Here is a 144,179-nt window from a genome sequence, read left to right as displayed (position 1 = left end):
AATGTTTTAACCAAAAATCTGAGTACTAAAATATTTTAGCCAAAACCTGAAATATTTAGATTTGGAAATACTGTTGAAGTACCGCATGCGAGTTGTACTTTGAGTCCCTCATGCTCCCATTTTCCTCTATATGCCAGGTTCCATGGTTGGACTACATTTATCATGATGTGCTGGAGACTTCCCGCCCTTGTTGAGAAGTGGTGCATCTTGGGAGTCCTTGGTCATGCTGCATCATGGGAGATGTAGTCTGGTGGGGAGCACAGCTTATGGAGGAGAATGGGGGCATGGGGCAACCAAACTACAGCTCCCAGCGGACACTATGGCAATATATTGAAATTGAGTATTTTGGGTTTAGCCAAACACCAAAAGCTTTTCGGTTTTCAGAAGTTGTGGGGGTTTTTTCAATGAAAAATCTAAATTTTCCACAGAAAACAGACATTTTTTAAAAAATAATTCTTTCTTCAAAAACAGTTTTGATGGAAAGTTTTCAACCAGTCCTAGTTAAATCTAATTCTCTGTTACAGGGAACAGAAACTTGACATGTGACCTATTTGTGCAGTTAATTGAGAGTATTTGAAATTCAAACTGTTTTGGTTGATCGTATACAATCCACAGATAAAGAATTACTGGCAGAAATTATCTAGAGAGTTTCAAAAACTAAATCTGAGAAAATTGTAATCTGTTCACAGGGATTCTATAAACAGGGAAAGAGACCAAAGTAATCATGTAAGTTACTGGTTATGAATTTTTATTATATACTGTATATATTGTTTTATTACAGTAGTGCCTGGAGGCACCAACCAGAAATGGTGCCCCATTATGCTAGGCTCTGTACAGACATGTAGTGAGAGACAGTTCCTGCCCCAAAGAGTTTACAATCTGAACAGACAAGACAGAAAATGAGTGGGATAAAGTGGACATCTAGAAAATTGGGAACTGAGACATAGGGTGATTAAATGATTCTCTCAAGGTCACAGTGAGGATTTGCAGCTTTCTCTCTGTCTTAGGTACGTATATGGCCTCCATCACTAGTATCTGAGCACCTCACAATTTGTATTGCCTTTACTCTCACAGTAACCCTAAGGAAGCATAGTAGTGCTCTTGTTTCCATTTCACAGGTAGGGAACTGAGGCACAGAGAGAATATAACACTCACCCAGTGTTACACAGGAAGTCTATAGTAGAGCAAGGAATTGAATGCCAGTCTCTCACGCACCAGAGTGACCCACTAACCACACGACTATCCATTCTCCTCTGTGCCAGAGGGGGGAACTGAACGCATATCACCTGCATCTCAGTCTAAGGTCTTTACCAAAAAGTACCCATCTTCTTCCTGTCATGTTTCCCTATACCTGAGTTTCAGGGCAACCTGTTATTTCAGGGTAACTTGATCATAGAATCATAGAATATCAGGGTTGGAAGGGACCTCAGAAGGTCATCTAGTCCAACCCCCTGCTCAAAGCAGGACTAATTCCCAACTAAATCATCCCAGCCAGGGCTTTGTCAAGCCTGACCTTAAAAACCTCTAAGGAAGGAGATTCCACCACCTCTCTAGGTAACCCATTCCAGTGCTTCACCACTCTCTGAGTGAAAAAGTTTTTCCTAGTATCCAACCTAAACCTCCCCCACTGCAACTTGAGACCATTACTCCTTGTTCTGTCATCAGGTACCTCTGAGGTACCTGATCAAGTTCTGTCATCAGGTAGCAATGATGAAAGACATAAGCCTGAGCTACCCTTAAAAATTAGATCAACCTAGCTATGTCATTCAAGGCTATGAAAAATGTTGTACCCTGAGCGCTGTCCTGAGGTCAATCTAATCCGTAGTGTAGATGCATCTAGGCTGCCAGAAGAATTCTTTCATTGGCCTAGCTACTCCTCTCAAATATGGTTTAACTACACTGATGGAATGAGCCCTTCTGCCGATGTAGGAACCGTCTATGCTACGGTGCTACAATGGACAACTTAGTGCTGCAGCTGTGCTGTTCTAGCAACTGTAGTGTAGACATGTCCTTAAGGGCCAACCCATGCTCTCAGGTCCATGGACTCAAGGGAAAACACTGGTATAACAAAGCAGGCCTTGCCCCTTGACGCTTTTACTTTACTCACTGACCAGTTCTCCTTGGGATCTCTTAAGAACCATTTCATAAATGTTTTTTCCCCCATGCACTGGCTCAAAGCAAGGGGCTGCTCATAAATTGTTGTCCCTCCTTTTGCATTATTTCAAACTCAGCCCTATCCTCCCCCAGCCCATCATGGCTCCCTTTCCCTGCTTGCATTCAGCTGTGATGAAACTTTTGACCCCAGATCTAGAACACGAGTGCAGACAGTAAGAGCCTTAATTCCTGGGGACTTTGATGCAGCTTTTTTCTCAAGTCCTTGTCAGTAGAGGAGGCACTCCTGAAGAGGAGGAAGTTAACTCGGCTACTGTACAAACGAGCATAATATGAATGGTGCCCAGGGAGGCATTTGGTCCTCATTAACAGGAGCTCAGTAGCTGTTTTGACATTTTTCTTGTTTGTCATAAAAAATAAATACAGTTTAATAGATGATCTAACAGAGCAGGTTTTGGCAACAAAACAGGCCATGTCCCATTATAAGCTTGATATGTATAATTTAAAGCAAGATGGAATATAAAACCATTTCCAGCTCATACAGGAGAGAGTGACAGAGATTTAGATCTTGATTGTGCAGAAATGAAAAACAGCACATTCTTGGGGAGTGTATTAAATCATGCCGTATGTTTTATGGAGTTCAGGCAATAAGCAGCCTATTTCAGAATAATTAATCATGCCTTTTATTTTTTTTGCAATTGAAAAGTTTGCATTGTTTAAAAAAAGATGTTTTATGGGGAAAGAGCAGCTTAAGCACCTTAATAGATTGTATGGAGGCCAGGAAGGAATTTGAAGGGCACTTCCTGTTCACTTGTAGGTCAAAATTACCATCAGTTAGTAAAGATTTAAGAAATGCCCCCAAAATCCCAAGGGACATGCAGTGGCTGATGGGAAAAGCCTGGGCTTCGAACCCATGGCATGTACAGATTTGGAGCAAGGTTGGGAAGGTGAGTTAAAGGGGCAGTTGAATTTGATAAGCATCTCCACTTTCACAAAACAGCATTAGGAACTGATTAGCTGGAGCCCAGTGGACTGGTCTGAACATTCATTAGAAGAATTACCACTAACCCAGCCACTTAGATTTCCTCATGGTAGCAGCCCAGTGGAATGCTCATGTTACATCCTGATTGGTCAGTATGCTGATTGCTCTTATTTGAATTCCATCTTTAGCTCTTATTGTGATTTAAAAATACAGCACAGAATTCTGCTCTTGGAGGGATCTACATGATACTACAACAGTAACTGGGGTTGCATGTGTGTAATTGAAAACAGAGGGCCAGATCCAGTTTTTGCTGGTGTAAATCACAAAGCTCTATTGAAGACAGGAGAGCCACACTGATTTAATACCACCTGAGGATATGGCCCAGATCTGGCCCAAAGGAAATTTCCCAGATCCACAGCAAATGTAAACCAATGTAGCTCCATTGACTTCAATTAAGCTGGGCTGATTTACATCAGCTGAATGTCCAGTCCTGAATGTTAAATTCTAATGTTAGTTGACCAGTGGAGTAACTCAATGGAAGTCAGCTGAGTTACTCCAGAATTGAATGAGTCTAGGTGAGATAGGAAATTGATTCCTAGTGCTCAAAGTAAGCATGTAGCTGTCCACATTTATATATAACAATAAGAAGTCACCCCGATTTTGAGGATGACATGGAAAATTCAAGTTCATAGCAAAGGATCTTTGCACAGCTCTGTAAACCAATTTGGGAAGAGCAACATTTCCTGCACTGACCACAGACCCATTTCTCTGATTGTGTTCTCTATTATATACAGAGCTGGGTGAATATTGCAAAAATATATTTATAGTCAGGCTGGTAGCATCACCTATTATTAAAGCTGACCAACTCTTCTCATTTCAATTGCTTATAACTTTGCCAAACTTCTAATTATTGGGCTGAAATTTTCCATGCCAGGTGTCTGCCTGCCCATTTAAAAAAAATCTGGCAAACTTTTCTTTGAAAAGCTCTAGCATCCCCAAGTTTTAGAGTAGGGACTTGAAATTTGACAGGGGGAGGATGGCCTTTGTGTCAGGGATGTGCCTTTTGCTGTCCCTGTGACAATCTATCCAAATTTGGCCACACGTAGCTCACACACACAGCCCACACATGTTCAGTAGAGACTTGCTAGAGCTTAGCAGCTAAAAACTCTAAAGATACCATCCTCACTGAGCATGCTCTGTCCTCTCACAGCTCCCACACGTGACCAGACTGTGTATGCACCATCCCCACAGAACAACTGAGCAAACTCCAGCCCCGGGCTACAGGGGACAAGCCAGACTTTCCTGTAATGTATTCCCAGTTGCTCTAAGCCAGGCACCAAAACAGAGACTGGCAGCCTGTCTCTCCTGTGCTCTCAGTGACCCCCCTGCTGGCACCAGGGCAGCATGGAGGAAGGAGGAGTCTGATTCAGATGCCGAGGGGGCACACAGTGGACCAAGAAAAGGGGCAGATTGGGAGAAGGAGACTGGGACTGGAGGTGGGGGTGGGGGAGAAGCTGTGAGTGGGTCAGGCTGGGCAAAGAGGCTGGGGCTGGGAAGAGGGGGTAGTTGGAGTTGGGAGCTGGGTAAGTGAAGGCTGGGATTGGGAGCCTTTGAGTGATGGGAGTGGCTGGCACTGATTGGGCAAGAAGCCAGGAAGATGGGAGACTGGAGCAAGGCACCGGGGAGGGATGGGGAAACTGATATTGGATCAGGGTATCTGGGAGGAAAAGTAGGACTGGGAGCCAGAGAGGGGGGAAGAAACTGGAACTGGCTGGGAAAAGAGACTGGTACTGGGAGGAGAAGCCTGAGGAATGGAGACTGGGACAGGGTAGGCAAAGAGACTGGAACTAGGACAGGGAGAGGTTGGAGAGGACAGAGCTGAAGGAGTCAAGCTTGAGCGGGAACAGACGGGCAGAAGAGTCTGTGCTCACAACCGCATGCTTCCCGCCAGAGCCTGGAATGCAGACCAAGATTCATGAGTTTCACCGTTCCACTGCTGTCAGCAAATATCTGTGAAACCCACTGGCGGACTATGTCTTCTTCCCCTCTAGGGCTGGTCCACAGAGAGGATGAAAACCTACTAGGGCTATCAGTTACTCTGTTAGCTCAGCTCTCTGCTGGGGATCCAAAGGTTCCAAGCCTGCCGAGGACCTATGTGGGCATCAATATGAAGTCACATAATGGATTTTCTGGGTTTTTTTTTCCAGTTCGCTTTTTAAAAAAGACTAGGACATTACACAGAAAAATTTACATTACAAACGTTATCAAGGCTGCAAGTTCAAGCACTCAAAAGCTGGGAAATGCCAGAATGAAGACTGCCCGTGCAACCTTAATTCATCCCCTCTGTGTGTATGTGTTATGATACAGTCTTCAATTTTATGATCACTAGCTCCTTTCTTCCACACAACCCCTGCCTCATTCAGTGCACAGGATGGACTTGCTCAGGGGATGAATCAGGGTTGTATAGAAAAGGAGACTGTTGTCTGTAGGACTCCTGCCTCATTTGCTGCAGAAGTCTGAAGGTGTGTAGTGATGAGGCAGGGGAATGCAGGAAGAGAAAGGATGGTGTCATGTTTGAGGCACCTGAATGCTGTCCTGGGGAACTGGATTCTATCCTTGCCTTTGCCACCGAGTTCCTATGGGACGCTGGGCAAGTCACTTAAATCAGAGATTTCACAGGTGGTCACTATTTGTGTGTTCCTCATTTTCTGGGACTTGAAACCCTGGGATCCAATTTGCAGAAGTGCTGAAGTCAATGGGAGCTGTGCTTTGAACATCTAAAGTGCTCTATAATGCTAAATACTCTGAAACATCAGGTCCTACGTGTCCCAAATTGGGTACCCAAAATTAGCGGGTTCTTTTGACCTTAATGTCTCTGTGTCTCAATTCCCCATCTGTAAAATGGAGAGAACAATACTGCCTCATCTCACAGGGATGCTGTGAAGACTGGTTAATGTTGGTGAAGCACTCAGCTGTGCAGTGATGAGCTCCATAGAAGAACCCATGAGGAAATCAATAGTTCTGTCTTCAGAGCAGGGTCTGGATAATGGGCAGTAAATAAGAAACGGGATGACACATTGAACACATTAAGTGAGCACCATCCATTCTGTGGACTGAATGAGGCAGGGATCCTACGGAAAAAGTATGTGAGCTGCAATGAAAGACCATATCATAATGCATACACACAGGGGGCTCAAAGTAAGGTTGTCCAGGCAACCTGAATTCTGGCATTTCCTAATTTTTAAGGGCTTGACTTTGCAACATTAATAATGTTCCTTTGCCATTGTTTTTTGTATGTAATACATATGTATTCAATGATCACTTGATGATTATGTGTTCTGCTTATTCCCTCTGAAGCACCTGGCATTGGCCACTGTCGGAAGACAGGATCCTGGGCTAGATGGACCTTTGGTCTAACCCACTCTGGCCATTCTTATGTTCTTATGAGGTTTTGAAGAAATGCTGGGACCAGAACCAGAAACTAAACCCGTCCCTTGCATGGCAGTACAGATTGTTACTAGAAACCATCTCTTTTGTATTTACCTCTGAAATATACTTGGCCTTCTCAGTGACTCTATGGCCGTATTCAGGGCTCCTTAAATCAAGGTCCCCACCATACCGTCTATTTCACAAGCTTCTATACTGCAAAATGGGGACATCTTGAATCTAGTATATTTCATGTAGTTCTTATTTAAAATTGACTCCTGCTGATTAGCACAACGTGTCCCCCATGACCTCATGCAATTGCCTAACTAGCACAGGGAATATTTTGCTAATTTTTTTAATCAGAGAAAGCAACTGAATGTAATTGACAGCCATGATTTCACACAATAAGCTGCACCTGTATTTAACCCCATACTCCACAGCCATTGTCCTAGCTTGCTAGCCAAATGAATGCTCAGGGGAATGAGTGGACTGATACTTCCAAAAATCCCTCAATAGCTTCCAAATGGCTCCCTCAATAGCTTCCCATGATTGGCAACTCGGCCACTTAGAAAGCCACGTCTTTCCCAAAGGCCTGAGCAATTAGCTGGGCTGCACGGGATACCTGGAAGGTTAACAAATTCAGGCTCTCTTGGTTCAAGGGAGCGAATGAGTTCCAAAGTCAAGGACTGTACATGGGAAATGGCCTGTCAGCACGCCTGCCACGTTTATATGGAAGGTGCTCAATTTCAGGCATGTGTCCTGATGACAGCTGTGGCAGTCCACACAGGAAGAGGGGCAGGCTCTCCTGGAGTCAGCTTCCAAACCGCTTAGGGCTTTCAAGCCAACATCTTGAACTCCACCTGTAAACACACTGGCAGGCAGTGCAGTGCTCAGAGTACTGGTGTTGTGTGCTCCCCTGCAGAGGGGCCAGCACAAGGGTTCTGCTCTAGAGAAGTCCTCAAAATAGGCCTTAATTAGGACCTAAGTAATGCATAATGCTGGTCCCTCTGTAGAGGGGTGAATTTCACCCAGTGTTTGTCACTATAGTTGCCATTTCCACATGGATAAAACGATGTGAGATACAGATCAATATTCTGAAATATTATGCTAATTAAAATAGATGTCAGGATGCAATGCCTTTTGGGTTGTATTTCCCAATTCTCCTCTGCAGGCTGAGCTCCCTGATCAGGCTAGGTCTCGCCTGAGCCGGGATATTTGAATTGAAATAGCTTGGTTTTCTGTTTATGTATTTCAGCTTAAGCTTTGGGTGTTTGGTTTTGGGGTTTTTTATGATGAAAAATCCATATTTTTCTATGGCAAGCACACACTTTCTTGTGAAAAGTTTTGCTCCTTCAAAATCCCAGTTTTCCACTGAAAACCAGTTTTGATGGGAAAATGTTCAGCCAGCCCTGTCTTTAAACAGGCTCAATTGTACAGCAACACACACATTCTTCAGTGCCAGCTAGAGAACTCCAAAGGCAATTCACATTACCACAGGCAACCCGTACAAAGCTTAGTACGCTGGGCTTCAGATATACTCATGCTATGTGCTTGTGTTTTCAATGGGGCCTTTCTTACCTGGCCACACATGAAATTATGAGGTTAAATTTCTGAGCAGCAAGCTGAAAATACCTCACTAAACTTTCTTTGCATGTTAAAAGGGGAGTGATAGACTCATGCTATTTTTTTTTTTGTCACAGGTATGTTAAAAGCAGTTCTTCTTCTCCAGACTTATTTATACATAGAAATGTACTTTGGTTATCAGGTGATAGATATAGTATCAGATAAGAATGAGACCATGGATTTTTTTAGTTAAAACTCTCTCCCTGAGAAAGTTGCTCTCTAATGGGCTTGTATGGGAATTCTCACACAGTATATGGCAAGGGCCCGATTCCTTCCTCAGAAGTATCCAGCGGCTACTGATGTTCCTGGAAGCTGTGCAGTCATATGCAGGGGCAACCCTGAGACTTCATGTCATAGACCTGTTGTGTGAATGAGAGGTCAGGAGACAGAGGCTGGGGTCATTAGGAGAGCCTAGTTTATGGGGCACAAGACTGGGACTCAGGAGACCCAGCTTCAGTTCCTGGCTCAGCCACAGACTCACTCTGTGACCTGAAGCAGCTGGCAACTGGTACCCAAAGGACACTTTGGCAGTAAGCAATAGAATCATAGAAACATAGAAGATTAGAGTTGGAAGAGACCTCAGGAGGTCATCTAGTCCAAACCCCATGCTCAAAGCAGGACCAATTCCCAACTAAATCATCCCAGCCAGGGCTTTGTCAAGCCGGGCCCTAAAAACCTCTAAGGATGGAGATTTCATCATCTCCCTAGGTAACCCATTCCAGTGCTTCACCACCCTCCTAGTGAAATAGTGTTTCCTAATATCCAACCTAGACCTCCCCCACTGCAACTTGAGACCATTGCTCCTTGTTCTGTCATCTGCCACCACTGAGAACGGCTGAGCTCCATCCTTTTTGGAACCCCCCTTCAGGTAGTTAAAGGCTGCTATTCAAATCCCCCCTCATTCTTCTCTTTTGCAGATTAAATAAGCCCAGTTCCCTCAGCCTCTCCTCATAAGTCTTGTGACCCAGCCCCCTAATAATTTCCATTGCCCTCTGCTGGACTCTCTCCAATTTGTCTACATCCTTTCTGTAATGGGGGGGTTGAAAACTGGACACACTACTCCAGATGTGGCCTCACTTCCCTTGATCTGCTGGCAATGCTCCTACTAATGCAGCCCAATATGCTGTTGGCCTTCTTGGCAACAAGGGCACATTGTTGACTCATATCCAGCTTGTCGTCCGCTGTAATCCCCAGGTCTTTTTCTGAAGAACTGCTACTTAGCCAGTCGGTCCCCAGCCTGTAGCTGTGCATGGGATTCTTCTGTCCTAAGTGCAGGACTCTGCAGTTGTTCTTGTTGAACCCTTTCTTTTGGCCCAATCCTCCAATTTGTCTAGGTCACTCTGGACCCTATCCCTACCCTCCAGCATATTTACTTCTCCCTCCAGCTTAGTGTCATCCACAAACTTGCTGAGGGTGCAGTCCATCCCATCACCCAGATCATTAATGAAGATGTTCAACAAAACCAGCCCCAGGACTGACCCCTGGTGCACTCTGCTTGATACTGGCTGCTACCTAGACATGGAGCCATAATAGTTAGAGTGCAAAGAACCAAGGCAGGCCTGGGCTGCAGAAATGCTGTAGGTGCTAGTATTACTGGCCCCCTGACCCAATTTACATCAGCGACACCCAGTATCCATTTCTTTCCCCCTTCAGTATCCTCCGCTGATGTAAATTGGTGTAGCTGCCTTGAGTGCCGTGGCATTACACTGATTTACACCAATGGAGGATCAGGTCCTGCCTTCCCACTAGAATAACTTGTATTCTGCTTGGTGTCTAGAACAACACAAGATTAATCTTTTCTACTCTGTTTCCCCCATATGTGGTGTCTGTGTCCTTCTGCAGCCCGTTAGGCAAAATTGGAACTTTTTGCAAAGCTACAGGGAAAAATCCTCAACTGATGTAAATCAACATCATTCTTCTGGCTTCAATGGAGCTATGCCAATTTACACCAGCTGAGGATCTGGCCCAGAAACTCCCCTGCAGACCTGACTCTCTAGTCTGGCCTTCTGCTATCGATTTGTTTGTTCTGCTCCTTTCCCAATGAGGTTGGGCTGACATGCTTTTGCCCTGTAAATAGTTAATCACCACCTTAGTGCTTGCTCATGCCTAGCTGACTTGGAAGTGTGCAATCACATCTCATTATATATGGTGGTAATTAAGTCTGACAGGATGGGGATCTGGACTGGGCTCTACTGGCTGTCTCTTGCCAAATACCAATCAGATGCTGCATTTTTCCAAAGTCGTCTCCTTCCGATGGGTCGGAGGGGGATTTGCCTTCATACAAAGATGGGACATTTCCCCCCGCCCCTTGTCTTGTATTTTATTAATGAACCAAAAGGCTATTTCTCTGAAATTGTCGTGCTTCTGATGCTATTCCAGCTGGTGGATGGGGCAATCTTCGAGAGGGGGAGTGTGCCTTCCAAGCATCTGCTAGGTCTGGTTGCTTTCCTTCCTCAGACTATAAGAGGAAAAACATAGAGCAATTTTAAAGAGGTACATGCATGAAGGATTTCTTTTACCCCATTCCCCTGCTGATTTGATTCAAGCCAACAGATGAGTGATCAATAAGATTGGATACACAAAAAAGGAAACTCAGCCCAACCTTGGGCCTTTGGTTCTCTAGGGACGTGTTTTGGGGATTAAAGGTTAACTTTGCTGCTCAGGGAAACTATCTAAAAAAACTTCCCCTGTCATGTGGCCCATGGCTATTTGACTTGTACCAGGGATAATTATGGCAGGCTAAGAAATGAGACCTTTCTCCTTTGATTCTTTCCTCTGTCTTGGTCTGGCTTTTGCTCGAGTAATAAAGGGTCACAATGCTCTGTGTATTAGCAGCGGAGTGCCTGCCACTGGTTTTAAAGATCTATCTGCATTATTATCACCATCGCTGCTATTGTCACTAGTTGGGTGAATGCAGCAGAAACTATTAGGGATGATCTTACACCACTGAAATCAATGGAAGCTTTGTCATTTGAGGGATGCAAGAGGAGGCACTTAGCGAACATTGGGTTGATAAAAATGAGACCTATAATTCCCTTTGGCTCTCTCTGTGACTCTTATCTTCTGCTCAGAGAAGAGGGGGGTCTCTGTGCCCCCCGTTTGCTGACCATATTTGTGCACCAGGGAGGAAAAATTTGTTCAGAAGAAAGTTTGTGGAAAAGGTGCCATGCCGTGAATATACACAAGCGCTCGTGCAAATTTGTATCCGCACAAGTATTCACCTCCAAAGTACTGGTCTGGTGGTTATGCACATAAGTAGGGTGCACTGTACATAGCAGTCAGTATTACTTACACACCTGCTTTATGACATGGCACCCAGGGAAAGGAATGGAGGCTTTCAGCAAAGTTCAGGCTGATGTATATTAAGTCAAATTTACGTATTAAAATCTGGCTACGAGGGAATCTAATTTATTTAGACGTCACGGGCCAAATTCTGCCTTCACTGACTTCACTAGAACTTTGAGATTGAATTCCCTCCAGCGCATAAAGCCTCTGCGGCATGAGGGGCCATTCAAATCCTTCTCTGAAGTAGGACTCAAGTGATGCATAAACCTGGAGCTGCTCCCTCTGCACAGAGGTGAATTGCACCCCAAGCTTGGGCAGAATTTGGCCCCAAATCTTTTTATAAATGAGTGCAACATCCAGTGGTCCAGAGCCTCAGTGGACGTGATGTATTGGAGCTCCACTGAAGCTGAGAATCGGATGAATAATACTAAATTATTATTGTTTGTATTCCTGTAGTGCCTAGGGCTAATCATAGCCCATGTCCCCATTGTGCTAGGCCCTGTACAGACATTGGGGAAAAAAAAGACAGCCTCTGCCCCAAAGCCCTTACAATCTAAGTAAATATAAGTAAGTAGTTGTCTCGCATTAGCAATCATTTCAATTAACACTTGAACTCCTTGACAAATGCTATATATTTTCTACAAAAAAAGTCAATTGAAATGAAATTTCCTGTTTCATTTGAAGATGTTTGTGGATTTTTGTGTTTTCCAATGAAACAAAGAAAAAAAAATCTGCTTTTTTTTGGGGGGGGGGAGTGGGAGGAGAAGAAAGGTTGCCAAAAACCCAGAAAATCCTGACCAAAAATAAAATTTTCAGTGACAATTTCCATTTTAGTCAAATACCCAATTCTTATAACAAAAAGGTTCTGACAAAAGAATGTGGGATGGGCTCCACTTCAGACTAGTAACTGCTGCTTTGCTTTCTCCTAAAGCGTGCTAGGTCTAGGATGACTTCAGATTTCATAGCAGTGGGAGCTTCCTGCTGCCTTTGAAATGATGACTTTGTGTGTGAAATCCACAGGGGTTATGCAGAGGTGAGCCCTGAATTAGAGGCAGGCCAGCATCTTGTTAAGTAAAAAGAGGGAGTAAAACAGGCCAGGAAGTCTCCTGGAATAATAGACTCTGCTGGTATAAATAACTGAATCAAAACCATGCCTGGTCTAAGTGGCCCGCCTGACAAGCAGCATATACAGATCTACTTGTGACATGCAAGAACCCAAATGGGCAGCGTATTGTGCCTCCAGGCAACAGAAAGGGGACAGGAAGGGGTGATGCTGAGCGCGGCTGTGGTAGCCAGCTCCATTTTCCTCTGCTGTCTGGCCTCTCCTTTCATTCGCTTAGCATCACCTCAATGTCCTTCTCTGTGCCTCAGCGAACAGCCTGGGCTGGAGAGGGGCATACCAATGTCCCAAATGAATAAGCAAAGAAGCCAAGCCTATCTACTCAGGGTGGCCTAATGGGATTTGATGAGAAGTAATGCGACTAAATTGAGCAAAGGCAAATCTAGGCTGAATATCAGGAAAAGTGTCCTAATGGTGCGATCTAGTCAACTTTAGCAGGGTCTCCCAAAGGGGCGTGGCAGAAACCCCATTGATTTGAGTCAGTTGAGACGAGATTGGACAAAGCACTGAAGCATACATTCTAGGGAACAATGCTGGGGAGGCAGGAACATGGCCACGTATGGCCAGATAGGTCTGCTCTACTGCTGCCTTCTCTGATTCTAATGGACCATTAGATTAGAAACCATAGGCGCTCTGTAGCAAGACTATCCCAAGTAAATTAAAGCTTTCAGCAAATGGTAATCACTTCTAGAGAACAGCGTGGAATTCACTCCTGTGCAATGGGTTAGCACCAGTCCTATGGACTACAAGGCCTATGTATCACAATCCCACTGGGGGGTGCTGGTCCTTTGTCCAGAGGGGAATTGCACCTTCAGTGAAATACACAAGCATGTTGACATATGAGATGGAACCAGAGCCAGAAAATTTTAACCCAGATCAGAATGTGGGTCCCAATTCTGTTCCCACCAAAAAGCTCAGGCAATTTGGATCTGGGATTTTGGTCTGGCCAGATCCATCATTACTTGGCAATTTCAGTGTAAGTCAGATGCATGGTTGGCATAGGCAGATTCAACTCCTTTGACTTCAGTGGTGAATTTGGCCCCTTGGGTTAAATGCGAGGAAGAAGTTGTATCACAATCTCCAGTGCCAAGTTTGGGTTCAGAAATTAAACAGCCACCATTTAATAACCACAAATAAAATCAGCCCCATTCTTGGCTAGTCTACTAAGAGACCAACTGATAACAAAATGTGTCTGAGGGGACCTAACAGGGTTCCTCCCAAGGAGATAAGCTGCAATTAGGCACTCACTTTCCTGCCAGTAACTAACTCATATTGTAAAGTGCCTAAGAGAGGCCACATGCAAAACTAAATTCTCTTCTGGTCTGTTAAAAAGGGGTGCCACCATCTGCTCCCTCCCTCTATGCTGTTGATGCAGGCTCATGGCAGGGGATGAATTTCCTCACACAGCTCTTTCATTTTTCTCTGTTTTAGTAACCCTCTCACTTGCCCTTAGTCATGTGGCAGGCACTCCCGCAGGCTTTCCCTGCTGCCTTAAAGCACTGCTACAGGTAGGGTGACCAGACGGCCCGATAAAATTGGGACTGTCCTGATTTTGAGGAGTTTGTCCCACGTCCCAACCAGAGTACTGTCGGGACACCATTTGTCCCAATATTTTGTTTCCTGGTCTTCAGTGGCAATTCGGCAGAGAGTCCTTCAGTCGTGGATGGTCTTCGGTGGTGGGTGCTTCTGTCTTTGGCAGCAAGGCCTAAGTTGCAGCAGGTCCCTAAGATGCATGAAGGAACAAGCTGGCAAAAAGTTGATTCCTCATCTGGTCCAGCTGCTGGGTCAACTCACAAGTAGCCAGGTTTGCAGAGACTCTTGGAAAGCTCAAGGCCCCAAGTAGTATCATGCTCCAGACCACCATGTGTCAGCCAGGAGCTGTAACACAAAGGGCTCCATGTATGGATCTTCACAGTTGCTTCCAAGAATGAACACATCTGTGTAGCGTGGCCGAGCCTGACAAGTCAATCCCATGTCCTATGGGTATTTCCAGTGGAGTTGGAGTCCTTAATTCTTGATGAAAAAGCTGAAGGTTGAATTGAGGTCATTAGCGTTCCTCGCGGAAACTTTCAGGTTCTGGTTTCCTCACATGGCTCTCTAAGAATCCTAAGTTGCTCCTCACTATACTTCTAGGCACTACCCAGAAGATCCACTTTGCTTTTTAAAAGAGAAATGCCTCCTAACCAGAGTTCTGTAAACATCTAACAGCATAGCAGCCACCTAGTACAGAACTGCAGTATGTATGACAGGCTAGATCCTCAATTGGTGTAAACTGAAGTTCTGCTCATCAGTGGACTTCAGGGCCTGTGAAGCTCAGGGATTTGCCCTGCCCTCCCTGCCCTGGTCTCTCAACCCTTTTAAACATCTCAGCTTTTTGTTAAGAAAAAAAATGGTGTCCAGTGGAAACATAGACATCAAAATACTACCTCATTCCTCAGCTAGACAGTCTGCCATGGCCAAGGTGGGTAGCTTAAAACCACAGGCCCCACCAGAATCACCCAAGGGCAGGGTTTGCAGCTTGCAAAGCCCATGACTGTGGGTTCCCTGATTTTCTGGAGGGGTTGTGGGAGCCTGAATCAAGTTATGGGTGTGGGGTGGCAAGAAATCATCTCCCTAGCCCTCCCTCAGATCCTAAGGCCAGATCATCAGCCAATGAAAACTGATGATCCTCCACTGCAATTCGCAGAACTCTGCCTAGTTATACCAGCTGAGGATCTGGCCCTGTGGCTTCAAATCTTCTGGCCTATAGGACAGAGCAATGCTCTTTGAGTGACACTGTCACCATATAACTCCACTAATAAGACAAGTGCCTTCATCTCTTTAAAAGCAAGAAATATATATGTATATATGTAATATATGCTTCTGTTGAGATGCAGAGAGAGAGAGGGGCTGGCTGGCAACACGACTGAGCTGAGTGTATATTCTATTTTGATATACTGTAATGGAGAGTGTTGATAGTACAAACCGACACTTAAGCAACCCCTGGTATTCCAATACATGATCTAAACACCCACTTCCAAAGAGAAAACACCCAGGCAGATCTTTTAAAACCAAGAGTCTCAAATGATGACAGCTACATTTCCACCCCTTGTATACAGTGAAAAGAGGAGACTGTAAAACTGGGACCTGAGGGTTTACAGAGGACGAAGATGGTTTGTTTGTTTGTTGTTTCATTATCCTCATTAGCAAGTTGTGTTTAGCTACAGACACATGGAGGCAAACAGCTGGCTAGCGCCTGAGTGGAGCCAGTGAAGTAATGACAATCCTTGGTATATGTGCTCTGAGGAGTCCCTCTGTGCTTTCTGTGCTGCAGGCAGAATGGATGAATAAAAGGCTCCTCATTTATTTATGATGCAAATAGTAATTGTGCATTCAGCTTTAAGACTTGATTATTTATTTAAAGCTGCCCATCTCAGAGGCACTGACTTTTTGTGTACACAAGGCATCGGCCTGGTTTTATTACCCGTAAATGGCCATTTTGCTTCTCTGGTTGTTGCTGTTAATATTTTCAAAAGCCTGCAGTGAGGAGGAAAAGCTTCACCGCGGAAAGAGGTGAGGCCCTGCTACATTAGCGGGCATAGTGCCCCCAACCCCACCAATTGTAATATAGACACCACTGTCCATCCTGCACTACTTACAGCACTACCCCAGACTCCCATGGAGTAACAGAATGCGAGGCTCTGACAGCAAGCAGCATTCATTGCCTGAACTGTCACGCTACGCCCCCCAGTCATGACCAGGGGCCCCCTGGTGTGGTGTGGTGTGCTGTACAGACACAGGCAGGCCAGGCCCCCCCCACACAATCTAAAATCTAAAATAGAAGTAGATAGTGAGAGAGAGAGAGAAGGAAAAACATGAAGAGAAAATTGTGTATATATAATATATATTATTTTTTTTGCCCAAGGAGCCCACTAGTTCTATATCTGCCCTTCAAGGGTGGCTGGATGATGCTGTTCGCTGGACCTGCTGGATTTGCCTCGTTCTTAGCTGGAGGTGAACAGAAAAAAGAAATCTGTTGGTGGGGTGGGGGAAAGCTCTGTGATCTCTCTCTGTGTGTGTCCTCAGGAGAAGGTAAGGAAGCCATTGCATCCCATCTGACCTCCTGCATCCTGCTCCTGCATAACAGAGGGACTCTCTCTTCTTCTTTCTTCATCCTTAGCTGTGGTTGAAAGGGTTGAAAACAAACAATCTTGATTTAAAATGAAAAAAAATGTCTAGAGATGTAGAGTTCCACCAGAGGTTTGTTATTACCCTCTGTTAAAATTTTCTGTTTTCTGTCTGTTTGTTTTTTTCTTCTGTTTCTTGTTTGGATTGTATCTGTCTCTGTTAGATATCTTGCTCTTCTCTGATTGAGCCTTCTACTATCCCCAAATCTTATCCCCATATTTCTCTTTTTCTACCCCCCCTACTTCTTTAATAAGCTATGCTGACAGACTTGCTAATCATTCTCTGACTCTTTAATTTTCTCATTCTCTCTCTATTAACATTTAACCAATTTATTAACATCTGACACATGGACACATGTGGCTGGCAGTGGTGGACACAGAGAGTATGAGGAGTATATAAATATTCTATTATTCTCTCTAATTCTCTATATTCATTTCCCTGTATTCTATTTATCTCTGTATCTCTCTGATCATGATTTCATGTGTGGTCACCCTGATTGTTTGAACATTGATTTGATCATTTCTTTTGGTTCTCATCCACTCAGTCACAGGATAAGTCATCCTATATGTATGGCCTCTGTATGATGTCCTGCCTGTATGCCACATTGTTTGCCCATTTGTTTGTTTTGAAACAGCTTAGCAAACAGCTAACAGAGCTTAAGTCAACAATAGCCAAAAGTCTGTCAAATGGACAAATCAAAAAAACCAACTTGAAAAAAACAAAACCAACAAACCAACTGAGTTGAGATGAAGAATGAAAAGAGAGATTGAGTACTACTTACAGCACAATGCCATGCCTGCTTCATGTCAACGCAGGCTGGAAAATACTTGCCTGAAATCATGGGACATTGAAATCCAAAATCCATTTGACTAGTGGCAAAGGCTTATTATTCCCCTGGATTCCTACTTTTGACAGATGTAATCAGCTGCAAATGAATCTCAGGACCTTCAGTATATTCTCCCTGCCAGAAGGAAAAAAGGCTTTTTAATCTGGGAAAGCCAAGAAGCAAGAAACCAGAAGGTGTCCTGGAACCTCTGGGGAGAGGTGAGGAGTTTGGGATGTGAGTGAAGCTATAGGGCGCTCCAGTTCAAAATACTCAGAAGGCTTCATGTCTGAGCTAATGGCACCAGCTGAAGACAAACAGTGGAGTTGTAAATAGTCTGCCTGCTGAGTGAGTTAACGTGGAGTCCCAACAAACCCAAAGGAGTATAGTAGAGCGGTGGGCCTTGGTAACCGACTGGCAGTGTCCAACCTCAAATGTAATGCAAACTAAAATAAAACAGAAAGGGGGTGTGGCAGGGGTGAGCCACTCACTATGGATAACAGAGAACAGCACAAAGACTCCCATTGTTTAACACAAGCCGCTTTGATGCGCAATCAGGAAACCCCCTTAGCAAAACAAAATGTGGCCTGTGTCAGCCCCTGGGGACACGGGGATACATTCTCCAGGCCCTTTGGTCTGTGTGTTTAGACTCATGCCACACTGAATCTCATCTAGGGGGAAGAGCCGTTTCGCCAGGCTATGAATAGTGGCTTTCATCGGCTGTCACTTCCCATTATGGCCGGCATGACATGGAAATGCACTCACAGTGGCCTTGCAGCTTGGGAGTTCAGCCGGGCCCTGGGAAGGGGAGTTTCCTCTGCATCCTGAAGCCCAGAGATATTGATCCACATTCTTCTTTTGCTCCTCCTGAGTTGGCGGGGCCACTAAAACCCACCGACTTCAGGGCGACAACTCACCTCCTTAGCTGAAGGCATGGGGCTGGGGGTGGTTGCAGAAGCAACCCAGGCTTCTGTGGGTTTGATGCCATTTGACATGGGCAGTTCCAGAGGGTCGAATCCCAGCAGGCTCGACACAGCTCTGCAACCTTCTAAGCTGAAAGTCAGGCATCTGAGCGCGGGGGTTTTCAGAGACCACCTGAATCAAGGTCCCGGATGTCCTGCTTTAAGAAGAGGTTTGTCCTAGTGTGTTGGGATGAATTTTCCTCCTCGTCACACCTGTGTGTTGCTTTCTGTGCACCAGGTGTCCCCTGAGGGCCAATGCCACTCCACACATGGCTGAGTTTCAGTGGTTGGAGGTATGTCGCTTATAAAGAACAGCAGAATGTCTCAGGAGGACACAGGAGTGTCACAAAGGGAGGCGCTGGGTGCAGAGTATTTTGAAATACCCTTAATTGGGTGCCTAAATGGGAGCTAAAGGCCATTGAAATAGGGATAAATGTGCTTGTCTCCCATGCTAAACACTTGGAGGTCTCTGGGTGGAAAGCGATGAGTATTGCTGCTATTCTTACAATACTGAATTAGTCCATTTTTTTAAAAGGGAAATTGGTTACTGCTGGCTTTTAAGTTCTTATCCGGAAACTAATGTGGCAGGCATCTGTGCTAGCAAGATGGGTGGTGGTGACGCACTGTCTGATGCTGATGCATACGCCCTTCAGAGGATAGGGAGTGAAATAACTCCTTGGGCTTTATAGCGTCTCACCAGTGCAAAGCCACAAACCACCCCACCCATGTCTCGCCCCACATGACACAAACCCACACATCAGAAAGCCACCTGCGTGTGTGTCACTGAGGTAACCAGCAAAGCCACACACAAGAAGCACACACACACACACACACACAGCAGCAGCAGCTCTTTGCACTGGGGAACTTTTAAAATGAATCGTGCCATGCTCATCAAATACCATTTCAAATCTGTCGTTACTTTCATTTTCGCCAGACATTAATTTTAATGTGTCCTGTCTTATTTCTTGCTGGAGACAGGAGTTCTGCTGCTGGAAGGAACAGAGGCTGCGGCTGTGCTTGTGAAATGAATTTTCCACTGAAGGGGAGGGGGGGTGCCAGCGGAAACAGATGGATTTTATGATAGCAAATTGGAAGGGAGATAAAAAGGTAGATGAGAGATTCTTGGATTATAATGCTTAGCATTTAAAAAAAAATCTGGTGTTGGGTTATTGGGGCTTTTTATTTTTACTGAAAAGCAACATTGCTACATGTCAGGTATAAAAACGTGTGAGCGACAGAGCGGGTTATCAGCCAGCCGGGTCTGCAGGCTTCTGGAGCCCTGGCCAGGGCATAGGGGCTAATTCCAGTGGGCAGGTCTCCAAGTAAAGGCAATGTGGGGGAGCTCTGGTAATACTGTAGGGCAGCAGACTAGAGTGGAGATGGGAACATAGGTGGGGCTCCTCTACTGCTGCTGACTGGGACTGAGCCAGAGAGCGGAGCACCTGGCGAGCAGGGGGTGGGTCCCTGTAATGGGGTGTGGAGTGGTGCAACGTACGTCTCAGTCGGGGAAGACGGGACATCGAGGACTCCTGTAATGCTGTGGCCAGAAGGAGAGAGAGATGAAGGGGGTGAGCCCTGCAGAACCAGCCTGGTCAGCCTCCATTTGCCTGGTCCCATCCCTCTTTGTTTATTCTCTGTAACCTTCTGTTTCATTTTTTTCAATTGGGTATTTTTGGCCAATGCAGAAAGAAATTTTGCTTTTCCCCTCAGCCAAAGCGCTGGAGCCCAGCATTGGGAAGCGGAGAGAGGCTTGCTGCAGCTCAGCTCCTGCTGTGGGTGAGCACTGACCATCCCTCTGTCTCAGGATGGAGAAGAGGAACATTCGAGGGGCACCTGGGATGCTTTCCCAGCCCTACGTGATAGAGCGGAAAGGGCCTGATTCAAAGCCAAGTGATGCCGAAGGGAATCTTTTCATTGCATTCAATGGACTTCCGATCAGTCTCCCTCTCCTTTCATTCCTTCTCTTCCTTACCTGCTCCCCTCCAGTGGATGTGTCTGAAAGGTTAAAGCTGAAGCTGAAAGGGGGTGGGACTGGAATATTCATGCAAGACAGTGAAGGATCTAAGGGAGGGAAATTTGGGCTTCCTTGCTGATAATCAGTTATGTCCCAGAGATGGCCTATTAATTTGTTTAACCATCTGCAGTCCCCAACAGGCTCCCCAACCGGACAGCTCACCCAGTTGTCTCTATTATAGGCAGGCAGGAAATAATCATCATCATAAAAGGCAACACATCCTAGGGTGGCTTGTTTGCATCATTTCCCATCAGAGCATCCAGGGGCTTCTTGCTCAGGGCTGGTCAGTGAGTGTCCTCAATAGGTAGGCCAGTGGGGCGTCCCGTGAGCAGGACTGGTGCTCAGATGGAAGCCAGTGGGCATGCAATGTGAGGTGGAAGACAAGAGCATGTTCAGGGGCTAGTATATTGCAGGATCTAAACGGCATGTCTGCACTACAAAATTAAGTCGACCTAACTTAGGTTGGCATACAGCTGCTGCAGTAGTTCCATCGCTTGTGCGTATCTACACTTGGCTCCTTGTGTCGGTGGTTACATGTCCTCACCAGAAGCGCTTGCACCAACTGAACTGCCAGTGTGGGGCATTGTGGGATGGCTTCTAAAAGCCAGTAACAGTTGATGTAAGCCACGTAGTGTCTACACTGACACGATGTCACCCTAACTACATTAACATTGATTCTGCGCCTCTGCTGGAGGTGGAATTATTAAATCAGTGTAGCAGGGGAGTTACATTGGGGAAGTGAAATTTTAGTATCGACACTTCTATAGTTAGGTTGCCGTAAGCCGCCTTGCCTTCTCCTAACGCTGTAGTGTAGAACAGGCCTAAGATGCCGAGTTTCTAAAACCCCACTCTTAATTTATCTGGGCAGCAATTTCCCAATGATAAGATGGGGATCTTACTTACTACCTTCTTTGTCAATGTGGAGTGTAAGCATTTGGGGACCGTCTCTTATTATGTGTCTGTACAGCACCTAGTGCAATGGGGTTTCTATCTGGGTTGTGGCTGCTAGGTGCTACTGTATTATGACTAAATAATAATAAGCCTTTGTCACTAGGCAAATGGAACTTGGATTTCAATGACCCATGATTTCAGGCAAGTATTTTCCAGCCTGTGCTGACACGAAGTATGGCATGGCATTGCTACTTCTTAGCAGTACTCAGTCTCCTGGTCTTCATCGCAACTATTCTCTCTAGCACTGGGTCACAAATAGTTGGGAATTAGAAAGTAACAGAGCTGCTAAAATGTTAAAAAAATCCAGACCCACCTGTATTTCCATGAATAACAATTCTGCAAATACTTTAATTGCAAAAATGTGAACAACTGCCGAGAACATGAGTGAATCCCTAAAGGCGGATGAATTCAAGCATGGACATCTATTCATCTGAAAGTTCACATTGGAGACTACATAATTCGCTACTTACTTTACTTCTTTTTAAAAGGTTTTGGGGGACCAGAAGCAATACCATGTGACTTGGTTGCCCAATCGCTACCGATAACACATTGTTGGAATGAATAGTTCCCAAACAACACATGCACTGCAAATTGTTTGGCCAAACTTTTCGGCATATAGCAACAGATGGTGCATGCATTTTTCGGAGTCAGGATTAGTTCAGGAGCAATTTGCAAACAGAAAACAAGGCTAATGTCAGTGCTTGAAACAGGTTGGTCTCCATACCTTTGAAAAATATTGTGCGAGGTGAAATACCGAGTGCATATTCACTGCAGAAATGTAAAGACAGATGTTTTTTCAGTGAGGGGGGCCCTCTGGATCGCTCCTAGTGAACTCTAAGGAGCAGAGGAAATGAAGGGACTTGTTTTCCACTGTTGCCGTTTCCTAGGCATCTGTTTTGGTAACTACCATTGGAGCTGGTGCCAGAGATGAACACTGAGTGCACGCTGCCAATCAAAGGAGGAGACTGAAGAGGCGAGGTTCCGCTTGTGACAAACAATGGCAAAGCCAGTCCAGCCCACAGAAGAGTAGAGCAGAGCAGTAGCTCAGCACAGTCTCCTTTTGGGTATGTCTACATTTGCAGTCTGAGCTGTGATGGCAGCTGGGGTAGAAATACCTGTGCTGCCTTTACTCGCACCAGCGTGGCTAAAAATCCCAGGGTCTGTGAGACGCTGTGGCCTTTGGCACAAGCTAACAAGGTAAGTAGGTACCCAGAGGCCCTGATGTGCTCGCACTGCCCACGCCGCTGCAGCTTTACTGCTGTTTTTAGCCCTACTAGCACAGATACGTCTACCCATGTTGCAATCACACCTCTGACTGGACTTGTCGCCATATCCTTTATTAGAGCTGGGCGAAGATGTGAGCCAAAAGCAGGACCAATCCCACGGAGCAACATTGGGAGAGATGTCATCATCTCTTTTGTAGTGTAACCCACCCAAGATCAAATAAATACAATTATCAGTCCAGAGTTCTCATTATCAGCTTCCAGTGTCAACAGGTACTGAGAATGTGCTGTCTTAGAGCGGGTTAGGCTGCTGAAGTGTGAAACATCTGCTGTGGGTAGGTATTCACATGCTGCTTCTGGCCTTGTAGCTAAAACGAGACATTGCTTCAGTTAAATAGCGACCGTTCCCTTGTTCAGGGGCTTGGAGGGGTGCAATCCAGCTCTGACTGCTGTGAGCCTGCCCATGGGGCTTGCACTGGTGGCATTGCCGCACTGTGTTCTTAGCGCGTGAGAGCTCCATGGCGCTGCATACCAGCCAGGCTAACAAGCCCCTCACACTCTTCCTTAAAGGGTGTGTGCGGTGGACGAAAGGTAGGCAAGGCCATAACCTGGGACCCTGGTCAGATAATAAACTGGGTTAGAGACACTTCACGTGGGAAGACCCATCACATTAATGCCATAGCAACATAGGTAGCTCCTTTAAGTGGCTTTTGCTCCAGAGTGACGCCTCGGAGCAGTTACAGGCTCTGCAGGAAATCTCGGCCTAGCGCGATCCCACAGGGTGTTATCAAGGAATAGCTCATCTGGCCCGTGGTTTCATCCAGAGGGGACTATTCTATTACCCCCCTCGTCTCACTTGTGATGCCCTCAATGCATGGATTCACTGAGAACCCAGGCCCTGCCGTGTCTTTGCTTTCCCAGTGCCTGCCCAGAGTGGGGCTTGGGTAAAGGCAAACTGGCTGAAGCTCAATGCAAACAAAGCAGAGCGGGGCTGGCAAACTCTAACAGAAATCGGGGGGGGGGACATGATCCCTCATGCCCTCCCACGTTGCCTCTGGGGGATACTATCTGTCCCTGATGGGGCTCACCCAGCCTTTGTCACTGCAAGTTCAGGGTATTTTCTGGGTGCTCATTTGTTCCTGTTGCTGAGGCCAAAAGCCCCATGTGTAGGAACATGGAGAACTAGACCCTGGACCATGGGGCGGGGGGCTTGGCCACCAATGCGTCTGCTTAGGCTGGGTTCTGCTGGAGGATCGGGTGACGCTAGGCACTGCAGAAAGTACCGCCCAACAGTGCCTGAGTGGCAGCTCCCTGTAGCCCATTGATTGGCTCATGTTGGCACGTAAACCAGGGAACCATCATAGGGAACTGTCTGAATAATGACACAGGCCACCTGTGTGCTTCCGCTCCAGACCTTCCCATGCTGTGGCCCCTGGATTCCAGCTTCTGATTCATCCGCTACTTGTCTCCCATGTGCAACTTAGTGCCCGACCCTGACTTCCTGATCAAGCTCAACACAGACACTCCCCACCCCTTGTCTCCTGCCTGCAGCTTGGTAACTGATCGGTGCACACAGGCACACCCATAGCCTGGCCCTGACACCATGACACCATCTACATAGGGTGACCAGACAGCCCGTTTGGCCAGGACAGTCCCTTTTTTAAGCTCTGTCCCAGACAGCCCAACTTTTTTGGCAAAACTGAGCATTTGTTCTGTTTGCTCTTGCCAACTGATCATCAATTGACGAGCCAGCCCCAGCCCTGGTGGGGGGGGGGGAGGGGAGGCCAGGCAGACAGGCACTAAGAGAGTGAGTGTGTGTGTGTGTGTGTGTGTGTGCGTGCGCGCAGCCCTGCTTGCTGGGGTGGGGGGGAAGGGTGGCCTGTTTTCCCTTTGAGAAATATGGTCACCCTACATCTACAGCTTGTGAGTGTCTGTGGACCGGGCTACTGTTACCTATGCCCTCCGGGTTGTTGACCACCATGGGCTCTGCATGGAAGCCATTCAGGGGCTGTAGCTAGGCCAGGCTGCAGTGCCCACCTGCTTGGTGAGGTGCACCACAGGGGGCATATTACACTTCTCCCGGCATGCCGTGACCCCTTTTCTTGTGCTTCCAGGTAAAAATAAAGGTGTTGATTCTGAGCTGCAAAGCCCACGTGGTTTCAGTGCTGGCTCTTGGAGGGAGCATCGAGCTTTGTCTCTCCATGGCAGCTAGTATTAGCTGGGCAGCTTGAGAGACCAGTGTCGGATTTCAGCCGCAGGAGGCCAGGGCATTCTCAATGGAGAACCCTCAATGCTGGAACCCAGTTCCCCATTGGACAACCAAAGTCAGTGTCTGGGTTATGGCTTTGTCAGACCCTTGCCTGCAGGAGCACTGCATAAACAGATGATGGAGGCGAGCCGTCCACTACTGACACGGGATGACTAACTTGTGGGTTTTTTAAATATTGTTCAGTGTTCAGAGACTACATGAGTGGTGCTTTTATACCTTCAAAATCTGAAGCAATGAGTGCTGTGCGCCTTAGCAGGGAGGATGATATCTGTGATAATGGCTTGTTGATGAAGAGGGGAAAAAGCTAGGTCCTCCCGGGGAAACAAACCTAGCACTAATAATTACATCTGACATTTATAGCGTACCTTTCCTGCCAAAGGATCCCAAAGCAATTTACAAACTATGTATATGAATCACTTTACCCGCCTCAGAAATGCAGCCACCTCTGGGGAGGAAGACAGCAGCTGTTTAACATTGCAGAGCAAGGCTACACAACAGGTCAGGGCAGGAAGTGAAGAAAGATGCCTTAGTCAGTTGACAATAGAGTAGAGTTTATGTAGGTCAGATGTCATTGTCTTTTTTCTTGCCACTTCCCTATTCAGGGTCGACAACTTTTATAGCCTTCTTCCAGAACTGCCGCTCGTACAGATGTAATTAGCTCAATTAAAATCTGGCCACGAGACAAAGGAATTACAGACTTGCTCCTGCAGAAGTGCTGTGGGGGCTCTAAAGACTCCCCAGTGATTAGGGTGTTGCTGTTCAGTCTCTTCCCAAAGTTGGTACCGCCAGAGCACAATGGCACCAGCGTCATGCTGGGGCATCTAGTCATCGCTGACTATGAGGAGAAGAATGGCAATAAACCAGTGTTTTCATTTTAGGTCTCCATTGTTAGTGCTAAACAAGCCTTGTCTTGCTTAGCATGTGAAATTGAGCAGAACAGCCTAGGTGGTAGGCAGGGGCAGCTCTAGGAATTCCGCCGCCCCAAGCAGGGTGGCGCACCGCGGGGGGCGCTCTGGCAGTCGCTGGTCCCGCGGCTCCGGGGGACCTCTTGTAGACGTGCCTGCGGAGGGTCCGCTGGTCCCGCGGCTCTGGTGGACCTCCCGCAGGCATGCCTGCGGATGCTCCACTGGAGCTGTGGGACCAGCGGACCCGCCGCAGTCATGCCTGCGGGAGGTCCGCCGGAGCCGCCTGCCGCCCTCCCGGCAAAATGCCGCCCCAAGCGTGCGCTTGGAGTGCTGGGGTCTGGAGTCCCTGGTGGTAGGACTACACCTACCAAAACTAATACTACATCTGCATATCCTATGTAGTAGTTCCTATACCAGGGGTAGGCAACCTATGGCACGCGTGCTGATTTTCAGTGGCACTCACACTGCCCGGGTCCTGGCCACTGGTCCGGGGGCCTCTGCATTTTAATTTAATTTTAAATGAAGCTTCTTAAACATTTTAAAAACTTTATTTACTTTACATACAACAATAATTTAGTTATATATTATAGACTTATAGAAAGAGACCGTCTAAAAATGTTAAAATGTATTCCTGGCACACGAAACCTTAAATTAGAGTGAATAAATGAAGACTCGGCACACCACTTCTGAAAGGTTGCCGACCCCCTATCCTATACTATGCATATTAAACGTGACCTGTCTTTTCACCCTCTGTTTTTTACAGTACCTAGCACAATGGGGTCCAGATCCATCACTAGGACTTCTAGGCACTATGGTAGTGCAAATAATTCATTAAACCCTCCCTATTAAGAGAAAACAGAAGCCAGCTGTAAATATGCAGAATGGTTGGTAATTAGATTAGTGACTTATTTTGCACATCCTAGACTATTTTCCCCATTGCCTTCAATTATACTACTAGAGGGGATGGCGAGCAATGAGCAGTATAGGAAGTCTGTTGATTTTATTCCATAAGCCCTGAATGAGAGGAGATAATATTTCCCAGCCAGTACCTTTCAGTCATTTCCTTTAGCTGTTGCATGCATTCCCTAAACCATAGGCCTTGGTGAGAGAACAAAAGAAATTATCTGGAGAAAATACAGGAACCTGAGCCAGCTCCCCAACTAGTGTAAATCAACATTGTCCCACTGAACTTACTGGCGCTATGCTGATTTACACCAGCTGGCACTCCGGCCTACTATGTGTCTGTCAAAGGACTTCTAGATGTCAGGCCTGATTCTGATCGCATGTCAATTTCACACCTGTAGACAAGGGCAAATATTGCAACTAACGTTTAAAAAAAAAAAGTAGAAAAAAATAATGGTTTCTTCATGCATGTTTCCTTTGCAGGTTGTCTTTATGACAGGGGAGAGCCCCTTAGAAAGAAGTCATGCGGCAGTCCTATGACGCACACTGTAATTCTCAGATAATTTATTTCCTTCTTTCAACAAGGCCCATGAGTTGGGGCCCACAAACATCCAGGGGAAGCAGTTGAAAGGTTGTGGCTAGGGAATACTTACAAAGACCATTGTTATTCATAGACAGGCAGCATTTAAAGAACACTGATGTCCAGTGTTACCAATCCCAAGTGTACGAAAATCCTGAGTCAGGCCAATGAAAATCATGAGATTGGCTCAATAATCATGAGATTTTTAAATATAATAAGTTTTGGGCTTTGTTTGCCTTCTGTTTTTTTGAGCCTTTTGGGTAACTTGAGTCAAGATTTCAAGCATTTCTCCACAACCATGAGGGCTATAAACTTGCATTTTAAAATTGAAAGTTGAGATTCTTATGTATTCGCATGACTCCAGAAGCTGAGGTCAGAAGAATCATGATAAAATCCTAAGATTTGGTCACATGGAAAAGCTTTGGGGAATATTTTAGTTAGACAGCTGGTTTGATGTCATGCCAGTAAGGTGAGTTGAAAAGTTTCTGTCAAAAAAGCTTTGACAGAAAATTGGGTTCTTGATTAAATGAAAATGTTCATGGAAAAGATCTGATTTAATTAAAAAAAATACATATTTTTGTCCAAAAAATAAATCTCAAAACCGTCAATGTTTTCAGTGTGTGGCTGAAAACATTTGGGGGGGGGGGGGGGTTGCCATTTTCAGACCAGTGCTATATGTTACCAAAATTTCCAAACCTGGTGCCTAAAGTTAGGCTCCTAAGACCATATTTAGGTAATTAAAGCCTAGATTCACAAAGGTATTTAGGCTCCTAAGACCTGGTCTACACTAAAAAGTTAGGTCGACCCACCTACGGCGCTCAGGGGTGTGAAAAAATCCACACTCGAGCAACATAGTTAAGCCAACCTCACTCCTGCTGCAGACAGCACTATGTCAGCAGAAGAATTGGTCTGTTGTCTGTTGACCTAGCTACTGCCTCTCAGGCATGTGGATTGCCTATGCTGACCAGAGAACCCTTCTGGAGAACCAACAGCCAGTGTCTACATTGAAGCACTACCATGGCACAGCTGAAGCACTGTGGCATTTCAAGTGTTGCAGCAAGTGGCTTGATTTTTTTTTTTAAAACGTGCAGAACTCCCAGCAGCTCTTGTTGACTTCACAGGACTTTAGATCAGATCCTTGGAAATTTGAGTGCTCAGCACATCTGAAAATCAGGCCCAAAATAAGTAAGGAACTCCTGAGTCTTGGATCCATGTCCCTTGCACTAACCATGAGATGGCATCACCTCTCATTTGCAATGTCACACACACATTAAAAGCTGCTATGAAGTCAAACCTGTTTGCATGCAAATATCTTGGCTAATAAAGCATATGAAGCGAGGTAGGTTGATTATTACTTCGTGTCTAAGCAGAACTATTTCTTTATAGTGTGCTTGCCATGAGGCATCGGAGCCTTCTCAACACCATACACTGATTTCTTTATTTAAACTAAACTCCCCACTTACAATCTGGGTAGTCTTTTTTGGGTGGAGTGCAGAACCCACATTGTTCACTCCGGATAACAATAATTAAAAGAAAATAAAATCAAAGCAGCTCAGGAAATAAATGGAACATTTTTCTGTGAAAGCCAAAAGATTCTATTAAACTTCTGTGGTTTAATAAACTATTATGAAGTTTGGGAGCATATTTTTCCTGGGACTTAATCTGTTTATACATCTAAAAAAAGTAAATAGAATATCACTTTACCTGACCACACAGAGAACCTGATACATCGTGGCTGTGCTGCAGCATATGTTTCTTGGTTAAATGTTTCCACCTTGGATTTCACTTAATGACCTAAAATGGTGTCTGTTCAACTGCTTATGCCGTGTGTGAAATCCTGGCTCCCCTGAAGTGGACTTCAACAGGGCCTTCAACAGTGGACTTCCACCCTCTGTGTCGTCAGTGGTGCTGCTCTGATTTACACCCACTAGGCCCTGACCTCGGGCAGGTGTCTACACCTCTTTGTGCTGCAGTTCCCTCATTTCTAGGACTTCCCTAAATCACAGACATCTGGGATGGACCAATTAATAGTTGTGAGGCATTCAGGGCGATTTTTGCAAGGTATTTAGTTGCCTAAGGAGGCAGGTGGGTGCCTATTGCCAGAGCTGGGTGCAATTTTTCATTTGAGTCGACTGAAACAATTTGTGAATTTGAGTTGGTTTTGGTGAATTGTTTTGGCTGTGAAAGAGCTATAGATATAGCAGAGAGGGCTAAACGGTTCATTACAGAACTTCCAAAACAAAGCGTTTTTCACTTTTTAGTTTGGAAAGACGTTTTGTTTCACAATTGCCCTCCGTTTTATTAAAAAACCCAAAACCCCTCAATCACAACACAAGATTTTATTTCAGGCCGACAAATGCGTTTTGGTCACCTTGGCTCATCATTTCATTTTGCTGAATTTTTTTGTTTCAGGATGAGCTGAAACAATCCCCACCCCCGCCACCTCCTGTGCACCCCCCAAGTCTTTTGCTTGGGCCACCAAATTAATCATGCAACTCTACCTAGTGGGATTGATTTCAATGGATTTTAGGCATCCCGACACTTTTCAAAACCCCATTAGGTGCCTCTCTCAGTGCCTAAATGCCTTAAAAAATCTGGCCAACAGATAATGAGTGCCACAGAAATGCCTAATTGGTAAACAGGAGATACAACAAATGTATGCCAGCGTAAGAGAAGAATTCGCCCCTTGTTTTAGACATCTGCACGTACATGTGATCATTGCTCCTAAGAGAATAATTTTAAAGTGAAGAAAACACATACAAATGACTAATTTTCCATTTTAGTATGTATCATATACCTTCCTCCCTCCCCCTTTGCAGCTAAGCCATCACCAAAAAGACAGCACAGCCTCTCAATACCCGTAAACTTTATTAAATGTGTGCTTCTTCAGTCTTAAATTAAATTAATCTGGTCCATACAGACACAGCACCAAAGGGAGGAAATGAGAAGATCACAAAGCAAAGAAAAAACCAGAAAACATTATGTACAAACACGAGGGTTTTTTTTTTTTTCCCCTATGTTTAAAAATATATGGACAAGTCCCCTGCCCTGGATATTTAACTTAATATATGCTAATTTATGCGGGGTGCAAAAAGGAGGCTGAATATCAGTTATTTAAAATAAATAAATTAAATTCAGGATATAAATTTCTATATACCGAGCATGTCATTGCTTGAAATATAACTTAAGGTTATAGCCCTCCCCCCTGGAATATCAGTTGCATTAAAATACAGAAGCCTCATTCCTTGGAATCCCATGACATATTGGGGTTTAGGTTCATTTCTAGTGTTTAAAATATTTGGATAAGACAATTCCTTGTGAGGTTATTATATACCCAATGGCACAGTATGTTGATATAGCAGCTTTTTTCCCCCAGGAAATCACATCAACAAAAATCCTTTTAACACATCAGTGGAAAAGTCACAAGCTGCCCTGCAAAGTAAGCCCTGTTAGGCTGATCTTTTCTGATCCAGGCAGCTAGCTCTCAGTTCAGTAGTCTACCCCGATTCAGCAAAGCATGTGCTTAAATTTAAGCATGTGCCTAGGGCCCAGCTTCTCAAAGGTATTGCAGTGCCTAATTCTCTTAGAAATCAATGGGAGTTAGGTGCCTAAATGCCTTTGAGAATCTGGGCCTAAATGCTTTGCTACATTGGGGCTTCTGAGGCTGATCCAAAACCTACTGAAGTCAATGGAAAGATGCCTGTTGACTTTGCATCTGACCAATAGAGCATCTAGAGAAGGAAAACGCACTGGTTGGTTTTGAACCATTACACCAAAAGCCATGGCCTGATTTTGAACAGTGAGAGCACCTGTGTGTCGCACTGAAGTCAGTTGAAGGGATCTCCAAGTGCGCAGAACGTCTGATCACAAGGCTGTTGGTTATTTAAAATCACTGGAGGGTGTCCAATTGTGTACTCAATTCCTATCTGGCCTGATTCCAACATCACACCCATTTTACACCAGCACATCATTATTATTATTCGTAATACAATAACGCCTTGGTGCCTGGACCCCTTTGTGCTAGCCGTGCACAGCTATAAAGCAATGTCAGCTAAGACTGATTTACAGTGGTGTAAATGCGATCAGATGGAGGCTAAGTGGGCGATGCCTCTGTGTAACTGAGGGCATGGCTGCAGATGTAGCGCGCTTTGAGTTAAACCAGCCTTTGTAGAGCACAGTAGGGAATGCACTGTAGTCTGGCCACACTGACAGCTGCCAGTGCACTGGCATGGCCACATCAGCAGCTCTTGCAACGGCCACAGAGAGCAGTGCATTGTGGTAGCTATCTCAGCATGCATGTGGCTGCAACATGCTTTTCAAATGGGGGTGGGTGGGGGTGGTGTGAGACAGGGAGTGTGTTGTGTGTATATGGGGGGGAGCGAGAGAGAGAGGGTGTTTGGGGAGCTGAGAGCATGTCAGCAGGCTGGCTTGTAAGTTCAGACAGCAGCAGACCTCCCCCTCCCCCTGCCTCTCTCTCTCACACGGCATTGCACAATACTGCTTGCTTTGTCTTGGAGCAGACAAGCAGCCGGCTGTCAAATGGAGCGTTCAAAGAGCATATACAAACCAATGACAAGGGTGACCACTTGACTTAAGGGGATTATGGGATGTTTCTGGAGGCTGATCAGAGCGCAGTAATGCAACACCTCATCCACACTGGCGCCGTGGCACTCCAGCGGGGGCGCACCAAACGTTATTCTACTCGCCGAGGTGGAGTACCAGCAGCGCTGTGGCCGCGGAGTCAGAGCGCTCTATGTGCCTTGCCATTGTGGATAGGGAGTGAGCTAGTGTGCCTGGGGCTGCTTTAATGTGCTGTAACTCGCAAGCGTAGCCAAGCCCTGAGACAAGGCTATGACCCTCCATATTGATACAGCACTTTAAAGAGACACTGTGAAAATCTAAACATTGCATATGATAAAATACACAAACCCAACCCTTATCTGGGCTCAAGAACACCTTAGCCTATTAAAACAGAAAGATTTTTAACCATCTAATTTGCTTTTCATCACCAATTCTCTCTCTCTCTCTCCCCCCCTCTCCCCGCCGTCCCACTTTACTCCATTGGGAAAAATCAAACTCTAAGTCAATTTCACTTTCCAGTTCTGCTACACTTGCTCAGTAATGTTGAGCTGGGGGTTTCCTTACACAGGGGATTGATTGAAGTCATTCCACACCCTTGTTTAGGATTTTGAAATCAGACTAAGGGCCTTTGGTAATTTGGTCCCAGATCCTCAAAGGTATTTTAGAGGCTAACTCTCCTTGAATTCACTTAAATACCTTTTAGGATCTGAGGTTTAAATTGTATTAGATTTCAACGAGATTTGCGGACCTAACTTTTCTTAGGCTACTAGGAAAATGGCAAGTTTTATCCAGTCAGTGGGATTTTCAAAAGCACCATAGTGATTTAGGAGCTTTGAAAGTCAATGGGCAGGAAAGAGTTGGTTAAAAAACCCCACACCCCTAACCAACACTTCTATTGGTACAAAACCTGTGTATAGAGCAGGCCTCCATTATACTGAAAAACAATGGGCGTTGGCACCTATGTGTTACTGTGCCTGTGCCACTTGCTCCCGGTTGTGCCCAAGGCACTTAGGTGCTTTTAAAAAAATCCCACCTCTTAGTTTTGTGAAACTTTTTTGTTTTGTAAGAAAGCCTAACTTTTGGCCTTAAACTCTGTGACTGTGTCCCCTTTAAACAATGCCAGTCGCTCAGTAACTAAGCAGGTGCTCTAGTTCCCCCAACTGGTGCCATAAGGCCATTTGATTTTGATGCCCATTAGCTTTCACAAGGATTAGGAGGAGAACCTTGCACCGAGATTAATGCTACATCCCTGTACCTCTACCTTTGCAAGATAATTTCTTCCAAAGGCATCCCACTACATGCTTAGTCATACTCAGTCTGACAGCAGCAGACTTAGTGATTAAAGACAACTAACACTTTATGAGCCATACTGGTCCTTGATTCTATTAACTGATTCAAGATGGGCTTGTCGCTGTTCCCAAATGCAGATGATGGCTTATAAGAGATCCAAGACATTGAGTCTGGGAAGCGATTGGGGAAAATGGAAGGTCATGACTGATTTCTTCACTGTGCGGGGAGGAATTGCAGCAAGGCTGCTTCACTGGAGCTCTTAGGAAGTCGCAATGCCTGGTCCAGTGGCCACTACTGGGTGACACGGTACAATCACGTGGGCTAAATTCAGCAGTGGATCTAAGTTTAGAAGGACTTTTAGTGTACTTTATACCTCTCTCTGAACCTCCACGCTGTCACCGTGGTCTCTCCGGGTATGTCTACACTGCCATCAGAGACCTAAATGCAGCACGTGTAGCGAGACCTGAACTAGCTTTAATCTAGCTCGCATGAGTGCCCAGAGCAGGGAAGCCGCAGCATGTGGGCTGTACAAAACTGCCTAGCATCCTGGGTAGTTACTTGGGCAGCTGCTAGCGTGTGTGGTCACGGCTTCATTGCTGGTGGTACCCGAGCTAGCCAGAAGCAAGCTAGCTTGTGTCTAGCTGCATGTGCTGCAGGCACGCCTCCACTGCAGTGCAGACATACCCTCAGATGTTGCCAAGTGGGGCTGAGAAAATGTAAATGAGATTTCAGAACCACTTCAGTGATTTAGAAGCACAAACCCTATTGGCTTTCAAGGCAACTTTTCTTCCTGTGTCACTTAAGGGTGTCTGAAAATCCCACCCGGGAAGGCTAAGTTAGCCTACGGAAGTGTAAGTTACACTCCCATACAAATCACCTCTGGCACTGGTTACATGTATAAGCCAGGTTGCAAAATGACACCGAGGTTTCTTATCTGCAGCCCAGGGGATTCTTGCCATAGGAATTACCAATATTGAATACAATGTTCAGCCATTATAAATATTTTAAAATGAGCCTCTATTCCACTGCCAGGAAGTTCAAAGTTCAAGAGACTCCCTGTTGCAGAGTAATGCAGCTTTGGGGGAGGGGAAAGCATTATGTCATATAAATATACGAGTGAGCGTCTTACATGAGTCAGAGCTGTCTGGAAACACGATCTAATAGGCCACATTTCACAGAGAGGGCTTTCATTTCCCTTCAGTGTGTCCTGTGTGTGTTGGGAATGCGTAAGGACCATAAATACTGTAGCCCTCTCTTAAAAGTAAGGGGAATTGTCACCAGACCTCAAGAGCACCTTTTCAAAGTGCTAGGTATGGGGAGTGGGATTTTCAGCTGCTTGGTTCCAATTCATCTGAATGGATGTGGTATGGCCAAAACCAAAAAGCCACATCTTGAAAACTTCCACTGATGGTCTGGATGAAACATATTGGGACTTTTTACTTTTTTCATGTAGGGTTCTGAGCTGAGGCCCACTGAAATCAATAGGAACCTTTCCACTGACTGCAGTGGCTTTTGGATCAGGCGTTACACACTTGGCTGGGGCCAGCTCTTCACCCACAAGCTGAAAGAAGCTCTGGGTAACAGAACCAAGGCGCTCAGACAGCTTCAGCCTTTGGTGAACTTCAAAATGCATCGGTCCCTCAACCCGCCAAGGACCGAGCCACTGCCTTGCTGTTAGGCTTAAACCACTGTGACACCTAAGGAGGCGATGTCATTGCTCCACAACAGCTGGGTTTTGGAACTGGAGGTGTAAAATGGCATTGCTCACATGGGAAGCGGGAATATACGGAGAGGGCCATTCATCGAGCAGTGCCAGCAGGACAGCTGTAACCAAACCAGCGGCCTGAATGAAACAAATCAATTGCTTTCCAGAGATTCCATTTTCAGGTCAAGCAATGATAGCAAAACAAGTAAAGAAGGGCCACTTTGATGGTTCTCCAATCACCCCCACTAGCTGAGCATGAGCTCAGAAACTATAGCGCTGGTCAAAGCATTTCACATTCTGAAATTTCATTGAAGTATTCCAGTAAAATGTCAAATTTCAGGGGAAAGGAAACACACACTGTCATTGATTTTTGCTAAAAACTTTTGCCAACCTGCTCTGATTTTGGCATTTGGGGCTAGAAAATGGAAGTCCAGAGGAGGTTGATAGGGAAATACAACAAGGGGACAAAGTTAACAGCTTTACTGCTGCCCCAAAAGAAAGCTTCTGGTTTGAGTTTTGGATGAAAGTTGGAGGTGGTGATGAAAATTCTTGCACTGTCCAAATTCATCCGCGTGTGCTGTTTTACTCAGCTGAGAAAGTGTGGCTGTTGCAGCAGCCCCTTTAGCTGTTGTGACCACAGCTGGCCAGGATCTTAACAACAGGCAAGCACTGTAGCCACCCATGACTCCGCCCTTAGCCAGACCTCCACGAGGCTTAAGACACAAAGGGAAGCACTGTGCGCTCGAGAGAGCGCTAGTGGCTTTACTTTGTTCTGGGTTGCATTTGACTGATCTGATCGCTATGTTTGTTCTTTGTTCGGTTCAGATGATTATAAAATGTTGACCCAGATGTTTTGTGCCATGGGATGCTGCCCCAAAAAGGGATTAAAGCTGGAGCCGGAACATTCTGAAACAAGAACTGAGACAGAGGATGACCATCCTGGCGGGAGGTAGCGGGGTCAATGTGACCTCTCGTGCTGGAGGTGGGTCCCCCCCCCCAATGAACCTTTGCCCCAACATTTTCTCTTCTGAGATTTTTCTGAAGCCAAGAGGGCCTCGTCTAACATATTCCTGAACGTGGCTTAGCAGGATACCTCACACACCTCCCCTCCTCCAACTCTAGCTCTTACTCAGTTATTCCCTATTCAAGAATATACAGGACATGGAATCCCCCTACAGCCCACAATGACTCCCCTCTCAGTGTGAAATCCCATGAAGGCCACAGCCTCAAACTCTACGGATGACATCCAATGGGAGGCATGTTGGCTTGGTGAACTTTCTGAATGGGAATCTTGAAAGAGGTGGGTGAGCTCTGAAATAGCAACCCGGAGAGAGTACAAGTGATGGGGGAAGCTGCTTGAGAGCTGGTGGGCTGGAAAACGGCCATTTGACTACACTGAGATTTTCATGTCAAAAGATCAGTTTTTGTCAAAACCTATTTCCTTGCCTCCCCCGCTTTCTATAACCAAAACCCAAATTAGTTCAATTTTGTATATAAAAAACCCTCCAGTTTTTCACCAGTTGCTGAAAAAAAGCTTGGTTTTTGATGACAGAATTTTTTTCCACTTTTGGACCAACCCCCCCCTCCCCCCATTTCAAAGAAAAACTGATAAAAGAAGTGAAAAAAAAATTGAGAAACATTTTCACAGGAAAAAATGTCTTGACCAACTCTGAGATCTTCAGAAGTGATTTAGGTATTTAGGACCCTAAGCCCTATTTTCAAAAGTGACTAAGAGATACATTTTTAAAGGCATTTAGGCACCTATCCTGGGGGTTAAGCACCTAAATAGATTTAAAAATCCAGCCCTTAGTCACCAAGGCCCAGATTTGTAAAGGTATTTAGGTGTTGCTGAGCTCACCGTTGCAATATCTAACTGATTGAGGAGCCTAGGTCCCATTTTCAAAAGTGATTTAGGCATTTAGGAGCCTCAATCAGAGGGGTAGCCATGTTAGTCTGGATCTGTAAAAGCAGCAAAGAATCCTGTGGCACCTTATAGACTAACAGACGTTTTGCAGCATGAGCTTTCGTGGGTGAATACCCACTTCATCGGATGCAAGTAGTAGAAATTTCCACTACTTGCATCTGACAAAGTGGGTATTCACCCACGAAAGCTCATGCTGCAAAACGTCTGTTAGTCTACAAGATGCCACAGGATTCTTTGCTGCTTTTACAATCTTAATGATGAAATTTAGGTGCCTAAATCAGTTAGGCACTGCAAGGCTGAGCACAACAATGCCTAAATACCTTTTAAAATCTGGGCCTTAGAATCCTAAATCCTACTGACTTTCAATAAGAGTTAGGCTCTTCTAAGTGCCTATGTCGCGTTTGAAAATGGAACATAGGCTCCTAAGTCACTTAGGCAAAGCTGAAAATGTTGCTCCTGGACTTTTCTATAGACATACTGTCAAATCCTGAAACCACTGACCTAAAGGGCCAGAGCCCTCTTGACTTCAATAGCACCAAGCTTTGGCCCACAGCCACCTTGCCTCGTCCATGGAAGCAGACACCAACCTGCTGCTAATAGAGGAAAGAAAACAAACCAAGCAGTGACATTGTGTCAAAAAGAACAAACAGAATGGAGAGCGTTTTCAGCACACCTCTTACATTTCCTCTCTGATATGTAAAAAAAATATATATTATATTATATTTTTTCTTTTCTTAAATTATTCTTTTTTTCAGCCTCAGTCCCAGCCGAAGTCGTGCCCAGTCATCTGGTAGAACTTCATGTTGAAAGGCCTGTAGAACTCCCGCAGTCTCTGCACCACCTCTCTGTCTATACTGGGGTGGGTCCTGCCTTTCGTTTTCCCCAGGCAGTGGGGTTTGCTGCTGCCTTCAGCTTTCTTCAGGCAGGGGAAGCCCTTGGTTTTGTTGAAGTAGAAGTGTTTGTCTGTGATAATCCTCTTAAGGCCCAGAAAGTCCTGGACCCTGCCCAGCTCCCCGGCAGGGTCGCTGATCAGCCTCTCCCCGCTGATGAAGAGGATCTGCCCAATGGGGAAGTAGAGGAGCCAGTTCTCCAGGTGCTTGGCGTAGATGCCGATCTGGATGGCGCTCCACGAGGTGTCGATCAGGCCTGTAGTCCTGTTTTTGAAGGTCAGGCTCTCGAAGGTGGGGATATCGGGCTTCTTTGAGAGAGTCTGCGTGTAATCGGAGATGGCTCGGGTCACGGGATCTCGCACCACCACGATGAGCTTGGTGCCCTTCGACATGGCAGAGATTCGAGCAGGTGCTTCCTTAGTGACAAAGTAGCTGGGAGTTTTCTCCATGGTGATCTGCCCATCCAGGGTTCTGGGCATCAGCTCCCTAACCGGAACAGAGAGAGAAAACACATTAATGCAGAATATCATTGGAGCGGGGCACGCGATGACCTGGGAGTGAGCATCAGGATGCAAGGACACTATCTGTGTCCTGGTGACCAAGGAGTTAACTCCATCTCCTCCTGCACAGGTGGTGAAGGGGAAGAGCTATGATGCCCTGATTCAGCAAGGTACTTAAGCACAGGCCACATTTCAAGCCCATGAGTGGCCCCATTGACTGCACTGGACCTGAGCGTTTTTTCAAGTGAGGCACGTCCTGAGAACTTTGCTGAACCGTGGCCTATGGGTGGCTCTTCGGGAAACAGAAGGGAAAGCTGGGCTCCACACCAAGGCTCATGGGACAGGCCTGAAACCCAAGTAAGGGAGTTTCCCATTTCCTTTCTATTGCTTAGGGTGACTTGATTTGTTGCTGTGACCTTACTGACCGTAGCTGCATGTTCCTCCACCTGCATGTTCCGCCTTATTCTTTAATTGGCTATGTCCGTTAACAAACAGTTCCACCCTCGCATGGTACCTCTGAGTTGCGTCAGTAACAGAAATGTGGTGGGCACATGGATTGCCCCTCTCCAGGCAGACACATTGGAGCGTCCCAGTGGCTCAGAGAAGAGCAATACCACAGAAAGCATGATCTACTCAGGGAGCTAGGGTGGAGAGACTGTCAACATGGAAACATAACAGACAAGAACGCAACATCATACTAATGAAGTTAATGCAACAGGAAAGGTAGCAACACCTGATGATCCATTTCCACTGGAGTCACCAGAAATACCTCCATGTACTCTGGTGGGAGCTGGATCAGGCTCTTGGGGCTTATCTACATGGGGAAATAGCCTGGAATAGCTATTCCATACTAGCTCCCCATGTGGACACTCTTAGCTTAATCTGTTTTGGAACTGGATTAAGCTAATCCACACAAATGCTCTCGGTGCAGAAAGCAGACTGAAAACTGATCAACAGCACCGACGTGAAGAGTGGATCAGTAAGGATCAGTTATGATACTGCCCATTTATGTTCAATGGGACTAAATTCTAAAGAAACAAGGTCCAGTAGTTACTGGGGTTCTGGCTTCTCTGAGAACACTATAGTGTCCCAGTGCCTCCAGGATCGCTTGCAATAGCGTCTTATAACATTGTACAAACAACACCTGTCAAGGCAATTACTGTACAGAGCAGTTTCATACTCTCTAGTTACGTAGAGCGTATGTCTTCACTGCAAAAAAAAAGATGTTCTTAACTCGGATTAACGTAGCCGTGTGACACGGCAACTCAGCTTTTAACTCAGGTTAGCAGCTCAAGGTAAAGTCTGTAGGGGAGCCTGGGTTGAACTCGAGTTGCTAATCTGAGTTAAAAGCTGAGTTGCCTTTTCTTTTAACCTGAGTTAGCTAACCCGAGTGAAGAACACACCGTTCATGTGCAGTGAACACATACCCTTAGGGAGATGTGGCAACGCACTTGATGGGCCTGTCTCAGAATAACTGATTTTCACATGGATATCGGCACGTACAGTAGAGGACAGAGCCGCGTCTCAGTCAAGAGCAGATGGTATGAAAACATAACAGGGAACTTCCGGAAAAAACTCAAACCTTTGCTTGCAACTGCACAGTAAGAACTAATTTAATCTATAAATTACCAGTGTCCTGTCCCTTTAAATTCCTCCTTGCCCACACTGGGATTTCCTGCCTCCCGGCTTGAATAACACTGAGTTCCTGTAAGAAAGACACTCCCTTCCTGTAGGGTATGAGGAATTTAAAGGGCCAGGACTGTCAGTGACTATCTTTTGGGGTTGTCCAGTAGACAGCACAATGGTTCAACCTAGAAGTGTTCAGTACTAGCCCCCTGCCCTCAATGCTTTCCTCCTTCCCCTCCACCCCAAGGAATTCTACACTCCACATTTCCTTCCTGTCCATTCATGAAACTCCCATTGCCTTTGGAGTGAAGTGGTGTGGAAAAGCAAAGGTGGCCTTTGCCTCTAAGAATTCAATGCAATGCACAAAAGGCCAGAGAATTCAGGGTTAAGGTTACCCACCGTTATAGGTGCAACGCACCTTGCTGGGCCTAAACTCTGCAAGATCTAAAAACAAATGACATATGCTGGGCTTCTTACGCAGGCCAAGCTTCCATTGATGCTAGTGTGCATTTCGCCTGAGAAAAGACTGCAAGAGCTGGTCCTATATTCGCTGCAGTGCTTAGTCAAAGAGGAATGAACTCACAGTGCCAGCCTGAACTATGAGCTTCTTTGCGTGAATCTGGTTAAGACAGACACATGCAAGTTGAGGCAGAGCCAGGGTGGGGCCTTGGGGGAAGGGGCGGAATGGGGGAAGGGGCTTTGGGGCCAAGCTGGGGTGGAACACCTCTGGGGAAAGCTGAAAGTCGGTACCTATGGCATAGGAAGAATAAGAGACTCGCCCAGGATCACACTGAGCATCTGTGGCCTAGCAGAGAATTGAATCAAAACCGTCCTCAGTCCCAGTCTAGCATATTGATCACAAACCCATTCTGCTGTCACCAAAGCTGAGAGGCCACAGGGCATGAGCTGCCCCATGTTTGATCCCCTTAGACTCATGCCACCTTACAGGGCACCTCTGAATGAGCCCAATGGCTGCAAAATGCCAGTCATTCAAATGAACCTGTACTGGGCCAAGTGAGAAGCCACCTCAGATCTACTTTTTGTCGAGTCTCACTGCAAACAGCTGCTATCCGCTGTAAATGAGCCTGTTCTTCCCAGAGGACCCTGAAAATAAGCAGGATGCCTGCTGCACTGGTAGCAGGTTTCACCTCAGTGCAAAAAAAAAGAGCTCTCAAAGAAACCGCACCCTTTGCCCCTGAAAAACGGGGGTTGTAATCAAATCAGCAACTGACCCCTAGCCTTTGACCTCCCCTTGGCACTAGAACCCGAGTGCCATGATGAACTGCCCCTAGCCCATATTGCTGTTACCGTCTGACAGTGGCAACATCTGGACTGGAACCCTGTGCAAAACACCAGCAAAATTAAAGCCATCGATCAAAAAGGCTCCAACAAAAAACTAGGCTGAGTTGTTAGGTTACAAATGAGATAGAACCGACTGATTGTTTCTAGAGGAATGTTTTTTATTGCGTGCCATGTGTCACCGATGCTTGTGCAAAGAGCGCGCCCTTGACAAGGCTGAGGATTAGCTGTCGCTGGCCGGACAAGGCAGGTTTTGTGAATAGCTTTCCTCGCACAGCAGCACCAATTACAACAATGCCCATTTTGCAGGTACTCACTTGTCTCTCTCCAGTTTGGAAGCTTTGTACTGCAAGTCTGGAAGCATTCAACTCCTTTAAAGGGAATGAGAGGTGTTAAGGTAGCTGGAGTGCATGCATGTGATCTTGGGAGAGTAGGCATGCTGCCATCCAATGGCACTCTCTCCCTCCTGGGGCTCATGTTGTGGTTAGGGTCTGAAGGTAGAGTTGCTACCTGCCCAGGTTTTCCCAGGATCCTCCTTTGTTTGAGGTAGCAGTCCTGGGAAATCGATAAGGACATTCAGGATGTGATGCCAGCTGTCCAGTTTTATGGGCTCAGTGTCACCCCGGCTGTTCTGAGTTTTTGTATCTCAGAGGTGGCAACCCTATCTGCAGGCAGGAACCTAAACGTACAGTGCAACAGAGAACAACGGGAGCTTGCAATGTAGCCGTTACAACGTATTATTAGCCTGTATTATTTTCATTGCCATAACTCCTCCGAGCCCCAGTCATGGAACAAGACCCCCTTGTGCTACACACTGTGCAAACACACAGCAAAGAGACAGCCCCTGTCCCAAAGGGCTTAGGACCTAGCACTGTGCTACACGAAAGAAACACAGCCCACTTTAATTTCATACCACGAGCCGTTCATTCCGGCCTCATGACGTACCGTCATTACCGTGCGGTAAGGAAGTGTGAGAGTAGGTGCAGACAACTGAAAAAGCGGCATGACTGGCTGCTGCTAGGAAGATCTTGATCATACTTAGCTGCTTGTTGGCAGCAGAGACGAGAGTGGAGTTTTGAGCATCGTTTCAATGGCGACATGAAATCAGAGAGACAGAGTGAGTTCCACCATTCCTCCATTCCACCATACCTTACACTATCACAAGGTAACATTACTAGAGTATCTGACACTGCAAGGCAGAGAAGTACTGTCATCCCCTTTGTACAGCTGGGGACTTGGGGCCCAGAGAGACTAAGGGTAACATTTTCAAATTCACCTGAATTAGGAGCCTTAATCCCATTTTCAAAAGTGACTCGGGCACTTAGGGCCAGACTGTCAAAGGTATTTAGGCACCTAACAATGCAGATAGGTGCTTGGTGGGATGTGCAAAAGCACTTAAGCAGGCTATGCAACCAACTCCCATTGATTTCAAGCACCTAGAGTCCAAGGATTAGGTGAGGATCTCATCTTTCTTTCTGCATTTTATTAAAATAGAGGGTGTTTCTTGCCCCCTGCTATTATAGAGAGAAGCTTGAAGACTTGACCTGGCTGCTACCTGAATGGGTAAAAAAAAACAGAAGGAAAAAAAAATCCGACATTTACTACATTTACAAAAAAATCCCATGATTTTTAAGCCAATCTCATAATTTTCTGGGGCCTGGTCCATGATTTTTGAGAGCTGGGGTTGGCAATACTGCAAGCAGCCTGTCTCCTGCTACCCAGAAAGGAACAAGACTGGCTGACAGGTTACAGACTCTTTGGCATTTCTAGGACTTTGCCTTGGATACTCTACAACACAGGAACAAAGAGTCCTGTGACACCTTATAGACTAACAGACGTATTGGAGCATGAGCTTTCGTGGGTTGCATGCGTCTGACGAAGTGGGCATTCACCCACGAAAGCTCATGCTCCAATACATCTGTTAGTCTATAAGGTGCCCCAGGACTCTTTGTTGCTTTTTACAGATCCAGACTAACACGGCTACCTCTCTGATACTACAACACAGGAATTGCCAGAGAGGCTCAAAGCAGTGGTCCACCCAGTCCAGTACCTTGCCTCTGACAGTGGCCTGTTTGAAGCATTTCAGAGGAAAGTGCAATAAACCCTACAGTAGGGGGTTATAACCAAGCCCACGGGGAAAGCGCCTTCCTGACCCTCATCAACTGGCAGCGGCCTGATGCCCTGAAGCATGGAGGTTTGCTCTGAGGCATGGGGAGCTGAGTTCCATGGGTTTGTCACTCACCTCTAAACGACAAAACTGATTTAAATGAGATTCCCAACTGAATGCTGCAGAGGGTGCTGAGACTTTGTGGCAGAGGCTTTCAGCCTGAAACACAAGTTTTATGACCAAAGCAAGCTATAAACTCCTAGAGGGGGTGAGTGGGATGGAGGAGATGGGGGTTGATAATGGAAATGCTGATTCACCCTGAGCTGTGAGGATGCAGAGGGCCCAGATCTAACAAAAGTAAAGTGAGAGTTCCCACCAAAGCAGCTGTGATAATTACCAGCATTTGCTAATACTTTAATTAGCCTGATAGTTACCGTGTTCCCAGGGGATTGTAGGGGAGCACACATTTACGCCTACGTTCATAAGCTTCACGCAAGTGTGGATAACGAATCTGTCTGTGTGCATACACATGACAAAATACCACTGAGTGCTGGTCACAGGGCAGGGGCAGGAGGTAGCCCCCATACACGGCTCAAGCACCCTTTGCCGCACCCTTAGAGGGACAGACAACTTCTGAAGGCAGCTTAGCTCCCTGTCACAACAGCCTGACCTGTCTCTTGTTACCAACTAGGTCCGGGCCTTCAGGGTCGCCCAGCTCCGTGGTGAGGCTGGGAGGCAGACAGCCCCTCGCAGTGTCAGGGGGGAGAGAGCAGGAGGCGAGGAACATTTTAAACCCCAAGTGTAACTCCACTAAAAAGTCAATAGCTCCATTGAGGCCAATTGATTCCACTGGGGCAGGACGCAGCAGAGCTGGTCAGTAAATCAACGGGACAATCTGTGATCAGCAAAGGCAGGGGCTCTGGAAATGGCGGCCCAGCAAGGCCAATTAAAAGCTTTGCTTACTTCTGTTTGTGTTTTGATAACTCTTGCAATCCCAGCTGTCTCTTCCCAGTTAGGAGCTTAACCCTTTTTGTGAGCTCCTTCCAGCACAAAGGCTTTCTTCAGCGCTCAGAAATGAATATGCTCCTTTTCTGCTGGGGTCAGCCAAACGAAACGCGCTGGGAGCCACTGGGAATGCACCACCACAGCGCTGGGGAGATTAATCAATTACAAAGGGCATCTTTCATGGACATCACCAGTTGCCTGGAGGGCTCTGCGGATGGATGGCATCTGGATTTTATTGCAAAGGAGCCACTTGAAAAGACCAGCACCACAAAAATGTTTTGGCAAAGGTGCTCACAAATGGTCTCTGCCAGAATAAATGGATTTTGTTATTTTAATTTTAGTGGGGCTCTGGGTCCTATTTAATTGCTTAAGAGAAGAGGAAGATTTCCCTCAAAGGGGGCCTTTGGGATGTTTGTACTTATTCATATTCAGCCTTTTGCAGTTCATCAGCTCCTTCCGCCCATCTCTGCCTGCTGGGCCCTGTTCCAAGCTTGAGCCTAGGAACTCTTCAGGAACGCAGTGGCTGAAGGAACCCCTCTGTTGTGCTTACACTACTGAGGCCAGGAGAGTGCCCCAAGCCCAAGGCTGAGCATGCTGCCTATAGACAAGGAACGTCTCCATTTGGGTAATCGAAGGCAGGGACAGCCACTGTGGTAAATCAATCCCTGCTGCAACTCCATGGACTTTGACAGACTTACCCCAAAGATGAATTTGGCTGAGGCAGGGCGTGGGTTCTCAACCTGGAGACTGCGGCCTAACAGGGCCAGGTGGAGGAGGTGTGTCACAGCACTCTCCCAAAACTTTTCCTGCTGTACCAGGGGGGTCACAGCATGGAAAAAGCAAGAACCCCGGGCCTAGAGAGTCCAGCTGTCAGACTGGGGACTGCTAACTGGCTACACCTGTTATAGTGTCCGGTCAGTACAGAGCTAGCAGTCATTATATGCCCTAATATTGTGGAAATTAGATGCAGCAAAGACATCAGAGCAGAGGTACAGTCCTTGTCTCCCAGATGCATGGTATGAACATATGAAGACAGGCCTCCTTTACCTTGCAGACAGTAGGCAATCAATAAGGCAAAGCAGCACCCTTTCCCCATCCTAATGCAACTTGAAGGGGCGCCATGTCACTCAAAAAGACAGAAGAGATTTCAATGCAGCTGTTGACCAATGGAGGCAAAGCCTTTGTTTAACTGCATCTCTCCTCCCCAGCCCAGATTTGCAAAGTGAAGGCATTTATTTGTTCCATTGATAAGCCAGACCAACTACACGGCCAGGCACTTGATGACACAATGGACACCTGGAATGAGCACAGTTCAGAGGAGCAAGACAAGAGAAAGCCTGGGGCACGGCAAAACTTAAAGAAGTGTAACATCCTCTCTCCTCTTTCGTACTATGACATGCTGCCCTTGTCCTACATGCATCACTGAAGCGTCTGTAGGCCTGCAGCACAAAATCCAACCATTCTTCTTCCAAAACTCACTGACTCCAGTACTAGGTTTTTGAAAGGTGCAGAGCTCCCCGTCGGTGTAGCGCCAGGCTCAGCTGATACAAAGACAGACTCCTTAGGGAACTCAGGGGTTAATAGCCAGGGATGTGGTGAGCTCAGAGACTGGGGCTGTTAGGACAGATACAGCATGTGCATTTTTGTATTCCAGTGCTTTGTATTTCTTCAGCTGCTTGTCTCTAAGCATCTCAAAGCAATTTACAAACATGCACTTCCGAGCCCCTCGGGCAAGTGGACAAAGAGAGGTTAAAGCTCAAAAGCATCCACTGATTTTGAGTGTCCAACTTGAGACGAGGGCTTGATTTTCATAAGGACTAAGGGCCACATTGTTAAAGGCTTTGAGGCACCTAAAGATGTAGACAGGCACTTAGGGCAGGTCTACACTATGGGGGAAAATCGATATAAGATACGCAACTTCAGCTACGTGAATAACGTAGCTGAAGTTGAAGTATCTGATATTGAATTACTTACCGCCCTCACAGCACGGGATCGACGTCCGCGGCTCCCCACGTCGACTCCGCTACCGCCGTTCGCGTTGGTGGAGTTACGGAGTCGACATGAGCGCGTTCGGGGATTGATATATCGCGTCTAGATGAGACGCGATATATCGATCCCCGAGAAATCGATTGCTACCCGCCGATCCGGCGGGTAGTGAAGACGTACCCTTAGTGAGCTTTTTCAGAAGTGCCCAGATGCCTGACTCGCATCGAGTCCAATAGGAGTCAGCTGCCTTGATAATCTCACTAGGTGCCTTCAAAAATCTGTCCTTAAAACCTCCAAGGTCTTCCCATCCAAGCCGTAAGTGGGCTCAACCCCAGCTCGATCTGATGAGACCACAGCTCCTCCGTTCTACCATTATTATTTGTCTGAGTCTCATGTGAGATCACTTCTGTGGCCACAAACAAAGCTAGAATCCTGGGCCAGAATGTCAACATTGCTCAGCACCTAAGTGTTGCCATTGAGAACAACGTGAGCTGCTGGGTGCTGAGGACTTCTGGAATTCTAGGTACTAACATGGGAGCAGTTGGGTGCAGGCAAGGGGGCCACAGGCAAGAATTCACACGTGTGTGTCTTCAGCTCTTTCTGCTGCATTCATTTTAGCATGAGCATATGTACCGATGTATATTTTACACAAGTCATTTACAGCAGAAGGTAAATTTCCCCCCTCCCCAATAAGCTTCTGCCATCAAATCCCGGCACTGCAACCATCTCCGCATTGTCAGGGCTGGAAGGCGGGATGAAAACAGCTGCTATCGCCTCCAGTTTGTTTGTGTCCTTTTACGCTAAGCATGAAAAGCGGGGAGCGATTAGCAATAAAACCAGCAGAAGCGGAGCCATTCTGAAGACCAGCTCCCGTACGGCGGTGGCTCATTTCAAACAGCAGCAGCAGCCCTGGTGTCTGTGCGTCTCTCACAGATGTGACAGCCAGTACCTGCTGCCTGTCTGGGAAAATGAAGGAGAATTTCCTTCCCCAATCAGCCACTTTTCTCTCAATTGCAGCAGTCGACTTCCTGCCTCGAGACCTTCTTGGGCTCTTTTACAGCTTGGGAAGGATTTAATGCATCGGTGGATAGGATGCAGTGAGTGGTCCAGGGTCCCAATCTAAATCTATCCAGGCCCCCAGTGCCTTGGGAAAGCTGAAGTTGATCCTGTTGCAAACCAGGCCGTGAGACAATGGCGGCTCCACTCCAGGCTCAGCACCTTAAGCACTGTGAATTCAAACGCAGGCAGCAGGGACAAATAAAGCTGCTTTAACACCACAGTCATTGGAGTCAATGGACACTGACCCCTACTGGGACCCACACTCGTCAGGTGTCCGGGTCTGGCAAACAAAGCCCAGGCTTTTCCTAGAACGCCTAGTGGCACCTGTTTGTCCCAGCTGGCCTAGGCCAGGCTCAGTGTTCAGGTGTCTGTGCTGGAGCTACGCTGGAACGGTCACTTATGACAATGCTGCATTGTCGGGCTGTGCTATGACATGATGGCGCCACACTGTGTTGTTGGGGTGCAGTGGAATGATCCCAACTGACCATGTGATAATCTATGAATCATCTCTGTGTCACTGTAGCACCTGGCACAGGGAACTGCCTCTGTGTGTGGCGTTCCTTCAAGAGGATTAGCTAAAGGCCAAGACTATAACAGGGTTCAAAAAAGAACTAGATAAATTCATGGAGGATAGGTCCATCAATGGCTATTAGCCAGGATAGGCAGGTATGGTGTCCCCAGCCTCTGTTTGCCAGAAGCTGGGAACAAGAGACAGGGACTGGATCACTTGATGATCACCTGCTCTGTTCATTCCCTCTGGGCACCTGGCATTGGCTGCTGTTGGAAGACAGGATACTGGGCTAGATGGACCTTTGGTCTGACCCAGTATGGCCACTCTTATGTTCTTATAGAACTGGACCCCAAAGGACTAACTAACTCTCCTTTATCTGAACACAGTTCTTAGAATCATTTCTGCTACACCGCTCACTCACTGTGCTTCCTCAGCTTAGATCCCTGAACAACTCCCAGTCACATGCTGCTTACTGTCCACCTGAGGAATTATATCTTATTTAAGAATGTAAAGGATGGCTCAAAGAACCGGTTTCAGCCGGGATATACAGCTTATATTTCTATAGGTTATTCAAGTCTAGCTCTGGCTGGTAGCAACTGAAAGTCAGCACCTTCCATGATCTATATGCAGTGAAGTGACTGTGATAGAAATTGGCAGTTTCGTTACAGTTCCAAATGGACAAAAAGAAAAAAAACACAACATCGTAACTGGCACCATTGCTGGAAGCCGTCTTCATATGGCTGATGTAAATGTAGAGCAACAACTATAATTTTACATCCAGATGGTTAAGCCAGATAACTGAATCTGGAGTAGCAGAGTGTATTGCTGTGATGCCTTCTCCATATTTGTGAATCAGGCACTGAGTTGTTAGATGATCCGTGGTCTGTTCTGGGTGACCACAGGTGCACACTGCAGAGTCTTTAAATTTCCATTTGTGCAGCAAGTATCCTCATCTGCCATGGTTTGTGCGGGTGCGCTTTAGGGTTTCCCAAGAGCTTTGTGGGAGATCAAAGCCAGGGACTTCCTGCATCGGGTCTTTCATGAGGTGTTTATTTGTGGCTTTTTGTGAATTCCATTCAGCTTTCCAAGCCTCAACAGGGTTGAAGTTGCATTGATGAAGGTTAAACGCATGGGTCCAAAAGGGCTTATGCGACTTCACGTGGTGGTGAGGGACATTGTTGAGATCCTGGTGGATGGGAAGATGTTTGTTTTCCATGATCCTCTGGAATTCCCGAAAACCCGTTGGGCCTTTCTGGAAGTGTGAGAGATTAACTGGGCTATGAGAGCTAAGCTACCCTCTCAGGCCTAGATGTGAACTATGGAGGTACACTGGTGCATGAACTCTTCCTAGCACAATAGGGCCCTGGTCACATGTGCCAATAATCCATGGTACTTACACGGCCTCTAGCTAACTGCTTTACAGTATTTAATGTAACTAGCCTCACAACACTCTAGGAGATAGGGTAGCACCACAATCCCATTTTACAGACAGGGAATCAAGGCTGATCTGCCCATGGTCACATAGGAAGTCTGTGGTAGAGGAAGGACCCGAACCCAGATCTCCCAAGTCCCAGGCTAGTGCCCTAACCACTTGGCCATCCAGCCTCACTACCAGAACACTAGGAAACTAGAAAGGGATAGAAAGCTACCCAGCTTCGAGGTGCAGCACAGCTCTTCCAGGACATGGTGAATGGCAGCTGTATCCACAGCTGCAGACAAGAGAGCTGCCCTCCGCATTCTAAGCCTCTCTTTGCCACATCCCAGTGGGTTGCTGCAAGGGCTGATTGTGCTCTCAGGTGCAGAGGCCTGCAAGGGAGGAGGAATCAGCAGGACGAGATGAGCTCCTAAGCAGCGAGGATCCTATTTCCATGCAGATGCCCTTGGGCGCTGCGAACAAAGGACACCGTAGGCCAGAGGATGCAGAACTTATCGGCACCTCGACGGCTCGGCAGAGCACAGCGTCACACACTGAAGCTGATGCTTATGCTCATCGTTGGCTTTGTTCCCGCTGACCTAGCAATGGCCCCTAAAGGGCACGCAGGCCATTAAGTATCTGCCAGACAAACGATGGGAACGGAACGGAAGCTGACGCCGAAGCTCCATGACAAATTGTTTACATAAAGCTAGGTTTTCTAGAAGTCACAAAGTCATTAAGAGCCGAGGGATTTAAAGGGCCGCGGTCCCAGGACCGTATGGCCTGGAGAATCTTATTGATGTTATGACATGGAGCTTATAGTGAAATATAAGGGCAATGCTCAGCCTCCCTCTCTCTTGGCTCTACGACACATTCACTGGGCAGCATAGGCCTGGATGGGACTGCACTGACAACCAGTGGGAATGCACCATTCCCATCCAGCCTGCAGACACCACTGCAGGCTATGCAACAGGAATATTCAGCCCAGCAGCAGCTGGGCCAGGCACTAGGGATATGTGCAAGGGGAAAGAGGGGAAAGGAAAGCTCCCTGCCCAGGGAGCAGAGCAGCTGGGAGCCACCACAGGCCACTGCTGCAGGCCTGAGGTTTCAGCACCCTCCCTAGCCCTAAAGCATCCCTCTGCAGAGGAGGACTGGGCAAGGAGATCCATGTAGGAGCTTCTCCTTGGGTCCCGTCTCTGCATTAGCATGCAGGGGAGCCAGCACAGAGCCGAGTTCCTGCTGCAGAAGAGGGACACTGACACCTCCAAACCCTGCCAATTGTTTCCCCTGGGTAGCCATACCATGGGGGATCTGTCTGGCTCCTGGCACAGGATCTGCCCCCGAGAGAAGAGGCAGGTTCTTAGTTACTGAAGCTGACAATAAATCGCTTACAGTGACACTCAGAGAAGATGCAGGAACATATTTGCTACAGCTCAAGGGTTTTCATTACAGTGGCAAAAACTGGTCATTCTTCCCCTAACCTCTCGTCTTATAAACAATGTCCAATGTTGCTGAAATGTAGCCACCTCTGGGGTGGAACTTGGCAGCTGTTTAACAACTGCACAGCACGGCTGCACAACATCTTAGGAGAGGAAGTGAAGCAACAAATACCTTACACACTTGAAACGCTTCCACTTGTTTCCAATCTGCCATTCAGAAATTAGTGGTTAGACTTTCAGTCCTTCACTTGGGTAAATAGTCCCAGTGAAGGCAATGGGACTACTCACTTGAGTAAGATCTATTCACAGGAGTAAAGGTGAGCATGATCAGCCCATTTGCTTGATTAGTGCACATCTCCTGCAGCTCTTCTGGATGAGCTTGTATCTCCTGCATTGCCATGCCACCCACTCACTATTCGGTTCCATTATCTGAGCATAGGGGTGAGGCTGTTGAGTTGGTGTCTGTCCAAAGATGAATCTATTTGTCACACAAGCAGGAGAAGCCCTACTGTAACCTAAGGATCCTGCAAGATCATAACACCAGAAGGGATGAGCCCTACCTGCAACGTACACACATACATAGCTTACCTACTCACTCGCTAACACGCACATTGAGCCTGTGGTTGCACTGATTTTAGATCATATCGTATGTGTTTACACACATGTGAGCTGTACAAGGAGCCAACTGTGACCAAGTGGGATGCTGCCCCTTTAAGATAATAGTTTGAATCTGTTTTGCAACAACCTGGCCATTGAAGGACATAGCCTGAGTCCTTAATCAGTTTTCACTGTTCAGGTGGCTTCCATTCAAATGAATAATAATCAGTAGTATACCTAATACTTTTCAACCATAGATCTCAAAGGAAGTCAGTAGCATTACCCCCATTTTACAGATGGGAAACTGAGGCACAGAGCAGTGAAGTGACTTGCTCAAGAGGACTAAGCAGGCATGTAGAAGAGCCAGGACTAGAACCCAGGTTGCTAGAGTTCCAGTCAGTTTTGGCAAAAAGAACAGGAGTACTTGTGGTACCTTAGAGACTAACAAATTTATTTGAGCATAAGCTTTCGTGGGCTACAGCCCACTTCATTGGATGCATAGAATGGAACATATAGTAAGATGATATATATACATACAGACAACATGAAAAGGTAGAAGTTGCCATACCAACTCCAAGAGGCTAATTAATTAAGATGAGCTATTATCAGCAGGAGAAAAAAAACATTTGAAGTGATAATCAAGATGGCCCATTGCAGACAGTTGACAAGAAGGTGTGAGGATACTTAACGTGGGGAAATAGATTCAATTTGTGTAATGACGCAGCCACTCCCAGTCTCTATTCAAGACCACGTTAATAGTATCTAGTTTTCAAATTAATTCCAGTCCAGCAGTTTCTCATTGGAGTCTGTTTTTTGAAGCTTTTCTGTTGCAAAACTGCCACCTTTAAGTCTGTTACTGAGTGACCAGAGAGGTTGAAGTGCTCTCCTACTGGTTTTTGAATGTTATGATTCCTGATGTCAGATTTGTGTCCATTTATTCTTTTGCATAGAGACTGTCCGGTTTGGCCAAGTACATGGCAGAGGGGCATTGCTGGCACATGATGGCATATATCACATTGGTAGATATGCAGGTGAACGAGCCCCTGATGGTGTGGCTGATGTGATTAGGTCCTATGATGGTGTCACTTGAATAGATATGTGGACAGAGTTGGCATCGGGCTTTGTTGCAAGGATAGGTTCCTGGATTAGTGTTTTTGTTGTGTGGTGTGTGGTTGCTGGTGAGTATTTGCTTCAGGTTGGGAGGCTGTCTGTAAGCAAGGACTAGTCTGTCTCCCAAGATCTGTGAGAGTGAGGGATCATCTTTCAGGATAGGTTGTAGATCTCTGTGATGCACTGGAGAGGTTTTAGTTGGGGGCTGAAGGTGATGGCTAGTGGCATTCTGTTATTTTCTTTGTTGGGCCTGTCCTGTAGTAGGTGACTTCTGGGTACTCTTCTGGTTCCGTCAATTTGTTTTTTCACTTCATCAGGTGGGTATTGTAGTTTTAAGAATGCTTGAGAGATCTTTTAGGTGTTTGTCGCTGTCTGAGGGATTGGAGCAAATGCGGTTGTATCTTAGAGCTTGGCTGTAGACAACTGATCGTTTGGTGTGTCCTGGATGGAAGCTAGCAGTCAGTAGGTTTCTGGTATAGGGTGGTGTTTATGTGACCATTGCTTATTAGCACAGTAGTTTTGGGTGAGTAAAGGCTTGAGCCCCAGGTGAATTTAGAATGCACCCCGGAAAGAGATATTTCTTATATCTAGATGAAATCAACCAATACAGAGTTGTTCCCGTTCTAGGATAAGGCTTCCCACACCTAACTCTTTGTGTAAGGAAAACTGGCTGATGCGGGTCTATACTGTGAAAGAATGAATCCCAGGAATAAAGGTGGGGAGGTTCCGGGAGGGAGGGGGAGACTGGCTAGTTGTGTTGTGTGATTCATTCCTCTAGGCTTCAGGAAGGTGGACAGTTTCTTTTACAGGGTGAGTCTGGCTCCAAAACCCACAGTGGCTTTTTTTTTCTTATTAAAGAAAAATCCCATCAAATATGACGATTCCCAATGGGATTCCCAACTCTGATCCCAAAGGGATAACACAAGGCAAGCCTCTGATTGCCAGGTGCTAGGACTGGACAACAGGGAATGGATCACTTGATAATTGCCATGTTCTGTTCATTCCGTTTGAAGCAGCTGGCACAGGCCACTGGCAGAAGACAGGATACTGGTCTAGATGGACCATTGGTCTGACCCAGTATGGCCGCTCTTATGTTCTTCAGTGCTTGTACAACATTGGATGGGACTGAACGCGCAACGCAGCAAACCACATGTGCCAGTTTGACTTCTCCGTGCTATCAGCAGGGAAATGCATGGTGCATATTTCCTCTATTGAGAGCACATATCTGTCAGTGACATCAGTGTTACAAATGATTTAATTGGATGCTACTTCTGTGGGAGCAGCAGCGATGTGTCGTTGCTCTGCTGGGTGACAGCTTGGTTAAAAATGAAGCTTGCTTGTTAATGCAGAATTATCAGGGCTTTGCATATGTGGCAGGAGGAGATAAAACAAAACATATTTCCTTTGGTGCCGAGAGTTAACAACATACACAGCTTTAAAAAAAACCCAGCCCAATAACCCAACCAGTATTCAAGATGAGGTAATTATATTCTGAGATCCTTTGTCCCCGTTTCACAGTGTCTTCTGCCTTGGTTTCTTGTCTGCTGTTTTTCTATCTACATTTCAAATATTACCCAGCTGGGTAAATATGTTAGTGGTCTATTTATGGGAGGGATCCAAGTGGGAAAATCAGACATATTTCACCCAGAAGCATAGCAATGCTGCTGTCTCCAAAAAGCCAGGTGATTTCCGTGTTCCTCATGGGTGGAGGTGAGTAGACAGAGCACTGGGAATAGAGCTGGCCAGAAATTTTGCAACACAATGGTTTTTGGTCAGAAAATGATGATTCATTGAAACCAAAACTTTTCACATGACAGGATCAGTTTCAACAAAACTTTCTTCTGAAAGGTTCCTCATGTCCAGGATGGAATTAGAGCCCTAACCACTGGGCGATGGAGTCCGTCTCTCTCTTTCTGGCCCAATGAATATTTAATTATTTATACACAATAGAATAGCTCTGACATGAAAGACTAAGCAGGACCTACCCCAGAATAGCCTGCTGATTGGAACACTCAGATGAGATTATGGGAGAGTCTTTCCTCTGTCTAATTAGGAGTAGGGACTTGAACCTCTGTCTCCCAGTTTAGTGCTCTAACCACCCACCAGGCACTGGCTGTCCTGGGGTCTGGGTCTCTCTCTCGTTTAAAAAAAAATATTGAAAGATCTCAGTTCTCTCTCTCTCTCTCTCTCTCACACACACACACTTTTCACAAAAAAATGCCAGAAGGTCTCACTTCTGTCCCAGTACAGAACAGGACATTTTTTGAAATCTCAATTTTTTCCCCCAGAACAGGACAACCACTCACTGGCCAGATCTAAGTGGGAAAAAACAACTAAGGTTCCAGCCACGTGTGGTCTTCACTGATCACAAGGCACTTTAGACAACATTAGGATGGTCCAGCCTTAGAGGTGCTTCTCTGAACAGAACTTCTAAATCTAGAGATCCTAGAGAGATCAGTGTCCACAGAAGAACTTAGGTAGACAGACAGATGTGCCCATCATTACTTCTCTTGTTCCCAAAACCATCTTCTCTAATCACTCAAGATTTAAATCTCCCTGCACCCATCCCCCAGGTGCGGTTTGTCTTTGGTGCAAGCTGAGGTGGCAGCACTGTGAAGCAGTGTGGAAATATGGAACCTTCCCCAGAAAGAATGGAACATATGGTCCGTAGACACTTAGGCTGCTTTCTCAGCATGCCTTTCAGGTCAGGGCTGGTGGGAGGAACTGGCAGGGCATCTGTCCAGAGAGATGACTTGAACTTTCACGTCATTTCTCCCTATCACAGCACAAAGTTCTCTTTCAGGGGAAAAAACAGTCGATCTCTTCTTTCAAACTGTTTTTAAGAGATGACCTTTCAGTGCTACTTCCTTAAAAACAAAACCCACTATCACCAGAGATTTGCTTTCCTCCACAGTTCCCAAAAGCAGGACTAAAATTTGCACAAGATCAGCCAACAAAAGGAAAAGGAATGGCTTTCTTGTGACGGATAACTTATTGTGTCTGTGTGGTTTGCGTATGTACATGAACTAAAGCCAAAGTCTACCCGAAGATATTAACATGTCCCTAACATTCGGTGGGTATGGGTAATATTTCCAATCAGCTTCTCTCTCTTGGCCTGAACCATCCAGCCAGGCTATAAATTTTCTTTGATTAACTACCAGGGCACATCTGATTGACTTGAATCTACTTCTTTCCCTTCCCTTGGATGCCAGATGAAATCAATCAATAGAAAGAGGCAGTCCAGCTTCTAATAAAGAGTCTGTGGGAATCAAAAAGCCAAAATGATTGTGGGAAACATTCAGAGAAATCTAGAAGGAAAAAATAATGAGATGTTTTAAAAGGAGTTAAGAGCCAGTCCAACTTCCATTAATGTCAATGGGGAGTCTGTCCGTTGGTTTTACTGGAAGTTGGATTGGGCCACAAATGAAGGTCTTGGGTATACATCTGTGTAGAGGGAGAGGAAGAGAATGCAAGTGAGATAGAGAGATAGACAGAGTGGGCAGCTAGGGGCTTAACCTGAGATGGCAGAGTCTGTCTTTTGATTCTATGTTTGTACAGAACCTAACACAATGGACCGTGGTCCATGACGGGCTCCTAAGTGAAGGCAAGACATCCGGTCCGATTGATTTGACAGCTTGGTGTCAATAAAGAGACAGTTGCTACTGGTGCTAGGATTTTCTGTTCAATTTCAATACAGAAACATCTGCTGGAGCTAGCAGGTACATTTCAGACAATCAGCTACAGAAGTGAAGTAGAACCTTCCATGATGTCAGGACAAAAGTGCAGTACTATTGGTTTATAGGAATAACTGATATTAGGGCTTCCCTCTGCACAGGGGAAAGGAATGACTCATTAAACATTTTAAGCATCTTATGAAGCAGGAGGTCAAGAAAGTGTGTACAGAATTTGGCAGGAAAGCCATCTGGCCTGGGGGCTTTCCCCACTTCCATATTCTTAATCATTTCAATTGACTCATCCTCAGTTAGGAGCACATCATGATTTCTACGTTGGGCTGCAGTAATTTGAGGTAATTTAATATTTTTTGAAAACTGATCCAAAGCATCTGTGGTGGGATTCGTGTCCAATTTGTACAGATCTTTATGGAAATTGTATAACTCTTTATTAATATCTTTAGTTGATGCACATAAAATTTACCACATTCATCATGGGTGGCCATGATTCTAAATGCAGAAGTCTTTTGTCTTAGGTGGTCTGCCAGCAATTTGTCACTTTTTCCACCTCATTCCCAGAAGTCCTGCCCGAATCAAAAGAGAGTGAATTCTTCTTGTGCCTAGTGCATCTGATTGAGTTCATATCTACAAGTCATCAGGGATTATAGCAAATCTGGAGATGGAACCATGGCAGAAGACAAATCAAACTCTTCTACCTTTTTCTAAAGGCCTATCATATTTTCTTCATCTTCTCTCTTATTGGAAGACATGAAACTTATAATTCTACCCCTCAACCAGGCCTTGAGCGTCTCCCTCAATAGCCTGCTAGAAGATGCTGAGGGTTTGTTTGTCCTCAGGAACAGGCCAATTTCTTTTTCCAATTTTTTTAAAGTGGGAAATCTAATAAAAGTGAAGAATAAAATCTCCCTCTATATGGCTGTTTCTCACCCAGCTCTGCTACTATTTGAAGAGTTACAGGGGCAGGATCAGAGACAGCATTTGTATTAATGGAGGAGTGAATTACAAAATTAATCAAGTCACTGGAGATCAAAAAGAAACTATTCGGGAATAGGACCCAGGCACCAGAGAAAAGTATGAATAGTTCCTACCCACTGGATGTGTTAGCCACCAGACAGTTCCAGATTTTAAATGTGAAACTCCAGACCCATTCTAGTTTTGGTTGTCTTATGACCCTGAGGCCAAGATTTGCCCACAAAAGTTTCAAGCACCTCATTAAAATCCCCAGCAATCAGAGTTGGGAGATGGGGTTCTCCATATAGTTGAGTGGAAGGTTTCAGTATCATTAAAGTTAGGCCCCTACATACTAGCAATGATTAGTTCAGATTCATTTATGGTGAATTTAAAGATAAAAAATCTGCGCTGAATGTCTGAAATTGACTCACTGACTGTTACTTTATGGAAGAGGATTGCTACCTCTCTCGATTTGGTTGAGAAGCAACAAGACACCACTTTTCCTACCCAGTCACGATCTAATTTAGCAGCCTCATTCAGGGTCAAGTGTTTCTCCTGAAAGAGGATTGCATCTGTCTTTGCTTTCTTTAACAATGACTACTTGGAGTGTTGACCCACTTTACATTCCAGGAAATACAGTTAAGATTCAGGGCCATTTGGCTGTGTTAAGAATGATTTTTTGGATGTCTAGTCTTACAAATGAAGGCAATGGAATGTTCGTGTCACTTGCGCTAATATACTCCATCCTGCTCCCCATACAGAAATCTGTGGGGGGTAGGGGAGTCTATGGATGACATGACAGACACTTATTCCACTGATTTTGGATTATCTTGCCACTTGCCAGGGAACAGGGAAGAGAGAGCTCTGGAATGGGAGAGGGAAGAGCACAAAAAAACAAGGGCAAGCAAGACCATAAAAACATATAACATACATGTAACAACCTAACTTATTACCAAGCATAGCAGATCACAATGAAAGGGCAACAATTATCAAACACGTAAACACTACAAACAAAACTGAACCAATCATAAATTGGGGAGGGGGCAGGCTGGAGAGAGACTTCAGCCAGGCTGGGCGCTCCACCGCTATCCATTTAATATGATTAATTTATTAATTATTATTATTATTATTATTAACAGGCATCCTATTTTTCTCATACTCTACATTGAAAGGAGATAGAAAGGGAGCTCACGCTTCACAAATGTAATATTTATTAACTTGGTATATCAAGAATACACCTATGTATTATCCCCTATTTGGCATCAGTTTGCCAAACCAAACACCAGAGTATTGGCTTGGTGCAGTGAGAGAGACTTATGTTGTGGCGATTACTTTCCCAGGGCCACCTACCACCTCCCCCTTCTAATTTACAACCAAACATTCAGTTTCCCTTCTCTGTATTAAATAAACATATATCAAACAGCCAGGAGAGAAATCTGACTGCTCCCCCAAATCATCAGCTGAAGAACAGAACAAACAATTCAATTGGACGCGTAAAATGTCTAAGTTAGTTCATGTTCTGTTCATGTACTCAGGGTTTGAGCTTGTACAGTGTTAGGGTGGGGAAAGGGGGCTGAAGAAGTTGGGAGAGGGGTTCAGGGTGAGGGGAATGGGGCAACAAGAGGAAAGGGATTGGAGAAGTAAGGGGGGAAAGGGAAGGGGCATGCAGGATCAGGGTGAGAGGGAGGAAGTAGGTGGTGAAAGGGAGGACAGAAATCACTGTGCATGTAGCTCAGCATTGATCCTCTCTGCTGGTCCATAGGGGGTACAACTACATTGCTCCGCTCCTGTGCAGCTTTCCATGACATCTTGCAGGGAGGAGAGCCATCTCTCACACTTCCAGCACATGGGCTGTCAAGCTGCTGGGTTTTGAGGACCCCAGTAGTCAGGCGTGGAGACGCAGCAAGGTCTCGCACTGGCACCAATTTTAAAAAGGGGTGCTGGAGCCCTCAAATTTCTACAGAGGAACAGGGTACTACACCACCTGCCGGTGATCTCTTTGGTCTCCATCAGTGCCAAGCTGCCACACAGGCCTGGTATATTCACAAACAAATGCTTCATGTTGATTAGGGTTGTTGTCAAATGTTTCATTAATTTCCCAGCACAACCACAGGAGCAGAAGCACTTACTATTGCTAATTCACAGTTTAAACAAATCCTTTCCATGGATTCACGCCCATGAGCTCAATTTGGGATGAGCTGTTCCCTTAAATCCCCTGCGGGGTGCTTTATATTCAGCCATTTGATGAGAATTGATAGACACGTTTCAAAATTTAATAGTGTATTGGCTTGGGGCAGAAGAAACACCCCAAACCAGTAAGTTAGTTAGTCATAGTAACTGGATAAGCTCATAAGTGCAGGTAGAACAGACACAACAATTGGGAAGCAAACTTGATATAAAACAGAACAGCTACTCAATTAATTACGGGCTATTTTAAAAAAAAGGTTCTGCTTCTGGTGGCTTTTGGAACAGATACATTTCCTCACCAACCTTGACGTGAAACTGAGCTGGAAACTTTATAAAATATTTGAGCCCTCACTGCTTGGCAAGTTCCCTCGCTCAACCATCTCTGTTCAACCAAAGCTTTTGCAAAAATCTCAAAAAAATCTTTAAAAAAAAAAAAATCTCCCAAGATAGTTCTTTCTTTCCACGAGCTAGCTGCATTATTTCTCCTTTTACAGTAAATCTGACAATCAGTGCAGGAGGTTTGGCATTTGAGGCTGGCTTAGGAGCCAGACACTTAAGTGCTCTTTCTAAATCAAATTTAAAATCATCAGGCAGACTAAGCACTTCGGAAAGGAGCCAGGGAACAAATTCCAGGGGGTTGCCTTCCTCTGTTCCTTCAGGTACTCCTGTAATTCTCAAATTATTGCAGCGAGACTTTCCCTTGAGGTCTGCGACTTTAGGTTTAAGGGAAGACAAGTCTGCGAGGCTTCTCTGAACCTGGGCAGAGAGCTCCTGATCTCCCACTGATGATATTCTCCCTTCTGCTTCATTCACCTGTCGTCAGCTCTTACAGAGAGGAGTTAATTGAGATAACAGTTAGTTGCAAATTTGTGGCCTTGATACATACTCGGTTCGCAGCAACTTTCTCCAGCATGGCTATCATAGACCCAATGCCCTCAGCAGCAGCATGTTCAGGGGATGTGGGGCCTCTGTTCTCCTCATTTTTTGGCTACTTGTAGAGATCCTGGTAGACATTTGCCTGTTAACATTCCAGAGATTCTGGGTTACTTTTGTTCCTTTGCTGGAGGAGTTGGTCAGGGGTCTGGACTCCAGATGGAAATGGGTATTTGCAGATGGCTCTCGAGCAGTGGTCCCCAGCACAGTGCCTTTGGGCGCAATGGTGCCCGCCGGGGCATCTATGTGCGCCCGCGTACTGGCCGGCAGACAAGCATCCACCGAAATGCTGCTGAAAAGCGGCGTCACGAAGAAGCGTTGCCGCCGAAATGCGACATCACCAAGAGGCGCCACCACCAAAACGCCGCTGATTTTCGGCAGCATTTCGGCAGCGACGCCGCTTGATGACGCTACTTCGGCGGCAATGCCTCTTGACGTTGCTGCTTCACGGTGGCATTTCGGCAGGTGCTTCTCCGCCGGCCACGGTCCTTGGTGCCTCGTTGTCCGGCGCTCGCCACCTGAAGACCACTGCTCTAGAGCCCCCTGGAGTCCATCCCTGTTTACTTTCCTGCTATATTTCCACTAACAAGGTGGTGTGTGTTCAAAGCCATCCAGCACATGAGCTGTCATCTTACAAAAGAAGGCAGTGCGAGCCAATAGAAAGATCAGTGGACTGGGAGTCAGGAGTTCTAGTCTTGACTCTGCTGTTGGTGTGTCCATTGAGTACTTAGCATCCTTTGTGAAGCTCTGAGATGCATGGATGAAAAGCGCAGGGTATATTTATTCACCTCTCTTCAGGATTTCTGTGGCATCTGTCATTTTAGCTGAAGATGAAACTATATACCTACCATATCAATGGGGCTGTTTCAGCTCTATATGCACTGCAAGATCTCCATTTCACTCACTCACAGGGATTGTCTTTGAGCCCACTGCCAAATCAGTACAGGCAGTACAGCCACATCAGTGATAATTTTCTCCACATTTTTTTTAAAATATAGTTGAGAAACTTAGGCAGAAAGCAACTAAGGGTCAGATTTTTAAAGGGATTAAGGTAGCTAAATGTAGATAGGCATCTAGTGGGATTTTCAAAAGTGCCTAATTACCAAAGTCCCACTAGGTGCCTATTTGCATCTTTAGGTTCCTAAATTATTTTATAAATTTGATCCTAAGTGATTTATCTAAGGTCACTCTGTGATGGACCAGGGACTGGAATCCTGGTCTCCCAAGTCCCAGGCTGTCACTCTAACCACTGGACAATCCTGCCTCTCTGGATTGGTAGAGCCCTGACTGAGCTTGAGGTGCTGGCAGTTAGAAAAACAATCTTTGACTCTTAGGGCTGGTCTACACTGGGGGGGGGGGGTCGATCTAAGATACGCAACTTCAGCTATGTGAATAGAGTAGCTGAAGTTGAAATATCTTAGACTGAGTTACCTACCATCCTCACGGCATGGGATCGACGTCCGCGGCTCCCCATGTCGACTCCGCTACCGCCGTTCGCGTTGGTGGAGTTCTGGAGTCAACAGGAGTGCGTTCGGGGATCGATATATCGCGTCTAGATGAGACGCGATATATCGATCCCCGAGAAATCGATTGCTACCTGCCGATACGGCCGGTAGTGAAGACGTACCCTTACATGGAACAAAGCAGATCCAGAAATCACTGAGCGGGAATAAGCACGGGATCCTGTGATTTCATTTTTAGAGTCAATTTGTCTGACGCCTCTCACGCGTTAGAAAGCAATATATGCTGTGTAAATCTGCCCTGCTGCTGATTACAATTCACTTTCAGAGTAAGGTCCTTCCCTCTCTTTTCCCCTCTGAAATTAAACTGATCTGTGGGTTGGTGCTGAAATACACAGTTACTGATGTCAGGCGCTCCCAGAGACATCTTTATGGAGGATGATGCCTTCATTTATTCAAGCAAGCCTCGGTATTTATGTATCTCATTACATCGGCAGCCTGTAGCATCTGTTTCCACGCTATATCTGTCAAGCAACATCTTATCAGTGGAGCTCCTTCTATTCACTCTGCTCCCTCCTCTCCTTTCACTCACTGATAAGTAACCGGATGCTTATTCCAACCTCTTTTTAAATAACAGAAGGGAGACAGGGCTAAGCAGACAGCCTGAAAGAGACAATGGAAGGGCTTGGTGTACTCTGCACATATCAGAGCACCAGCGCTTGACAGATCCTGGGGGTGAAGTCAGCCCCATACCTAGTTAAATTATGATAATAGTAATACAGCTGACTTATATTCACATAGTTCCTTTCATGCATAAGGATCTCAAAGGCCTTTACAAGCTTAGCAGACATACACAGTATATACGATGGATCCCACATATGGGTATATACGTTCCTGCACTCAGTTATACCAATGAAAATCTGGAGAAACCCCACTGACTTTAGTGGAGCTACTCAAGATCTTACAAAGATTCTCTAGACCCATGCACTGGCCCTGGGAATCCCTGCGAGGGAGGGTTACCAAGCACATGTTATTGCTAGTCTGGTCTTGATCATTTTCCATGTGAGAGGAAGAAACGTGATCTAATGGTCTTAGTATAAAACAGGGAGCCTGGACTCCTGAGTTCTGACCCTCGCTCTCACACCTACTTTTTATTCAAGTCACTTAACCTTCTTTGTTTTAGTTTTCTAATCTATAAACTGCAAATAGTACCTACCATGCTTCACTGGCACATTGAGAGGACTGAGTAGCCAATGTTCAGACAGTATTTTGAAACTGAAGAGCATTCTGTAAGTGTAATGTATTCGAATTCTCCCAACACTGAAATGCAGCCGCCTCTTATAGACGCAGACTCTAAGGCCTGAAAGGACCATCATGATCATCTAGTCTGACCTCCTGCACAACGCAGGTCACAGAACCTCACTCACCCTCTCCTGTAATAGACCCTGAACTCTCTCTGGCTGAGTAACTGAAGTCCTCAAATCGTGGTTTAAAGCCTTCAAGTTACAGAGAATCCACCATTTACACTAGTTTAAACCTGCAAGTGATCCTTGCTGCATGCTGCAGAGGAAGGCAAAGAACTCCCAGGGTCTCTGTCTGGAACATGGCAGCAACACACCATAGATTAGGAAGCATACCAGGTTGTGCAAATAAAATCCCCCCTAAAGTTTTCAACTGGAAGACTTTCAATCCCCAAAGTGAAATCCAGCTAGACCTTTGTGGTATAAACACCCCTACTCCTACATCCAGTGCCATGGCATATGCAGTGAGCACAAGTGATCAGAAACTTGTCTATACATCCAAGCTGAAACCCTTGGCAGTATGCCACCCCCTACCAATTTTCTGGGGCGCTGGTTCAACAATCACTGAGGAAAGAAGGCCACCATCTGCATCTGCATTTCTATTGAAGTTCTGAGAGAACACAGTAATGACGGGCATGGACAGATGGACTGCACAGACTGAGTGATAGACCTTCTGCGATCAGTGGTTGTTGGAGGGTCCCTGTGATGAGAGTGATACGCTGATTGGCAGGTGACTACCTGGGAACTGATTTCATTGGCAGCGTGGTTATTAGAGAAGTCAAAATCCTGTCACTTCTTTGTTAAGCTGTAGCACTGCAGTGGGAGGTGAATGTTTCCATTCCACTTAATGAACAGCCGTTTTGGGGCTGTTTGTTTGTTTCCCTTTGTATCCCAGGCAATGGCAACTGTTGCGACCCTGCATCTGTGTTTGTGCAGTGGGAGCCAAGACACTTCCAGTGATAAACAGCCCCAAACTATATATATATATAAACAAACAAAATATAACCCCCATAACTCTTCATTTCTGATTAAAAGGCTCTGTCCTCAATGCCAGTGTAGGAGAGATGAGGGTTCTGAAAGCACAGAGGCAGACAGGACCTGACAATGGATCCAAGCCCCCAGGCTGGAATCTCTTGGACCAGGCTCCAAACCCTCAAACTGATCCAACCCCTCTTAGACGCTGGGGAGATGTGAATCCCGATCCTCACCCAATGGAAGCAGGGACGGACAAAACGTTTGGTGGCCCTACCCAACTCAGCAGGTTGGGAGAGAACGGTTTGGTCTCTGTGACTCTTCAGTCCTTAGTCTTATTACAGACCCTGCCAGCCACGTCAATTGTGTCACGGATACCCGCCTGTTCGAATCTGCTCTGAGACCAACAACTCATTCACCATAGGCCACCAAGCTGCCGAGACATGGAAATGTTTCAATGGCTCCTGATCCGGGTTGGCTGTGAAATGGTGACCGAGCTCTGCAGCCTGTAACTAATCCCATCAGTGAGCAAGGTAACAATGTCCTTAGGCCTTTGAGCTAGAGAAATAACCACAGTGCTGTTCGCCGGCTAACCAGAGGCGCGTAAGGGCAGACTTGCTTTAAGAATTCTATCGGGGGAGTAGCAGTGTTCTAGATGTTGACTGGCATAATAGGAGCCTTATTCCAGGGTAGGAAGAACACTCCTTTTATTCGTAGCTTTCCCCCGTGCCATTAAACAATGAAACAGCCTTTCTTCTCCTCCAGGCCTCGTCATCAGTGCGCCCCTTAATACGGCTAAGTAAATAGCCACATATTAAAAGAAAACATTCCCCTAGCTGTCTTACTAATGACACGAGCTCGATGCAGCTAAAAGACATGACTTGGGTACAGCCTGATCCAAAGTCTGCTGAAGCCCATTAACGTCAGCAGGCTTTAGCGCAGGCCCTTTGTTTCTCCGGTCTTGGGGCTAAGAACAGCAGTGGGAGTCAGGAGACTGGGGCGCTACTCCTGGGCTTTGCTTTCTGTGTGACCCGGCGCAGGTCGCTCAGGGCTCGGTGGTGGCACTCAGCCAGTGCCTGCACTGGAGGTCGCTCCAGCATACTAAAAGGACCAGGTGGTGCTGTGCAGCAGGGAGGGGCGTGCCTCCCAGAGTTCAAGAGGAATAGGACAGCTACGCCACCTTAAAGAGGAGTAGTATGTGCTTTCCTCTATGGCTGCCCAAGTCTGGAACTGCAAATGAGACTGGTCCCTGCAAGGGGCAGAGGGGAGGGTAGAAAGGGGGCAGGTCCTTTGCATGTCCATGATGGGGACAGGCAAACCCTGGCTCCAACTCTCTCACTTTCCCCAGCTGTCAAATCTTACCTCTCTCACAGGGGGTTGTGAGGCTAATTTAGAACGGTGACAGAGTCCAGCCTAGTAGCTAGCAACTGGACTAGGACACAGGACCACTGCGTTCTACTCCTAGCTCTGCTGCTGGATGACCTTGGGCATGTCCCTTCCCCCCTTTCTGTGCCTCAATTTCTCCATCAGTAAAATGGGGATAATGGTACTTAACTCCTTTTGCAAAGCGCTTTGATTTCTGCTGATGAAAAGTGCAATATGAGAGCTAAATATTATCATTTTCAGGTTAAATTGACAATGCACATGCCAAAGAATCAGTATTTGGCCAAGATTTTTAAAAACAGGTGCCTAAAGTTAGGTATGGATAAGAGCTCAGATGCTTACGTCAGTGGCTGAATTTTGGAAGTGCTGAGCACCCATAAGTCCATGCTGCTTTCAGTGGGAGCTGTTGAGATCCCAGAACTTTTGAAAATTCACTTTTGGAATTTTTCCCCTCAATTTTTTTTACTTAAAAAATTCAAAATTCAGAAATATTGGACCAGATCTAGACTTGCTCAAAAAAACAGGACATGGGAGAGGGTTTGTGTGTGTGTGTAGGTGGAGAATATAATTTTGACCAGCTCTACTAATAATGTCAGTCTTGGCTAAGAGATAACCATGAGAGAATGTGGGAAAAGATGAGAAACATCTGAAGGATGTAAATCCCATGGAGTGAGAGGAATTATTTAGTGTGGCATATTGGAGTACAACTAGGGGTGATGGGAGGGAACAAAAAAAGGCAGCATTTAGTCTCCCAGGAAAAGTTTCCTTACAGTGAGCTCAGTGAGTCCATGGAAGGAATCCCAGTATTGCCAACCGCAAGAGTTCAAAATAAACGAGTCAGGCCCCCCAAAATCTTGTGATTGGCTTAAAAATCATGCGCTTCCTTTACAAAAATATTGCTGGCTTCTGTTTCTTTTTCTTGCTGAATTTTTAAAAGTTTCAAGCTTTTCTCTGCTACCCCAAGGGCTAGAAACGTCCTAAAAAAAGGGCGGCGGGGGGGGGGGGGGAAGAGAGGAAAAAAGGCTAAGATTCTTATGTAATGAGCTGAGTCTTTAAGAAAAACACCACCAACTATCACAAGACTCATGATAAAAATCACGGGAATTAGCGACTCTGTGAGGCGGGCTGGAAGTCCCATTGGCTAAAGCACAAGGAAATCTCCTGAAACGATCAATCCTGCATTGGCCAGGAAACAGTCTGGATGATCTAATAGCGCTTTCCCATCCCAGATTCCCATAATGCTCTGATTAATCAGATCGCTTCCCCGCCTACATCACTCCAGCCAGCTCCATGGATTGTGCAATCTCTCCCAGGCTCATGGTCTCAGATGTTTTGCTAACAAGACCCTGTCACTAGCCTAAAGCAGCTTTATCCTGACCCCCCCAACAGACAGAACATTCAGCTGTAGAACACGTGGTGTCCCCTCCTCCCCAAGAGCAAAAACAAAACCCTCACAGACTCGGGCTTGGGAAAAGTGGTAATTAGTTTGATGGGAAATAAACTGCTGCTTCAGCACTTTGCTCACCACTGGTCCTACAACAATGACAACACCTCCGCCGAGGAGAAAGGAACTCGGCCTCAATGCACCGAGGCGCTCACAGGGCTCACCACTGGCATGCAGGGCTCATTAGTTCACACCAGTGTGATAATCCTGAGCCCCGGACAAGCCGTTAACAATGTTTAAAGGGGCCTTGTCCAACGGTTCAGCCTCAAAATGCGCTTCGGTCTTAAAACTGCTATAATCCTACGTACCAACAAGAGGGGAAGGGGGTAAAGGAAGAAAAGTGTCACCCCTTTGTCACAGGGGATTTAGAACGGGAAGTAACGGCGACTACTGTGGAAACGCCCCTCATCTTGCACGTTTGTGTGAATGTAACCCACTGGTGAGTGTGTTACAGGTACCTTCTGTGCCCGGTCCTTCTTGTCAAATGTTGGAAATGGGCGATGTCCAGCTTGATTGCATTGGCCTCATTAGCACTACAAAAGTACTTTTCCTCTCTTGATATTCACCCCTTCTTGTCAACTGTTGAGAATAGGCCACTTCCACCTTAACTGAATCGGCCTCATTAGCACTGACCCCCCACTTGGTAAGGTAACTCCCATCTTTTCATGTGCTGTAATAATTATACTGCTTACTGGATTTTTCACTCCATGCATCTGATGAAGTGGGTTTAAGCCCGCAAAAGCTTATGCCCAAATAAAGCTACTGGCTTTAAAAAGCTGTGGCTCAGGCTGTAGAAGCTTGAGCTTTTAGCTCTCCAGGTCCCCAGTTCAATGCCTACTGTGTCAGGATCCAAGATAGTGACCATTACACAATGGAAACCAGAATTCTCATATCTGTGCTCTGTGAGCTGAGGAGGGGGCAAGTTAATTGTGAGGCCAACCCCTTCTGCACCAGCTAGCAGACCAGGCATTGCATGCTGCAGGCACTGAAAGAGCATCTCAGCTGACGACCCTTCACAGGTTCCCCTGACAGCATGCACCCCTCCCCTGCAGGCAGAATGCCTCCAGAGCCAGCCAGCCACTGGGATGGGACCTAGCGATATTCCCCACAGCAGCAATAGGCCCCTGGGGTTGTATAACGTCAGCCTGTTCTGTGTTTGGACAGCACCTAGCACAATGGGCTCCCAGCCCATAACTAGGCGCCTAGGCTCTATAGTTATACAATAGTCACATACTGTGTGGCTTCCACCGCTTCTTTTATGGGAGGATCACAAAGCATTTGACAAACACTGATTGACTAATTAAGCCTTGTGGCATATACAGTGTCCTCCCATATAGGCAACTAGTATTACAACTGTTTTACAAAGGGGGAAACTGAGGCACACAGCGAATAAGTGACTTGCTTAAGATCACAGAGCAGGTCAGTGGCAGAGTTGGAAACAGATCCCAGAGTCCCACTGTCTCTCCCAGAGTTATCAGATTCACTTCCTTTAAAAATGCCTTCTCTAAGGAGACATTTTTCTCCATTCCACCACACCCCCCTGCGGCATGGCGGGACTAGTTTTGTTATCACAATAGCATCCCAGCAGCTGGGAGCCAAGCCCAGCAGTCACCTCTGTTTATTGTGCTCACTGTGTCATTAAACACCCTCACAATTAAGAAAATAACCCTGTGAGATTTTGCATCAACCCCAGTTTTCAGGAGGACCCAAAATAGGGATATGAACACAGGTCTCTAGCCAAGAGTATTAACCCATTGTGCCACAGGTCCTCAGGTATCAGACAGAGAGGGTTGCATTTTATTTCCTGATATGTGAAACGCATCAGTGGCTTGTACAGGCGAATTGACAGAAGAACAGAGAATAAAAGTGATTATCTACAGAGCTTTTCCTGAATAACTCCATGTGCAGACAAAGCCCTACAGTCAGCTGCACTTTGCTGTGAATCCAGGGCTCAGAGAGGCAGAAATGATCAGAGGTGAGAAGCAAACACATATAGCATCACAAGATGAGAGGTTTACTCTGATGACTGCTAGCTAAGCATTAGGTGTACAACTAATCACAGTGAGGGCTTCTGGGCCAGAACCTTCACTGGTGCAAATCAGCACAGGCAACAGAGCTCTGCTGATGGGGGAATCTGGCCTTATGTCTGCATGTGACCCGGGGAGCCTTATGTTAAAAACATCCCTCCCCCCATGTTCTGAGGGGCAAAGGCAATGCCTGCATGAATAGTGGGACCGCACGGTACTGTCCCCCTGCTATGGTTTCAATATTACAATTAACTGGATTGTTAAACAGAAATACCCTTTGCCTGGGTCTCTCAAGCTATCTTCCTTCCTTCCATACTTGCCACTATTTTGGTAGCTCCCAGGGACACCAGTATAAAGCACTCACTTTTCTTAATGATTCAATCAGGCCCAACATCTTACATTCCCAAGGGGCTCCAAGCACTTTAAAAACTTTGGGCCCAATTCCAACAGGCCGCGAGCAGCCTGAAATCCCCTCCACTTCCATGGAAATAGACAGCATTCAATGCCTCGCAGGAAAGGCCCCTTAGTCAATACATGCTTCACCAACACCATTTGCTGCAGCACCTGGCTGTTCCTTAGAGCTCTCCTTTCTAGCTACAGATCTAGCTCGACCCAGTGCGGCTTTTGAGGCCTTATGAGAAGCACAGGGCAGAGCAGGGCAGCTGTTTCTTACTATTTCTTTATTATCGGACCAGATACGTCAATGAATCATTGTTGATTGGTGTGCCAAAGATGGGAACAGAACCCTAGGGGGCTAGGCAGAGGGAAGGAGGAGGGTGGGGAGGGAAAACAGCACTGATCACAGCTAATTACAGATTACAATCCCCCTCCCTAATTGCTATGGTTAATTATTGATGGGCAAGGTTTTTCCTTTCAGGTTGTCAGGTAACTCGAGAGCTCCATGCTCCGAGCAGGTTCACAGCAGCCTTTTGTCTCCTAAGGAAGGCAGCAGTGGCCACAGGAGGAAAAGCCGGGGTCCCGCCGTCCTCCAATTGGCCTGGAAAATGGAAACGTACCAAGAAGATCCCAAAAGGAGGTTATTTCGGGAAGTGCATCTGGGCATCTCCCAGAGACTGTCAGCTCCTAAGTGCTATTGACAAGCAGAAACCCTTTGATGCCATTAGCTGGGCAGGCCATTGATTTTCCTTTCTTTAACAAGAAAATCATTTGAGTTTATACAATCTGAGCACTCGATGCAGCCCTTTTTGTCTTCCCAACTGGCTGTTTTTTTGCAGTTGTTTTTCAGTGTCCTCGCTTGCAAAAGCAAACAATTAAAATCACCCTGGTATTTTTTATTGTTTGCTGAAGTGGGTGGGTCCTGCCTGGGTACTCTGCAGGCAATTTCCCTGGCCTGTTTGTGAGCTGTCCACCTACCAAGCCTGAACTACTGCAAGCCAGGACCCTCAGAAATCCCACGCACGGGGGGCTTCCCACAGCACTGTCTCTTGCACCACAGTTCCCCCTCTGCTTGGGGTGGGTGATGGTGGCAGTAGGAATCATTCACACAAGTGCCATCCACTGGGCTGATGAGGGACTCACCACTGCTTCTCTTTGGGCAAGCTGGTGTCCTCATCACCAGCACCACCACCAGCAGCGTGATCAATAGGTTGGAGCATCCCAGTGTGATCCTGGAGCTCAAGGCCTTAGCCACAGGACTGATAAGAACATACTGGGTCAGACCAAAGGTCCATCTAGCCCAGTGTCCTGTCTTCCAACAGCGACCAATGTCAGGTGCTTCAGAGAGAATGAACAGAACAGGTCATCATCGAGTGATCCATCCCGTTGCCCAGAGGGTTAATCTGTTGATTACTCCGTCCCTGCCACCTACAATATATATTAAATAAGCAATAGCTGGGCTCTGCTCAGGCTGCTCTCTCCCCCACTGGTTTGCTGACCTGTTGATCTGCCCTTCCCTTCCCCAAGGGGACATTGGGAATGAGGAAATGGTCTGTCTTGGAAAGAATGCCCCTCCTCCCCAAGACCTGCCATTCCTGACAAAACCAGGGTCCATCAAGTATCCTGCCTCTGGCAGTGGCCAACAATTAACAACATTCATAACAGTAACAATTCTTTGCACTTTTTGCCAGCTGACCTTAAAGCCCTTTAAAATATGTGGGAGAACACTGTGCTCCCAGTACTCAAAGGGGGGACTCTGCAACAGAGTGAGCATAAGGCACATATTTGCACCAGAGGCCATTCAAATTTTGGGGACTCAATGTCAGAATCTTCCATTCAGGTGCCAGGCATGCATCTTTGAAAATTGTAGCTTGTCTTTCCTGACCATGCTGCCAACAGCCACAGGAAAGGGAAGGGACCTTGCCTTCCCACCCTTAAGCCCTGTACCAGGCTCAGCACTGGAGCAGGGATGAATCATACCCACTTCCTCCCACATCAGACCCCAATCCCACAACAGTCCAGTGGCCCAGGCAGGCCCTAGAACATCAGCCATTTGCTAAATCTTTAGAGCAACAGCTAATTCCACCAATCAAAGCAAATCAGCCCTGCTACAATCTCCTAATGTCACTAATGCAGCTCCCAAATTAGAAGTGATTTCTCATTTCCCCGACAGATCCGCCTGGATACATTCAAGTTGTTGGTTGGTTTTGTTGTTTGTTTCTTAATAAAAACTGACGCCAGTACATCGTTCTTATACAGACGCTCCCATCATTCCCTGACCTGCTGATCCCTCTTGTGCTTTATTACATGAAAGAAGGGGTTCCCCATGGTTTCTCTTATTGCCTCCTAGCCTCATGTGGTGTGCAAAGCGAAAGCATCATGATACCAAATTAGGACGGAAGCGTTTTACACTCATTCTGCACAGGTGTAAATGACGACTCAAGCTACAAGGAGCTGGCAAATCAGGCTTTTCTTTTTAAAACATATCTTTTTTTTTAAAAATTCCTCTGACTGTAGTGCTGGTAAAGAGACCAGACTGACAGCTCTGGAAATGTGAACACAGAACTCTGGGATCCTCTGCTTAGCCACTGAAGGGTGGCTACATGGGACAGAATATTGCAAGTTTCTGCCAGGGTGGGCTGGTTGGCAAGGGAGAAGGTCACAATCAGATTTCTGGGACTGAACCAATCCCCTAGGTCTGAACCCTGCCTAAACCTCGTGAGGGTGTCTGATTTCCAGTCTGGGACTGGAATTTTGCAACTGGCCCATCTCTTTATTGGAGTAGTCTGCAGAGGCACCAGCTAAGATCGAGACTCAATTGTGGTGTACATAAAAGCGGCAAGAGACAGTGGCCACCCTGAAGACCTTGCAATCTAAATAGACGACAGACACAACATGGGAGGAAGGAATGATTACTATCCCCCCTTGTCAGATGAGAAACTGAGGCACACAGCAATGAAGGCCCAGGTTTTTAAAGGTGTGTAGGCATTGCTGTGCTCAGCGTGTCAACACCAAAGTGTTTTAGGCACCTAAATCTCTTTTTTCCCCAAAAGAGATTTAGGCACCCAGAAGACTAAATGGGACTTGGTCTTTATGTACCTAAATACCTTTTGGAAATAAAAATCAGGCTCCTAAATCAGTTAGGTATTGCAATTCTGAGTACAGCAATGTCTACATATCTTTACAAATCTGGGCTTAAGTGAGTTACCCAAGGTCACAGTGGGAGTCTGTGGCAGAGCTGAGACCAGACCTTAGGTATCCTGAGTGTCACAGGAATGCCTTAACTTCAAGAACATCCTTCCTCTCGGAAGGGCAAATATTCCAGATCCAAACCCACCCAAACTTTAGGGCATTAGAAATCCCGATCCAAATTTTGTTGCTTGAGTCCATCTCAGTTTGTGGGGAACAGCTCCCAGCACCGTCCTCCACAATAACTCCTTGAGGGGAACCATCCATTGGTGCTGGTCCTGCTGGATACCATGGCAGATCTACTAGAACTTTTATACTTGGGAAATGTTCCTTTTCACCCCCAGATGGGGGGAAAACGAGAAACACAACAAAAATAAAATCCCACTTTGCCTTGATTTGGGAAGCCTAAAAAAAAAAGGGGGGGGGGCACGTCCGAGCCCCGACTAAGCAAGTCACCTTAAAAAGGAAGGCTGAAGAACTGTTTATTATTTGAATGTCTCTCTCTAGGCCTCATTTTTTGATAAATTAGCTTCAGCTTCATTACTTCATGATATATCTCCCCTGACATTTAATTATACTTACCCCAAACACATTAAGCCAATCAGTCTGAACAGCTTCTTATTAATATGCAAATTTCTCCTTTGAAAACCCATGAATCTGTGAAAAATCTCTTTAGGCTTCAATTAGGTCCACTCAGGAAGTTGTGTACCTCACACAGACACTCACTCCATTCACTCACTCGATGAGTCAGCATTCACTAATTGTTTGAGCTAACTACTCAGGCAGCAGCTTGTGGCGGAGGGAGGCAGGGTTGTGGGGCAAGGGGCAGGGAAGAGGGAAAGGACCAAATGGAACACAGATACCAAAACACTTAAAAGGTGAATGATCATACAGCGGGGCCACTATTCGCAACTGATAATTGGGAATCACAGGCTTTTCTGAAACCACAACTGGTCATGTGTGTCTGAATGGCCCATGGCACACACACTGTAGACAAATGGTTTTCTTTGGTTTGACATTTTTGCAAGAAAAAGTTTCAATTTTTCATTTCCAAACGACATTTCGAAACACAATTTACTGTTTTTATGAACAAATTTTAAATGTTTTAAAAGGTTAAAATTTGAACAAAATGTTTTGATTTTACTGAAACAAAACATTGCAATGAACCCCAAACCATTTTTTCTGAATTTTGTTTTACTGTAAATTTCAATTTTGTTTTTGTTCCATTTTGGAAATTTTCTTTAAAATAACAATTTCCTGCAAAATAAAAAACAATCTGGTTCCTGCTCAACTCTATTCACGATCCAACAGGTCTAGCCACTAGAGGGGGACAAAGAGCCACATTGTGTTAGCGGGAGCCTCACCTGGACACTCTAATTGCTGATGAAAGTTAACTGCAGTCACCAGGAACTGAACTGAGATCATCACACTCATTTCACGTAGGTCACTGAACTGATAAGAGAGCAAGAACCAGTCACTAATGGATGCACTGAAGTTAGCAATCTAGTTAAAGAAGGTGCAGTATTACATTACCAGTCCCCTCACAACTCGAATTATCTTGGAGATGGTTTTTCCAATGCTTTTATCTAACCCCAGGTTAATTCTACTGGAACCACAGTGGGACCACAAGCTCCAGTGTGTAAATAAATATTACCAAGCATAAGGCCACAAACTTGGGCCCACCAGGCCCACTCCCCATCAGAGCTCAGGGCCTCCTGTGCCAGTCCTCCCACTAGATGTGTGTGAGAGAGAGAAAGAGAGAGAGACAGGCAAAGAGAATATGAAGGCAGGAGAGCTTTGAGGCAAAGATTTCCATCCCTGCAGTCCTGCTGCAGAGGGAAGGGGACCAGAAAGAGTGAATGATGGGCTGAGGTAGAATGGCCAGACAGCAAGTGTAAAAATTGGGACCTAGGGAGTGGGGAGTAATAGGTGCCTATATAAGACAAAGCCCCAAATATTGGGTCTGTACCTATACAATTGGGACATCTGGTCACCCTAGGCTGAGGTGACAGAGCTGGCTCATAAATTGCAGAGCTCAGCTTGACAAGGCCCTGAGCAACTGCCTACTTTCTCTCCACTTGGGCCTAAAACCTACTTTCAATTAGGCCTGACCAGTGGCTGAGCGCTGCACAGTTGAAAGAGACAGACATCCTGAGATCTGCATGCTGCCTCTCCAAGGTGGCATGGCCCAAGAGCATTGCTGGGGAGCCCACCTTCTCAGTCCATGGCAGGGCCGGAAGCACCCTCCCTCTTGAATCAGCAGTGACTATGCCAGTTTGTTACAGAGAAACATCAGAGGGGTGACAAGCAAAACTCCAAAGGTGACATCCAGATATGTAGCAGACTGGGCAGGAGATCTCATCAGAAGAGGCTTTGCTGCTGGGTTTCAGAGACTTCTAACCAAGGCAAAAAAGCCACACGAACAGCTCTGCCCATGGTTTTGGGGGATCTATGCTTTTAGTCCCAGCTGCACCCCGCCAAGTGCAGAGACGTATGGTGTGGAGTGAAAGGCATTGGAAGAAGAGCTGCTTGAAAAATGAGTCAAACCTGTAATGAAAATTGTCCTTTTTTCCATAAAAATTTGAACTTTCCATCAAAATAATAATAATAAATAATACTAATAATCAGAATTCTGGATTTTTCCAACCAGCTTTAATCAAAAATATGCTTGAACATTTCGGGGGATTCATTGAAAGATGTGGCTTAATATTTGAAGATAGGATTTTTCTTTTATCTAACCAGTTCATTAGTCCTTCAATGCATCCCTACCAGCGTTTCTAAATGCCTACTGCACTGCCGTATCTAGGCATTGCGCATACATTGTAGCAACACATTACTCCACCCAAATAATAATTCCCTCAGGACTCACTGTGGGGGGTGATTATTTAACTCTGTATAGGAGTGAAATGGACCTTCCAAAAATACCAAAGTGCTTTCCTCTAGGCTTGCGATGGTGCTCTCAGTAGTGGCTCTCTGTGGGGCAGGCCTGCAAGCAGAGAGAGGCCAGCTGTGCCCGTGTGAGTGAAATCTCTCTGCAGAACGCTGGGATGTTAAGCAAGAAAAGGCAAGAGTTTGTCTGCCACACTGTCTGGAGGTGACAGCCACACACTTATTCACTCCCAAGGCCATGGGCCAGACAGAAATGCAATCTTTCAAATCTCGCAGTCCACAGAGCACAGCTGCGGTGTGTATATTAAACTCCTCTCCCTCCAGACTGTTCAAAGTTACACTTTTGTCTTTAAAGAACTCACCCTGGCATGGAGGCTGGAGGGAGGGAAAGGTAAAGACCTTGATGTCTTACTTCCACAGGGTAAGAACACTAAAGAGACGCCAACACAGTGGCAGCAAATATTATAGGTCTTGTGGCTTTTGACTGCATAGTTCCAGTTAGCAAAGGAGTTTCTGCTTGGGAGCTATTGAAAGGTGCAGTGAAGTCTCACATCAGTTCTTAGCAAAAAAAACAAAACAAAAAACAAAAAAAACCAAACAAACCAGGGACCTGTTTTCCATGCAGATATGGTTGATAGGAATGCACTTTGCATTAGTCAAACAAACTGAATGTGGATTTTTGGGCTGTTTGAGCTGAGCTTTGTAAGATGCCACTTTCAATTTCTCTCTGTACTTATATTGCACTCATCCCAGGAGTACTTTCTGCTGTTGTTCAGACACCAAAACAGCATAGGGACCCACTGAAATTATTTCATGTAGCATAAGGATTCCAACCTAACTCACTGGAAGGGCATAGCAGAATATATCCCATAGCTCCACAGTCTTTTTGACTCCAGAACACACTTTGTACACTCCATGCCTGCCTGAAAGGGGTCTGGAGAGAACTGGTTGAAAAAACGGATGGAATAGTTTTCCATCAAAAAATTTAGTTTACTCAAAATCAAAATGTTTTGTGGGAACATGGGAAAAATTCAAAATGAATTGTATAGTTTTGATGAGGTAAAAAAGTTTCATTTTGACTTTATCATTGTGATTCATTTTGTTAAGGGATAGCTCAGTGGTTTGAGCACTGGCCTACTAAACCCAGGGTTGTGAGCTCAATCCTTGAGGGGGCCACTTAAGGATCTGGGGCAAAATCAGTACTTGGGCCTGCTAGTGAAGGCAGGGGGCTGGACTCGATGACCTTTCGGGGTCCCTTCCAGTTCTATGAGATAGGTATATCTCCATATTTATGATATTAAAAAATAAATGTTAACATTATATTTCCATTTGAAACTATGTTATATTTAAGGCTACAATGTTGTCCCGGAGGTTGCGGAAGTCACAGAATCCGTGACGTTCAAAGACCTCTGTGACTTCAGCCCCGGCGGCTGGGAGCTGCAGGGTCCCGCTGCTCCCAGGTGCCATGGGCAGTGGGGGTACCTGCAGCTCCCAGTTGCTGCAGGGCAGGGGGATCCTGGCAGCTCCCCTGTTGCCACCACAGGACAGGGAGACCCCAGCAGCTCCCCTGCCACCACAGAGCAGGGGACCCAAAGCTCCGCTCTGCCGCAGGAGGGGAAGGGGGTCCCCGCAGTCCCCGGCCACCACAGGTGGCAGGGGGACCCCCACAGCTCTCCACTGCAGTGGCAGCAGGGGGCTTCCCACAGCTCCCCATCACTGGGGTGGGGGCAAGGGGACCCTGCAGCTCTGAGTCCCCACGGGTGGTGGCAGCCCCAGAGCTCCCAGCCACCCCACAGCTGCTCAGTCCCTTCCCATTTTATCAGGGATATTTTTAGTAAAAGTCAGGGACAGGTCACAGGCTTCTGTCAATTTTTCTTTATTGTCCATGACTTTTACTAAAAATACCCATGACAAAATCTTAGCCTTAATTATATTTAATATTTTAATATATCAGTCAAATCAAAATGACAAAAATGAAAACAAAGCCTTTTTACCTCATCAAAACTAAACAATTCAGCATGATCAAACCAAAACGTTTGGACAGTTTTTTGCCATTTTCATTTTGCAGGAAATTTTGGCTTTTCGATCTGATTTGTACTGCAAAAAAAATTCAAAATGTCGGAATTTCCCCCATCTGGACATTCCAGTTCCCTGGTGTTGGACTGTTTTCCCTCAAGACCAAGTCTTCAGTTTATCCCAAGAGCAGAGAGAAGAGGGGTGCAAGTTATGGGCCACACTTCCCTACCAATGTGCCTCAAACCTAAGCTGGGTTTAGGGCTAAGAGAGTACATTCCTCATGAGCTAGTCAGAGTTTGAGACTACCAGCAAGAGTGCCAATTCCTTTCGTGACACAAACGCCTGCCCACTAGGAACTGGGCTGAATCCACTGCGCAAAGTGTTTGTCTTCTGACAGTGACAACACTCAACCCCTACCAACCTGAACTGGCTTCAAACCATGAGATTCATCTGGAGGTAGAGAGATGAATGAAAACCTCAGTGTACCTATTCCCAACGAGCCAGCCATTCCCTCTCAGGGCACACACCTTGCTATCTGGCGCCGTGGCTATCTCCCCTGCACCACTGTCCCCGGACAGGGAAGGAAAAAGCAGCTCAATATGAGCAGGAGCTGAGGTCTGGAATTTTGTCTTTCTTCCAGCAGGAGCCAAGTCTCAGCACTTCACGTTGGAATAATAAACCAATTAAGCTCCTACTGTTTCATTTCAATGGGAAGAAATGATGCCAAGGCTGAAACGTTTATATAGAAAGTTCAAGGGAGAGGGAAAAAAAAAAAACCTGAGAAGAACAAGAGGGATGAAAGATGGAGGGGAGAGCAGTGAACAGGAGGGTCTGACTATTACTCACTCACTCACACTTCACTGCAGTAGATCACTGCTCCAGGTGCCCTGCTCCCCAGCACAGGTCAGTACTCTGTGCCAAGCAAATCCCCCTTGATTTTTTTTCCTTTCTTTCCACCACGTGCAGGGCCTCAGCTCCCTTCTGCTCTCTCTAGACACGTGTATTTTGCATTGACCCAGGACACATTTTTCACAAAGCATAACACTGACTGACAGGCATCCTTTTCCAATTCCCATGTGTCAGTTTATCCCATCTCTTGGATTTCTATGACCCATCCCCAGAGGGACGGATCGCCAGCTATCTGAAACTACGTGTATTGCTGTAATGCCTGGGAGGCCCCGTTTTGCCAGGCACGGTACAGACACAGAGTCAGAGACAGTCCCTGTCCCAAAAAGCTTCAAAACTAAATAGAGCTATTAGCACATTTTGCAGCTGGGGAGCTCTCTGAGGCCGAGAGAGACTAAGTGACTTGAGCAAGGTCACAGAAGTCTGTGTCAGTGCCAGGAATTAACCCCAGCTCTCCCAAGTCCCAGGCCAATGTCTTTACCCACAGAGCCACCTTTCCTCTCAGATTGCCTGACAATTTCTCCTTCACACTAGTGCGTGACTCGGTTTGTCTTTGAGGCTGACTTGCCAGCAGGTTCTCCTCTGAAAACAATCAAGCGGTCTTTTTGGTTTGTAGTGAACTTAGGGTGGGTGAAAAGAGCCAGGTTAACAGATCTGTATGCTAATTCAGCTCCCATCCAGAGAAAAGCAAAATCTTCCCCCGCCCCGTGAGGCTTAATCCTGACCCAGGAGGGGATCCATCTCTAGAGAGGAAAAAGGAATTCAGTTTCCAGCTCTTAAGCTCTCTGACACCATGATCTGTCCATGAAGAATTGACCCAAGGCCACCAAACCATTTCACACAGGCCCAACTATGGTAAGAACTTTCAAGTACCACTGACCTCAACCAGATTTGAACCAGCAATTTGAAGGTCAAGACCAGTAGCTGGCACACAAACCACTGAGCCTTCCAAGCCAACATTGTGATTTTGACTGTGAAATGGACTCCTCCTGGTTGACTCTAGGCTGAGCAAACAGTGTGTCAAAAGAATGCGATATCCCTCCCTGCAATCAGCCAGGGGATGGGGAGGGACTTCTCCCACCCTATATAAATATATGCAAGATCAAATCTGTTAAAATTATATCCACCTCTTTGTTTTCTAAAGGTCCCAGTTTATCCTTGGTCAAAAGAACAAGGATAGCAACGAGGCAGGCTAGGAACACAATCCCTTCCTGTATAAACAATGTAGCCTTCGCTGACTCTAAGTGCATCATATGGCATATATTTCATGTATGTTTATATATATATTTTTCAAACCAGCTAGAGAGACAGAGTGATCTTATATCATCTAAAAACAACAATCTTATTTGGACTTCTGGCAGCTTTCCCTGCAATCTTCCCTGTCACAGCTGCCCCCCGTCTCCCCTGCGGGCTGCCGGTGTATTCTGTGCTCTGCCCCCATTATTTTTCACAAAGGCATATAAATCACCGTGGAAACTCTTATTATCTTATTTTCCCTCTGCTTCCCTCTTGTCTGTTTTGAGAAAAATTAATGCATTTGTCTCCGGAAAAATGTGCAGTCTCTATAATTCAGTTTTAAAACAAGCACAACTAGCAAATGGAAAAGCCCTGGGTAGGCAACTCATTTTTCATGCGAGTAATTGAACCCTTCCCTTCGATTTTTCCTTTGGGTGTTAAAGACAACTGATGCCTTCCTGGAATTTTCTGAGATCTTGCGAAAGAAAAAAAAAAAGCATGGCAGATCACACAAATCCAGCTGCACGTTTAGAGGGAACTTTTCGGCATCTCTATGGAAAAGAGGCTGAGATTTTTCAAGGACTAGTGATTTTGGGTGCCCAACTCGCGACATCTTATAGGGGACTGATTTTCCGTAAGCAGATGCTCGGCACTTCTTTAAAACAGACCCTGCTAAGGCACTCCAAAACAGCAGTGCCCAAAATCATTAGCAACCTTGGAAAATATTGACCCTCTGTATATATCCAGCATCCCAAACATTTGGTGTGTGGAAACACCTATCGGTGGATGTGATGTGAACCAAGCTATTTAATCTTGATCTCTCTTTCTGCATATACATCTCTCTCCGCCACTGATGCTAATGGGAGTTATGATCTGTGTATCAAACTGGAGCACCAACCCACAAAATGGTGATGTGAATTAATTTAATTATTTTGACAATACCTCTCATTGAGTACATTGTGTTCTTCCAAACTTGGAAAAGTACAGACAGTTGTAGACTAATCCACATAAATTTAAACTGCTGGACTCATGAATAGATCACAGACATTCATTCCATCTCTAACAGCAGCAAAAGTTATGGAAATAGCTAACATGGGGGGTGAGGCTCATCGGGGTGGGGATTCCTGTGTGGGGAGCTCAGCGGGAGGTGGTATGGGTACAAGGGTGGGGTCCAGATGCAGGGAGTGGGGCTAGGAAAGAGAGGTTCCGGATGCAGGGTGGTGAGACTCAACAGGGTGGAAGTTTGAGTGTAGGGGGCTCAGTGGGGCGGTCTGGGTGTGGGGGGGCTCCAGCTGCACAGGGGAATGGGCAGATGCACAGCCCTGCACCCATACAGTGATTTACCTCTCTGCTAGCTCCTCTGGGTGTCTGAAACGATGTGCCCACGTGCGCTGCTGGGGAGGGGCACATGACCACTCTTGTGGCTTCCCTTTGCTTCCCTATCAGAAAGTCATTTTTCTGCAGGGAAGCAAAGAAATCTGCACAGGACATGACTTCTGCACGTGTGCAGTGGCACAGAATTCCCCCAGGAGTAGACTGGGAGAAACACATTCCTGTTTCCTGCTTCCAGGGGAGGAGAATGCACATCACCAGATTTCAAAGGGTAGGCAGGAATCAGAAGTTAAGGAGAACACACCGGAGGAACAGCCATTAGTCAAAACATAAGGAGATGAGCTTTTGGCAGAGGAGCCCTTGAGACAGTGTATGACACTGGTAGTATTTAGAGGAGACAGCAGGCTTTAGAGCCACTCAAGTTCCAATGCTATCTGAGGGTATTTCAAAGACTCCAGTTTCTTTTGTTTAACTTGGGTATATCAGGAGATACGTGGCAGGGTTCCCTCCCCACCTCTGTATGAGAACTCTGAAAAGGAAAACACGAAGTTTGGTGGGAATTTGGCTGAGTGGGGCAGGGGTGGGAACCTATTCTAGCTCCATTAACATATAATCTTAAATTGGAGATAAAAGTCTATTAGGACTCTTCTCTAGTGTACTCACCCGTCAGTCTCTTTTCAAATGTCCCAGGCAATGGAGTTTTTTTCCATGTCTTCCATGGGAGACAGTTGTATACACCACACCATAAGGTCATTTCCCCAGATATTTGCTCTCTCCCCTTCTCTCCTCCCAGGTAGACTTGCTTGGACCACCCTGAGCAACTCCATGTCAATTTTCAGCCTTCAGAAATTACTGTGACATGCCATTTACTGCCAGATATTCTTTATATACACGTCTGGGCTCATCAATGGACAGTTTTATGATAGAGCTAGATATCTAAAGGGAATCCCCTTAGAGAATATATATTGTTTCTTATATTATGCTGAAAATTGACTTCTTTATATATTACTACATATTTCATTCTACTGCTCCCAGGCCAAAAAAATCATCTATTTGTATTATAAAAAGAGTTATTACCCTCAGGCTATGATCTAAAGTATATGGAGTCACACAAGTTTACCCATGAAGTCATTCTTCATAGTTCTGGTGCCAATTCTTTGTCCTTGTCTTAAACGGACCTTAAATGGCTAGCAAAGGGCTCCCTGTTTTCACTGCTCAAGTGGAAAAGCTGAGTGACAAAGAAGGAAAGGCCCCCGGGGCATGAACCTTAACAGAGTCTCCACAGCCTGATTTGCAAATTCAGGCTAAGGAAAGGGACAGTGCAGCAGAGAATGTGCTGAGCCGTCGCATCCAGGCCTCCACAGGCCCCGCCGTCTATTAATGGATTTTAGCCACAGCTCAAAAGGTCACAAATTAAGAGTCGTTCACCCAAGTCTCTCTACTCAGTTATTCCAGCCTCATACCAGGGAATGCATCACTATGTAACCTTGTATCAGATAGAGTCATATGTATACAAAGAGAAAGAGAGTTGTGTGCGTGTGTGTACAAAAAGGCAAAGTCATTGTCCACAATTAGAGAAGAGTTCTGTCTATCCATTTATACCGTGTTCATCACCACAGCGTCTGAGTGCTTGAGTTACAGGCAGCTTCAGGGCTGTTCTGTTGGAGCCAGTGAAACACCAGGATTTCTAAGCATCAAACCAGCCACGTACAAAATAAGCAGCCAAACTCCAAAAAGATGAACAAAAAGGGAACCCAGTCAGTGCCCTTACTTCTACGAGTCAGCTTGAACCACTTGGGCCCAGATCAATAAGCCCTCATGACCCTTAGCCAACTGCAGAGTTTAGGGGCTCAGTTCTTGGCCCTTAATAAGTGTTTCCTCATTTTAGACACATTCCTGTATTCTGCTAGCCCCCACTGGATTCTCCCATCTAACAGTTCACTGTGTTGGGCGCTACTTAGAAGTAGCAAATAAAACAAACCTTTCCTAGATTCCTGATCTCAACTGGAACCTCCGTTCCCACATGGAGGAGAAAAGCCAAAACGGAGGGCTTCAATAGGTGGGGGCTGCCTCTGCATATCACCATAGGCATACCACCCTGCTTCCTACCTGTTCTGTAGCATTACATGAATTCCCCATTGTCTCATCCCAGACTGGGTTCTGCTCCCCAGCACAGACCCTGCACAGTACAATTACAGGGATTCCCCATTGTTTCATTTACAAGAGCCAGCACTCCTCCTTCCTCCCCACCCGCCGCATCATCTAGCAAACCCCAGTTACAGCACCTTGCAGTCTATAACATATCAATCCTCATAACTCCCCCGATGGGGAACTGAGAGACAAAGCCCAGATATTTAAAGGTATTTAAGGGCCTAACTCCTATTGATTTCAATGGGAGTTAGGTGCCCAGAGATCTTTAAATATCTGGCTCCAAGTGACTTGCCCAGGGTCACACAGGAAGTCGGTGGCAAGGAACTGAATGCAGATTCCATGAAATCACAAGCTAGTGCCATAAACACAAGATCATCCTTCATCTCCAGATCACTTTTGAGCAGTGTTGGCAGACACAGTGAGTTAAAATGCCAGTGGCCCCCAATGCCTTGCCTGTGATTGCTACCGCCAGTGGGAAAATTTAGGGACGAAAAGCTAAGACATACATTGTCCAAGTCTGAAATGTTCCACAAGAGTAGGAATTTCAAAGACATGCTTTTAGTCACACAGCACATGTTTACACTCTTCCTATCAGTGTTTTGCATGGCATTTCATCACACGGGGTGAGAAGTGTCTACATTTAGGTCTCTCCTGCACCATAAAAGCCAAAAGAAGTTTTGTCATTGACTGCAAAATTGGCCCCATACCAAGAAGGGTGGGTGGGATTTTCCAAAGCATGTAAGTGACTTAGGACCACAAATCTCATTGGAAGTCAGCAGGATTTCTGCTCTTAAATCAATGTTAATGAAGAGGACAGGTCACTGATTCAGAGCAATCTGGATCGCTCAGTAAACTGGGAGTAAGCAAACAATATATGTTAATATAGGTAAATGTAAATGTACACATCTAGGAACAAAGACTAGAGGCCATATATACAGGATGAGGGGACTCTATCCTGGGAAGCGGAGAACTCTTGAAAAAGATTTGGGGGTTTTGGTGGATAATCAGCTGAACAGGTGTGGCTAAAAGGACTAATGCGATCCTGGGATGCACAAACAGGGAAATCTCGAGTAGGAGGAGAGAGGTTATTTTACCTCTGTATTTAGCACTGATGTGACGGCTACTGGAATACTTTGTCCAATTTAGGTGTCCACAATTCCAGAAGGATGTTGATAAATTGGAGACAGTTCAGAGAAGAGCCATGAGAATGATTAAAGGGTTAGAAAACCTGCCTTAGAGTGATAAGCTAAATAGATCGAGCTCCTTGAGTCTAACAAAGAGAAGGTTACGGGGTGACCTGATTACAGTCTAGAAGTATCTACATGGGGAACAAATATTTAAGAATCGGCTCTTCTTTTAACAGCGAGGGTAATTAACCACTGGAGCAATTTACCATGGGTCATGGTGGAGTCTCCATCACTGGCAATTTTTAAATCAAGACTGGATGTTTTTCTAAAAGCTTTGCTCTAGGGATTATTTTGGGGACGTTTTCTGGCCTGTGCTACACAGGAGCTCAGACCAGATGATCACAATAGTCCCTTTTGCCTTGGAATCTATGAATCACATAGATACTTTGGAAAATTCCACCAAGCACCTGCAGCCTTTGGGAGGTGAAGATTTTGGAGGTGTGATCAAAGAGACTCCTGAAGATAATGTTGTGAGTTGGGTTAAACCTCACTGGAGTGGGTGAGTGTAACCAGTGCCGTTCCTTCAAGGTAAATGCAATTGAGCTTCTTTGTGGAACCAGATAGCTGAAACAATGTGAGCACTACCCAAAACACAGGCCTAAATAGAAGCTAAACCATGTGGTCATAGAATCATAGGGTTGGAAGGGACCTCAGGAGGTCATCTAGTCCAACCCCCTGCTCAAAGCAGGACCAATCCCCAGACAGATTTTTACACCAGTTTCCTAAATGCCCCCCTCAAGGATTGAGCTCACAAGCCTGGGTTTAGCAGGCCAATGTGCAAATCACTGAGCTATCCCTCCCTCAAGGGGTTTCTGGAGACTGGCATAGAAAATGCAGGGGCTGAGGCACTGATTGGTGAAGCTCTCTGTGTCTATGTTTGAGAGAGAAGCAGCAAGAAATGCCAGACAGAGAAGGATCAAAAAGCCAAGAAGGCAGCCAGAACAAGCACTGGGAGTGTGCCCTGGGAAAGAGCCTAGAGAGACAGTTTTGCATCACAGTGCAAGCTGTTGTTTGACTCCTGCCACATTCAGGGAAACAGGATGTTATGTAAAAAAAAAAAGTTTGTAAACAAACGAATGCCTCAAAGAAAAACCTGACTCCATCATCAATTTCTCTTCCGAATGGAAGCAACTTGCTAGTCCCTGAATTTTGGATAACCACTCGGAGTAGCAATAGCAATAACGATTAGCACTGTTATGCCATAACATCTCCAATGGTCAAGGTACTGCAAAAGCCCCTTAGTTATTTAAGCTCTAGGCTTTTCAAAAGGAGCCTAAGGGAGGTAGGCACCCCAACCCCACCTAACTCCTGTAGATAGCTTTGAAAATCACAGACACAGCAGCTCCATCAAGTATTTGCCATGAGCAAGAAACTGAACTGGCCTTGGATGTGCCTTTGCGCTATTCTGGTGGCTCCCTGCGGATATCCTAGTGAGTGAGTTTTCTAGTAGGAACGTTTGAGGGTACAGTGAATTTAAAGGAATAAATATGGAACCAAAACCACGTGGTCCATGTATTCAGGGCAAACTGACCACGCGCAGCTCAAATGCTGAGCCCTCCCAATGAGCTCCTATTATTTATGCCCATTTAAAAAATGGGCAAACTGAGGCAGAGAAGGGAAGTGATATGGCCAGTCAGTGTAGGACAGCAAGGATTAGTTCTCAGGAGATTCTAGTTCCTAGATCTCTGCTCAGTCCTATAGATAAAACTGCCTCTGCAGATCACTAATGGCTTTAGGGACTGTCTAATGGCTTTAGGGACTGGAACCGCTATCGTCCAATGGCATCAGCAACACGCCAAGGGGCAACACTTTCTGTAAGGCCTGGTCTACACCTAAACCTTAGGTCAACCTAGCTACGTCGTTCAGGGCTGTGAAAATTTTCATGCCCTGGGCACTCTAGTTAGGTCAACTAACCCCCAGCTGGGTTGACCTAGCCTCTCGGAGAGGTGGATTACCTACATCGACAGAAAACTCCCTTCCATCAATGTAGGAAGTGTCTACACTACAGAGCCATGGCAGCACTGGTAGCTGTCAGTGTGGCCACACTCCAGCGCTGGCCCTACACAGCTGCACGACCAGCGCTGTAACTCCCAGCGCTGCAACTTGTAAGTGTAGCCAAGCCCAAGTTTCAATTTCCTGAATTCACACTATGCCCCGCCTGCAGCAGCAAAGGGGTGTTCCCTTGCCTGAAAATGACTCGTGCTGTTTGCTGAGCAGGAAGGACCCGACCAATTTCACTCCTGGAGGCTTTAGTGAAAAAATGTATCACTAGGGATCCGGTCCTGCAATCAGCCCCTGTGCTGGTGGGGAGGGTCACTGAGGCATCCCCCTGTGAGGATGAGCCTGCAGGAGCAGGAGCTGTGTGTTTAAGGCAGGATAGTCAGGCTGGGCAGATTTTTTTTTAATACTATATAATTTTGACAGATAATGTTTATTTTAAACAATTTTTATATTTATTGATTTAAACTTTCACAGATGCACAACAATCTGGATTTTAAGCATTTCATTCCAATTAAAATTGTCATGGTTGTAGGGGAAATTATGGGAGATCAGACAATATTTTGGTCAGACCAGAACTATTTAATGACACTAGACACTGGGATTCAAAAAGTTGAAGCTTTAGAACTGTTAAAATTGTCTGTGAGCAGGTAAATCTCCTCCCTCCCCCAGCAGCTCCCCCAGGGCAGTAACCCAGTGCCTCCCCCACCACCACACGGACCGAGGCTGAAAGTCCATCTGATGGCGGCTCAGGGGCCTGTGGAACGTGCTGGAAGCTCAGCCTGGTCCCTAATGGAGCAAGTGCCCCTGTAACACAACCACTCCCAGAGAGACCAGGGACTGCAGCGTCATAGCTGTCTCTGTAACAGCTGTAGTGTAGACCTAATCTCAGTCTGGCTTCTTTGAGGTGTCTCAAATTTGGCAACCAAAATCACCAGTCCCTTTTGAAAACCCTGGCCCTGATGTTTCAAAACCACCTCCATAAAGCCTGTCAGTACCATCTAGGTTCTTGTTTTTATTCCCTTGGTTTTTCATCAGCAGAGATTTAGATTTGAAAAGGCGGGACTTTTTTGTTTTCCAGAAGCCTGCATGTTCAGGACAATGCAATCGTTCCCACGGCGACCAGTTGTGCTGTCGTGGAGGATTTCAACTCTGGAAGAGCAATAAGAGGAAGCCAGGGACCTGGCAAAAAAAAACAAAGAACCTGTTTTCATGCAAATGATCCTCATGACAATAGTAATAATACAAAAAGAAAAGGGAAGATGAGCAATGCAGGAAACACATCAGCAACGATGACTCTAAGGAGAATGCTTGTCCAGGATTCCCACTGGAATCTCCAGGCTTTATTTTACCCTTCCAATCAAAGCAAACTGGATACAGATCCCCATCAGCTAAGCCACCAGCACAATGGAACCTGGTTTGGCATTGTTGAGAAACACGGCACACATGTGATGCGCTATTGTCTCTCATTTGATTAATGAAGCGATCACACAAACAGGGCAGTCCATGCACAGCACCTTGTTACCGACCCAAGCCAAGAAATTCCCCTTAGAGCGTTAATTCCCCCAGCCCTCCCCTTTCCCAACCGTGTCAGGTGATTGTTTATGAAAAGATGAATGCACACAATAATATGGGGTGAAGGGCGCTGATGTATGTGGTGTTAATGAATGAAAATAATCAGTTTGGTAATAACCAGCCTGTATATTTGTCAAGAGGGAATGAGCAGGACATTAGCATGCCATATCCACAGAACCTTTATCTCCTGGGCTTGTGTTTGACAACCACCCTGAGATAGTCCATGAATAAAATACGCAGTAGTACACAGACATAATTAAACTGCCAGTGTGGATGTACCTAAATGAACTTGATATCTTAATGACACTAGATAACATGCGAGCAATGACGGCAGTAGGAAAGGGATGTGCATAATGAACACAGACATCAAGGCTGTCACAGAGGAGTCACCCTTAGGGGAACAGTCTCATGAACAGCAGCTCCCGGAGCCCCCTTGTTATCATAGCAGGGCTTGCCTTCTCTTTTTGCATTGGTCTGCATTCTTGAGCATAGAGCTGCGTTTTATCGGAGCCGGGGATGGCTTGTTCTCCTTGCACCCGTGTCTGAGGCTTTCATTTCAGATGGGACTGAGAAAAGGCCATGGCCACTCTGTTTAGGCTAGGTTGGTCTCCTGGCCATCCTAGTTGTATTGACTCGAATGAGAGGCAGCGCGCTACAGCACACAGGACCTGGCCTGGGAGCCAGGGATCCTAGTCTCTGCTCTACCAGCGATCTGCTATGAATCTTTAGGCAAGTCATTTTACACCACCATCCCATTTTCCCTCTCCTCCTTCCTTGGTCTTGAGCAAGGATCAGCAACCTTTGGCACGTGGCCCACCAGGGTAAGCACCTCCCTCGGCCCGCGCCACTTTCCGCAGCCCCCATTGGCCTGGGACGGCGAACTGTGGCCAGTGGGAGCTGCGATTGGCCAAACCTGCGGACATGGCAGGTAAACAAACCGGCTCAGCCCGCCAGGGTGCTTACCCTGGCAGGCCGTGGGCCAAAGGTGGCCGATCCCTGGTCTTGACTATTCAGACTGTAGGCTCCTTGGGACAGAGACTATCTCACAGTGTGTGTCTGTAGCACACTGGGGCTCTTGATGGTACCATAATATTAATAACTGAATGCAGCTGAGCACTGCAGCTCTATCTACAGATCTGCTGAATGGACCTGTTCGCACCAGTTCTGCTGCTGAGGCCAGAAAATCTACTAGACCCCCAGTACCACAATGAAGGCTGAAGCCACATTCCTTTTCCTATTACCAGGTTTCAGATGACTAATCATTTTCACCTCCACGCTGGCAATCCGAACATGGCTCACCAGCTTCCGAACCCTCAAGCCCCCATTTGAGCTACAGAAGAATCTTTATTAGCAGTCGCTAGTAGTAAGGCTTTTATCTTCAGTAAACCAGCCCCTGGAAAGCGAGGAAGAAGAGGTGTGCATATATACACACAAACCTGCAAACTCCTTTCTTGCCACCCGAGGCGATCCCTCAACGATGCAGAGTCAGCGCACACTGGCAAAGAAGGGCAAGAGACTCTTTGGCTTTCACTGTCCGTTCTTCATGAAAATAAAAGCCCCGAGTCTCCAGGGCTAGCAACCAGTCTATTTTTGAAAGCCCTCAAAATTATTAAACTTTGAGATGAATAATAAATAGACTCCAGGCCAGAAATGTGCTTATAAAGGCCAAGTGGAGAATTCCATGGAGTACAATCATTCATCCTTGACTCACTGTGCATGTGACCTCTATTAACAGGGACTCTACCTACACCTTTAGTGCATGAGACCAGAAATGAAGCTGACTAGCTTCTCTATTGATGCACCACACTCGGCTTAGCAAGGGTTAAAAAATAATCTTCCTAGAGCTGAGCCGTATGTGAAAGATTAAATACACAGGATGAGGGACATAGGCCAGTTTCTCTCTTTCCACCTACCTGGAGTCAGAAACATTTGCCCCACTTCCTTTCCACTGGCAAAGCCTAAAGCAAGAAACTTCCCTTACTCAGAAAGTTCCTTGCACTGTGGAATTTGCTTTCCCGTTTATACTCCAGGCTCTTGTTTTGTCAGCGAGCAGCCACCTGAATTAGAGGCTTACTTACTATCGGGAGGTTCATTTAGCTAAGCCTCATTATAACTTATTTAGGGCATTGAGTCTACAATGAGAGTGGGATTTACTCCGCCTCAGCAGGTGCGCACTATTGCAATAGACCAGCCTAATGAACAATCAGGCGCTCTGTGGTGATAAAGCTCCGCTCCCTGATCAAAGCAGGACAGAAGCCTCTGCTCAGTAAGGGGAGGAAGCCACCAAAGAAAACTACTTTGGCTTCATTTTTGCTCTTTGTGGCAGATTGTTTTTAACACCGTGGAAAGTTTTTGAGGGACAAACGAGAAGAGGTGCCTCGGGCATTCTCAGCCCCACACTGGTTCCTTGCAAATAGACTAGCTACACTTGCTGCTTGTGTGTCAGGATTCCAGAGGCAGTGTGGTCTAGTGGATAGGTCACTATCTACTAATAATCAGTGGCAAAACCAGGATTAGAACCTAGGTCTCCCGACTCCTCACCCAGTACTGTATCCGTACTGCCTCTCCAGGTGTAAGTCCAAATTGTTACTTTAGCATTGTAACACATTAGAAATGGGTCCCTAGCTGAACATCTAACTTAGGAGTGCTCCAGATCCAGATCTCTCTCTGTAAACAGAAACACGCCAAGACGATCCCTAAATATACACTGGAGTCTTATATTGCAGCCCACAGACACCTATTATTAAAAGCCATGCTTCCATACTCCCTCCTTTGGAGAAGCAATGTAGATATTCACATGGTGCGCTGCTCAGGAGGTAATTGCCAGTTATTGCGCTAATGGTTCCAATTTTAGCAGCAAATGAGCAATGTACAGTAAGTATCAGTCTTATTAAAGAAATAATCATGGGAAATTAAAGTGCACACCACAGAGAAGGAATATTTGCCCAGTTTTGCTAGATACAGTCATGCCAACGCTGACATTTGACAGCAGAGTCCCTGCCTGCTGCTGATATCACTGCAATATATTTAAACATATAAAGTTCAGAGAATATGTAACTAACCAGCACAATATGGATCAGCTTGCTCTGTAATGAGTGGATTGACCGGGTGACTAAGAAATTGTTACAAAGCCAGCAAGGGAAATCCGGATGGGAACACATCTTATTTCCCTCCGAAAGGAGATAAGGAAAACTGCTTAATGAAAAGGAAAAAAAAAAAAAAAAGTACAGCCAGTTTTTTGGGGGAAAAAATAAGAATCAACAGATGCAATGGCCCCCCATTGCCTTAGGGGAAGTCAACTTGGAACACGGCTCATTGGAATTAACGTAGTAAATTGCAAAGCAAAAATGAGCTATTAAGCTGGGCTAAAAATAAATAACTACTGTCCAGGCCAGGAAAGGAAAGAGCTGGTTCAGAAGAGCTCTAATCTAAATAAACAGACTCAAAAATGAAGAAGAAAGAGGTTGCTTACCAAGTAATTATTTCCACCTTTGCACAAGGATAATGGAAACGTAAAGCAAAACCAAATGCAGACAGCGATGGCAGCACAGAAAGAAAAAATCAGGGATGTGTGGTTGACTTTATACATACATGGAGCAACCTAACAGCTGAGATTACGGAGGAAGGGAATCTGTGTTTGGTCAAGAGCAAACTGTGCAATCTCAGAGAAACAGCATTCAAAGCAGAACACCACCACTTCACATTTGCCAAAGTCTTTGAAGATATTAATAACTGGCTCCTAACAACCCCTCTGTGAGGAAGGGAAGTGTTATTATCCTCCTGCTGGGGCAGCAGGGAAGTGACTTGCCCAAGGTCACACAGCAAACCAGTTGCAGAACAGGGATTAAAATTCTATCACAGCCCGATATTTACCATTAACATTTGGCAACTGACTATTATTTATCCTCTGGTATTCATAGACTATCAGGATTGGAAGGGACCTCAGGAGTCATCTAGTCCAACCTCCTGCTCAAAGCGGGACCAATCCCCAGACAGATTTTTGCCCCAGATCCTTAAGTGGAATATTAAAGTTGAAAGGGACCTCAGGAGGTCATCTAGTCCAACCCCCTGCTCAAAGCAGGACCAAAGACTGCAAAGATGTTGTAGGGATGCGAAAAAATTCTAGGCCGGATTCTCAGCTGGTAAAATCCATTGACTTCAATGAACCTAGATGGATTTACAGCAGCTGAGGATCTGGCCCTCACTTCCAATTATTTAACCACTGCAATTTTCAGTGAAAAACCCATGCCTGTGCAGCACCTTTATGAGACAGTAATGGTGATTCATTAGATTAAATAACTCTGTCAACCCCCAGAGATTAAATGCACTTTAAATAGGGAGGCTCAGATTTAGAATTGTTATTTAATACTGATTAGATTACAAGGCAAATCCACTTTTTAAAACATATTCTGGTTTTGATTTGCCTTGTGAGAGTTACGTTAAGTACTGCGTGTCTGGAAACCTACTTTCACTGAGCTTTAACTGGCGGGATTCTAATGGAGTCAGAAATATTGGGCTAGTAAAACAATGGAAACACCCACCTTCACATATCAACTCTGTTCCCCTCCATCCACCCTCCAAACCAAGCCTCTTGACAAGACGTTTCTCTCCCTCCCTCCCCCATTATGTTTTATTTATTAAAATGTCCTGGATCAAGATGAACTTTCTGTGAATTGTCTCATCTGCCTTGCTGGAGGAGCTGGGAGCCCTCTGATGAATGGATTAGTCAGGCTGTCTAGTTTTACTTGAGCAGCGCCTCCATCTCCCACTGCTATATCAGTTTTATGCCTTCTCCAGCAATACTTTTAAGGTGAGTCATAGCAGGAAGCGTGAAAGGCACTTTGGTCCAGCGGACCGGGCATAGGCCTGGGACTCAAGAGACCTGGGGTCTCACTCCGCCAGTGACAGGCTTCACTGCTGCAATTCTCTCTTCCACAGTCCTTCCTGCTCTCCAAATGTCTCAGAATCCTAGATGCTGGGATCAGCCGGCAACTCTCATCCCATGGCATGGGAACAACTGTAGCAACCCTTCCCGTCGCCCACCCAGCTGAGAGGCCAAATCCGCCGTGCTGATTTTCAGTGCTCTCCAGAGACGTGCTTTACCTAACCTCTCTGTGCAGCTCTGCTCCTCCAGACTGGGCCTTCTCTCTCTCCCCTGTGGGCACCCACAGGCTGGGGGGTCACGCTTGGCGCAAACCCCTCCATTAAGAACTCCATGTCCCTCTCTTCCCAGGCCACTCAGTCCCTTTCCTCTTTAAGCTCTTCTTGACTCTCCAGCTTGTGGCCATCTCTCTTTGCCAGAGGTTCTGTGACTCTAAATATTAAGGGCCGGTGCAAATCAGGAGTAACTCCATTGAAGTCAATGAGCGACAGCCGTGTAAAACAGGCAGATGGGAGAGGAAAGTCAGGCCCAGAAGGCACTGAGTTCTGGGACCCGAGGAAAAAGGATTTGAACTTAAGAGAAATGCACTGGCAATGTACGAAGAGCTTCATCTAAAGCCCATGAAGTCAATGGAAAGCCTCCCCTTGACTTCCATGGGCTTCGACTCCCGCTGGAAATGTGCTGATCAGACACAAGCAATAGTGGGGAGGAAAAAGGGGTCTGTCCTGTAAAATAAGGGACAGGTGGTCAGCCCTGGAGGGGAATTCCTGCACGGTTCCCAGCATCTAAGTGTACAGCACTGTCGGTGCCTCCCAAGAGAAAAACAGAAGCTGGAGCTTTCTCCCTGCACGGGGTTCTTTTCTTCTAACAAAGCACTCTAATAGCGTAAGTCAAGCGGATAGCCCCTGGGCTTAGGAGATCAGATAGGGCTCTGCTTCCCCTCCACCCCTTTGCTGATAATTTCCTTGGAAGCATTTATCCAAGGAGACTAATTGGCTTGAGCAATTCTTAAATGCATTCACCATCTTTTGCAGATCCCCCTACAGATCCGGAGAGGCCAGGTAATTTGAGCAGCTGATGGACAGCAGAGACTCTACCCCATCCAGGATAGAAAGCAAAAAGCAACAAAAAAAAAATCTGTGTCTTATTCCACTCCGAACAGTTGTTATCATAGGCAGGGGAGGAGAGAGGAGATGAGCAATCTAGGAGGAGCTATGTATCAAATGACCAGAAAAATACCGTATTCTGTTTCAAAAGCCATGCTATAGCTCACAGCAGTAACTGGACTTAGACATGAAGATTAGTTCCAGGCAAAAGCTAGATCCCATAGTGACTGGATGGGGCAGGCGGGGGAGGAGGGGACACAAGTACTTGGTCCGCTGCTGATGTGAAATTCACCACCAACTCTACAGGATGGAATTGAAGAGAAAAAAACCTGTATGAATTGTTTTGGGGACCTATAAAGGGGAAAAAGATTAAACTTCCCCAAATGCAGGAGTTACACATCCAGGGGGACCTTTAGCAAAGCCCGACATGTCGCAGCATCAGTCTTGGCCTGACCAAAGGAAACCCAGAAAAAACCTCCCTGTGGAAGGAGGAAAGATGTATCAGTGTCTCCATTCATTTCGAAACACACAGCGGGGCTCAGATAGGTCTGTCCACTAGGCCAGCTGAGCAGACGCAGCGTATCCTGCCACAAGTGTGACCACTGAGGCAACCTCAGAGGAAGGGGAGAATGAAACCCAATCCAATTCCTGACATTTCAGTCCCTCCACTCCTCCTCTGATCTCCCTTACATCCTGGGATTTAATGGCCCTATAAACATGCCCAGTGTGAAAGACAAATTCAAAAACTGAAGAAACACAATCCTGATGCAAAAACTTTGGGTACTCAAACCTCTCTGTCTTCATCTCCCTCTTCCTGCCCCCTCAGCTCCCCGACGGCCGAACTCTGGGATTTATGGGCTGTAAGCTTTGGTATTCTGCACTGATGAAAAAACACTGGAAAGATTTCCAGTGGGCCAAACCTGAGCCAAAGAATCAAATATCAAGGCACAAAACACTAGGCACCAGAGTTTCTACAGCCCACAGATGGGCCCCGTAATTGTAAAAATTCTTATATTTACTGTGACAGTATTTATTTTAGTCTTAAAAAAAAAAAAAGAGAGAGAGAGAGAGATACTTTCGGCAAACTTGAGTTAACTGAATGGCCTGTATTATTTATTTATTTATTTATTTTTACAGGGGGATTGTAGATCATAAAAGGGTCACGAGCACCGAAAACTAAAGCCAGCCAGCTGTCCGCTAGTTCCGCTAGGGTAAAAAGAGTTGCACTCAGCTCTAATGAGCCCCTTGGTCAGATCCTTTGTTGTCCTTTTGGGGCGGGGTATCCCCGCCACATCGTTACAGATGGTTCAGACAGCCCCTTGCTGGAGAGAGACTGTACTGGAACATATTCAGAGGTGATGGTTAATGGGATTTAAGTTCCACTGCTGGGGTAGCTGCCTGTAATAGAGTCTATAGTGGCGTAACTTGCACAGAGAGGAGCCGGAAAAGAGTAAAGCAGGAAAAGCAGCTGAGCAGAGGGTGTAAGAAGGTGCAGGTTAAAGGAGGCCAACCCTCCATTCTAATGTGCATCTTCTTCTAGAAGATGTAGCACTGCCCTCACAGCACTCCCCATCCTGCCAATGAATCCCGCTGAGGCCTCTCCACCAGCCAAAGCACTGGATCTGCTCTGTCCCTGCAGACACCTGCAGAGTGGGAATATCGGGGTATTCCAAGGTGGGCCAGGAATGCAGGGATGTGGGTTTCCCTACACCCCAGCTAGCGCCTGCTGCCAGGATTCCTACAGGGGTTATGACAACAGGAGGCGAATCACAGCTGCAGCCCTCTCTGTCGCTGCAGCAGCCCAAGCACCAGCACGGGGTCGAATGAGGTTGGCAGCATGTAAGCACCAGCCTGTATGTCCACATGGTAGGATGAGATTTTTATCGGTAGACGCCAATTTCACCGTCCACACAGAGACAAATATTTCCATAATCAAAATGTACAGAGAAGCAAAATAAGAAAAATGCTGCTTGAGAACTCATTAGAGGTTGATTTAAGGATATTTACTTTGTATGTTTTGATATGTGATATTGACAATGTGTGTTATAATGGTTATAAAGCTTCTGAAATTCAAACTCAAAGTTTCTGAATCTCAGCATCTATTGTCATTAAATAATTATTGTCTGACACCCCCCTCCCCATAATTTCCCATAACTGTGAAAATTTACATTGATAAAAATAGGAAAAAATGCTTACAACTTCTAATTTTGCACAACAGTGAAAATTTAAATCAATACAAATTAACATATATTTAAAAATGAACATCGATACTGTCCGTCAAAATTATAAAAAAAAAAAAATCAAATTCTGCCAAGACTACCTATCACTGCTGAATTTGGCCCACCAAAACAAATCCTGCTTTCAGATGCACTAGTCTAAATCCAGAGTCACTCTTCATTTTATCCCAGATTTACCCAGTGCAGATATGAGCAAAGTCTTCGCCAGTGTGTCTAAATCCCACTGTTTAAATCTCTCATCCCCCGCAGTTTGGATCTGCTCCCTTTACCACTTACAATTAAAGGCAGTGAATGCACACTATAACAAGCACAGGCACAGGAGTTCCAGTTACTGCAGAATGAGGTGTGACTGTGTGCTAAAATTGACTGAGGCACACTCAGAAATGACATGAAAGATCAGAGCTGGGTGGAAGCTGGTCTCCACAGAATAGTCTTTGGTTGGGAAAGGAGGATGGTTGTACAGTTTTTTTTAAAAAGCAAAAAAAAACAAAAAACCAACTACAACATAAGAGGATGGATCTCATGTACTGAAGAACCTCGAGGACAACTTGAAAACCTGCAGCCTTCTGTCTAGCCCAGGAGGGCTGGCAGGTCCCAACTGCTAAATCAAGCAAATGGCTTTCACTTTCAACAGCAGCAGGAAAGCATCTGTTAGTGATTTCTCTGCCTTGCGCAGACAGCCTGGAGTGGGGGAATTTTTACACCTCGGCAGGGTAAGATCCCTTGTTGCTGATGGGGGTGGGTTAGGAGAAGGGTGGATTTTATTAACCAGAGATTTCCCTCTTGCAGCCTTGATTTTGGAGTGTGTGTTGGGGATGTACGCGTGGATGGGTTGGAGAAAGAGGCGTGTTAATTTTTAAACAGTTTGTCTTTTTGATGAAGCCAAAGACACTTGAATGTCAGCATTGCACAGATGGGTGAATCAGAAACGGAGACATCCATGCATAAGCCGGGATCTGAAAGTTACCTGTCACTTCGCCAAATGGCCTCCTAATCATCTGTAATTAGGAAACGATGAACAGATGAAGCCTATAAAACACACACGCCCACCCCTGAAATCAGCAAATATAGCCTCAGTTTTCGGCTGGAGCTCAGGAATTTCTCCAAGGCCTGCTATGCAATTCCATCCACAGCCATCCAGCTCTGAATGCGGCATCACTAGACCATGGATTGTAAGGCACCCTGCAAGTGACAAGTGTCCTGTTACCTCAATGGAGTGGAGTAGGCACAAGTGGCCAAACGAAGTGACTTCAATGGAGCTCCATCAGCTAATGGTGAGGCTGAATCGCACTCATGGTGGTTGACACCATCTAGTTCAATTAAATGCTTGTGCACTGTATTTGGGTCAGAATGTGAAGCGCTTCCCCCATCTTGGCCCCTTCAGAGACTGCAGCCAGCTGCTTGCATTTCCTGCTATTCTTTATTCCTGAAAGTATGCAAGTGAATTTATTGCCCCTGAAAGCCAGGGGCCCTCAGCACAGACTGAAACCAGGCGCTGCAGAAGCAAGAGCCACCCACCCGCCTTTGCTAATGCACATCCCTCGTGACCTAAATCACCTAGAGGTGCCGGACCTCTCTTGACCACCAGCTGGCCCTCATGCTAAGCTGCATGGTGATTTTAGTACATGCACATGTGGAGACGACGATGAAATGCATTTTATGCTTGGTGACTTAAGTGGGCATTTGAACCCACAGAAACTGTTCACCCACCCTTCCCTGCTTCCCATTCTACCAGTCCTTGCTGTTGAGCAAACAGAACAGAGGTATCTAAGCAGTGGAACATTCGTAATGGCCAGGGAATCAAAGCTCCCTGAATCATAGAATATCAGGGTTGGGAGGGACCTCAGGAGGTCATCTAGTCCAACCCCATGCTCAAAGCAGGACCAATTCCCAACTAAATCATCCCAGCGAGGGCTTTGTCAAGCCTGACCTTAAAAACCTCTAAGGAAGGAGATTCCACCACCTCCCTAGGTAACCCATTCCAGTGCTTCACCACTCTCTGAGTGAAAAAGTTTTTCCTAATATCCAACCTAAACCTCCCCCACTGCAACTTGAGACCATTACTCCTTGTTCTGTCATCAGGTACCACTGAGAACAGTCTAGATCCATCCTCTTTGGAACCCTCTTTCAGGTAGTTGAAAGCAGCTATCAAATCCCCCCCTCATTCTTCTCTTCTGCAGACTAAACAATCCCAGTTCCCTCAGCCTCTCCTCATAAGTCATGTGCTCCAGCCCCCTAATCATTTTTGTTGCCCTCTGCTGGACTCTTTCCAATTTTTCCACATCCTTCTTGTAGTTTGGGGCCCAAAACTGGACACAGTACTCCAGATGAGGCCTCACCAGTGCTGAATAGAGGGGAATGACCACGTCCCTCGATCTGCTGGTAATGCCCCCACTTATACAGTCCAAAATGTCGTTAGCATTCTTGGCAACGAGGGCACACTGTTGACTCATATCCAGCAATACATGCTGAGACTGATATAGATTCTATAACAGGGGTATACCTAACTCTCATATAGTGCTTCTCATCAGTAGGTCTCATAGCAATTTAAAAAGGAAGTCAGTATCCTTATCCCCATTTTACAGCTGGGAAAACGGAGGCTCTAGGTGGCTAAAATTAGTTGCCCAAGGTCACCCAGATGGCCAATGAGAACGTTGGTCTCTTGAATCCCAAGCCAGGGTGCTATCTATCCATTAGGCCACACTGCTTCTATGGATAGCATGTATCTATATATAATATATACACGGTATATAAGCTGATATAAGCTGAACTCATAAGCTGAACTTTTTTAGTAAAAAAGGGAAGCACCAGAGAAGGGGATCGGCTTATGAACGGGTATTGAGAGGGAGAGGTGGGACACAGCAAAAAAACCCACAGCAGCAAGTCTCAGAGTCCAGGGGGGCAACTGACTCAGGCTTGCAGGGCTCTCACTACAGGGCTAAAAAGAGCAGTGTAGACACTTAGACTCGGCTGGAGCCCCATGAGGGAAGAGGGTCATGGAACCTGGACCCCAACTCGAGCCTAAACATCTACACAGCTAATTTTAACCCCACAGCATGAGCCTAAGTCAACTGACCTGGTCTCTGAGGGTGTGTGTCTACGTTGTAATTAGACACCCGTGGCCGGCCTGTGCCAGCTGACTCGGGCTCGTGGCGCTGTTTAATTGCAGTGTAGATGTTCAGGCTCAGACTGCAGCCCGAGTTCTGGGACCCTCCCACCTTGCAGGGTCCTGAAGCCCAGGCTCCAGCCCAAGCCTAACTGCCTACACTGAAATTAAACAGCTCCTTAGGCCAAGCCCTGCGAGCCCAAATCAGCTGGCATGGGGCAGCCACCCGTTTTTAATGTGTAGACATGCCTTGAAACTCACTGCTGCGGGCCTTTTTCTGCTGTGTAGACGTACCCTTAGTGTCTGTCGGGATCATTTACCTGGCTGGTGCCCTGGCTTTCACCTGGCCTCGCTAAGATGAGAGCTACAGGACATTTGTTTCCAGTGTTCTCTGACTCTGGCCTGATATCTAGAACCGAGTGAGTAATTCACAATGAATAATTTGTTATTTAGGTCATTTCACCTCGCCTCCTGTTCCCTGCCAGATCACAGAATTTGAAGATCTACATTGTTATTCAGTTTGTGAGAATGGGAAACAGCAGTCCTGACTCAGACCTTGTCTATATTAAGAAAGCGTGCCTTGAGGTAACTGAATGGCTTTCCTGACATCAGTGGAAATATGCTGCACTAGGGTAAAATGGGGCTGAAATGGGATTAGTTTAATTAGTTTAACCTCTCCATTAGCAGTTTGATTCAGGGTAACTAAACTGATGTATTTACACCCGTGGACAGGTTCTTAACAGACAAATCCTTAGGCCCGAGCCCAACAAGATTTAGCAGGAATTATGACTGAGTAAGGACTGCAAAACACAGCCTCATGAGAGTACTGGAGGAGGAAGCTATTCAGTGTGAGGTTTGCATTAATACTAGGGTGACCCTGGAACGTGGGTGCAGTGCACAGTTCTCTCCTTCCCCCTAAAACCCTCACATGCTTACTGGAAAATTCACCCCTTTGCAGGAAATTATCTGCAATTTAATAGCAGCGATTGAGGGCCCAATTCTGTTTCCACTGACAACGGTCGTGTTGAAAGCAATGGGAGCAGGAGCTGGGCCTGGAGAGCTTCACATTCCCTCTTTAAATCCACGGCAGCGGCTCTCCCTGGCTAATTGCTCCCTTTAGAACCCGGCACGTTTCTCGCTCTCTCCGGCCTTTTCACAAACACAATCCAGCTTTCTTCCCCCCTCTCAATGGCTCCTGTGCAATGGAGACTCCTTGACACCCTGACACTGTTATTACAAGGATTAAAGGAGATAATGGCCAGTTACTTGAGTACACAGAGAGCAAGAGGGAGGCATTTGTCTAATGACAAACACTGGCAGACTCTCTGTTGTCAAGGGGCACAGGAGAACACTCATGCTTTCCTTACTGATCCCCTACAGAGCCCCAGATAATGCACTTTCCTCTACCTACATGTGTCAGGCACAGTATTAATTAACTCAGTCGGGATGGGTTGTGGGGAATAGTGCTGAGACTTGGGCTCTCAGCAGAACGGCACAAGCGGATGGTGAACACGCAGATCGCCAGGTGGATCAACGACAAATGCTGCCCCCTGGTACTATACTGCACAAACAGACCTGGTGCAGAGTGAAGTGGGAATGAGGCTCAATGTCTGTCTCTGAAACAGCCTGGGCAGGGTGCTGTAGAAAAGAGGACATTGGACTAGGTGGGCCACTGATACCCTGCAACATGAAGTCCCACCTCACCGAGATCTTTTGCAAATACTTCTTAGCTCTGATCCGCTGCTCTTCACACTCCAACCATGCACTCACTGGTAGCTCTGCAACAGTGCTTAATTAGTAATGAAAGAGGTGCTGGGGCTCAAGCAATGTTTTTACTTTCATAACTGATGTGGCAAGCGCCAGGGCTATGAACAGCCAAGCGTAGCGGTGCCGGGGCGCCTTGTCTCACGGTGGCTTTAACACTGCAAGGTCATGTGATAATGTCACCTGGTATGGAGTACCACTTGGGACACTGCTGGTATTTTTCCACTGGAAACCAAGGATTCCTGCCTTATGTAAATCCTATTTAAGGCTTGGAAGTGAGTCAATCAGGACTCTTCTCCATTGTCTCCCCGCCCAAGAAGGAAGACTGCTGAACGCACCTGAAGAAACAAAGAAACTAAGCTGGGGAAAGGCAAGGGCTGAATCCAGGCTGAGACGGGGTCTAGCCTGTGGAGAGAAATAACTGGAACTCTAAGCTGAGGAAACTCTGCAACCTGCCTAAACCAACATTTATCAAGAGAAATTACTACGTGTAACCTGTTCCTTTAGTGAATGAAGCTTAGGTTGCGTTTTTTGTTTTATTTGCTCAGTAATCTGCTTTCTTCTGTTTGCTGTCCCTTATAATCACTTAACATTTACCTTCTGCAGTTAATAAACTTGTTTTTATTTATTCCAAAACCCAGTTTGTGCAATTCATAATGGGGTTGGGCGGAGAGGCAAATAGCTGTGCATATCTCCCTCCACACTGAGGGAGGGGGTGATTTTTATGAGCTTGCACGGTCCACATCTCTCTATACAGCGCAAGGCAATATAATTTTGGGTTTACACCCCAAAGGAGGTGTGCATGTGAGTGCTGGGTAAATCCCTAGAGCTGATTTCAGTCTGTGTCTGCAGCTGGGTGTGGCCTTACCTGTGTGTGTGCCAGAGAAGGCTTGAGGGCCCGGCAGAGCAAGGACAGGGTGAAGAATCCTCCGCTGGTGGAATGGGTGGGCTCAGTGGGACCCCAGCACAGCAGGTGGCACCCTGGACGGAGGGGTCCAACCCGTCACAGCAAGCACAGGGCATTTGTGATGAAAAACGTGATGTATATGGCTAGGATTTTGTTTTCTTTGCTCTGGCCTTTTCCAAGCAAGGGGTCTGGCTGCCTCTCTCATCTGGCATGGCCAAGAGGGGATGCCAAAGAGAGGATCTCGCTCGGTGAGGGAAACGCTCCTCTCTCTCGCTCCTGCAGGCTCTGGATTTGTCCTTTCCCTAATCCCCACCACAGTCACCTGCGCTGGAAATCCCCAGACTCCCAGAGCACCTTTCCCAAGCAACTAGTGACAGCAAGGACACGGAGCCCTCCTGCACCACCCCCTCCAGACCCATAGCACTGGGCCCAGTGGCCTCCTCTCCTCACGGGGTACAGGGGTCAGGAGGAGCTCTCACTGCTCCCTGCCAGCCCTGCCCCTCAACTCGTAAAATCAAGACTCTGGATTTCCACCCCTCCTTTTCTGTATCACCACTGGCTGTTGGTTCCCCTTTACCCCGCCCCCCTCCTCATTGCCCTTCTCCCCCCATTCCCCTCGCCCTCTCTCGCCCCCCTTCCTGTCCCCCACATCCAACCCAAGCAGCCTCCCACCCCCAGCCCCACACACACGGTCGGAAATCTGCTAAAGCGCCATTCTGGTGATAAAAATAACATATCTAAAAGGAGCGTGCTCACAAGAAGCCCCACCACTGCACAGAGTGCCAGTCAGCCCCCTGGGGGACGTAACCCTTTCCCCACATTGCAGCTGCTCTTTGTCTCATTAGAGCGCGAGCCCTTTAGGGCAGAGCTGCATCTTTCTATATGTCGACACAGCCCCTAGCACAATTGGGCCCTGCTCTCGCCTGGGGCCTTCTCATGCTAATGCAATATATATACACATCAAATCAGCTACATAGCGGCTACAACTCAACAAAGAGATTCAGATACGTCCTAGGTGGCCTGCTGAAGCCATAAGACATGTTGTCCCCAGCTGTACAAGTGGCACACACAGCCCATGCCCATTCACCGTGTGGTCAGAGTTGAAAGACCAACCTGCTTTTGTGGCCCAATACAACATCAGATGCAGTGGAGACAGCACTGAGCACTCAGGATGACGACAGCTGGCTTTAGTTCTTCCTTCTGGAGGATGTAAACTGCCCTGATTGTTTAACTGTCACCATCATTCAGATGCTACACTGAGAAAACCCACGGAAATGACTGTAAATAAATGTTAATATTCACGCGGTATGAGAGGCCAGGGCTCGGCTAGAACATTAGCATCATCCCTTGCCACTACATAGAGCTTTTCTTACACAAGGATCCCACGTTGTTTTGCAGATTATAGGCAAAGGATCACTTCCCCACCACTGAAATTCAACCAGTCCTGGGCTGGAATCCAGCAATCAGTTGATGCCAGTAACACACTGCCCATCAGTTTGTGAAAGGGGAATAAGGGATATCATAGCCAATTGAAACCGCTGGGTCAATTTTTAGGGATGGAGGCTAGAATTACCTGAGTTGGCATTCAGCCAGGATGACAGGATTGAGACCATGTAAAAAGAGTCAGGAGAACTTTGAACGACCTCAAGCGTAAGGACCACAATTTCATGTGTAGAATGAAAGGTGGTGCCTCCGACAACAAACTGGGAGCACCCCATGCTGGAAATTCCCTGCCCCACAGAACCCCACCCCCACTTCTTGTACCTGGATTTTCCTTGGTGCTCTCCTAACCCATCACAACAATGAGAGCCTAACAAGTGGCAACACGGAACTGGGCATCAAGAGGTCCTGTGTTGCAATCCCGGCTCTGCTACAGACTCACTGGGTAACTGTGGGCAAGTCAAGGTACCTTTCTGCCTCAGTTTGTCCATCTGTAAAATGGGGATGATGATAATCCAGCTACCTGATAGGTGCTGTAAGGATTCATTAGTCAATGTCCATGTGGTACTTTGAACATCTAATGGACAAAGTATTATCTGCAATGGGAAAGTCATTATCATTGTTAAAGGAGAGTGGAAACAGATTTCCAGGCTCCTGCACAAAGGTTAACATGTCACTACAGTTACTACTTATTCTTTCTATTGTGGTAGCTCCCAGGAGCCCCAGTTGTGGATCAGGACTTTATTGGGTTAGGTGTTATACAAACACAGAACAAAAAGAACCCCACATAGCACTATCCTCCAGGAAAGCTCCTTTCTAGGAGTTAATGCTGTCCCTTTGTGCCACCTGCCCACAGCAGAGGGGTTTGGAACAGATCGGGAAGGCAAGGGAGACAGCAGGGAACAGCACATAGGAGTCAGTCCTCACTCTGCATATCCCTGCGTTCTGAAGGTTTTCCATGTGGATCTCAGTTCATCTTGCGATGGCGAGGCACAGGCTCCACGGACCTGAACACCACCCAACCCAGCAACCACTGAAGTCACCAGGATTCTTTCCATTAACTTCACTGGCAGTTGGCATGGGCCCTTTGTGAGTGCAAACTGGCCCTTGTATCCAGTGGGACAGTCTGCAGACTGGCAGAATTTGTCCCCATATAGAAGAAAAACAATGCCCTACATGAGCCAAGTTCATTAAATCTGAAAGGGCTTTAAAACATCCCATTCACTAGTATATGTGGGGTTTGTTGACATTCAACATTTCGCACTGACTGGAGAGTGAAGCCAAACTGGTTGGCATTGCCCTTTATCGCCCTCAGTTTCATGTCCTGGTCTTCCTTCGCTACCACGGTATTACAGCTCACCGGAAACTGGAATTTCTGTCCTGCGGGAAAGTCCAACAGTTCAAAATTTATATTTGTTCCAAACTGGACCAAAAAGTGAAAATTTCTCACGGAACAGAAACACCAAAAACCTGTAATCTGGGCCCAATCAAAACAGTTCAGTTTGGTAATGTTGAAACATTATGGCATGAAATAGTATATCATATCATATTCAATATAATTGAAATTAAGATAATATCAAAGTTGAAATGAAACAAAATGGAATGATACAGCTGAAACAAAACGCTTTTTACATTATCAAAACACAAATGTCAAAATGATTTGTTTCAACACTTTCCCGCCAATAATTTCATTGAAAATCAACACGTTCCCACAAAAACTTCAATGTCAATGAAGCAGCCTTTTCCAACGAACAACTGCTCTGCTGAAAATTTTTCCACCAGCTCTCCCCAGTGATGTGGGGTTTGAATGTCCCACATCGCAGAGGAATATGTTTAAACATTACAAACAAAATCCTTCTTACTGAAATTAAGGAAAAATCAAACCGTATCACAAAGAGCCAAACTGCAATCCCGGCATAAGCAAATCTCTCACTGAAATCAAACCCTTCGGCCCACCAGACCCTTTCCCACGTACTTGCCCCAACAAAGCCTTTGATGAATGGTGTCTGCATGGAGGAACTCCCCTGGGCTTGAAATCAATGGATGTTTTGATCTACTGGAAAGACTGGACAATTTGGTCCAGGTACTTTTCTGTTTATTATTAGAGTCCTGTAACAAACATTAAAAAACCTCAAACCAGCTAACCTCGGAATCTAAACCACGTGATGGTGCCTCTTTACAACCGACAGACTTTCAAAGTGGTAGAAGTTTTAGCTACCCTTGGTGGTTACTCATCAATAATACTTCTCCTGGGGGAATTAACCACTGAAAACCGTTGTCATTCCCTTTAAGTCTAAAATGGATTAAGTAGCGTTATGAGTTAGGATGCACATTTGTAGCCAGTGAGACTGCAGGAATGTGGCTGCAGAGAACCTGGCCCACAGAGACTATGCAGAGAAAGAAGCATTAACATGTCACCTGCCCCATTTCCCTATTCATAAATCTTGCCACTTCAGGGGAGCGTGCTTACGCGGATCATGTCCCCTGCGTCTGAGGCCCTAGCCCAGAATGAAGCTCTGTGGCTCTTGTTATGGAGGACCTGAGCCAGAGCCCCTCTGAAGCTCTTCAGCCAGAATTCCATTTTCAACCATGCAGTTTCCCACCTGGTTTTGTGTGGTGCACCCAGCCAGCCCGAACATGGCCTTTCAGATTTGGGTTCTATCCAAGCAAAGCCCCATTTTACTTCGCTAGGTAAACAGCGTGTGGGTCAAGCCAGAACCCATGCCACTTCCTTAAACCAGACAGAACCTCTCCTGCTTCCCAGAGACCATTACAGGAAGTTAACGATTCAGGAAGAAAATAAACGAAAAATACTGAAGCAATGAAAACTATAAACTTTTGCTACAATCAGAAGAGGAGGAACTTGGATTTTAAGCACCTGAATTTTAACATTGCAAATAGACTTTATAAAATGTTTTCCCCCAACCGATTAGGAAGATCAAAAGATCAAAGAAAGCAAGAAACCCATGAATCCTAAACAGTGAAAATCTCATTTAGATATGCCTGCAGCAGTGAACTGGTTTATATATAAAGAGACTGGGGCAGAGGTTAGAAAGAAAAGACTTTGTGTTTGAAGAAACATTGGAAGACGGTGTTTGTATTAATGATGAAATTAGAAAAACCCTTTAAAAACTGAAATCCTTTATTACCAGGTGTTATACTTAACTGAAATTGCTGCTGTAGGCAAGTATTTAAAAGGCATATGCCGTGGAGGGAATTAAAGCAAATAGTTCTTCAGCATGCTTTTTTAGGGTTTTAAAGAGCAGATTAGACAAACACCTGTCAGGGATGGTCTAGATCATTCTTAGTCCTGCCTCAGTGCAGGGGACTGGACTAGATGACCTATCAAGGTCCTTTCCAGTCCTACAATTCTATGATTTCTATGATTCTGTGAAATTTCCATCAAAATCAATGGGAAGATTCCCCCCAGACTTTCTGTGGGGGTTAGATCAGGCCTGTCAAACTGAAAATTCAGCCTGATCATTCAGATCCTGATTTACAGGGCACATAAAGATGTAGATAACAGGTCACACAAGATCTGCAGAGTTCTACAATGCTGCCACTAGTTTCCCTTTCCCTACTTTCACGTGGTGGTGCAGACCTTCACATCTCAGATTGTCGTGGCAGGCCAATGGAACCCAGATGCTGCATTGCATGCTGGGCACCATAGCCACCATAGGCTGCCCCTGTGTTAAATACTGGGGCATCTGCAATCAGCGGCAATTTATGCAAATAAAGTGTCACGTTACCAGCATGGTCAGCCTTGAAAGAGCAACATTCTGGCACCTCTGCAGTACAACATCAAAAACATCTAAACAACAAATCAATGCCAAATGAATGCAGCCTCTCTCTGGCTTCCAAAGCATCCCACAGGGCGAAGGGTGGAATTTCCTTTTTGCAGTGTCCTAGGCCGTATTACTAAACCAGTAACAAGGTTTGTAGAATGCGGGAGATTGGGGGAACTTTAGATAGTATCACTGCAACAGATGGTGTTGCAACAGGAACATTATCTTATGAACTTCTCTGCAAAGAAAAGAAAGCAAAGACCTCAGCAGGAACAAAAATATGCATCTTTCTTCTAGCAGAATCACATAGTTGATGAAATAGAAAGACTAAGAATAATTAGAACCCCCTCCCCCACAGTATTCATTTAATCTCTATTTATAGGCATGATCCTGTAGAGTTTACTCACATGAGGAGACCACACTGAAGCCAACAGACTTACTCATATGAGTAAGGACTCCTCAAAAGAGTCAGGCTTGCAGGATCAGGTCCCTCAATTTACAAACTGTATGAAGTCTCTGCATAGCTACTGAATTTCCCTGAAGGCAGATTAGCGCCAAAAGGGCTGGAAATAACTGGGATATCTGGGGTAAGGAAGCTAGAGAGCATAGCAATAAACTGCAAGAGCCCAATCCTGCAGCCCTTACTCACATGAATAGTCTCACTGATTTACTTTGGGCTCCTTATGTGAGAAAGTGCTATAGGGTTGGCCCCAGGAATGTAACTACAGCTGCAACCTAATCCACTTCCCTTCCATAATAAAGGTACTTAATGAGAATTTGCTAAGATTTATGACCATAACAATCACCTCTTCTCCCCTTACCCCCTTTCAGCATGCAGACAGTTTGGGTTACTCCTATATTCTCAAGGGAAAGAAAAGTGTAATTAGTAGCTAAGAAGTGTTAATGTGTACATGAGAGAGAGATGGAAGAACATTTTTATTCTCAGGTTTTCTCATCACTTGTTCCCTCTTCTGAGCACTTTGGAAAGAAACTAACTACTCCCATATGCCTAATTTCTTATTATGCTTCAAAAGATATGGGGATGAATCCTGGCTCCAGTGAAGTGACTAGGAGTTTTGTCATTGTCTCAATGGAGCCAGGTTTCTACCCAGGGACCAAAGTCTCAATACAATTACTCACAAAAGTCCCCCTGAAGGCAGCAGCACTACTGGCCTATGTATGGGATATTTGTGTAAGTAAGAGTTTGCAAGATCAAAGATAGCACCAGCTACTTTAAAAATGGAGGTAAGTGTATCACTGTTATGCTGGCTTCATGCATGCTTTTAAAATGTGCCACTCGGGATATGTCTACGCAGCAGCTGGGAACTGACCAATGTCGACACAACCTCCAGAGTATACGCCGCTATCTCCATAGTGTAGACATACCCTCAGACTAGCTGTCTGAATATGATCTTGCCCAGCCCCCAAGGTACATTCTCGGGTGGTTAGCTCAAGCCGCCACACATGCCATTGCGGCTTGAGCACTAGCTTGAGCAGGGCTACCTCATGCGTGTCTACCCAAGTGGGAAATTACACGGCCCTGCTGCTGTGTAGACGTACCCTCAGTCTTAATCGCAGGAAAATGAGCTTAAACCCCTCCCATGACAGCCAAATGGTGTTTCAAAAGCTGGTTTCCATGGGACTGGGCCTTGGGACTTTTGCCTACAAAGTCTTTGATGTACAGAGCCAGATTCTCAATACTGCTCAGAACCCACAAACAGGACTGAGTCTTCAAGAGAGCTCCACTCCCATTTAGGCAGCCAGACGTGAGGCCACACTTCTGAAAGAGCTCCCAGCTCAGCACTGAAAGCCTGGGAGTTATTGGCTGCAGAGCACTTAAAAACATCTGCCTGCTTATTCTGGTGCCTAAATGGGAACTGGGCTCTTTTGAAAACCTTGCCCTGTCACAGACCTCCTCCTGTTCAAAACAACGAGTTATCCTAAATGACTAGAAATGAAAGGAACGCCGTATCTTTTCAGCCTCCCTACAAGCAAGAAATCAAAGATGATATTTATTTGAAAATAGCTGAACAAAACAAAACCCCTGTAGTTTATCCCCAAAAAATTAACCACCCAAAATAAATTTGGGTCCCACCGGGTGCTGGGTATGTGGAATCAATGTTGCTTTTTTAATCTTCCCCCATGAGCACACACTAGATGGCGCTCTACATCGCGTAGTGAAGAGAGGTGAAAAAAGCTAGTTCCCAAGTAATGTCAGATTGTGCAGATGTAAGAAACAGGCTATGAAGGGGATTTTGATAGAAGGGACTTGTCTCTTTCAGCTTTCTCTGAGGACTTGTCTATTCACTCTCTTAACTAGTCAACCTTTGCCCTAATCAAGACATTCCACGTTCACCAGCACACTCCGGCAATGCAAAGCAGCCATAAATCTGGTTTTACTGAACAGTCTGAGTGGGTTTATGGCTGCTTTGTATCTTAAGAGTGACTCAAAGCAGCTGGACCATACAGGTGAATCTGACCCTTTAAAGGACACGGAGCCCTGCATCAGGTACAAGGTAATCCCCTTTGCACAGTTCTCCTGCCCCAACCCCATGCCCGCAGGTTCACTGCCAGAGGACGCTCCACAGCTACAGAAGCACGTGTAGGGTTTTCCTCACAGTGAAGGTGTTTTGCCCACAGATAAATATCACACTAACCTGATGGTCAGTTTGTAACAGGAAATCCGATGATCAGACTCCCTGTTTTAGGTATGTCTATGACCCTGCCCCCATTACCACAGTATCTGAGCACCTCATAATCTTTATGTATTTATCCTCACAATACCCCTGTGAGACAGGGCAGGTCTATTATCCCCACGGTACAGGTGGGAAACTGAGGCACGGAGCAGCTAAGCGACTTGCCCAAGGTCAAACAGGAAGTCTATGGCAGAGCAGGGAACTGTACCTGGTCCCCTGAGACCAGGTGAGCACCTGAACCACTGAACAACACTTCCCCTCTCTGACTCCATTCATCATCTTATGCTGCATTCGATGATGCCAGCTTCTATCGCCCACGTGTCAAATTTTCAAACAAGCTCCTTTGTGCTGTCCCCCCAGCTGCCCCTCAGGCTGAGGAACTCCCTTTAAATGGCCACAGAGTGACCTTACTAACCTCCTTCAGACATCGCCTCAAAACTCTCCTTTGCCATGAGGCCTACACAAATCTCCACAAGTTAGGCAGCTGGTGTGCTTGGACCACTGCCCATCACACCTGCCAACACTGTCTCACTGCACTCCCCCGTCTGTCTGACTGGTTGTCTCTTGTCTCATATTGTAAGCTCTTTGGGGCAGGGATTTCTTTGTTGTTTGTACAGCACCATGCACGATGGTTCTATGACTCGGTTTTGTAGGCCCCACTACAACACAAATACATAATTCAGGATTCCCATTCTCTCCCACTGTCTTCCCTACACAGCCTAAGCTCCCTATAAGCAGGTTGCAAAGTCACTTCTACAATCTGCAGGCAACGCTGTCATCAAGTCAAGTGTGTTTGGGAGAAGCAGAGTTCGTAGAACGAGGCGCCGCTCCCAAAAACATTTAAAGTTGTGGCTTCATGTAAACGAGCTTTCCTGAACTCCAGTCTCCCCAACACAAACCGTCTCTTGGAACAGAAAAAACGGGCAAAAAATAATGACTCTGTCCTTGAACACAAGGATTGGAACGCTTAAATCCACTTTAACGGCCAAACTTCCGACAACGAGCACACTTGGGGCGGGGGGGGAGGGGGGAATATAAACCAGGAATTAAAAAACCGAAAGCATCAAGATCAAGTGAATGCCTGAATATAATTATCTAGCCGCAGAGAATACAAACAACATAAAGGCTCACAGTTCCAGTATCGTGGGGGACACATCAACATCTAGAAACCAAAGACTCTGTCAGCCAAGCTGCGTGACGAAGGGGAAAAATCTCACTTACCCTGAGGAAATTTGTACGGTACATAAAGTCTCCCCTACCAGGCATAGCGATATGACTGAGGACGGTTGTGGCTCACAATTGCTAGCGCACCTCCCCTTAGAGAGAAGAGGGCTTTTGGTGTTTACATCAAGTAGTTTGCTCTGCAGTACTTTACTCGTGATGGTTGGGCCATCTGGGCTGCTTGCAGTTCTCATTCATTGCACTAGTTCTTTATAAAACATCCCCCCCGTGCTAGTTCTTTTTAAAACATTCCCACCCTACCCAAAATTCATACTCTCCTCTGGTCACTCGCCGAGTGGCAAATGACTCCCACTCCACTCCTCTGAACTTTGCCGTCCAGATGAGCTCTGGCCATACGACCTCGCAATAGCGGCTGACCTCCAGAGTCCCGGAGGCTCCGATTTCATTTCAGACTCTTTGTGTGAATCCAGGCTTGAGGCACAGGGGCTGGGAAACTCACTGCACAAGAAGGTCCTTTACAGCTGCTCCCAGCTGCTATGAACTTGCTTTTCCTGCCATTCTTTTCAGGAACTGAACAACTCCCAGCTCACTTTGACCCTCAAGCATTACTGGTTGCCTTGGAAAAAAAACCCAAGAGGATATTGATACAAGGACACGGAACTTCCTAGGTCTGGAGGCATCAGGGTGGAAACTTCCAGCCTGACAGAGAAACCTTGAGTAATCTTTCATCTCTTGCAGAACGCTGTAGCCTAATGACATTAGCTCAGCTTTTCTCTAGTGCAAGTGGCAGCAGCATTACAAAGGCAGGGAGATTAAAACATATGAAATAAACGTTCCCTGCGTGACTGACAGCATAATGACATTCCGACGGGCGACTGAATCAGTGCACAGCTAACAAAGGATCAGAGAGAAACAGCGAGGCTCACACTACCATCAACAAACACGTATTTTTCTTTCAGACATTTCTTACTCGATTGCATTAACCCCAAAGACTTGAAGTTTTCCCCAGGCTGTATACAGTCATGTGCTGGGTAGAGGGGATGGTGGCTCAGCTCTATTAATACACAGGCTCACCTGCTATTGAACTCTGTCAACTCAATAGACTTGTTCAGGACCAGAGCAGAGATTTCTATGTTTTAAAGTCAATGAGACCATTGTGGGCTGTTTCCCCTCCTTCCTTCCCTTATGAACTAAGTACTCGCAAAACTGAAATGGAGAAAGCTGGTGTAGGCACTGAACTTCCCTTGATATTCAAACCACATGCAAATGCACATGTAGGTGTCACACCTCCCAAATACAATCACAGATTGTTTTTAAATAAACCTCACTGTAGGCGAGCTGCCTTTTAAACAGACCCAATGCAGTCTAAGAGGAGAGGTGATTATTCCACTTGATTTAACATACAGCATTTTAGATTGGTTTCATTTATTGTCTGGAACCACAGTAGGTGTTGAGACTTTCACTTATTAGCACAGAGCTTTGCTACAAGTTCTTTGCCTTAAGAGTCTGCTATCCTACAGGCATTACAATTTAATTAATCGGTTAAAAAATAATCTGATCTTGCTTTACTTCTGGTATCGGTCTCTCCAAACACTTACGTCCCTATTAAAAGGATCTCACGATAACATGCAACAGCTACTAAAGCTCGTCTTTTATTCCAAATAGATGTTCTCCCTTTATCTCCTCTGTGGTCAACATTGCTTCTCTCTTCTCAGCCTGTGAGGGGCACTGTTGTGACAATATACAGTCTAATTTGAATGATCTCTCAAGAATCCAAACACATCAACTTCATGAAACATGTAAAATCCACTGATTCCCTCTCTTCCCTTAAGCCTGCTATTTAGCTGCTGCTGTCAATAAACATCTATGAATATTAGCATCTAAAGGCTTTTCCATTTCAGTGTAAAGATCCTGGCCCTTTTTGTTACATTTTAGATAAAGCATTCAGTGCCCATGGAGATTCCCTAAGGCCACCGAAAGTGAACTAAAATGTTTATATCCTGTAATGATGCTGTTTAGTCTGCCTGCTTGAAAATAAAAATAAATCTGAAACCTAAGATGGTGATTCCAAAGACAAGCAATCAAGAGATACTAGCAAACATATGGCGATATTCCCAGTATTCAGTTCTACTCAAAGATCATGACAAACACATGCAAAGATTTTTTTAAATAATGTTTTTAAACAGAGCCATTTAACTGATTACCGACTTTCTGATCCTGCAGCTCTGACATCCCTGGAACTACACATGTTAGTACGGATTACTCACATGAGTAACGGTTGCAGGATTGGGTCCCTAGTAATGAATAGCCCCATACAAAGATCTCACTGTACTTCAGTCTCCACAGAGCTAACAGCAAAACAGTGAAACTCAACACATCAAACAGCAAACAAAGTGAAACAATTAATGTAAACACTCCAGTATCAAATGGTATAACACTGTGATTACATGAAGTGACTGAAGGGGAACTACTCACATGGGCAAGAGCTACCAGATCAAGCCCAAACTCTTTGAAAATTAAACCCCAGACACTAAGAAATATATTGTGCAATAATGTAGGTCACTGACATATGCTCTGATTCTGTATTCTTTGCTCAGACAAGATTTCCAGGATTGGGTCAACCCACAGTGCCATCTCCTCTGCAATGAATCAAGGAATCCATTGTCAAAGAAACAGACTTCCTGAATTACCAACCATAAATAATGGCAGACCCTCTCCCAAAGCCATGTGTTTATTTTTCAAAGTCAAGAGTTGATTAAAGTTCTTGAGGTTTTCAGATTTGTTTTTAATATTTCCTTTCTGATATAGGGTCAGTGCATGGAAAATTGGATAAGCGCACACTGAAAATATCATTTTGTAGACAGCTTCAGCCCTCCCAAGAGGAAATCTTTATTCTCAGAAAAAAAACGCACCCTGCAATCTGAGAAAATAAGGTGCATTCTATCCAGTGCGATATATGGAAGTACAGTGGTCTCTTCCCTTTGCAAAAATATATTGCACAAATGCTCGAGCTAGACTCTGACTTTCAGTATGATGATACTGCTGATTTCAGTATAATCATCACAATCTTAACCAAATACCACCCTCCACTAAAACATCAGTAAGAATTAAATGACAATTAGATACAAGTTTTAGAGTGACTTCAACTCCCTTCTTTTTTGCTTGTTTGCCAGATGCAAAAACCCAATATTTCTATTGTGCAAAAGAAGGACAACCTATTCTTAGAGCCATCAAGTCGTTTTCATATGAACTTGCCAGAGGACACAACTTTATTAACTTTAAATTACTACGACCCATCAGAAAAAAAAAATCTAACTAATAACACTAGAAGTATTGCCCTATGGCTTTAATGTCTGTTTTCACGTTGTCAAGAGCTCACACTTACTTTCTTTTCCTGCAAATGAAAAATTAATTACTTTAACAAAACCATAAAACAAAGACACCTTCACAACATTTGCTTTCTTTCCTGACTTTGTTCATGGCTATTTATGGATAATTACTACCACTGACATTCTTATTAATATCAGATTGCCCAAAATTATGAGTGAAACATACAACTTTCCTCATACTTAAATGGAGGAAATATATTTTAAAGACTAGATTCTTACGGGTTGTTTATTTGCTTGATTTTGTAATACCTGATAGCATATTTGTTTCCACACTGTCAGTTGCTTCCTTTAAAATACAATGTTATCTCATTTTCACAGGGATTACTATCTGATTTTACAAATACAACAGCAAATTTCAGGGAATTCTGAGGCTTTCTTCCACATGATATTTTTCCTTCTTAAAAAGAAAGATGAGACAGGCAGTTTACAAAACACAAAAATCGAACAAAGGCAGGGCTCTGAAGTGTATTGCTAAGTTTTCATCTACGTTCATCCACAAGCAGTTTAGTTTTCCCAGGAGACATTTTTTTAAAAACAAAAAGTTCAGTTTTTTTGCAGCAAGTCTTTTTAAGATCATCTAAAGAAATGTTCGTATCAGGATGGTGTCTAAAATTATCAGCCAAATTTCCACTGAAAATAGTGATTTAGGCCCTGATCCTGTAAACATGTTCAATTTTACACACTTGAGCAATCCCAGCGTGTGTGTAAAGTTAAGTACATGGAAGTTGCAAACACACACAAAAAAATCCAGTGAAATGCTGAGTTAAATCTTTTAGATCATCACAGCAGAAAAACACAACTGATAGTACCTTGAGCCAGACTTTCAAAATATAGTTTATCAACTTAGGCCCGGTTTACACTACAGAGCTAGGTTGACATAAGGCAGCTTACATCAACCTAACCCTGTAAGCATCTACACTCAAATGTAGCTCTCTCTGATGTAACTCACCCACTATACCGACATAATAACTCCACCTGTGCAAGGGGGGTAGCACTTAAGTTGATGTAAGTAGGTCAACACAGTGTCAGTCTAGACTGCTGCTGCCTTTCAGAAACTGTCCCACAATGCCCCACTCTGGCAGTTAAATCGGGGCAAGAGCTCCTGGTGAGGACACACACAGATGATACAGTGAGCGTACTGTGGACATGTAAAACTGATTCAATTACTGCAGTGGCTGTACCTGGACGTAACTTAGGTCAACTTAGTTTTGTAGTGTAGACTTGCCCTTAGCCTTCAAAATATACCTTAAAACCACCCAACAATTCCTAAACACCCTGACATGGTACTTCCCTTCCTTAATAAGGAGGAGGAGGGGGTATGAATGCCTATTGCTTTTTTGTTTGTTTTAATCACTAAAGAAGCCTTATGAAGAAAACGAGCCAGTCACTAAATGAATCACATGCTATAGGTGGTTGAAAACTTTGGAGGCCATTTCAAGAGCCGATTGTCCCTGAGAGGAACCCTCCTTATAAAATGACTTTTGCTGTGGCCTCCCCACACGCTGGGCTCCCCCTGCGCTGATGGGGTTAGGATAAGTACTGTTTCCCTCTTCTCTCCCCCACCCGGTTTCCCCTTCACTGATGCAACTGTGGACAAATGAGACATTGCTGCTCATGTTCCATGACCTGATCCTGGCAGGCATTTGGGAACGGATGTGCGGAAGGCTATGGAGGTTGGAGAGGCAGAGGAAACTTTGAGGATCAGGGCTGGGAAGGGCTTTGAGGATCAGGGCTGGAGTGGGGATTATAGGGTGACTTCAATGATCAGGGCTGCTGGGCTACAGGTGTCTGGGAATCAGAACTGGGGGGCTGGAGAGGCTACAGGGATCAGGGTGAGGGGGTGTCTGGGGATGAGGGCTATGGGGGGATATGAGGATCGGGGCTATGGGAATCAAGGCCTGGGAGGGGTTACGGGGATCGAGTCTGGGGGCTATGGGGGCCTTTGAGGGTCAGGGATCAGGGCTATGGGGTGTCTTGGGGGATCAGGGCTGGGGTGTGTTTGGGGCTAGGGGGTGTATTTGGGGATCAGGGCTGGAGGCTCTGAGGTGTCTTTGGGGATCAGGGCTGGGGGCTCTGTCTGAGGGGTCTTTGGGGATCAGGGCTGGGGGCTCTGTCTGAGGGGTCTTTGGGGATCGGGGCTATGGGGTGTCTTTGGGGATCAGGGCTATGAGGTGTCTTTGGGGATCAGGGCTGGGGGCTCTGACTGAGGGGTCTTTGGGGATCGGGGCTATGGGGTGTCTTTGGGGATCAGGGCGGGAGCGGGACACCTCTGTAACTCCCCCTCCCAGCCCCGGCGGAGCCGCGGGGGCAGCGGCTTCCTCTCCCCCCCCCCCGTCCCCTACCTGTACCAGGCGAAGCCCCGCTCGTAGCCGCGGTCGAAGAAGTGGGGCTCGGCCCCCGCGGCCCGCACGTCGGGGTGCACGCGCAGGAACTCCAGCAGCGCCCGCGTGCCGCCCTTCTTCACGCCCACGATGATGGCCTGCGGCAGCCGCTTGCTGCCCTCGCCCAGCAGCAGGGCCAGCGTGCCCGGGGGCTCCCCGCCGCCGCCCGACCCCGCGCCTCGCCCGGGCGCCTCGGGCCGCCGCCGCGGCTGCTTCGGCCGCTTCCTCCGGGCCGCCGGCGGCCAGCTGGGCAGCGAGGGGACCCGGGCTCCAGCCGCCCGCCGCCGCCCGCCGCCTGCTCCGGGGCGGCCGCCAGCAGGGGCCCGGGCAGGCTGGGGCAGCGCTCGGCCAGGCAGTAGAAGACGTAGAGGGACATGAGCAGGGACATGAGCATCAGCAGGAACTTCTTGAAGACGCTGCGGGGCAGAGGCTCGGGGCAGGCGGCGGGGGCAGGCGGCCCGCTCCCTGCCATGCTAGCCCGAGGCATCTGCCCGGCCCCCCCCCGCCATGCTAGGCGGCCCCCCAGCCAGGCGCCATGGCCCCCGCCCCCGGAGTCAGCAGCGAGCGGGGGGGCGCAGGGCTGCCCCGGGCCGCATCGTCACTGCCCTGGAGCTGGGAGGGGGCGCAGGGCTGTGTCCCCCCTCCCCCGGGTCTCTTAAGGGGGATGCTTCAGGGGGGCATCGTCCGCAGGCGGGGCAGCCCCGACGCGAACGGATCCCGTCTCCCAGCGGAGGGCGAGTCGCTAACGGAGTCCCTGAGCTCAGGTCCCGGTCCTGCCTATCGCCGGCCCCCGCCCGGCCAGTCCCCTGGCAGTGGGATCGGGGGTCACAGTCTGCAAGACCGAAGCAGCAGCTGCTCGCCACCAGCCCCGGCGCATCCCCGGCAGGGGAGAATCGCTGCGAACCAACGGGACGGAGCCACTCCAGGCTCCCGGCTTCGCCTCCCTCCTCCGGCTGCAGCCTCTGGCTCCGCTCTCTTGCCACCTGGGCTGACGAGACCTGCCTAGGGGGGAGCGCTCCGGGCTGCTGTCACCGCCCCTCTCGCCTCCAGCTGCTGCCACACGTGGAGCTGGAGCAAAACTTCTCCAAAGGCAGCGAGCGGGACGCGCCCCTGAGCGAGGGGAATGCGGAGCGCAGAGCCGGGGCTGGACTCTGCAGGCGGGGGGGTCGTGCAGCCCTTGCTGGTGACCCAATGGAGTGAGAGGGGCGTGGGCTGCGCTGAATACCCCACCCCCCTGCCCTAGTCGCTAGGATTTCGTAGCTAAAGGTTCATCTCATTCTCTATTGTCACAAGCTCAGGCAGATTTAGGGGGAAAACAGTTTGTAATTCACCCTAAGCGTTTGATAGCTACTTCTTCACCAAACATGTTTCAAACAGAGCAAGCACAGAAGTCGCTGCTTTTTATGGAGGAAGCTCTATTAGGATTATAACTAGAGATGAAATGAAGTAGGGTTCTAGAGAAATGTAATAGGGGTCTGTCGAAATTATTCTAAAACCCTATGGGATTTAATAATGAATGATCTACTTTCTATTGAATCTTTAAGACATCCTATAGGATGTATTAATAGAGAATTGTGTCCTCGCTCCAGCATTTTATAGGATGGTTTAAACATTCTATAGAAAGGATCTCATCCTATTAGATTCTATAGGGTTTGGGGTGATTTCTATAGACCCCTATTTTAAATCATCCTCTAGAATTTCGTAGAGAATTGTAATATTCTATAGCTTAAAAATATCTCAATTCTCTATTAAATTCTATAGGACTTTTCCATAAGGGCTTTGTATCAAGACAAACCTGGAGTATCGACCTATCCAGTACTGTATCTGACTGTGTAACCATCCATCCACCTAGGTTTTCATACTATATCCATCACCATGGTATTGGAGCACAAATTTCTGATTTAGGCCCTGATCCTGCAAATACTCATGCACATGAGTAATTTTACACATAGGAGTAATCCCACTGAAATCAATGAGACTACTCAAATGTATAAAATTAGGCATATGCATAAATCTTTGCAGGATTCCGGTCACAGACTGGTAGGAAGCAATTTATAAAGTACACAAAGTCCTGAAACCAGATCCAGCCCCAACAATTTCAATGGAACACACTTACGCTTTCAGGATCGAGTTGCATGACTGGGTGCTCAGTTTGTCATAAATATACACATATTGCTTTCAGAATTTATTATTCTCCTTTGAGAGTAAATAAAATGTTGAAATAGCTATCATCTTCATGCCTGGAATGCCTGATACTAAGGGCTTCATTATTTCATTGCCTGTGGGAATGTCCTTTTAATATGAAATGTTTGTCATAGATTATAGAGTTTTTAAACACACTTACACATGAAACACTTGGATTTTTTCTTCTGTTTATTTGGTGTGGATGTAGCTAAGCAATTAGACTTCAGCAGCTACTTGGAAGTAGAGCTTGTATATTTTCAAATTATTCAAAGAAGATAAAAAAATTGCAATGAATACTATTTAGCCATCTGCAGCGTGGGTTGAGTTATACAAATGTGTTTGTAAATAGAAAACAGACTATACTTTGTAACAAATATTTACAATGAATTATTCTACTAGGTCTGCTTAGAAATTTGATAACACTTTTTTTTCCCACTCCTGATACATGGTAACTGGAGAAAATTGCTTATCTAAAATTTGTGAAACTGGCTTACTTTATGGGCCTGGGGCAAGATTTACCAAGGTATTTAGGTACTTAAAGATGCATATAAGTGCACCTAGTGGTATTTACTAAAGGGCCTGAACAAGTTAGGCATTTAACCCCAGCTAGATATCTATCTGCATCGTAAGTCCCTAAATATTTTTGTAAATGTGGCCTCCAATACAAAGCCTATAAAAGTCAGCGAGCAAACTTAGCTGACTTCAGTGATATTGGAAGCAGGTCTTATATAATGACTCTGATCAATTTAATGCAGCTTGATTTCTTTACGCTGGTTGTTATGTTTTTTCCAGACATATAGAGCAACCTGTATTTTCAATTTGAATAACTGTTATTTTAGAGTAGACTAAGGAAAACAAAATCAAGAAAGAACAAAAGTGAAGTCTCCATAAGAGAGCACATTGGCACAGGGTGTGTGTCTCTCTACAGGTGTCAGCTCTTGTGATATTATCACAAGTCTTGTGATATTTGATGTTTTTTCTTAAAGTTCTTGGAGGCATGTGGCTAGATTAGACTCTCAGCTTTCATTTGGGAAAAAAAGAGTAAAGTTTAGGTCCTCTGGTTGCATGACTAGCTCTGTGGTCACAATGCCACTGAAATTTTACTCATCTTCCCCTCCATACAGACAGAGGAGTGGCTGGGCCAAATCAGTGAATAGCATTGTGACCTGGCACACAGGGAGGCTCCTCCTGTACAATGAGGCACAGAGGAGTCCCCTGAGAACTCGACTCCTGGCAGCACCAGCTCATGCACTATAGGTAAGAGAGAGGAGCGATTCCCTGGCTGAGGGAGACCCAGTGTCCCTCTGGGAAGAAGGGATAAAATAGGACAGGAATGGGGTCCTGGCTGGGAGGGGACTGGAATTTGACCTCCCCAAGAAACATCTGAATTGGCACCACTGCAGGTGTGCATGCACAAATCCCGTTCACTTCACTTAGGGTAAAACCTGAGCTGGCTTTTGTAGGTGACAAATCTGAGGAACTGTCACAGATTGAAGTGTCACTAGAGGAGGTTTTGGAATTAATTGATAAACTCAACATTAACAAGTCACCGGGACCAGATGGCATTCACCCAAGAGTTCTGAAAGAACTCAAATGTGAAGTTGCGGAACTATTAACTAAGGTTTGTAACCTGTCCTTTAAATCGGCTTCGGTACCCAATGACTGGAAGTTAGCTAATGTAACGCCAATATTTAAAAAGGGCTCTAGGGGTGATCCCGGCAATTACAGACCAGTAAGTCTAACATCGGTACCGGGCAAATTAGTTGAAACAATAGTAAAGAATAAAATTATCAGACACATAGAAAAACATAAACTCTTGAGAAATAGTTAACATGGTTTCTGTAAAGGGAAATCGTGTCTTACTAATCTATTAGAGTTCTTTGAAGGGATCAACAAACATGTGGACAAGGGGGATCTGGTGGACATAGTGTACTTAGATTTCCAGAAAGCCTTTGACAAGGTCCCTCACCAAAGGCTCTTACGTAAATTAAGCTGTCATGGGATAAAAGGAAAGGTCCTTTCGTGGATTGAGAACTGGTTAAAGGACAGGGAACAAAGGGTAAGAATTAATGGTAAATTCTCAGAATTGAGAGGGGTAACTAGTGGTGTTCCCCAAGGGTCAGTCCTAGGACCAATCCTATTCAATTTATTCATAAATGATCTGGAGAAAGGGGTAAACAGTGAGGTGGCAAAGTTTGCAGATGACACTAAACTACTCAAGATAGTTAAGACCAAAGCAGATTGTGAAGAACTTCAAAAAGATCTCACAAAACTAAGTGATTGGGCAACAAAATGGCAAATGAAATTTAATGTGGATAAATGTAAAGTAATGCACATTGGAAAAAATAACCCCAACTATACATACAACATGATGGGGGCTAATTTAGCTACAACGAGTCAGGAAAAAGATCTTGGAGTTATCGTGGATAGTTCTCTGAAGATGTCCACGCAGTGTGCAGAGGCGGTCAAAAAAGCAAACAGGATGTTAGGAATCATTAAAAAGGGGATAGAGAGTAAGACTGAGAATATATTATTGCCCTTATATAAATCCTTGGTACACCCACATCTCGAATACTGTGTACAGATGTGGTCTCCTCACCTCAAAAAAGATATTCTAGCACTAGAAAAGGTTCAGAAAAGAGCAACTAAAATGATTAGGGGTTTAGAGAAGGTCCCATATGAGGAAAGATTAAAGAGGCTAGGACTCTTCAGCTTGGAAAAGAGAAGACTAAGGGGGGACATGATAGAGGTATATAAAATCATGAGTGATGTTGAGAAAGTGGATAAGGAAAAGTTATTTACTTATTCCCATAATACAAGAACTAGGGGTCACCAAATGAAATTAATAGGCAGCAGGTTTAAAACAAATAAAAGGAAGTTCTTCTTCACGCAGCGCACAGTCAACTTGTGGAACTCCTTACCTGAGGAGGTTGTGAAGGCTAGGACTATAACAATGTTTAAAAGGGGACTGGATAAATTCATGGTGGCTAAGTCCATAAATGGCTATTAGCCAGGATGGGTAAGAATGGTGTCCCTAGCCTCTGTTTGTCAGAGGATGGAGATGGATGGCAGGAGAGAGATCACTTGATCATTGCCTGTTAGGTTCACTCCCTCAGGGGCACCTGGCATTGGCCACTGTTGGTAGACAGATACTGGGCTAGATGGACCTTTGGTCTGACCCGGTACGGCCTTTCTTATGTTCTTATGTTCTTAAAGGCGTGGATCTGGAGGCAGAGTTTGGCACCAATTGGGGTTCAAGATTAAGTCTTGTTAATATTTCTATTCTAGATTTATGCATTTTGGTATAAACACTGTTTGCTGAATATTGTACTTCTAATGTTAGAACTATTAGAAGAGTACAATCTATTTATCTATATTTGTGAATGTACGCACCTCAACTGTTTCAGCTTTAATACAAAATAACCATTTTTCAGTGTAATATTCATGATTTTTCAGGAAGTTTGCACTTCAGAACAAGGGAAGTTTCACACTGTAGTTCCACTGAACACAGCAATATTGATACACATTTTGCCATCATGACAGATTCAGTTATATTTTTGTTCTGCCCTTTTCTCCTTTCTTTTATAGTTTTAGCTAATCTATCTAGCTATCTTAAGGTTTTGCATTGCCAGCCACCACCAGCTGAGTACCTTCCACAACAGCATATCCTTAATTCCCTAGCAGACTTCATGGACTCTCTGGCTATTCTCTTTGGAAGCCCTGTCTGAGGCTTTAAAGGAAGCACAAATGGTGTTCGATGCTGTGAATCTTATTTCTGTTATGGGGGGGAAGCTTTCTCAGGATTGGCAGGATTTCTGAACATCTGGACAGGCCCAGCAAAGAAAGTAACAGAATGCCGTCAGCTACACCCAACTAAAACCTCTCCAGCGTATCATCAAGGATCTACAATCTATCCTGAAGGACGATCCCTCACTCTCACAGACCTTGGGAGACAGGCCAGTCCTTGCTTATAGACAGCCCCCCAACCTGAAGCAAATACTCACCAGCAACTACGCACCACACAACAAAAATACTAATCCAGGAACCAATCCCTGCAACAAACCCCTTTCCAACTCTGTCTGCATATCTATTCAAGGGACACCATCATAGGACCTAACCACATCAGCCACACCGTCAGGGGCTCGTTCACCTGCACATCTACCAATGTGATATATGCCATCATGAGCCAGCAATGCTCCTCTGGCATGTACATTGGCTAAACCGGACAATCTCTATGCAAGAGAATAAATGGAGACAAATCAGGCATCAACAATTGTAACATTCAGGACTTTGGAGAGGAGCACGGAGCTGGAGCACGGAGCAGCTCTGGAGCAGTGGAGGTGCAGGTTTTTGCCTGGAGCTGGAGCGGAGCCGGATCACAGCTCCAAAGCCCTGGTAACATTCAAAAACCGGTAGGAAAGCACTTCAATCTCCCTGGACACTCAATAACAGACTTAAAAGTGGCCATTCTTCAACAAAAAAAACTTCAAAAACAGACTTCAATGAGAAACTGCAAAACTGAAATTAATTTGCAAACTTGACACGGGCAGCTCCAGGCCCCAGCACGCCAAGCTCATGCTTGGGGCGGCATGCCGCGGAGGGTGCTCTGCCGGTCGCTGGGAGGGTGGCAGGCAGGCAGCCTTTGGCGGCTTGCCTGCGGAGGGTCCGGTGGAGCCGCGGGACCAGCGGACCCTCCACAGGCACGCCTGCGGGAGGTCCACCGGAGCCGCGGGACCGGCGACCGGCAGAGCGCCCCCCCTGCGGCGTGCCGCCGTGCTTGGGGCGGCGAAATGTCTAGAGTTGCCCCTGACTTGACACCATCAAATTAGGTCTGAATAAAGACTGGGAGTGGCTGGGTCACTTCAAAAAGTAAATTTCCCTCTGTTGATACTCACCCCTTCTTGTCAACTATTGGGAATGGGCCACATCCACCCTCGTTAGCACTACAAAAAGTAATTTTCCCTCTGTTGATATTTACCCCTTCTTGTCAACTGTTGGAAATAGGCTACATCCACTCTGTCTGAATTGGCCTCGTTAGCACTGACCCCCTTACTTCATAAGGTAACTCCCATCTTTTCATGTGCTGTAACATATATACCTGCCTACTGTATTTTTCACTCCATGCATCTGATGAAGTGGGTTTTAGCCCACAAAAGCTTATGCCCAAATGAGTTTGTTACTCTCTAAGGTTCCACAAGGACTCCTCGTTGTTTTTGAAAGATTGTAAAGACTCTGGATTCATCTATTCCTCCCTGGACGTTCATTCTATAGCCAGATCCCCTTCACTGATGGCTAGTGTATTCTTTGTTTCACTTTCTTCTTCTTCTCCTCATTTAAATTGCTCATAAATTTTTGAAGATGTGATAAATAAATGAAAAAGAAATATAAAATCCTGCAGGTGCTTGTGGGATGGTTCCTGAACTGATCACAGTATTTCCTCAAAGAGATTCCTTGTTTTCAGCTGAATCTCAGAAAACAATTTTTTTCTCAAATCTTACAAGCAACCTTTTTTGGAGGGAAAAGGAGAGAAATGTAGGAAGTTTATTGTAAACATGCTTTTAGCCTTTAGGATGTACAAGGCTTGATCTACAGCCGAGTGAAATCAATGGGATTTAAGCACATGCTTAAAGTTATCTCGGCGTAAGAGTTTTGCTGAATCAGGGCTATGTTGCGTTTCATCAGTAAATCTCAGAGCTCTTTTCAAGGGTGGTTGAGCACCATTATCCCCCTTTTCACAGATGGGAATTGCGACACTGGGAGGTTAAATCCATCCTCCAAGCTAGTCCGGCAAGTCAGAAGCACAGCTGGGAATAGATCCCAATACTAGTTATTCTCAGGCCTTTGTCCTTCACACTGGATCATGCTGCCTTGCCTGAACAGCAGATACTAGTGCTAACATGACTTACAGACTGTCATCAGACTGCACTGTTTGCACTTGCTCACTAGTTTCCTCAACTTCTCCTTTTTTGGGGATTGAACCATCCCATACCTGGCCCCAGCCCAACTATCTGATACGACTGTAAATTGGTTTTTTGGTTATATTTCTGGCAGTGAGCACAGTTCTCCCGTTGAAGTTAATGGCAAGACACTCGCTGACTTCAATGGCAGGAGGATCTGGCCTATTCTCTGAAAATACAGCCTGCATCTTCAAAAGTGGCTAGTGATTTGGGGGGGGAGCTTAATTTGGGGGGGGATGTCACAAACTGAGGTACCTTAAAGGGGCCTGATTTGCAAGAAGTGCTGAGCAGACACCTTCTGAGAATTGGGTCCCAGTGGAGGGGCGTCGGGCGCCCAGAAGCAGGAGTCCCTTTTGCACAGGTTGGCCTGTGCCATTCTCTGGGTTAGGAAGGTTTTTTCCATACTATTTAGGAGTCTGTGGGAATGCAAGTTACAGCACATGACACCTTGGATGCGTCATTAATGGGTGGCCAGTTACAGCCTCTATTAGAATTTCATTGATTGATTGATTTTTTTTCTTTTTTACTAGCAGCTCCCATAATGTAGATAGGACCAGGAGTTAAACTGGGAATTTGGGGGCGAGGGGACGTGGGTGCCTGGGGCTTGCACATCCTGACATCTCATTACAAAGTTGGAAGCCAAAGGGAGCCACTTGGTGTCAGGAAGCTGCTCCAGAAGAAAACATCCCATTGTACCAGGGGAGGTGGGGTAATGAACAGAGGAGAGAGAGCCAGATTGATAACCAAGGGGCAGGCTGACCCCGAACGGGTTTCTGTGACAAAAGCCCCTTCATTTAGAATGAATAGGAACAATAGCTAATGGGGCTGGGCCAGCAGCAGCCTGAGGATTTGAGAGCCCAGAGGAGAGGAGTCAATGGAGGGTCCTGTTTTACCCAAATCCTCTATTGATCTCAGTAATCTCCTGGGCTTTCCCCTCCTTGAAATTGCACTGAAAGTTCAAGGACTTTTTGCCTCTGAATTGTGGGGACGTACGTATTGTCCGCTAGGAATTCCACTGAGGCCACCTAACTCATAGCATGTGTGATCCAGCCTGAGAGACAGATTTAAAGCTGGCCTTTGCAAAGCAAATGCTGTTGCATGGATCACCGGGCTGCAGAGCTCTCTCTTGAACTCTGGTTTTGTCCTAGTGGATTTTTCATCTATGGTTGGAGGCTCAGGGGCTCCATGCTCTGTGGATGCCTCCCTTTGCCTTCAACTCAGGGGGAAAAAACACTTACGGGAGTATTGTAGCATTAATGAGCACTGCTGCAGCATGGGAGAGAGGGTAAAAAGTGGGAGCACGCATAAGAATGACACTGCTACACCTTGACCTAGGCTGCAAGATGTGCTCCCTCCAGTCCTCCCACACCAGCAGGCATGGAAAGGGATGTGGCCACAGCCTAACTCCTGCCCCTCACCTGCAGGATGTCTCATTCTATCACTCCTGTGTTGTGTTCAGGCACTGACATCCTGTCTGCTGGGAAAGGATCCTTCATCTCCCCCCAGCGTCCCTGAGCAGCTGCCAGAGGTTGCCGGAATCTCCCCCCCCCCAACCCCCGTGGGGGCTGCACAGAGCTGAATGAGGAAACAGGCCAGGATTGTTCATGGTTATTATTTTTTTTAATTATTTCTACCATTAAATGAGGCCGGGCACATCCATACCGAGGATACTTTGACAGTATAGGGCCACCTGGTAGAGATGAGAGTAGTTCAGTTATATTGACTCCAGTACAGCTGTGCTGGTTCACACTAGCTGAGGATCTGGCCCATTGTGTAAGTCTCACCTACATCCCCAGAAGCTCATTTCCTTCTCAGTGTTTTATCATCTTGTGTGCTCAGAGTGCGAGAACTTGGGGGCAGGGATCCTTTTCCCCCCACCATGTGTGTGTGCAGGGCCTAGCACCAGGGGGCCCTGATTCCAGCTTGGGCACTACTGCTGAAATACAGAGCTTCAGCATCTGTCCATCCTTGGGCACACGCAACACCAAAGGATAAAGCCCCCAGCTAAGCCAAGAAAGTGAGGGAAGGTCGGGGGGGGGGGAGGAAGGGGCTATGCACCCCTTGTGGGAGTGAAAGAGGGCAGAGGGGGGCATGGAAGATGGAGAGCAGAACTGGTGTTCCAGGCTACCCTTTCCTGGACTTTCACCTCCACTCTTCAGGATTGGCACTCTGCAGCATGGGGGCGGGGATGCACCAGGCGCCACTTCTTTTGGGGCATCCCCTCAGACTCCTGCGGAGATGCGGTCTGCCATCTGTGCTGTAGTTAATGCTGCTGATGGGAGCTGCACCTATGCAACAGAGGGACGAATCAGGCACATCTTTACCTGCTGATAAGAGGGATGTACAGGTGCTGGTCAGTGTCTGTGCAGTCCCCTGGAGATGCAGACTGCTTTAAGGTAGATCAATGGATATAAATTGGCCATGAACAAATTCAGGCTGGAAATTAGAAGACAGTTTGTAACCATCGGAGTGTGTGAGGTTCTGGGACAGCCTACCAGTAGGAGCTTTGGGGCCAAACAGTTTTAAGAGAGAGCTGGACAAATGTATGAGTGCGACTGTATGATCGGGATGCTTGTGATGGAAGGGGAAAGGGCTTAGCAGCCCTGGGGATCACGTCTGGTTTATGGCTTATGTTCCCAAAGCTCATGCTTCAGGGCTTCAGTTGGCTACCAGCAAGGGTCAGGAATGGACATTTCCCCCAGTGGATTCTGGGTGTTTTTTTGATCTCCTTCCCCTGAAGCATCAGGGCTGGAGATGGGAAACTGGGTGTGGTGGGCCAGGCCACTGAGTGGGGACAGAACATTCTCTCTCTCAGGTGCTTGGTTGGCTGGTTCTTGTTCACATGCTCAGGGTCTAACTGATGACCATATGTGGGATCAGGAAGGAATTTTCCCCCAGGCCACACTGGCAGTGACCTGGGGGTTCTCTTGCCTTCCTCTGCAGAATGTGGGTGCAGATCACTTGCCAGGATTGTACATCTGGGTATATCTCACTTAATCATTTTCCTGCCATTGCAGGGTCCCTGAGCATGAGTGCACCTCCCTCCCTCCTGTGGCACGTAACAGTCTGGTCTCCTGTGGGTCTCATTTTGGTTGTTAGGGGGTGCTGTTGGCCTGTGCTATACACAGGAGATCAAACTAGAAATGATCTAGTGGTCCCTTTTGGCCTTAGACCAGAGGTGGGCAAACTACGTGCCACAGGCCACATCCGGCCCGCAGAACTGTCCTGCCCGGCCCTTGAACTCCCAGCCGGGGAGGCTAGTCTCTGGCCCCTCCCCTGCTGTCCCCTCTCCCCCACAGCCTCAGCTGCTGGGCAGCATGGCGGCGTGGCTGGCTCCGGCCGGGCAGTGCAGCTGCCAGACATGCTGTTCTGAGTGGCATGGTAAGGGGGCGGGGAGCAGGGGCGTTGGATACGGGGTAGGGGTTCCTGGGGGGGTGCAGTCAGGGGACAGGGGTGTGGGTAGGGGTTGGGGCAGTCAGGGGACAGGGAATGGGGGGGTGGATAGGCATGGGAGTCCCGGGGGAGCCTGTCAGGGGGCAGGGGTGTGGATGGGGTTGGGGGTTCTGAGGGGGGCAGTCAGGGGAAAGGAAGCGGGAGGGGGCGGATAGGGGTGGGGGGGCAGGATGTTTGGGGAAACACAGCCTTCTCTACTTGGCCCTCCATACAGTTTTGGAACCCCGATGTGGCCCTCAGGCCAAAAAGTTTGCCAACCCCTGGCTTAGACACTGACTCTACATAGAGCTTGTCAGAAAATGGGTGTTTTTTCTCATGGAACATTTTGATTTGTACGTTTTCTGATGTAAAATGGATCATGTAAAGAAAGCAGACGCTTCCCCCTCCCCCCCTCAATATTCTGTCAAGAAAATTGTGATGGAAAATTTTCAAGCAGCCCTAGTAGGCAGGCGATCACACAGGTAAGTTACCCAGGCAGTACTGCCTGCGCCCAGGGAAGCAGGCAACAATTCTCTGAGCAGACTACAGTGCATTGAAATCGTACCCAGTCTTACTTTAGCTGCTGCAGGAGGCAGTGTTCTCTTCTGCCTGTTGTCTGTATCCAGTGCTGAAAATCAGCTCCATCCACCTTGTATCTGATACCCTGTCCCAGGCAGGGAATAAAGATAGACCAGCACGACTGGTAAGCTGGCATGAGAATAGGGACATCTGGGAGACGTTGAGGCAGGAACACCTGCCCATGAATTAATAAGAGCCAGTAAGACGAGGAGACTGAACAGGATTCAAAACCTTTCCAGCTCCTTGATAGAAAAACTTTGTACTTGGTGGTTCCAGGCACAATGCTGATTTCTGTACAGTCAAAAAACTGGATTCTGCCCTCCCTGAGATCCCATGTGATCCCACTGAATTCATGGTGCAGTCCTATGCATAAGGGAGGAGAGAATTTGGCCCGGAATTCTGCATTATGTTAGACAGAATATAACTCATGGGGGAAATTAATCAAAAGCTCAAATGAGCCTGTAAACACGACTGATTCACATAGCTTTCCCCATGATATGGGGGTCGGTGATTTATTGGGTGGGTTTCCATAGCCTTCTAATAGATCAGATGTTCTGCGAAATCAGTTCTCTCAACATTTCCTGAAGTATACAGGACTAGCCGGAGAAACAGGAGCCCAGCCAGGTATTTCCATCTTTCACCACAGTCTGAGTTTCCATTTCTAATTTTTTTTAAATAAGTCTCCAGCTGTTCTGTTTGCCAAGATACCTTGAAAGCATGACCTGAGTGTAACCAGCGCAGCAATGTCTGCCTGAGTTTGCAGAGAGCCTGAAACAAAGGCTCTACAGTGTGACCTGCCCCCATTCATTTCAATGCTAACTCAGATGCCGAATGACACTTTAAACAGTAACATGGTTAACTATGTCACTGCTCATTAAGGCATGTGACAAAGGAGAGGAAGGATCATATGAAAAGCCAAACCTTAGCAACCGCTGGTGGGATTGGAAGGGGCATGAGTGGGCTCATTTTCCTGAAGGGGGAGGTTCAGCTTTCACAAGTTTGGGAAACACGAATTAAACTGCTAAAGGCCCCATCCTGCCAAACATAAGTCAGGCTGCTCAGTCTTCAGCACCTGTAAAAGGTTATGCAGCATAGCAATGGCTGCTGTATGTACAGCATTGCATTGGGCAGGGTGTGCTCTCCCAATGCTCTGTAACCCCTAGTCACTCCCCAAGTCGATGAGTTAGAGGTGCTGAATGCCATGTACACTGTGTGCTCCTGAACTCGTTGCTAGGAGCTTCACCCACACAGCTGCAGTAAGTGCCCTTCCCTAGTTTCTGACGACGGGGCTTGTGGCACACTGCACAGAGGTACCGGGAAGCACAGAGGCAGGGGGAAGCTGGCTGGAGAGAGACATACAGAGTTTAGGGGTTCTCTAAATAAGATCCTGAAGCGAGATTAGTTTCTGATGTAAGTTACATAAAAACATGCAGCTGCAACCGGTGCTGTTCTGCTTCTTTGACAATGTAGCAGAGAGCTGGAGTTGTGGGGTGCTGTGCGTGGGTGCCGTACATTCAGCACAGCCTCCCAGATCAGGGTGATGGCACGTGCAGCTTTGGGGCTCTCATCTCATCCATTTCAGCACCTCTGAAAATTAGGCCGTGTGTTAGATCCCAAAATACACATTCAAGTCCCTGATTCTGTAGAATACTTTACATGTGCCATACTCTAAGCCCATGAGCAGCCCACTGGCAGCAATGGGACCATTTGCCTGCTTGACATTACGCCTGTGCTTTAGTACCTTACTGAATAATAGCTTAAGAGCTCCACTTACTTCTTATCTTCTGATACAATCCTTTCCAGAGTGCAGCCAGATTGTCGGATGCTAATAAATGATTGCATCCAACAAGACAATAACTCCCTCGGACACACAACTCGTCTGAGTTACAGATCAATATCTTGTATGTTACTAGTGTCATTCAAAGACCGAATATTAAATTCTGTACATAACAGCATGTTCCTCTATGGGACAGGGACCTCATCTTCATACCTGTCTGCTAAGCACCTCGCACGCTGCTGCCGTACAGTCATCGATTCATTCAGACACAAACCATACTGACCGGCAAGAGGGATTGTCATGTACATGTGCTGCTGAAACGCTCCTAAACACCCAGGTCCATGTCAGCTCACAGAGGCCAGCTTTTTCCTGGCCCTTCACTGGTATCTAGAGGGGCCAGGTCCAAGAATCTCCCTCCACCCCTCTCTTTGTGAGGCCTGCATAGAACCAGGCACAGCTGCAACCCTTGTCCTTCCTACTGCCCCAAAAGTACACAGCAGTGGAGCCAAGGAGGGGGAGAGAGACGGTGGGAGCTTGTCTCCACTGCTGCCAGCCAGCCCCAGCCTGTGAAATGGAACCAACAGAGCAGAGGGAAGGTCAATGAACCACTCTGTGCCTGGCAAAAGCATTGTGCAAGTTGATTCATGTGTTCAAAGCACCTGGAGATCCTTGGATGAAAGGCGCTTTATATATAAACATATATAAAATATGTACTACTATTATTTATACAAGTCAAATGTTTCACATCTGAATCTAGCTGTGACATATACACAGACTTCACAGACACTACCTGTATATTTCATGGACAACCCGGTGTCCCAATAAGCCAGTGTCTTCTGCACCTCGACAAAAGCCACAGTACAACCCGTGTTGGCATGTTAGTGCAAGCCCCTGTTCAAGTACACTTGATCCACTGAGCAGTGGGTTACTTAAGACTGTCTGGCAAACTGAATGATCAGCACATCACTAGCATTAATAACAGCCCTCAACTATCGCAGGTAAATATTTACCAGAGCTCTGCAAAGGAAACCCACAAACTGCTCACTGGTATAGTTTTGTGTGGATCACTTGAGACAGCTATATTAGCTGGAATGGGGAATAGATGCATTCCTGCTGCCAGCCAAGTGCTTTTGAAACAGGTACTTATCTGGTTTATTACCATTGTTTATGTGCTGCTTTATTCGTGCCCAGCAGCCCCTTGTGCTTGGTTGGATACAATCACGATTCAGTACAATCTGGAATGACAGTAAATACCATTGGGGGGGAGGGTTGTTTTTATAATATTCTCAATTTTAAAAAAGTCCAAACCACACAAGGAAAATTAAACTCTACATCTGCATTCACATTCTGTATTAAAATACTGTATATCTTTCCACTGCCAAAGTAAGGTGAAATTGCAGCATGTTCTTGAGGACAGGATACAGAACTGGGAGCCACAACACCCGGGTCCTCCATCTCCATCTCTGTCCCTGGCTTCCTATTGGACCCTGAGCAAATGACATCACCACTCTTTGCCTCAGTTTCACCATCTGTAAAATAGGGCTAACAATGCTTAACCACCTAAGTAAAGTGCTTTGAGATTTACAGGTGAGAAGCCTTAGATAACTGCAGATGGAGAGAGGCTATAAAAGAAAGCCAAATACGCTGTCATCACAACATGCCTGAGCCAAAGCCCACTGCAGTGAATGGGGCTGTGAGAGTATGAACCAAAACCCCAGATTGAAAGACTCCTGAACTTAATTGGGGCTGAGGTGGGTAGTAAACTCCAGGTGTGAAATCCTGGCAAATCTCTCATGAACAATGTTCAGACCCAGGCTTTGGGATCATCCCTTACTAACAAGGGGCCATTTTCCATGTTTTTGTTGGCGATTTGGTGGGGATGACTCTGACTTGTATTACGGTAGCACCTAGAGGTCCCAACCAAGCTCAGGGCCTAATTGTGCTAGGTGATGTACATATCCATTGAAAGAGTCCCTGTCTGTTGCAGTCTAACCAGAAAGGGGAAGTGACTTGCCCAGGGCCACCCAGCAAGGCAGTGGCAGAGCTAGGAAGTGAAGCCAGACGTGACTGTTGCCTCCCAGTACAGTGCTCCTTTCACTGGGCCGTGCTGCCTCTCCATGCTGTTTTCTCTGAGATGTCCCCTTCTCCCGGAAAGGTTTTGCATCAGGGTTCCTGCTCAGTTCAGGCTGAGGATTCAGGCTGCTCCAGTTAACAGGAGTTTTGGGTTGGCTAGGCTGGGTGAGGTGCAGTGGGGAGGGCTCTGTAAAATTCACTCAAAGCAGTGACAGAGAATGCTGCCTCCTGCTGGACTAGGGAGTGAGAGACACAAACTCAGATCCTTGCATGGGAAATTTGCCTTCCCTAAAGCTCCTTATCTGTTTCGGGTGGATACAGCATCCTTCAGTTCTTGTCCCAAACTACTGTGCAGCATTGCTGTGCACTGTTAAAAAAGCTGCAACATTGCCTCCCAGAGGTGGCTGTACCCAGGGGCGGCTCTAGAATTTGCGCCGCCCCAAGCAGGGCGGCACGCCGCGGGGCGCGCTCTGGCGGTCACTGGTCCCGCGGCTCCGGTGGACCTCCTGCAGACGTGCCTGCGGAGGGTCCGCTGGTCCCGCGGCTCCGGTGGACTTCCCGCAGGCGTGCCTGCGGATGCTCCACCGAAGCCGCGGGACCAGCGGCCCCTCTGCAGGCATGCCTGCGGGAGGTCCACCGGAGCCGCCTGCCGCCCTCCCACGGGATGCCGCCCCAAGCGTGCGCTTGGCGCGCTGGGGTCTGGAGCCGGCCCTGGCTGTACCTCAGTAGTTGGTGAAGTGATCTCTGTATATATCTGTGACGCTTTGAGATCCTGCTGGATGAAAGGCATCATGGAAATGAGACGGGAACAAAGAAAACCAAAGGCAACTAAAATTGCAGGAGGAATTTATGGGGAAATGACTGTCCTATCATCCATTTATCAATCTGGCCATTATATGCCTGCCTGCCCATCTGCCTGCTTAAGCATTTATACTATAGTCATTCACCATAGCATCCATGCACTACACAAAAATTAGCATCCGTTAGTGGGGAATCTGCCTGGGATTGGACAGTTTATGCAGAAACGGTTTGTGAGGATTTTCTTTTTTTCCTCTAAGGAATTAGCTGGTGCCTTTTTGCTGCAACCTGAAACTCCAGGGTCTCCAATGGCAATAATGTATATGCATTGGGTGAGCCAGGAAGCAAAATGAAAAGGGAGGCAAGGCTGGGAACACTTTAAGTTCTAAAGCATTTTGGGGGCAAATGCAGGGCTGGGTTTTCAACAACTTTGGAGCACAAAATGCAGGTGTAATTTCACGCCCAATTTGCATGGGCAATTATCATGACTGTGTGGGTCATTACCTGATTTGTGCAGGCAATTTGTCCACTGGAATGTTTTGAAAATCTGGTTCTTATTGTTTCACAGAACAGAATCGCCACGTCTACAGTAGAAGATTTTACTGATCACACTTATACTGGCATATCGCTGCCAACACTGCAGGGTTGCTAGTGTGTGTGCGCACTCAGCTGCCTTTGCTGATGTTGTGTGCCCGCACTGCAACATAGTGTATTGTCAAAAGACGCACTCCATTGTGAGCAGGCATTCCAGGGTGGCCTGTGGCACCGTCTAGCACCGTCAGGACTGAGAATCAGGTGTGGACACATGCCAAGATACGCCAAAGTAAGGCAAGTTCTACCAGTAAGACTTTGTAGCACAGACCAGGCTGTTGTGTCCATGCATCTATGGGTATGTCGAGACTAGACAACATCGCTGAGTTTAGGTTGACGTTAGCTAACCACTAGGGTCGACCTCAACCAGCTAAATCAAGAGACAAGGTGTTACCACACATTTAAATTAGGAAGAAGGTTGAGGTTAGGTTGGGGCTAGTTAACCTCAACCCACCTAATCGCAATTGCTTTTCCTAGTCTAGACTTAGCCTATATGTGCAAACTGGGTCTTTAGCCATTTTCCCAGCTGACCCCCTCTCTGTTCCCAAGGACCCCTCTTTCCATTCTTCCCCTTCCCTCCTGGGCCCCACATCTGACAAAACCCACTTCTCTCAGTGAATCTAGCCCTCCCACAGCTCATGATTTGTAAGTCACGTCCTTTGGAATATGCTTAGAGGGCATATCCACCCCCAAAGCTAAGCCAGAATCAATCTTGAGAATTTTCTTAATTGCCCCTTCCTGCTTCCCAATGCAGAGGCCTCTCTTAGCAAACAAACAGATGGAAAAGCGGAGCGAAGGAAATGGGAACAAAAAGGAGGTAGTCATTTAGGTAATGGCCTCTCCATGTGTATTGCAGCGCAGTGGGCATGGCTGGGAAAGGGAGATACACGGAACTAACCGGGCCTATGAGCCCCGTACAGTGTCATTTAGCTTTGGTTAAGGCTGAGCGGTTGGTCCCCGGAAAGCAGTGCTTTGTGTTGATTTGATCAGAGTGGGTTGTGTGTTCTTGTACGTATAGTGATGTGTATGGATGTACAGTGCAGTTCTGGTCCAGGAATGGGGCTCCTAGATATTACTGCAGGAAAAAATAAATAATAATATGGAGGTGCATGTATAAGAATGCTTGTTTGCTTGTGTGTTTGTGGCATGTGTGTGTATTCATACGTGTGTGCATGCATACACATGTATGTTTTATGTCTATGCATACCTGGATGTATGTGTTTGTAGATAGGCACGTGTGTATACCTACATGCATATGTTCACATGAATGTGTGTAATGTGTGCATGGATTTGTCAGCCTGCCAAGATGTGCTAGTGCACGTGTCTTTGAGCATGGATTTGTGTGCATGTATGTGGGTTATGTACCATGTGAATGCGGAAGAGAACACTTGTAAGCTGAGGATGCCAATATGAACAACGTCCGAGAAAACTCCAGCCGCTTTGCTGAATCACTTGTGTCATTAGAGGATTTATTATTTGCGCAGTAATGTTTGCACATACAGTGAGCTGAATGAAACTCGGGGGGATTTGGCTGGGAAATGACTGACATGCTGTGCTCATTTCAGGCCGGGAAGGGGTCATCCGTAGCATATATTGTTTTTTCTACTTGCCTGTTCCTTTGAGCCTGCAATTCCTTCCCCCTCCCCACCTTTTGGTCCGTTAATATCAACAAAACCTGCTAGTGCACCTCATCACCAGAGCTCTGCCATAGCAAACGCAACATACTCGAAACGTGCAGTCAGCTTTTCCAGCCAGTCCACACTGCCTGAGTAAACTGTCTAAGTACTGTAAGAAACCACTTTATAAACTGAGGCTGAGGAGAAATGATTGATGCTCCCAAACTGGACATGCCACAGCTTCCACACTTCCCTATATTTATAATATTGGTGCATTGCCTCTACCTCCAATTTGACAAGACTATTCCCATTCACCTAGTGATATGAATTTGGCACAGCCTGACATAAACTTCATTACTTTGGGCCACCAAGGGAGAAAGTCATTGTTGTAAACTTTCTCTCCTCACCCCTCTGCTCCCCGCCCCTTCTCCCCCTCACCCCCCACCCTTCAGTTGTATTATTTCTTTACAAGCCAACAAGAACAGAACCAAATGTTTCACATCTGCTCTCACCGTTCGGCCATTTGCATGAGAATCCACGGTCAGTGTTTCAATGATGCACAGCTCACTGGCTGAGAATGGGAGCTGGAGCCAGCTATCAGAGACCCTTCTTGCTTCTGCCAGATGTCCTGGGTTAAAATACAAAAGAGACACACCCATAGCTTTAACAAATCACCTTCTTTTGGGTACTAATCTCTCAAGAGCTGGAGGGGTTTTTGGGTGCCAGAGAATATCATGGAACTGATCCCCAACCTCGGGTCATCCCTTTTTAACCTCAGCATTTAAGGCCTTTATTGTAGGCATTCTTACTTTCTTGCATCAGATCTCTGAAGCAAAGACTGTGCACCCGTGAATTTTAAGGCTAAAAGGGCAGCTTTTGTTTAATTAATCAATAATGGTAATTCTGGTGGCAGATCATCCTGTCTTCTGTAGGAAAGGTGGATTTGGCTTCAGATCGAAAGAAATAGATTTAAAGAAAAAAAACCCACCTCCCAGAAGCTGCCTAAAGACAACACAACAAAACCTCCATAAATCTTTTCCTCACACAGCGTGCCAAAAACTGTCTTATTCCACCTCTGCCCCCCTCTAAAACGCAGCCACTTGTTTGCTGAAGAATGTACTGGACCGCATGCCATCCTTTAAATCATTGCCAAGGGTTCAGATGTTTGAGTGTGCAGAGCTCCGACGAGACGGTGGGCTGGGATTTTTTGGAAAACATTTGATCTTTTTCCCTGCTGGCCAGTCGTTATGAGCTGTTATTTGACTGCCCCAGCAGTCGATGAAAGGGTTGGTATCGACTAGAGCTGGTAAACACGCTTTGAAAATTGTAACTGGGAAAATAATACGTTGAGGCCACACTGGAATATTTCTAATATTCTATCTAGCCAACATCCCTATTAACCCTTCAAGTCCTGGCATTCTGTAGCAAAATTAATGCTTAAGGAGGATGCGTATACACTGTACAGGTCTGCAGGCTACTTTGGGTTAACTGCTCTGAATTTGACTTCTAAGCAGCAATGCTGATATTTTTTGGCATGAAAAGGCAGCCCAGGCTTTACCATCAGCGATGCTGGATGGATAAGATCCCTTGTTCTCTCTGGGCACAACTGAACTGAGGTCATAGCCCACCTGGTGGTCCCTAGAGTGATTCCAATACTGTCGGATCACATGCAAGGCTGTGTTTTTCAAGGGACAGGCTACATCCAGAAATGGTTTTGTCAGCAGGAGCTGCTTCTGGGCCTGCCTAGGAACTGGTGTGTTCTTCAAACTGTGAGGAGAGAGGGGAAACCCACTCCATAAACCAGGTGAAAATTATCCTGGAAGCTAATTATTATCTATCTGATTCCAGCCCCCAGGTCTGGGTTCAGGGTTTTATGCATCTGTCTTGTGCTAGGTTTTTAGACTGCTCCTGGCTTGGTGGGCTCTAAGTAGGATGACCAGACAGCAAATGTGAAAAATCGGGACAGGGGGTGGGAAGTAATAGGAGCCTATATAAGAAAAAGACCCCAAAATTGGGACTGTCCCTATAAAATCGGGACATCTGGTCACCCTAGGTCTAAGCTTGATCCCATCAGTTCTCAGCCTCTTCCATATCAGGATCCCTTCTCGCCAGGACCACCCCGATCTTTGCCCATTGAGTAATGTGGGAAGGGCAGGATAGTCCCCAGCCCCTGGCACCTGTTGGGGTCCTGACCCTCTGCTCTATCCTTTCCAAGTGCTGTTTAGTTACATTGTATTACCAGAGCCCGCTGGGACTGATCCCATGTGCTAAGAAGATAAGACTTTGCACCTAACTAGCATCTCCAAACATCACTCTCCGTATGAGGAAGGGAAGCAATACTAGCCAGTCTAGCCCCATTTTAGAAGGGTTGGACTGGGGCACAATGAGGGTCAGGGCTGGATCGAGGGCCAGCGTTTCCATTAGGCGACCCTAGGCAGTTGCCTAGGGCGCCAGGATTCGGAGGGTGGCATTTTGTGCGCTCCCCACGGGGCGCATGGGAGCTTCCGGTTCCGCTCCCGTCGCGCCACCAAAGAAAGACCTTCTGCTGACATGCCGCGGAAGACAGCGGCCGGCAATTGAGCAGCTCAATGACTGCCGCTGTTGCCTGCGGAATTTCGGCGGAGGGTCCTTCTTTGGCGGCGCGATGGGAGTGGAACTGGAAGCTCCCGCGCGCCCCGTGTGGAGCGCACAAAATGCCATTCCCCGAAGTCTGCCTAGGGCGCCAGAAACCCTGGCGCCGCACCTGGCTGGCTCCAAAGCCCACTGAGGTCAGCAAGAATCTTTCCATTGACTTCAGTGGGTTGAGGCCGGAGCCAGCCAGTGACCAAGCCAGAAACGGAATCCCAGCATCCTGGTGAACCTCAGCCCTTATTCGGTCCCTAGGTCTCTCTCCCTCCATCGCTAACTGAAATGCAGTGGATGAGCTATCGCTTTCGCCAGCAGCTGGGGAGACAGGAAACAACATTATAGAGACAGACGTAATTGAACAGGACAGACTGCATGGCCAGGGGGACCATAGGGAAGATCATCCTTTGGTTAGATTCAGGTTCCTGCTCTACCAGTGACTACCCATATGACTGTGGGCAAGTCACCTAACTCCCACTGAAATCATTTGGCGATAGGCACCTAAATACCTTTGTGAACCCTCCCCTCCTCCCATGTCTTATTTTCCTGTCTGTACAATAGGGATATAGCATTGCCCTACCTCACAGGGGAATTGTGAGGATAAATCTATTAACAATTGAGAGGGGCTGAAATAGTATGGTAATAGGACCGTACAGGTATCTAAGCCCTAGACCTAACTTAAACGAATGGCATTCAGACTCTGTTTATAATACATTGGAAAGCCCCTATTAATACAGGGCATTGTATTGCACCAGTTCTAGTTTGGATTAGAGTGACTCTTTGCTTACAGTGAATTTGTTCTGTGACCCCCACCCCCACTCTTATAGACAGCTCTGTACCATGCCTACTTGATCATACAATCCACTTGATTGGAGAGGCAGCATGAAGACAATTCAGCCCTGATCAACTAAATGGACTAAGGGCAAAGGTTTTTTGTTTGTTTTTTAAATGGTCTCCAGTTTTGTGCCTGCCAAGCTGAGGACATTTGGGGTCAGAATTTCAAAGCTGCCTAAGGGATCTGCATGCCTTATTTGTCCAAATCCCCTAGGCCAGGGATTGGCACTCTTTTCCATCTTGGATGCCCTCTAGCTGGGAACCCTCTCCTACCTAGCACTATGGGAAGGGCAGGTAATCATGAGACCCTGATACCTGTTTGCAGCTCACCTGGGAGTCATGACTCCCAGGTTAAGAACCCCTGATCTAGGTGGCTTGCAAAATTTCAGCCTTAGATCATTTAGAGAACCAGGCCCAGGTCTTCAAGAGTATTTAGGATGCTAACTTCCACTGATTTCAAGTTAATTTCATTGCTTGGAGTTAGGAGCCTAACTGGCATCTGAGGATCTGGGCCCTAAGTTCTTAGCTGTGCTTGTAAATTCAATTCTTCAACTTTCAAATGATCTAGACAGCACCTACAGTACTTGCTGGCACAAAATGGCACTCGCAACTGTTTGTCAGGTGCAAAACCCAAGGCCCCATTAAAGCCAGACCAAAAATCAAGGCCTGTGCCCTAAATTTTTAAACCTCTGCTCATTTTTGGTTGTACGTGAGTTGCATGCACTAAAACACCTATAGAGTGCCTGTAGACCAGAGATTTACACACACACACACACACACACACACACACACACCTACTCCCCTGGCTCACACAGGCCCTGATCACATATGTCACTTTAAGTATTTGAGTCATCCCACTTGACTTGCGCTGGCCCCTTGCATCAGGGTGCATTTCATTCCCCGAGTGAACTTTGCAAAAGGCTGCATTTAGTTCTTTATTCTCTGTGAAACTACTAAAAATAAAGAACCCAACTTCAATCCCAGGCAATTTGTGAACCTCTTCATGTCTGAATTCTTAAACAGATTTAGGGCGTTGCTTCAATGGCTGTTCACTTGTTGGTTTTGAGAGAGTGCAAAGCAGGAGAAAATATAGTTGAGCTGGGTTTTGTTTGTTTGTTTTATTTTTTAAGAGGAGGCGCACCTGCTAGCTCAGGAAACAGTTGGCCACACCAAGACAGGTGTCACTTGACCCCCTTGGGATGCAAGCCAGGCCACCCCTGTAGAATCAACCCTCTGGAAGAGCCAGGATTGGCTGGCTTTGAGGCATAATGTTTTTACTATCGCCGTTTAAATGATGCTTTCACCAGATGTCTGACATCACAGTTAATCCAGACTTATTGCAAATATGCATTGCCAGGATCCCAGCTCCAAAATCCTCCCTGCTCCTGCCAAATGCAGGGAGATGGGAGATCCACCCATGTAAGAACAGCATTTCACAGTCAAGACAGGCTAAGTGGATCTGACAGCAGAGTTCTTCCTCTTGGCTTCAGGGCAGTCTCTCCATCGCCAGAGCATCACGAATGAGAGGCCTGAGGTCACGCCCTTTGCCCGTAAGAGGTGCTGCCCACAATCACCACTCCTCTGTTATAAATCACTCCCTTTTCATCCCAGAATAACAGTAACTCTCTGCAGTCTAGGTTGGTTTGTAAACTGGTTGCATCAGGAGAGAGGAACCCCTGGCAGATCTGTGCCAGGTGTACGTCTCCATCGCCTCCTCAGCCCGCTGGGAATCCCAGTTGCCAGGAACACTGCACAGTCCAGACAAGTAAAGGCATGTCAAAAGGCCGGCCAGTGACAGAGGCTGCTGTGGGAGAGAGTCTTGGTGTATAATAGTCAGCTATCTCATTATCCACAAGCCTCGGTGCTCAGACTTCACAGCAGAGCAGGGCGGGCATCGGGCACCCGCTAAGGCAATGGAAAGGTTCCCATTGACTTCAGTGGATTGCGCCCTAAGAGAGCAAGACTGGACAGTGCTATGCTGGGGGTGTACAAGGAAGAAACCGATTCTTCTCCCTGTTAGTTCCCCCACACAGGGGTCAGCCAGCACTGCAGCCCATGAACCCGTCTGAGCATGCGGGCTTTGCCAGGGTCACTAGAGGACTTGGCTGCCCCCTGGCAGGTGGGGAGAAGCAGGGAGGAGGTGGGTGGAGCACAGGGGAGAAGGGGGCAGGGTGAGAGAAGAGAGGACGTCTCTATAGTGACAGGACAGTATGGGCGGAGATGAAGAGCAGGACTGGCCAGCACAAGCATATTTGTGTGTCTTGGCCCAGATTCTGATCTCACACGGGTGTCAATCTGGTGCAACCGCATCCAGTCAGACTGTGACAGCATGTGAGGACAGGATACTAGGCCTGTCACAACAGATGTTCCTGCAATTGGAGCAGCACAGGGACTGTCCCCAGGGTGGAGTCCCCAGGGTGCACAGCACTCTGGAGGGGCAGGGAAGAGGCAAGGACATGACCCTGCAAACTCTGCACACTCTCCCTCAGAGCAGGCTGACCACAGAGCTGATGGAGATCCTCCCTGCCAGTGGGGAGGAAGCCATTCCCCCATCAGAGACAGCGGTATCGCTGAGTTTAAAGTGGCCCCTCATCTCTCAAGTGCTTTGACATCTGTGAAACGTGCCAGCGGAAGCTGCCCTCAGGACAGTGGAATTCCACAGCCAGCTTTCCTCGGCTGCTGGCCCTGCCTGGTCTCAGCACAGGGGTGTGTGTGTGTGTGGGGGGGTCATGTTTTCCCACAGGGGAGCTGGCTGTGAAGTTTCTCCAATGTAACAGGCACAGTCTGTGGGGTGGGCGGAGACTGGCTGATGAGCAGAGACACAGTCCAGGCTTTCCTTCAGCGTTCTGCCTCGCAGAGCTGATCCTCCCACTGCCTGGAGCCGAGCGTAAACCGGAACACAGGCTCCACCCCCCTCATGCATTGCATGAGTTTAGATCGGATTCTAAACATCATGGCTTGGACCCATCACCGTAGCTCAGAACCAGAGCTGAACAAGCCCCTGCATGCACGTGTGTATACATAGACTCACAAACACGACGACACATACCCTTCAAAGCTGGCTTGATTACTACATCAAAGCCCTGTTCACTGCATTGTAGGGCTGCTGGCTATTGCTGTACATCCCCTCGGGGTGGGGGGGGGGAAAGGCACCATGCACAAGGGCACTGTGGTGCAAGAACATGTGAGGAGACAGCCAAAGGAAACTAGCTGAAGGGCCCTAAGACAATCAGGCCTCTACAGCTGTCCTGTGTGCTTGGCTTGTGAGATGTGGGACACTAACGATGAAAACTGCTTCGCATTGTCATTCTAGGAGTTGGCCTTGGGGACTGGGGACATATCCCTGAAGGGCAAAGGTACATGAGGCCGGATTCCACACAGGCACATGTTACACACAACTAGAAAACCTTGTATTATTAAGCAGCAGAAGTCATCTTCTCTGATGCCCCAGTCACAGAAATAGGACCTCCACCCCGTTGAGGTGAATCCTATCTGGTTAAGAAACCAAGAACTGGTATCAAAATCAGCCTGTGACTGTCTCACAAGGTTTCCTAGGCCCAGAGCCTCTTAGGTCATTAGGAGCCAAATTTCCAGGCCCTAGTTCCGACTGCAAGAGCAGCCTCTCTCTCGTTGCATTCAGTAGTCAGCACTTCGGGCCCAATCCTGCAAAACACTGAGCACTAGCACTGCTCAGAACATTTTCGCCTAAACGAAATTTCCACAAAGCGTGCTGCTTCAACGAAGCCACACATTCCGCGGAGACGTTTTGGTTTCGCCTGAGCCTTCACCAGGAAGGTTGATTGAGTCAGAGGGAAGAGGTCTGCTCTAAATCAGGCAGAGCAGAGAGGTGAACCTGGCTCCCCCACACTCCAAGCCGGTGCACGCACATGTACATTTGCAGATCCTTGTTCACATTCCAGTGCTGAATGAAAATAAATATAGAAACTTAGGAAGCTGCCGTGAAATGGAATGTTCCTCTGGTCATCCCTTGTGAGCATCCCCTGTTGACAACGAAGTGCTGAGCACCCTCATCTCCCACTGAAGGGCCAACCTTTGGGTCCAACCCAAAGTGCAGAGGGGTGTGAAAATGAAGCCTCCCCCTGTCCCTTATATGCTGATAGGTTGAGGCACTTTTGTTATGAGCTCCAGGATTTGGACACCTGTGGCCAGTGGCAGAGCGCACTCAGCAGAGGTCCCTCAGCTGTGGAATTCACTCCTCCTGTCGGCCCATCAGCGTGAAGTCTGCTGACCTTTAGAGCACGGTGTATAAGGCCCATCTATTTTTTCAGGCCATTGCCCGAGGGGGTGAGTGTGTGGAATGTGCTAAGCTCTTTTCCGGGGCAGGGGTGGGAGATGGGGAATCCCTTTGAAGTTGACATTTATCAGTAAGTTGTGTGTTTTGTTTCTCAGCTGAGACACATGAGCTGCCATGAGCTCCTTTGACATCTTGTCTAACTCTCCATTGACCTGCACCACATGCAGCCATTTTGTACCAGTGCAAAGAGCTACCCCACTCGGCATGTTGGTGGTTTACAGCCAACTTGTGCTGTGCGTGACTGCATACAGTGCAGGACCATGGCAATTCAGGTGCTTCTGTATTTGTCTTGCACCAGCATAGTGACAGGGAAGTTGCTGCATCTGTATAAGCCTTAGTGCAGACATGCTGCACGCGTGTAAAAAATGACTTGCACCCGTTTTATCCTTGAATGGCTCCATGGAGACAAGTCAGGATAAATCTAAAACAAAATGAGTGACGAGTGTGAGTTGCATGGGAAGTTCCATTAGTGCCTTGGCCAAAATTTCAGGGCCAGCACTTTTCCCTCTGCTCTGCTACAAATCTCGGAATTTGTGTTTTCTGTTGTAGCGTCTCAGAGTTTAGGGCCTATGAATGGGAAGGCCAAAACCCACTGAATGGAGCCAGGGGTGCTGAGGGCACTGTTCTCCCTCTCCCCCCCTATTGTGCACTTCCCCCTGAATTCCCCTCCTCATAAGCAGTCCTAAACCCCACTCCCTCCTTCTCCAAGAGGTTATGGTTTTTCACATTGAAAGTCTGATCACCCTAAAAATGCCAGTAGGAGCAGCGGTTTCATAGTCATGTGCTCTTTGACAGGATGGACTTCCCAGTGGTTATGGTGCTAGCTGGGACATCCAGGTTCAAGTCCCCCCTTCTGCCATGGTCTTGCTATGTGACCTTAGGCAAGCCACTTAGCCTCTGTGGGCCTCAA

The 144,179-nt window shown here is 46.5% G+C and overlaps 1 protein-coding gene across 1 annotated transcript; it reads right to left on the bottom strand.

Moving 5' to 3' along the window:
* Window positions 1–37,602: 37,602 nt before the first annotated feature.
* Window positions 37,603–117,708, bottom strand: LOC120383787 (heparan sulfate glucosamine 3-O-sulfotransferase 3A1-like). Its single transcript, XM_039502043.1, is given in 3 exon segments — window positions 37,603–38,221; window positions 116,450–116,836; window positions 116,839–117,708. Coding segments are annotated over 3 exon segments (1,128 nt in total). The 5' UTR covers window positions 116,961–117,708.
* Window positions 117,709–144,179: the final 26,471 nt, after the last annotated feature.

Source organism: Mauremys reevesii, linkage group 15 (genome assembly GCF_016161935.1).
Source record: "Mauremys reevesii isolate NIE-2019 linkage group 15, ASM1616193v1, whole genome shotgun sequence".
Classification (NCBI taxonomy): domain Eukaryota; kingdom Metazoa; phylum Chordata; order Testudines; family Geoemydidae; genus Mauremys; species Mauremys reevesii.
The sequence above is the reverse complement of the archived record's forward strand: the minus strand, read 5'-3'. Positions and strand labels throughout refer to the sequence as shown.